We start from the raw sequence: 142,474 nt of genomic DNA, 5'->3' as shown, positions 1-142,474 counted from the left end.
TAGATAAAAACTCAAGACGAGCCTGACCAGGCGGTGGCGCAGTGGATAGAGCGTCCGACTAGGATTCAGAGGACCCAGGTTCGAGACCCCGAGGTCACCAGCTTGAGCGCAGTCTCATCTGGTTTAAGCAAAAGCCTACCAGCTTGAACCCAAAGTCGCTGGGTCCAACAAGGGGTTACTTGGTCTGCTGAAGGCCCGTGGCCAAGGCACATATGAGAAAGCAATCAATGAACAACTAAGGTGTTGCAATGCGCAATGAAAAACTAATGATTGATGCTTTTCATTTCTCTCTGTTCCTGTCTGTCTGTCCCTGTCTATCCCTCTCTCTGACTCACTCTCTGTCTCTGTAAAAAAATAAATAAATAAATAAATAAAATTAAAAAAACAAAAACTCAAGATGAGATTCAATATCTGTCCAATATACTTGCGATGAAGTAAAAAAACACCATTAAAAACAGTTATTTCCTGTGATGTTTGTTTCAGGCCATTCTTTGATATATTGAAAACATGTCTGGTAAAATTTCTGCACTTTTTTTTGATAAACTTTTCTGTTATGCCCAGACTTGATTCCTCTAAGTCTAACAATTTTCTTTTTATAATTAAAGGAAGAAATATTTTCTTCAAAACAAGATTTATATTGAAGGAGAAAGTCATTCAAAATAAGACTAACTTTTGTAGCTGAAATGTGTTCACCTTCAATCTTTTAAATCGTTTTATGACAAATAGATGCTTGATTATGTACAGAAGACATTAATACCTCAGATATTTTATTATTGAAAAACGATTCCAGGATTTTAGGACATTTGTCTAAACTTAAAAAATATGAACAGAGAGGCTCAAATATTGAATAATTGTAGAACACTCTCTATTAGCAGGTGTTAGAGCAAGCCATCTAACTTTTGAATATCCTAAAAGTTTTTTGTATTCAACATTTGCTTCTTCACAAAATTGTTTTATAGTAGCAACACGAATGGTAAAATTACTAAAATGCAAATAAATTGTAGTTATTATTACTTCTACATCAATTGACATGGCACATGACGCTGTGTTGATTTCATTTGACAAAATCTGTGCATTAAACCTATTCCTAGCCTGACCAGGTGGTGGCGCAGTAGATAGAGCGTCGGACTGGGATGCAGAGGACCCAGGTTCGAGACCCCGAGGTTGCCACCTTGAGCACAGGCTCATCTGGTTTGAGCAAAAGCCCACCAGCTTAAACCCAAGGTCACTGGCTCCAGCAAAGGGTTAGTCGGTCTGCTGAAGGCCCGCGGTCAAGGCACATATGAGAAAGCAATCAATGAACAACTAAGGAGTTGCAACGAAAAACTGATGATTGATGTTTCTCATCTTTCGCCGTTCCTGTCTGTCTGTCCCTATCTATCCCTGTCTCTGACTCTGTCTCTGTATAAAAACAACAACAACAAAAACCATGCCTGTTTTATGCAACTATTTAATCAGAATGCATTATTAAGAGATATGGTTTGAGGTTAGATTTCCACTTTAAAACTCGAATTTCAGGCCTGACCTGCAGTGGCGCAGTGGGTAAAGGCGTCAATCTGGAACACTGAGGTTGCTGGTTCGAAATCCCGGGCTTCCCTGGTCAAGACACATATGGAAGTTGATGCTTTCTGCTCCTCCCTCCCTTCTCTCTCTGTCTATCTCTCTCTCTCTCTGTTTCTTCTCTAGAATGAATAAATAAAATCTTAAAAAAAAACACTCGAATTTCAGGAAAATACTTGTAAATAAAATTATATATGTTAGGTTCCGGGAGGTGTGCAGTGGCTGCCAGAGTTTAACTCTTGAAGGAGCAGGAACAGGGAAGGGCTGATAGGGTCCCTATGAGGCTGAGAACAAAGAGATCAGCACAAAGCTGGACAAACATCCTGCATTCTATTGGTTAGAGACCCTTATCAGAAGTTTATGTTTGAAATTCTACACTAAGCTAAACCCTTCCCCTGTTGCTATGCTGCACGTGACCTCCCTAGCAAATAGCTAACTGCCACATCTGCTTCTGTATAATGCTTGCTCACTTAGGATATATAAGGACCTAGTTGTAAGCGCCAGGCATGCCTCTCATTTGCAGCCCCTTGTGGGTATGGTGTCTCCGGACACCTTGAGAGTTCGTCCCTGCGCAGGTTAAACTTGGCCAATAAAGTAAGATCTAAACCCCTGAAAGTCTCCAACGTTTGTTCTCGCGCTTGGTGAATGCAACATTACATATTTGGAAATTATTAAATAGAGAATTAATAAAACGTGGATTGTGCTTACCTGTCTATGACTGAATATTCACTGAGAAAGAAATAACCGTGAGTCTACAATAGGCATGGCCAACATATGGCCTGCGGGCCAGATTTGGCCCGTGTAATGAGTTTATGCGGCCCGCAATTAAATTTTTAATATTCTTTGCTACTTTAAAATCTCAGCTACTGCCTGACCTGTGGTGGCGCAGTGGATAAAGCGTCGACCTGGAAATGCTGAGGTCGCCGGTTCAAAACCCTGGGCTTGCCTGGTCAAGGCACATACGGGAGTTGATGCTTCCAGCTCCTCCCCCCTGTCTCTGTCTCTCTCTCCCTCTCTCTCTCCTCTCTAAAATGAATAAATAAAATTTAAAAAAAATTAAAAAAAAAAAATCTCAGCTACTCAGAAGCGGAAGTGTCTTTAATTATTGGAAATTGAGATATTAAAGAAGATAGTGAACCTGACCAGGCAGTGGCACAGTGGATAAAGCATTGGACTCGGATGCCGAGGACCCAGGTTTGAGACCCCTCAAGGTCGCCAGCTTGAGCGTGGGCTTATCTGGTTTGAGCAAAAGCTCACCAGTTTAGACCCAAAGTGGCTGGATTGAGCAAGGTGTTACTCACTCTGCTGAAGGTCCACAGTCAAGGAACATATGAGAAAGCAATCAATGAACAACTAAGGTGTCGCACCGAAAAATTAATGATTGATGCTTCTCATCTCTCTCCGTTCCTGTCTATCTGTCCCTATCTATCCCCTCTCTCTAACTCTCTCTGTCTCTGTAAAAAAAAAAAAAAAAAAAGATAAGTGATACATGGAAAAGAATTCCATATGTGACTAATCTAGAGTTAACTTCCAATAATTGGTCTAATGGATTCGTGATACTTCTTTATTTTTTTAAAAAATTTCATTATAGCCTGACCAGGTGGTGGCGCAGTGGATAGAGTGTCGGACTGGGATGCGGAAGGACCCAGGTTCCAGACCCCGAGGTCGCCAGCTTGAGCGCGGGCTCATCTGGCTTGAGCAAAGAGCTCACCAGCTTAGACCCAAGGTCGCTGGCTCCAGCAGGGGTTACTCGGTCTGCTGAAGGCCCGCGGTCAGGGCACAAGTGAGAAAGCAATCAATGAACAACTAAGAAGTCGCAACGAGCAACGAGAAACTGATGATTGATGCTTCTCATCTCTCTCCGTTCCTGTCTGTCTGTCCCTGTCTATCTCTGCCTCTGTAAAAAAAAAAAAAAAAAAAAATTATTATAAAGATTTGCAACTTTTGTACTCGTCTGTACTCGATATAAACTGTGACGTTTAGCGGTGATGTAAAACCCACATTCTTTTAGGTGGAGTTTGCCAGTGCGCACCCAAGGTCAAACAATTTGTTACTTTTGTGGTCAAGTGTGCTGAATCAAGTGGCATTGTAGCATAGACAATAGCTGCAGTTGATAACTGAAAACGTGTTCAGGCTCTTTGTAAAACAAAATAATTGTTTTATTTGCAAAATAACCCCTTCAAGCTCATTCTATTAATTAAATATTGTTTCAGTTGATTGCGATACAGTTTGAATATTTATATGGTATATAATTATATTTTTATTAAAATTTATTTTTATTAAAATAATATTGTATATTAAAATTTTTTTCACTCACTTACATTCATTCATAAACAAATTACATAATAAAATTTTGTTTACTTAAATGAATCGTTTTTGTATTTAACATTTTTTAATTTTAATATTTCATCCAGCCCATGAAAAGTTTTTTTTTAATCTGGCCCAGGGGCAAAAACTGTTGGCCACACCTGGTCTACAATGTTGTATATGCCGTGTCATGTTTCAGCAAGAAGTACACAAAGCCATTTGCGTGTTCGGGATATTGCGTGCTCTCTCAAGGTCTCCTGTGCAGAGTGCATGCGTCTCATAATAGTGTCTTGTCACACTGTACTGATCCTTGACAAATCATCATGTCATATACAAATACGTCACATCACACACAATGGATTGACACTGAATCGATCAAATATGGACATTTACAGATTAATCTTCCAATATCAAAAAGGAGGACATGTAGGAGGACACTTTTCAAGGGAGGATGGAACTCACAAAAGAAGGACTGTCCTCAAAAAAAAAAAAGGACTGTCCTTCCTAAAGGAAGATGATTGGTCTCCTTATCATTAACTAACTAGGGTTGTGAGACAGCTAGGATGAGGCTGTTCACAGGGTCAGGCAGGGCAGACCTCAGCACTATTCCAGAGTCACACTCTGCGCATTACAATAGAATCGCCCCAGGGAAACATCACCTTCCCTTCATTGTGGATAATCCACATTCAAGTCAATGTAGAACTGGGTTGTGAGAATAAAGGAAATTTTACTTTCTATGCTTTGCTTTTTGCATTTTCTTAATGTTCTGTAGTAGCATGTACTATCATCAGGAAAAATGTTACGAAATTAGCGATTTCAGGGAACCCTGTTCACTACTGGTAGATATGTAAAAGAGTGCAACCACAATGGAAAACAGTATAGTAATTGGTCAAAACATTAAACAGAATTAGCAATTCTACTTATAGTATATACTCAAAACAATTAAAAGCAGGAACTTGTACAGGCATTTGTACACTAATACTCATAGCAGTTTTATTCACAATAGCTAAAAATGTCTGAATGGGTGAATAGTTAAAGAAATTGTGATATATATATACAATGGACTATTATTCAGCCTTAAAAATAAATTCTGCCTAAGAAGAAAAAAAAAAAAAAGAAAGAAAAATAAATTCTGCCTGACCAGGTGGTGGTGCAGTGGATAGTGTAAGGTCAGTGGATAATGGGGCAAGGTCATGTGGGGAACTCAGACCCGCCCACTTTGGCTAGGACCGCCCACAATCAAGCCCGCCAAAGGAAGCTTCCCAGGAGCCATTTGGAAAGAAGTGATCGTCTGCCAGCCAGTGAAATTTCACTACGTCATAGTAGCTCCACTTCCCTAGAGGGACCCTTTAAATATCTCCCACAGCCTCCATCTTTCTTTCTTCGGGGCCAGGGAAGCTTGCTGGGCGGGATGTGCGCTCTGTACTCAATAAAGCCGTTTATTATTTCACACTTTGCGGCTCTGGCCCGTTCCTTCCTTCTCAGCGGGGAAAAATACCTTACAAATAGAGTGTTGGAGTGGGATGCGGAAGGACCCAGGTTCGAGATCCCGAGGTTGCCAGCTTGAGCACAGGTTCATCTGGTTTGAGCAAAAAGCTCACCAGCTTGTGTCGGGAGCCGATCCACAACTGCTGGCTGACAAGGTCACAGCAGGAGAAGACCCACAACTGCTGGCTGACAAGGTCACAGCAGAAGAAGACCCATAACTGCTGGCTGACAAGGTCACAGCAGAAGAAGATCAAAAACTGCTGATTGACAAAGTCACAGCAGAGAAGACCAATGGCTGCGGGGTGACAAAGTCACTGCAGTGAAGACCAATGGCTGTGGGGTGACAAAGTCACCACAAAGGATAGGCACAACGATACTTCCCCCTTTGACTTTTTGAATTAATCTGGCCTTATATCCCCCCTTTTCTGGGTGTGTGCTATTATTTGTGGCACAGGGATAATAGTACCGTGCTTTCCCTGTAGATTCGTAGTGATTTCTTTGGAAATTTGAGACAGAGGGTGTGAGTTCCACAAAAAAGCCTGTAAGCCCCTTGAACTGGGCTCATAGACATAAGAGGCTGGCTATGATATCCCTCGTAAAGGGTTAAGTCTGTAGGAGAATTCCTTCTTAATCATGTTAAAAAGAATAAATTGTGACTTAGGAGGCAGTGGCTGTGCACAAAGCACCCTTCCCCTTCACTTAACATTTTTTCCTCCCTAGCCTTTTCATGTGATAAGTAGAGAAACATTCCTTTCTTCCTGCTTATTTGATCTACAAATAGTGGTATATTCTGAGAAGAATAGAGTCAGAACTTAACTAGTTTTTAAATAAAATGTAGGAAGTAATAACAGTTAATGTCTAGTGTTGCTGCTGGGCTATCTTGCAACTGCACTCTGCATATCTTTGGGTGAAAGCTATCCTTAATGTTATGTTAATTTCTTTAGAGGCAAGCCTTTCAGAATCTTGTAGGACACTGCATAAACTCAAGGCCATTTACCTGAGCAAGCGGTGGTCCATTATTAGTCCTCTGCTAAATCTCTCTCTGCCCCTTAACTCACAACAGACTAATACTTTAAAAGCTTTTACTGATGTTGTTATTCAAGTTATTTTGAATGATTTGCTACTTGATTTGTGACTCAGAGATGTAAATTAACTGTTATCTGGAAACATGCAAACATAGTGAAACAAAAGCAATAATTAACACCATGTGATTGTAACTCGGTGTGTGTATAAAAAGGGAGCTATACTAGCATTGAGCGGAGATGCCTGGCAGTAAATGCTAACCTGAGAATAAAGAGAAAGAAAAGAATTCGGCTCTCTCACTCGATTTTCGCCGACGCCGTCTCCTCCTGTGGGACCCCTGTATCCCCCCCGGGGCTGAACCCCGGCAAGCTTGGACCCAAGGTTGCTGGTTACTCGGTCTGCTGAAGGCCTGCAGTCAAGGCACATATGAGAAAGCAATCAATGAACAACTAAGGTGTCAAAACGAAAAACTGATGATCGATGCTTCTCATCTCTCTCCGTTCCTGTCTGTCCTTCTCTCTGACTCTCTCTTTCCCTGTAAAAAAAAAAAAAAAAAAAAAAATTCTGACAGTTATAACATGGATGAACATTAAAGAAATTTTGTTAAACAAAATAAACCAGACACAAAAGGACAAATATTGTATGATCACACTTAAATTATTGCAGAAATCAAAAGAGGACAAAAACGCCTGTTGTAAAGTGAGACCAGCAAATTCCATAAAGACACCAAGTCAAGATGAATTTATTTTATTTTATTTATTTATTTTATTTTTTTACAGAGACAGAGAGAGAGAGAGTCAGAGTGAGGGATAGACAGGGACAGACAGACAGGAACGGAGAGATGAAAAGCATCAATCATTAGTTTTTTGTTGCGCATTGCGACACCTTAGTTGTTCATTGATTGCTTTCTCACATGTGCCTTGACCGTGGGCCTTTAGCAGACTGAGTAACCCCTTGCTGGAGCCAGCGATCTTGGGTCCAAGCTGGTGAATTTTTGCTCAAACCAAATGAGCCCGCGCTCAAGCTGGCGACCCCGGGATCTCGAACCTGGGTCTTCCGCATCCCAGTCCGACACTCTATCCACTGCGCCACCGCCTGGTCAGGCCAAAATGAATTTTTGAGGAGTTTATTAGCCAGCAACTACAGGGAGCTAGGGAAAACCCAAATCCTGCAGCCCCCCCATGCCTTGGTCCGGTCCCGGGGGGAACCCAGGGGTCCCACAGGAAGAGATGGGTAGGCACAAAACAAGTGAGAAAGCCTAATTCTTTAGCATTAACTGCCAGGCATCTCCACCAATGGCTAATACAACTTTATTTTTATAGACATACACTAAGTTACAATCACATGGTATACAGAATGCATTGATTAATAATTGTTTTTGTTTCACTATGGTTACATATTTCTAGGCAACGGTTAGTACATTTCTATAAGCTATAAATCAGGTGGTAAGTCATTCTAAGTAGTTACACAATAACTTGAAAACAGCAACAATGGTTTTTTGTGCAAGCTTCTAAAAGGTCAGTATTGATTAATAACTCTACCTTACCTAATGTCCTATTTTCTAGTCAAATTTTATTTGTCTACTATATTCATATACTAGTTAGGTTCTAACTTAATTTTTCTCAGTGTTCCACTACCTGCAGGCCAAGTATGCAAGAGGAACGGAAAGTTTTTCTATTCTATTATATGAAAAGGCTAGGGAGGTAAAGTAATGGATTAAGTGAAGGCTGAAAGGTGTTTTTGTGTATAGTTACTGTTTCCTATCTATTCATAAGTCACAATCTATTTTTTCCTAATATGATTTATAGGAGGGAATTTTCCCATAGATTTAGCCCTTTTGGGAGGATATCATAGCCAGCCTCCTATGTCTACAGGCCCAGGAAAGGGGGTTTATAGGCTTTTCTGTAGAACTCACACCCTCTGTCTCTTTTTGTTGGGCAGATAAAATATATTATGCTCACTTTGTTAAAGATGGCACTGCCCACAAGGAGGCCTTAGCCCAGGTGATATTAATGTGTGTTGGGGGTGGGCTAAAGGCAGGAAGAATCCTTGTAGCCTGGGGCTTTGTTTTAGGATTAAGCCTTTCCCACCCTTTTTGATGTGGGGCGGTACAATACAATCATGCCTCAGAGAAGTGACTTTGTATTAGAGACTTCCCTATTTTGTATATTGGATTAAAGGTTTGGATTTCTACACTATAAAATAGGGGCAGAGCCTGACCAGGCGGTGGCGCAGTGGATAGAGCATCAGACTGGGATGCGGAAGACCCAGGTTCGAGACCCTGAGGTTGCCAGTTTGAGCGCAGGCTCATCTGGCTTGAGCAAAAAGCTCGCCAGCTTGGATCCAAGGTCGCTGGTTCGAACAAGGGGTTACTCGGTCTGCTGAAGGCCCACGGTCAAGGCACATATGAGAAAGCAATCAATGAGCAACTAAGGTGTCGCAATGCACAATGAAAAACTAATGATTGATGCTTCTCATCTCTCCATTCCTGTCTGTCTGTCCCTGTCTATCCCTCACTCTGACTCTCTCTCTGTCTCTGTAAAAAAATAAATAAATAAATAAATAGGGGCAGAACGGGAGCTTGCTGTCTTGGTTCTTGAGATTAATATTAGAGGAGAGAGCGGAGAGCAGAGAAAGGCCACGTGGAGGAGGCCAGGAGAGGCAGCCAAGATGGTGGAGTGCTGAGTGAGAAGCTAGTTAGTGCAGAGTTTGTTCAGAGACAGAGTTTGTTCAGAGAGAAGGAAGGAGATGGGGAACAGAGGTGAGTAAGTCTGGTGAGCTAGAAACCTTTGATTCTAGAAAACTCGGATAAGTCAGTAGCTTTGTGAGCACTGAATGTGAGTGGGTTTTGGAGCTCAGTGTATGTTTTTACTTGCCCTCCAGGTGCAAGCTAGAATTGAAGATGACAGCCCATCAGTTTTTGGCTCCATTGTTTCTTTACCGACTGTCCGAATCCAATGAGAACCTGCATGGGCCAGGCTGCTGTGATAGTGGCCCTGGCTTCTGGCTTTACACTTTTCCAGAGAAATTACTACAAATCTGCAGGGAAAGCATGGTGCTATTATCCCTGTGCCATAAATGATAGCACACACACCCAGAAAATGGGGGATAAAAAACCAAATTAATTCAAAAAGTTAAGGGGGAAATATTGTTGTGCCTTTTCTTTGCTGTGACTATGTCAACCAGCAGTTGTTGATCTTCTTTGCTGTAACTATGTCAACCAGCAGCAGTTGATCGGCTTCTGACACCCCCACACACCTCTGAGACCCCTTTTTTTTTAGGAATTTTTTTTAATTTTATTTATTCATTAGAGAGAGAGAGAGAGAGAGAGAAGGGGGGAGGAGCAGGAAGCATCAACTCCTCATATGTGCCTTGACCAGGCAAGCCCAGGGTTTTGAACCAGCAACCTCAGCGTTTCCAGGTTGACGCTTTATCCACTACGCCACCACAGGTCAGGCTGAGACCCCTTTTTTATTTTTTTTTATTTTTTATTTATTTATTTATTTTTTTCATTTTTCTGAAGCTGGAAACAGGGAGAGACAGTCAGACAGACTCCCGCATGCGCCCGACCGGGATCCACCCGGCACGCCCACCAGGGGCGGTGCTCTGCCCCCCAGGGGGCGATGCTCTGCCCATCCTGGGCGTCGCCATATTGCGACCAGAGCCACTCTAGCGCCTGAGGCAGAGGCCACAGAGCCATGCCCAGCGCCCAGGCCATCTCTGCTCCAATGGAGCCTTGGCTGCGGGAGGGGAAGAGAGAGACAGAGAGGAAAGCGCGGCGGAGGGGTGGAGAAGCAAATGGGCGCTTCTCCTGTGTGCCCTGGCCGGGAATCGAACCCGGGTCCTCCGCACGCTAGGCCGACGCTCTACCGCTGAGCCAACCGGCCAGGGCCTGAGACCCCTTTTTATAGACAAACTTATACACTGGATGGGCTTGGGAGGAGCATGGTACAAAAGTCATTGATTTCATTAACAAGCTCATTGAATTTTACTTCCTTGTTACAACGTTTATCTATAGGATCTATCAAAAGGAGAACATTGTTACACCCTAAAGGCTTTTAAGAAAAGAGAAGTGAAGGGATTCTCAGATAAGTTCCATTTCCTTGCTCTGTAGTTAAATTATGATTTAGCTGACCCAGTTGCCCTTGCAAAGCCTTTCCTCCTGCATTCTTTTTTTTTAAATTAATTTTAATGCAGTGACATTGATAAATCAGGGTACATATGTTCTGAGAAAACATCTCCAGATTATTTTGACCTTTAATTATGCTGCATACCCCTCACCCAAAGTCAAATTGTCTTCGGTTACCTTCTATCTGGTTTTCTTTGTGCCCCTCCCCTCCCCCCCACCCCCTCCCTCTCCTTTCTTGCCCCTCCCCACCCCTCCACCCCACTCCGTTACCATCACATTCTTGTTCATGTCTCTGAGCTTCATTTTTATGTCCCATCTATGCATGGGTTCATATAGTTCTTAGTTTTTTATTATTTATTTATTTTTATTTTATTTATTTCTTTTAGAGTAGAGAGGGAGACAGAGAGAGAGAGTCAGAGAGAGGGATAGACAGGGACAGACAGACAGGAACGGAGAGATGAGAAGCATCAATCATTAGTTTTTCGTTGTGCATTGCAACACCTTAGTTGTTCATTGATTGCTTTCTCATACGTGCCCTGACCACGGGCCTTCAGCAGACCGAGTAACCCCTTGCTTGAGCCAGCGACTTTGGGTCCAAGCTGGTGAGCTTTTGCTCAAACCAGATGAGCCCGTGATCAAGCTGGCGACCTTGGGGTCTCGAACCTGGGTCTTCCACATCCCAGTCCGATGCTTTACCCACTGCGCCACCGCCTGGTCAGGCGAAATGCTTAGTTTTTTGTTTGTTTTTTTTTTTGTTTTTCTTTTCTTTTTTCTATTTTTATTTTCTGAAGCTGGAAACGGGGAGAGACAGTCAGACAGACTCCTGCATGCGCCCGACCGGGATCCACCCGGCATGCCCACCAGGGGCTACGCTCTGCCCACCAGGGGGCGATGCTCTGACCCTCTGGGGCGTCGCTCTGCCGCGACCAGAGCCACTCTAGCGCCTGAGGCAGAGGCCAAGGAGCCATCCCCAGCGCCCGGGCCATCTTTTCTCCAATGGAGCCTTGGCTGCAGGAGGGGAAGAGAGAGACAGAGAGGAAGGAGGGTGGGTGGTGGAGAAGCAAATGGGCGCTTCTCCTATGTGCCCTGGCCGGGAATCGAACCCGGGTCCCCCGCACGCCAGGCTGACGCTCTACCGCTGAGCCAACCGGCCAGGGCGAAATGCTTAGTTTTTTAGCAGCTGATGTTTCTATCTTTTTTTCCCTTTCTTTTTGCAAACATGGCTTCTTTCTCTGCCTCTTCTCCAGCAAACATTAGCAAAACAATGGCCCCATACTACAGGAATGCAATCCAATCCACAATTTGCAATCAACTGCCCTGCTCTGAGGGCAAGCACACACATGGCTGCCCAGCGCCATTTTTAACAATAAAAGTAGCAAACTCAAAACACAAATTTTACAAACTCATTTGCCCAACAGTGGGCTATTCAAGTTCACACAAGGTACTTAATTTTCCCAGGGATATAGTAACCCCGTAATCCCCTGAGAACCCTTTCTTAAAATTCAGTGGTAGAACATCGGCCTGGCATGTGGGAGTCCCGGGTTCGATTCCCGGCCTGGGCACACAGGAGAAGCGCCCATCTGCTTCTCCACCCCTGCCCCTCTCCTTCCTCTCTGTCTCTCTCTTCCCCTGCCGCAGCCGAGGCTCCATTGGAGCAAAGTTGGCCTGGGTGCTGAGGATAGCTCCATAGCCTCTGCCTCAGGTGCTAGAGTGGCTCTGGTTGCAACAGAGCAACACCCCAGATGGGCAGAGCATCGCCCCCTGGTGGGCGTGCCGGGTGGATCCTGGTTGGGGGCATGCGAGAGTCTGTCTGACTGCCTCCCCGTTTCCAACTACAGAAAAATACAAAAAAAAAAAAAAAATCCTGACTATCATGGCTAAAGCAGTGGGTTTTGATAGATACGTGAATTCCAAACTGACCTCTTGATGTTCCGCTTATCTGTCAGACCTCATCCTTATTGGACTAATGACCCTGAGACAGAGGAATTCCAAAAAGTTGACAACACGCCCCAAGGAGGGGCTCCGGACATACCAGGACTATTGATTCAACACCCACATGCTCGAAGCCCCCCAAGGAGAAGCATTCCGGACATACCAGGACTTTTTTTTTTTTTTTAATGTTTTTTTTTTATTTTTATTTATTTACAGGGACAGAGAGAGAGAGTCAGAGAGAGGGATAGATAGGGACAGACAGACAGGAATGGAGAGAGATGAGAAGGATCAATCATCAGTTTTTTGTTGCAACACCTTAATTTGTTCATTGATTGCTTTCTCATATATGCCTTGACCGCGGGCCTTCAGCAGACCGAGTAACCCCTTGCTTGAGCCAGCAACCTTGGGTCTAAGTTGGTGAGCATTTTTTATTTGCTCAAGCCAGATGAGCCCGCACTCAAGCTGGCGACCTCGGGGTCTCGAACCTGAGTCCTCGACATCCCAGTCCAACGCTCTATCCACTGCACCACCGCCTGGTCAGGCCATACCAGGACTTTTGCCTCAGTATCCCCTCAGGCTCTCCCAAACACTACATAACTCGCCCCTAGTCTGTAACTGGTGCTTTTCTCCCCCAGGAGGAGTGCCTGGCAGGGTTCCTTTCTTCCTTTCAATAAAGCCTGTTACTCTGGTCTTTCGGACTCTCATGGATTCCAACATTTGGTGCCGAAATCCGGGACAGGATACTAACTGCCTGGACGATCCCTCTTTGCCGTCCAAACTTACAACCAGGGAAGCAATGGGCAGCGGCAGCTCGTCCCAGGCTTACTCCCTGATTCTGTTTGGACGTGTAATTGTGGGTTGATTGGCCAGCAGTCTAACCCTGTCCTGAACCCCTGCTGGACCAGAAGGTAAGGAGTTTCTCCCTTCTCCTTCCCCGGTTGGCCTCTAAATTTCTCTCTAAAAATACTCCTTTCTGGTCGGACGGTTTTTTCTGACACGCCTCACGTTTTAATTTTTTTTTTTTAATTTTTATTTATTTATTCATTTTACAGAGGAGAGGGAGGATAGAGAGAGAGAGAGGAGATACAGAGAGAGAGAAGAGGGGGAGGAATTGGAAACATCAACTCCCATATGTGCCTTGACCAGGCAAGCCCAGTGTTTTGAACCGGTGACCTCAGCATTTCCAGGTCGACGCTTTATCCACTGTGCCACCACAGGTCAGGCTCACGTTTTGAGGGGTTTGACTTTCAGTCTCAGTGGACTGCACGGAAGACTAGGCACCTAGCCAAACCTCTCCACTCTCTCGGACTTCTTGTCCTCGGAACTCCCTGACAGGTGGTGACGACCTCTATCAGGGACGACTCCCCCACACGGAGATTCTCTCCTCTTGGGACAGTGACAAAAGGCGGGGACGCCCTCTCTTGCTCACCTGTCTCCACTATGGGCTCTTCAGAGTCTAAGCCTTCCGACCAGACACCTCTAGGATGTCTCATAAAAATCCTCACCAAACTCGGTCTCTCAGACCTCAAACTGAAGAAATTAATCTTCTTCTCTAACACAGCATGGCCTCAGTACAGACTAGACAATGACTCCCATTGGCCTGAAAACAGGACATTCGATTATAATATCCTAAGAGATCTTGACAATTTCTGCCACCCAACGGGGAGGGCATCAGAAATTCCTTACGTGCAGGCTTTCTTCTCCTTTCTCTCCTGTCCTTAATTTCTGTACTTTCTGTTCTACATGCAGGCCGGTTTTGGCCAAAGAAACCTCACCTAAAACCTCTACTCCTAATCTTTCCTTCTCCACGGACTCCCAAACTCTCTCCTTCTCCTGTCTGACCCCTGGGGCACCCCTCTCTCGGGACCCCTCTCTAGTCTCTCAGCAAATCTTTTTTGCTGGAGTTTCTTCCCTCCAGAAAGCCTCTCTCCTTCACTAAATCCTGTTTTCTCATTCATCAGTCTCTCTTTCTCCTCCCCTGCTGGCCAGGGGCCTCTCCCTTCTCCACTGTGTTCTTCGTCCTCTCCCCCCTCCAAAGAAGCAAGCTGTGGCTCTGGCTGCGGTGCCTGTCTCATCTCTGACCTCTCTTCCCTCCTTACAAACTGCAGTTCTGTCTCCTCTCCGACCCCTCCTCTTTCCTTACAAACTGTGACTGTGCCTCTTTCCTCCTTGCCCTCTCCTCTCTCCTCAGAGCTCTAAATCCTTTTGACTCCTCTGACCATGTGGTGCCACACCAAAACTTTAACCTCCTTCTCTCCTCCTGCAGAATCTGACTCTCCTTCTTTCCATCCAGCTGCTCACACTGTCCATCTGTCTGCTTTCTCTCTTCCTCCCCTCTTTGCTGGCAACTCCCTGCCATCTCGAAAAACTTAAAAAACAGAATTGTAGCCTGACCAGGCGGTGGCGCAGTGGATAGAGCGTCGGACTGGGATGCGGAAGACCCAGGTTCAAGACCCCGAGGTCACCAGCTTGAGCGCGGGCTCATCTGGCTTGAGCAAAAGCCCACCAGCGCGAACCCAAAGTTACTGGCTCCAGCAAGGGGTTACTCAGTCTGCTGAAGGCCGGCGGTCAAGGCACATATGAGAAAGCAATCAATGAACAACTACGGTGTTGCAACGCGCAATGAAAAACTAATGATTGATGCTTCTCATCTCTCTCCATTCCTGTCTGTCTGTCCCTAATTATCCCTCTCTCTGACTCATTCTCTGTCTCTGTAAAAAGTAAATAAAATAAAATAAAAAAACTTTCTAAAAAAAAAAAGAAAAAGAATTGTATATTGTAAAGCCAGCAGCCATGGCCAGGGCCGCCATCACAGCAGCCTTCTGGCCCATGCAGGTTCGCATTGGATTCGGACAGTCGGTAAAGAAACAACGGAGCCAAAAACTGATGGGCTGTCATCTTTAATTCTAGCTTGCACCCGGCGGGCAAGTAAAAAATACACACTGGGCTCCAAAACCCACTCACACCCAAGTGCTCACAAAGCCACTGACTTATCTGAGTTTCCTAGAATCAAAGGTTTCTAGCTCACCAGCCTTATTCTCCTCAGTTCCCCATCTCCTTCCCTATCCCAGACACAAACTCTGCACAAATTGGCATCCCACTCAGCACTCCGCCATCTTGGCTGCCTCTCCTGACCTACTCCACATGGCCTCCTTCTGCTCTCTGCTCTGCTCTCTCATGCTAATCATCCCAGGAACCAAGAGGGCAAGCTCGCTCCGTCCCCATTTTATAGTGTAGAAATCCAAACCCTTAATCCAATATACAAAATAGGGAAGTCTCTAATACAAAGTCACTTTCTGAGGCATGATTGGATTGTACCACCCCACATCAAAAAGGGTAGGAAAGGCTTAATCCCAAAACCAAGTCCCAGGCTACAAGGATTCTGCCTGCCTTTAGCCCACCCCAACACACATTAATATCACCTGGGCGACGGCCTCCTCGTGTTATCTTTAACAAAGTGAGCATAATATATTTTATCTGCCCAACATATATTAAACTATGTAAGTAATCTGTCTTGTATCATTGTTTGTCAGAAAATATTTCTAGTGAATTGAAATAAAGCGCGCTCATTTAAATTTCTTAATTCATAATATGTGAAGTCTTTGTTTAATGTGTAACTGTGTCTGTTTCTAAGGCCCTAAACCAGTAATTACCAACCTCATAAACCAGGTTTACTCATCCCCACGGAATCTCCCTGCAATACCCCCATCTTTCCTGTTTGAAAACCTTCAGGAGTTTATCACCTTGTACAAACCTTATACCTAATCAATGAGGCAGTAATTCCCCTCCATCCAGTAGTCCCTAATCTCTGTAAATTACTGTCACACATTTTCTCAAACACCACTCATTCACAATCCTAGCCCTCAAGAATGCCTTCTTTACCATTCCTCTACACCCTGACTCTTTCTGTTTGCCTTTACCCAGACACTAATGCAGCCCAGCAATTTACCTGGATTGTCTTACCCCAGGGGATCAGAAACAGCCCACACCTGTTTCAACAGGCACTAGCTTAGGATTTAGCAGCATGCAATCTCAAAACTAGTACTCTCTTACAATATGTAGATGACCTACTCCTCTGCAGCCCCTCCCTGCCTGCCTCAAGGAGACACACTGCCACCCTTCTTAACTTCCTCTCTATGAAGTGTTATCCTGTCTTCTCTGCTAAGGCTCAACTTTATTCTCAGTCCCTAGTCTATATAGCCATTACTTTAACCCCCACCACCTGAAGTCTCACCCTAGATCAAACTCAGACCCTCCACAGTCTCCAACCACCTACCACCACAGATCAAATCTTTTCTTTCCTCAGTCTAATAGGCTTCTTTAAACACTGAATTCCCAATTTTGCTCTCTTAGTCAAGCCCCTCAGTGAGATCTTCTGAGCATGGCTTTTAAGGTCTATAATGACCAAGGAAGTAACAGAAAAGGCAAATAAGGCCCAAAAGAAGTCAGGAAATACCAACTTTTGGCTCCAGCGCCCTAAGGAGTTTCACAGCATTCTATCAAGGCCCTGCTCCAGAGTGGAAAGAAAGGTCATTGAACTGAAGCCTGCCAGGCTTCCCGGCCCCACCGGTGACACACCTGTGCTGTGGAAAGAGGGATACGAGAAGGTAAGCTGCCCCATTTCTCCATGGAGGGAGGGTTCAGTCTCTTCTAGCCCTGCTCCAGCTACCTGTGACCTGACCTTGCCCAGCGTGCTGGGAATTGCCACTGAAGGCCCAAGGACATCATTCATGAGCCTAAGGTATTTCTTCCAAGTAGCAGATAAGCTAATCTCATTTCTTGTAAACACAAGGGCCATCTACTATGACTTGCTTGAATATTTAAGTTTTATTTATCCCTCAAAGATCTCTACTGTGGGTATTGACAGTCTGATTTTATTGCTTTATTTAATGTTTAGTATCTCCTTTGTTCCTCTTATCTCAATGCCCCATGCCTATTATAGGCTGGGACCTGCTGGTAATTCCAGCTAGAAGCAGTGGTCACTAGGACTTAAACTCTAACTGCAAAGTGTAGAAATGTAACACCCTTTCCCTAAGTACTTGCAGGTTTTTTATTTTATTTTTTTATTTTATTTATTCATTTTTCGAGGAGGGGAGGGGAGAGAGAGAGAGAGAGAGAGAGAGAAGGGGGGAGGAGCTGGAAGCATCAACTCCCATATGTGCCTTGACCAGGCAAGCCCAGGGTTTCGAACTGGCAACCTCAACATTTCCAGGTCGACACTTTACCCACTGCGCCACCACAGGTCAGGCAGTACTTGCAGGTTTTATAGGTCACTCAGAAAACTGTTCAAAGAGTGTCCAAGAGGCACTTCCAGCATTACATCACCCAAGGACTGACTTTCACATGGACAGGTCCACACACCATGATCCTGACAACTCCCACTGCTGCTAAAATAGAAAAACGGAATGCCTTACTCCAATCACAAACCTGAAGCTGATTGGTCCACGTATGGCAAATATATGAAAAAACTAAGGACTCTTTTAGTCAGGCTTTGGGAAAAGGGAAACTAGGATAAAAAGAAATTCAACTTGATTGTCACTAGAGGTTAAAATTTTTTAAATCAAGAGTTCTGACTAGAAAGGAATTGTATGATTTTGATAATAGAAGGTATAAGGTATGGAAATACTTTTGAAAGAAAAAGGAAAAGCAAGTTGTTATGAAGGCCAGTTATTTCTGGATAAGAAAGTGCATGAAAGTTGAAGGTTTATGTAAGTTGTAGAAGGTTTGTGCAGGTTGTAGGAGATTTGTACCGAGAAAAAAGAATTTGTACAGTCAAAAAACTGGTTTTCAAAGAATATTTAATCAGTCACCCTAGCTAACAATCCTCTACCCTCCCCACTTATTAGGACGACTCTTTCCTCCACCCTGACCATCTGGAGCTCAGAAACAGAGAAACAAAACCGACCCCTTGTCCTTCTATTCTCTATTCACCTCTCAGCCTGCCTCACCAAATCAGGAACTTTCTACTCGTGTGGGACCAACACCTATCTGTGTCTCCATACTAATTAGACAAAAACCTGTACCCTAATCTATCTCACCCTAAATATCAACCTAATCCCACCCCATGAGCCTCTTCCAGTTCCTAATACACTATCCATCAATGTAAGGACCAAACAAGCTATACAGGTAATTTCTCTTCTTATTGCTTTAGAAATCTCTACAAAAGAAGATCTAGGGACAAGGGAACTAGCCACACTGCCCTGTCTTATTCCTATTTGCTCTCTCTCTCTCTCTATCTCTCTCTGAAGCCCAGCGAATTCATAAACATGGAATCAGTGGTTTCACACAAACTGGGCATCTTACTAGTGCCTTTCATTGATCCACAGACTCTCCTATTTACTTTTCTAACTTTTAAACCCTACCTCTTACATTTGTTTACTAGTTTCTTACAGAATTGCATGCAGACCTTTGCCAATCAGACAACTGGAAAAATCTACCTAACCCTACACATCAACCCTGAAACCTGCCCTCATGAAACAGAAAAATCTGAAACCCTGTATCAGCAAACCTCCTAAATTCTATCTTTCAACTTCTACAGGTCTCCTAACCCTAAAGCTCTCCCATATTCCTGAAGAACTAGGAGAATAAATAGCAACACCTTTTAATGCTTCTCAGTCTTTTTCCCTTCACATAGTAAAAGGACAAGATCACTAGGTCTTCTTGGAGCCTACAAACGGACATGAAACATTTCTTTTAGCTCAAGCTAACTACTCTCTCCAGGGCTGCCAGGAAAAAATATCTCTGACTTTACCATGGAAGAACTTTCACACACACACCCCCTATACAACCCTCCTTATCTCTGCATTGCTAATCTCCACCAAATACCTGCCTCTTTCTTTATTAAATTCCTACAGGCCCGGATGAGAGAAATCTCTAGGATTACCTACAATCAAATGCTCCTACACTCCTGTTCCCCAATACCCCAAGGAGAACTTCATGAGGGAAATATCAAATAGGTAGGGATGACAGCAGGAAGAAGCCGCCCCTCAACCCGAGAAGTTCCCTCCTGAATGTTCTCCAAACCCTCTTCCTTTTTAACCACACATATTCAGTTCTTCTAAAAATTTACACCAACAGGTTCCCTGTCTCTTAAAATCTCCACATGTCCTCCCATTTGAGAGGAACCAGACCAGCACGTCTCATGAGGCTCATCCAGGAGACCATGCTTCACCATGTCACTCTGTCCACTCGGCACTCACAGCAAGCAACTGACAATTTTTACCCCGCAAATTTTTTTTACTTCCTCACTCAGGTTTTCAGAGACATCCCCTGGTTCAGACCTCACAGCATGGAAATGACCTCCTTAACTGGATGAGGGACTTGGCTTGGCAAGGTTCCCTTCTCGAGTTCTCTCCAGAAGAAGCAATAATTTTCCAATTTTTTCTCCTCTTTCTCCTCATTACCCCTTACCATATATTATAAAATTAATAACTGCCTTTCTTTTATATGTAACCACAGAGTTGAGTAATGATAGATATGTGAATTCCAAACTGACCTCTTGATGTTCCGCTTATCTGTCAGACCTCACCCTTATTGGACTAGTGACCCTGAGACAGAGGAATTCCAAAAAGTTGACAACACGCCCGAAGGAGGGGCTCCGGACATACCAGGACTATTGATTCAACACCCACATGCTCGAAGCCCCCCAAGGAGGAGCATTCCAGACATACCAGGACTTTTGCCTCAGTATCCCCTCAGGCTCTCCCATACACTACATAACTCGTCCCTAGTCTGTAACTGGTGCTCTTCTCCCCCAGGAGGAGTGCCCGGCAGGGTTCCTTTCTTCCTTTCAATAAAGCCTGTTACTCTGGTCTTTCGTACTCCCATGGATTCCAACAGGTTTCCCCTGTGAACCTCCTATGCCTCCCATGTCAGACTATAATTACAGCACACGAAGGAATTGGGGAAAGGTAGTATCAAAATAAAGCTAGTAGCCAGGGCCACCATCACAGCAGCCTGGCCCATGCAGGTTCGCATTGGATTGGGACAGTCGGTAAAGAAACAACGGAGCCAAGAACTGATCGGCCATCGCCTTTAATCCTAGCTTGCACCCGGCGGGCAAGTAATACACACTCTGGGCTCCAAAACCCACTCACATTCAGTGCTCACAAAGCTACTGACTTATCTGAGTTTCCTAGAATCAAAGGTTTCTAGCTCACCAGACTTATTCACCTCTGTTCCCCATCTCCTTCCTTCTCCCTGCACAAACTCTGCAGGCTTCTCACTCAACACTCTGCCATCTTGACTGCTTCTCCTGGCCTCTTCCATGTGGCCTTTCTCTGCTCTCTGCTCTCTAATGCTAATCTCAGGAACCAAGAGAGCAAGCTCCCGTTCTGCCCCCATTTTATAGTGTAGAAATCCAAACCTTTAATCCAATATACAAAATCGGGAAGTCTCTAATACAAAGTCAGTTATCCGAGGCATAATTGGATTCCTCATGAGAGTGCACCACCCAGATCATACAATCAGTCAAGAGTGTGGGGAAAAGCCCAGTCTTAAAACTAAACCCTAGGCTACAACGACCCTGCCTGCCCACAGCCCGTCCGCCACACCCAACACAAATCACAAGCGAGCAAACACATATATCATATTTACAAACTCATTTGACCAACAGGTAGGGAAATTTCGAGGGGACCCAACACTTGCTTTGGCCCTGTGGGAGAAAGTCAGAACTCTCTCCTAGTGTCAGTCTCGTTCACTCCCTACTCATTCTCTTTCACACAGCTTCCCACACACCAGTGGAGGGTGACAAGTCACCATTTCTAACCCATGGAGGGTGTTGGGCAGATAAAATGTATTATGCTCACTTTGTTAAAGATGGCACTGCCCATGTGGAGGCCGTCACCCAGGTGATATTAATGTGTGTTGGGGGCAGGCTGTGGGCAGGCAGGATCATTGTAGCCTGGGGCTTGGTTTTGGGATTAAGCCTTTCCCACCCTTTTTGCTGTGGGGTGGTACAATCCCATCATGCCCCAGATGAGTGACTTTGTATTAGAGACTTCTCTATTTTGTATATTGGATTAAAGGTTTGGATTTCTACACTATAAAATAGGGGCAGAACAGGAGCTTGCTCTCTTGGTTCCTGAGATTATCATTAGAGAAGAGAGCAGAGCAAAGAGGCCACATGGAGGAGGCCAGGGGAAGCAGCCAAGATGGCGGAGTGTTGAGTGAGAAGCCAGTTTATGCAGAGTTAATGCAGGGAGAAAGAAGGAGATGGGGAACAGGTGAATAAAGTCTGGTGAGCTAGAAACCTTTGATTCTAGGAAACTTGGATAAATCAGTAGCTTTGTGAGCACTGAATGTGAGTGGGTTTTGGAGCCCAGTGTGTGTTTTTTGCTTGCCCACCGGGTGCAAGCTAGGATTAAAGACTATGGCCCACCAGTTTTTGGCTCCGTTGTTTCTTTACCGACTGTCCGAATCCAATGCAAACCTGTACGGGCCAGGCGGCTGCTGTGATGGTGGCTACGGCCACTGGCTTTACAGAGGGTGCCCAAGTCACCACCACTAACCTATGGAGGGCAATTAGTGACTCTCATGTCTTAGGGAGGGGAAGGGGGAAGGCAGCTCAGCCAGAGGGTCTGTCCCCGATAATCTCATCACGCATAATCCCATCGCCTGTGATCCTATTGTTCATTCTCCTTGCTGGAGCTGCAGTTCATTTCAAGCAACTGATAACCAGCAAGGTCTACACCAGTGGTTTGATATTTACCAAACATTTCTGTCTGGTGTTGTTCTGTCAGTCAAGAATACTGAGGTCACAGGCTGGAGTGTAAGACCCCAGACATTGCAGGCTTCCCTGTTGAATTTTACACTTTAATTATTAGAAAATTTATTTTGAAATTCTTAAGCACATACTCTAGTGAGGTTCGGTTCTTATTTTGTCTATTTCCTATTGTTACAAACATTGTTAGCACAAATGAGCTCCCTAGAATCACCAAAGGGATTAAGAAGCGAGGTTTGTGCTGACTCTCTAACATGTCCCCCTTTGGGTCAGTCCCTGGAGGACTAAAGGACAGAGAGCTTCTAAGCAAAGTTTGTAGTTTCTGCTCTATACTTCCTCCAGCACTCTCTTAGGTCTTTAGTTAGTTTTAGCTTTAAGCAGTATAATGTTTCTATAAATTTTGCTTTGCTATTTTAAAAATAATTTGTGGGCTTCAGAACAGTTTTCTCAGAGTTGCCTTTCAAAAGTGACAACTATCTGCTGAGTCCACCTTGGGATATTCACTCTCCGTAGTATGGTGGGTCAGTATACACCCCTGACTAGGTCAGACCTGGAGATGAAAGAGGTTTTCTTCAGCTTCCAGCAGATGGCCACTAAACCATATGGAGTTTCCGAATTTCCCTTCACTTCTGCCCTCTGATTTTAAGCCAGAAATTTCCAATGGAAATTGCCTCTTTAAGGCTAAGTGCCTCACACAAGAGGAGAGATAGGGGCTAAAAGAAAAAGCAATTTTCTCTGGGGAAAAGTCAGGCAGAGAGCCTTGAAACTAGAGGTCTTGGGTCCAAGAAAAGAGATCTAGCAAGTCCGAGGAATGTGGCTCGAACCAGAAAATGTCACGAGAGATTTCTCTGATGAACAAAGAGAAACTTCAGAACAGACAATTTATCATGTATATTGTATATTAACTCCTGACCTTTTATTTTTTAATTTATTTTTTATTTTATTTTATTTTTATAGAGACAGAGAGAGAGATAGATAGGGACAGACAGATAGGAACGGAGAGAGATGAGAAACGTCAATCATCAGTTTTTTGTTGCGACACCTTAGTTGTTCATTGATTGCTTTCTCATATGTGCCTTGACCGTGGGGCTACAGCAGACCGAGTAACCCCTTGCTCAAGCCAGCGACCTTGGGTCCAAGCTTGTGAACTTTGCTCAAACCAGATGAGCCCGCGCTCAAGCTGGCAACCCCGGGGTCTCGAACCTGGGTCCTCTGCATCCCAGTCCGACGCTCTATCCACTGCGCCACCGCCTGGTCAGGCTATTAACTCCTGACCTTTTAGACACAGTCTGACGAACAAGATGAACAAGGGACAGCGGGTGCCCCATGAGGAGCCACTCAGGTGCCCACCTGGTCACATCCCTTGCGGGAACTTTTGGCACCTCGTAGCGTTGGTGGGTCAGTATAAAGCCCTAACTCAGATCAGAGAGAGCTTGATACCACCCTAAGCTATATGAGGATTGCCTCGGAACTGCAGGTTGGGGCTCACTCAGGCTCCATAGTTATTCACCGTGGAGCCACAAATTGGAAACTCAGGTGCAGGCACCAGAGATCCCTATTCACACACCAATCACTCAGGGGTTTTCAGATAGAACAGTCGCAAGGAAAAGATAGAGCTCTTCCCGTAACCGGAACTCTCTGCTCTCCCAGAGAGTATCAGGATTTCCCGCTCTATCAGAGAATGCCTGACCAGAACTCTCCGCCAACATCTCGGCCTTGGAGAGACTATTGTGCGAGTATGATCACATCCAATCCTCAGACACAATAGAACCACTAGTCCCAGAAAACTAGAATATAGTAAATCAAAAGATCTGCTTTAGGCCTGACCTGTGGTGGCACAGTGGATAAAGCATCGACCTGGAAATGCTGAGGTCGCCAGCTCGAAACCCTGGACTTGCCTGGTCAAGGCACATATGGGAGTTGATGCTTCCAGCTCCTCCCCCCTTCTCTCTCTCTCTCCCTCTCTGTCTCTCTCTCCTCTCTAAAAATGAATAAATAAAATAAAATAAATTTTAAAAAAAGATCTGCTTTATTTACTTCCAGAGGTCAGAATTTATACTCCTCGATTTCTCTGCCGAATCACCAAATTTTAGGGACCAGGGGCGTCTGCCGAGATGTTATCTGAGACCCACAGGATACCTGGAGCCCTGGGACATCTCAGGGGGTGCCTCTCTTAGAGATCCAGTGGGGTCAGGCAACCTCCTGGAGAGGCCAGCCAGTCCAGGTGTCTCAACTGGTGACATGGAGCACTGGCATCACACTGGGGCCTCCAGATGTTGTAAAGTGACCAGTGAGTTCCACAAAGACACCAAGTCAAGATGAATTTTTGAGTTTATTGGCCAGCACTACAGGGGGCTAGGTCAAACCAAAATCCTGCAGCCCCCCCCACAGCTCTATGGCCCCCCCTTATTTTTTAATTTTTATTTATTTATTTATTTATTTTTATTTTTTCTTTACAGGGACAGAGAGAGAGAGTCAGAGAGAGGGATAGATAGGGACAGACAGACAGGAACGGAGAGAGATGAGAAGCATCAATCATCAGTTTTTCGTTGTGGCTCCTTAGTTCATTGATTGCTTTCTCATATGTGCCTTGACCATGGGCCTTCAGCAGACCGAGTAACCCCTTGCTTGAGCCAGTGACCTTGGGTCTAAGCTGGTGAGCATTTTTTATTTTGCTCAAGCCAGATGAGCCCGCGCTCAAGCTGGCAACCTCGGGGTCTCGAATCTGGGTCTTTGGCATCCCAGTCCAATGCTCTACCACTGCGCCACCGCCTGGTCAGGCTCTGAGGCCCCCTTTTAAAAAAAAAATATTTATTTTATTTTTTTTTACAGGAACAGAGAGAGTCAGAGAGAGGGACAGACAGATAGGAATGGATAGAGATGAGAAGCCTCAATCGTCAATATTTCGTTGTCTGAGGCCCCTTTTCATAGACAAAATTACACACTGGCTGGGTTTGGGAGGAGCATGGTACAAAAATCATTGATCTCATTAACAAGCTCATTGAATTTTATTTCCTTGTTACAATGTTTATCCATAGGATCTATCAAAAGGAGAACATTGTTACACCCTAAAGGCTTTTTTTTTTTTATTTTTTTTATTTTTTTTATTTTATTTTATTTTTTTTCTAAAGGCTTTTAAGAAAAGAGAAGTGAAGGGATTCTCAGATAAATTCCATCTTCCTTAATTTAACTTCCTCTGTAGTTAAATTATGACTTAGCTGACCCAGTTGCCCTTGCAAAGCCCTTCCTCCTGCATTCTTCTCTTTCCTTTCTCCACAGAAAGGAGGGGGTAAGAAGCCTGACTTTTCCTCTTTAAATGGCATTGCTAATGCTAAGTTTTATAGTTTCTTGGCATCTTATCACCCGCCCAGACAACTTGATGATGGAAGTAGGATTTATTTAGCTAGTGGAGCAGCGTGACCCCAAAAGAGGAAACCAAACACATGCTCACCAAAGTTAGATTTCTTTTCTTTTCTTTTTTTTTTCTTTTTACAGAGACAGAGTGAGAGTCAGAGAGAGGGATAGATAGGGACAGACAGGAATGGAGAGAGATGAGAAGCATCAATCATTAGTTTTTCATTGCGACACCTTAGTTGTTCATTGATTGCTTTCTCATATGTGCCTTGACCGTGGGCCTTCAGCAGACCAAGTAACCCCTTGCTCAAGCCAGCAACCTTGGGTCCAAGCTGGTGAGTTTTGCTCAAACCAGATGAGCCCGTGCTCAAGCCAGCGACATCGGGGTCTTGAACCTGGGTCCTCCACATCCCAATCCGACACTCTATCCACTGTACCAGTGCCTTGTCAGGCCCAAAATTATATTTCTTTTTTTTTTTTTTTTTTTTGGTTTTTTTAAAAAAAGATTTTATTTATTCATTATAGAGAGGGAAGGGGGGGGGGAGGAGCAGGAAGCATCAACTCCCATATGTGCCTTGACCAGGCAAGCCCAGGGTTTTGAACCAGCAACCTCAGCGTTTCCAGGCTGACGCTTTATCCACTGCGCTACCACAGGTCAGGCCAAAATTATATTTCTTATATATTATATACCTTTACGGTTTTAGCTTTCATGTGACAAATGCCTGATTTCTATGACTTCTTTGTTTACAGGCCTACCTGACATTCCTGTCTTAGGGAAGGGAAGAGGAGAGGTAGCCAGAGGGTCTGTCCTTGGTAATCCTATCACTCATTCTTCTTACTGAAACTGCAAGTTCATTTCAAGGAACTGATAACAAGCAAGGTCCACACTCGTGGTTTGTTATTTTTCACTTTTCTGTCTGCCCTTGTTTCCTCAGTCAAGAACACTGAGGTCAAAGGCTAGAGTGTAAGACCCCAGACATTGCAGGCCCCCCTCTCCATTCTTCTGGTTTCTTCTCCTTCAGTGGGGAGAAGGAATGAAGAGTTAGTGTTGGATGGGGACAGAGTTTCAGTTTGGGAAGATGAAAAATTTCTGGAGGTGAATGGTGATGGTTGTGAACCATGTGAACATATTTAATGCCAGTGAGTACACTTAATAATGGTCAAAATATTAAGTTTTATGTTGTGTATACAGTGTGAGCGTAAATTCATGGTGCACTTTTGACCGGTCACAGGAAAGCAACAAAAGACGATAGAAATGTGAAATCTGCACCAAATAAAAAGAAAACCCTCCCAGTTTCTGTAGGATGATGTGGCAGCATGTGTGCATGCACAGATGATGAAATAACACCGTGTATACAGCGGAGCAGCCACGGCCATGCCAGTCTGCCAGTTGAGATGTGGATGGTACAGAGGAAAGTTCAGTGTGTTCTGTGGCTCGCTAAATTTGAATCCGTGACCAAAGTACAACGTGAATATCGGCGTGTTTATAACGAAGCACCATCACATAGGAATAACATTACTCTGTGGGATAAGCAGTTGAAGGAAACCGGCAGTTTGGTGGAGAAACCCCGTTCTGGTAGGCCATCAGTCAGTGACGAGTCTGTAGAGGCTATACGGGATAGCTACCTAAGGAGCCCTAAAAGATCTGTGCGTGAGCCCACATTGAACTGCACTGAATAGGTATGAAACTGGGAAAGTTTTCCGTTTTTTTTTTTTGTATTTTTCTGAAGCTGGAAACGGGGAGAGACAGTCAGACAGACTCCTGCATGCGCCTGACCAGGATCCACCCGGCACGCCCACCAGGGGCAACACTCTGCCCACCAGGGGGCAATGCTCTGCCCCTCGGGGCGTCACTCTGTCTCGACCAGAGCCACTCCAGCGCCTGGGGCAGAGGCCAAGGAGCCATCCCCAGTGCCTGGGCCATCCTTGCTCCAATGGAGCCTTGGCTGCGGGAGGGGAAGAGAGAGACAGAGAGGAAGGGGGGGGTGGAGAAGCAAATGGGCACCTCTCCCATGTGCCCTGGCCGGGAATCGAACCCGGGTTCCCCGCACGCCAGGCCGATGCTCTACCGCTGAGCCAACCGGCCAGGGCCGAGAGTTTTCCTTTTATTTGGTGCAGATTTCACATTTCTATCGTCTTTTGTTGCTTTCCTGTGACCGGTCAAAAGTGCACCATGACTTTATGGACACACTGTATTTTACCACTACCAAGGAATAAAGAGAAGGGAGGGAAAGGAAACGTTTGAATCCTTTGAGTTGCAATCAAATCACAGAAATGTGATTGGTTTTCAGTAACCCAGGTCAACACAGAGCTAAGAAGTTCAGCTACCCTAGTCCTCAATACCCATTAATCAGACAAAGCAAATCTTCACTCATTAATTCTGCTTTAATCATATAGCTCCTACATTGTTCTATTGAAGTAGAAATAAGGTTAAAATAGATTTTTTAAAAAGATCCCACATAGCCTGACCGGGTGGTGGCGCAGTGGACAGAGCGTCGGACTGAGATGTGGAAGACCTAGGTTTGAGACCCCGAGGTCGCCAGCTTGAGCGCAGGCTCATCTGGTTTGAGCAAAAGCTCATCAGCATGAGTCCAAGGTTGGTGGCTCGAGCAAGGAGTTACTCGGTCTGCTGAAGGCCCACAGTCAAGGCACATATGAGAAAGCAATCAATGAACAACTAAGGTGTCACAACCCACAATGAAAAACTAATGATTGATGCTTCTCATCTCTCTGTTTCTGTCTGTCTGTCCCTGTCTATCCCTCTCTCTGACTCTCTCTCTGTAAAAAAAAAAAAAAAGTTTAAAAAAATTAAAAAAGATTCCACTTAGAATACAGATCATAGTGTATTTGTTTTTCTCTGAATGTATTTCACTTAGCAGAATATCCTCACACGAGCAATTTTCAAACTCATTCATCTCATGGCACACGTAAACTAATTATTAAAATTCTGCTGGCCTGACCTGTGGTGGCACAGTGGGATGATGCATTGACATGGAACACTGAGGTTGCCGGTTCGAAACCCTGGGCTTGCCTGGTCAAGGCACATATGGGAGTTGATGCTTCCTGCCCCCTCCCTTCTCTCTCTCTCTCTCTTTCTCTCTCTCTCCTCTATGAAAAATAAAATAAAATAAAGTCTTTAAAAAAATTGTCGGGCCTGACCAGGTGGTGGCGCAGTGGATAGAGCGTCGGACTGGGATGCGGAAGGACCCAGGTTCGAGACCCCGAGGTGGCCAGCTTGAGTGCGGGCTCATATGGCTTGAGCAAAGAGCTCACCAGCTTGGACCCAAGGTCACTGGCTCCAGCAGGGGGTTACTCGGTCTGCTGAAGGCCCGCGGTCAAGGCACATGTGAGAAAGCAATTAATGAACAACTAAGAAGTCGCAATGCGCAACGAGAAACTGATGATTGATGCTTCTCATCTCTCTCCGTTCCTGTCTGTCTGTCCCTGTCTATCTCTGCCTCTGTAAAAAAAAAAAAAAAAAAAAAAAAAAAAAAAAAAGAATGTCGGGAGCCGATTAATGACTGCTGGCTGACAAGGTCACAGCAGAAGAAGATCAAAAACTGCTGATTGACAAAGTCACAGCAGAGAAGACCAATGGCTGCCGGGTGACAAAGTCACCGCAGTGAAGACCAATGGCTGCGGGTTGACAAAGTCACCGCAAAGGAAAGGCACAACAATACTTCCCCCTTTGACCTTTTGAATTAATCTGGCCTTATATCCCCCCTTTTTCTGGGTGTGTGCTATTATTTATGGCACAGGGATAATAGTACCGTGCTTTCCCTGTAGATTCGTAGTAATTTCTTTGGAAATGAGACAGAAGGTGTAAGTTCCACAGAAAAGCCTGTAAGCCCCTTGAACTGGGCTCATAAACATAAGAGGCTGGCTATGAGATCCCTTGTAAAGAGTTAAGTTTGTAGGAGAATTTCTTCTTATTAATCATGTTAGAAAGAATAGATTGTGACTTATGAATAGGTAGGCAACAGTAACTATACACAGAGCACCTTTCAGCCTTCACTTAATTCATCATTTTTCCTCCCTAGCCTTTTCATGTGATAGAGTAGAGAAACTTTCCTTTCTTCTTGCATACCTGACCTACAGGTGGTGGAACACTCTGAGAAAAATAAAGTTAGAACTTAACTAGTGTATGAATATAGTAAATAAATAAAATTTGACTAGACAATAGAATCTTAGGTAAGGTGCAGCGGAGTGGCCCGTTGCGTGGCCTTGGATGGGAGCACAGCCGGCAAGTAAAGAATGTTTTGTTAAGAGACTTGTTTTGTGACTGAAGGCAGTTGCTGGGCTTTTCTCAGTAAAATATTCTCATGAGATTTTTGTATTTTCCAAGAATAAGGAGAGGAATGTGGTGGGATCCATAGCAGCAATAGCAATTAATGCCTTCTGATATTATGTTGCTACTAAGCTATCTTGCAGGTGCACTCTATATATCTTTAAGCAAAAGTTACTCTTGATGTTATGCCAATTTCTTAATAAGCAAGCCTTTTGAAGTCTTTTGAGAAAAATTAGGACACTGCATGAACTCAAGGCCATTTGCCTGAGCAAGCGGTGGTCCTTTGCTAGTCCTTGATGATTTCGTCTGCTAATCTCTCTCTGCGCCCTTGACTCACAACAACAGTAGAGTTATTAATTAGTACTAATCTTTTAGAAGTTTGTACTGATATTGTTATTGCTATTAAGTTATTGTATATCTGTACTTTGAATGACTTACCATCTGATTTGTAGCTTATAGATATGAATTAACTGTTATCTGGAAATATGTAACCATAGTGAAACAAAAGCAATGATTAATACCATGTAATTGTAACTTAGTGTGTGTGTATAAAAAGAGAGCTAGACCAGCATTTGGCAGAGATGCCTGGCAGTAAATGCTAACGAGAGAATAAAGAGAAAGAAAAGAATTTGGCTCTCTCACTCGACTTGCGCCAACGCCGTCTCTTCCTGTGGGACCCCTGGCTTCCCCCTGGGGCTAGACCCCGGCAAAAAATTATTTAAAAAAATAAATAAATAAAATAAAATTCTGCTGCACACCCAAAAATGTACTTTTTTGCTGATCTGACAAAAGAAAAACAGGCATAGCTTTGATTCATTCATACCAGACAGCTATTGTACTCGCTGTTGTCATTTTTTTTTTTTTGAAAAGAAAAAGAGCCCAGGTAGGTGTTGTTGTCATTTTTTAATTTAACAGTCTAAAGGAAAAGAGGTCAGCGCCCCTGGCATGTTTTAAAAATTCTTGAGGCACATCGGTTGAAAACTGCTGCCTTACACAATACAATATCCTGTAACCAGGGCTATAAAGATCAGAGTCTGCTTCTTCTTATTCTTTTTTTTTTTTTTTTTTTTTTTTTTTTTTTTTACAGGGACAGAGAGAGAGAGTCAGAGAGAGGGATAGACAGGAACGGAGAGAGATGAGAAGCATCAATCATCAGGTTTTCGTTGTGAGACCTTAAGCTGGTGAGCTTTTGCTCAAACCAGATGAGCCCGCGCTCAAGTTGGCAATCTCGGGGTCTCGAACCTGGGTCCTCTGCATCCCAGTCTGACACTCTATCCACTGCACCACCGCCTGGTCAGGCGAGTCTGCTTCTTTTTTTTAGAATTTATTTATTTATTTATTTACAGAGACAGAGAGTGAGTCAGAGAGAGGGATAGACAGGGACAGACAGACAGGAACGGAGAGAGATGAGAAGCATCAATCATTAATTTTTCATTGCGTGTTGCGAAACCTTAGTTGTTCATTCATTGATTGCTTTCTCATATGTGCCTTGACTGCGGGCCTTCAGCAGACCGAGTAACCCCTTGCTGGAGCCAGCGACCTTGGGTTCAAGCTGGTGAGCTTTTTGCTCAAACCAGATGAGCCCGCGCTCAAGCTGGTGACCTCGGGGTCTCAAACCTGGGTCGTCTGCATCCCAGTCAGACACTCTATCCACTGCGCCACCGCCTGGTCAGGTGCGAGTCTGCTTCTTGAATGGCTCTTGTATTCATCCTCACCAGCATGTCCACTGTCCACATCCTAATTAATCAAAGGTGGTCTTACTGGCCTTTAGTATTTCCTAACACTAATCAAATTTATTTCCATATAACAAGGCGATCTTCCCAAATAGCAATTTGCGTCATGTTCTTCTCTTGCCTGAAACTTTCCAGGGCACTCTACACTCTACAGCAGGGAACCTATGGCTTGTGAGCCACATGCAGCTCTTTTGATGGCAGCATCTGGCTCACAGACAAATCTTTTTTTTTTTTTGATGGGCCTTCATCTTTAATCCTAGCTTGCACCCGGCGGGCAAGTAAAAACACACACTGGGCTCCAAAACCCACTCATTCAGTGCTCACAAAGCTACTGACTTATCTGAGTTTCCTAGAATCAGAGGTTTCTAGCTCACCAGATTTATTCACCTCTGTTCCCCATCTCCTTCCTTCTTCCTGCACAAACTCTGCACTAACTGGCTTCTCACTCAACACTCCGCCATCGTGGCTGCCTCTCCACGTGGCCTTTCTCTGCTCTCTGCTCTGCTCTCTCCTCTAATGCTAATAATCCCAGGAACCGAGAGCAAGCTCCTGTTCTGCCCCTATTTTATAGTGTAGAAATCCAAACCTTTAATCCAATATACAAAATAGGGAAGTCTCTAATACAAAGTCACTTAACTGAGGCATGATGGGATTGTATCACCCCACATCAAAAAGGGTGGGAAAGGCTTAATCCCAAAACCAAGCCCCAGGCTACAAGGATTCTGCTGCCCACAGCGACACACATTAATATCACCTGAGCAATGGCCTCCACGTGGGCAGCGCCATTTTTAACTAAGTGAGCATAATATATTTTATCTACCCAACAATCCACCCCTATGCTCACTTTACTACCCACAATCTACATCACCAGCATCCCTGTGCAAGGAAATTAGAACATTACACAAATTACAACAGCACAAATCATACAGTCTCAACAACTACAAAGGTACATTTCACCAATCTCTGAGCACTTAGCCCAAAGCGCAAAATGTCCTCAGCCTTCTTTCTAGCCATGGAAAAAGCTTCCTGGGGCAGGGGAGTGCTTCCAGCAAAGCCACCCCCCACACCCATCAGGGTATTTCACATTGTCCAAAATCCATAATTCGTAAATCCATCCAACAAAGGAGCCAATGCCCACTCTGGTCGTAGTCCAGGAAATCATTCCACGTACATGGGGCGTCAGCCACCCCCTCATCTCTGCCATCCTGGCAGGTCTTACACTGTCCCAAAGAGGGGCACATAGCGTCCAGCCCTATGTCCCAAAATTGCAGACCTACCAGGGCTGTAGTAGGTGCTCCTTCCAGCTGGGCTCCTGTAAAGCCAAGAGGCAGGGCCAAGGCCACCATCAGAGCAGCCCTCTGGCCTATGCAGGTTCGCATTGGATTCGGACAGTCGGTAAAGAAACAATGGAGCCAAGAACTGGTGGGCCATAGTCTTTAATTCTAGCTTGCACCCGGCGGGCAAGTAAAAATACACACTGACCTCCAAAACCCAGTCATATTCAGTGCTCACAAAGCCACTGACTTATCCGAGTTTCCTAGAATCAAAGGTTTCTAGCTCACCAGACTTATTCACCTCTGTTCCCCATCTCCTTCCTTATCCCAAATACAAACTCTACACAAACTGGCATCTCACTCAGCACTCCACCATCTTGGCTGCTTCTCCTGGCCTCCTCCACGTGGCCTTTCTCTGCTCTCCCCTGCTCTCTCTTCTAATGATAATCTCAGGAACCAGGAGCCCAAGCTCTCGTTCGTCCCCATTTTATAGTGTAGCTTCACAACCTCTAATCCAATATACCAAAATAGGGAAGTCTCTAATACAAAGTCACTTTCTGAGGCATGATTGGATTGTACCGCCCCACATCACAAAAGGATGGGAAAGGCTTAATCCCAAAACCAAGCCCCAGGCTACAAGGATTCTCAACACACATTAATATCACCTGGGCGACGGCCTCACGTGGGCAGCACAATTTTTAACAAAGTGAGCATAATACATTTTATCTGCCCAACAGCTCCCATTTTATGGAGACTGCAGATTGCAACTCCAGCCCAATTCTTCTCATCCTCCAAAGAGGAACTGAAAACACCAGCTCCCACTGCCGGGCTCGAGTCCTGAGCCGCTGCTGCCCTCTGCTCTGCAGACCTTGCAGCCCCAGCTCCAGCCTCACCTCCTGCCTCAGGCCTCCCGCTGCTGCTGGCTCTCCACAAAGTCCAGGGCAATCTGCAACTCACAAACCTGTGAATCCTCCTCCAGCAGCTGCTCCATTTCCAGGTGAATCGCGCAAACCTGGTCGGCCTCCTCCAGCGCTTCCTCCAGCTCCAGGGTCAGAATCTTTTTCTCTCGTGTTTGCTCCAGCTCCTTCCACTGCTCATTTGCAGGTCCCGGGCAGCCTCTTCCACAGAGCTTTCGGTTTACTCACACATGGCTGTAAAAGTCAGCCAGCCTATGGCCCCCAAAAGGACAGCCATGGGGAACCATAACAGCAGGCAGTCCTCTACTCCACTCAAAAGTGGTGGTGACTCCATACCGATTTGTATCGAATCCTGCCACAGACTACGCCAAATGTAAAGCCAGAAGCCACGACCACTATCACAGCAGCCCGGCCCATGCAGGTTCACATTGGATTCAGACAGTCGGTAAAGAACAACAGAGCCAAAAACTGATGGGCCTTCATCTTTAATCCTAGCTTGCACCCGGCGGGCAAGTAAAAACACACACTGGGCTCCAAAACCCACTCACATTCAGTGCTCACAAAGCTACTGACTTATCCGAGTTTCCTAGAATCAAAGGTTTCTAGCTCACCAGACTTACTCACCTCTGTTCCCTATCTCCTTCCTTCTCCCTGCACAAACTCTGCACTAACTGGCTTCTCACTCAACACTCCGCCATCTTGGCTGCCTCTCCTGGCCTCCTCCATGAGGCCTTTCTCTGCTCTGCTCTCTCCTCTAATACTAATAATCCCAGGAACCGAGAGCGACAAATCTTTAATAAAAAAAAATAATGGGCCTGACCTGTGGTGGCGCAGTGGATAAAGCGACGACCTGGAATGCTGAGGTCACCAGTTCAAAACCCTGGGATTACCTGGTCAAGGCACATATGGGAGTTGATGCTTCCTGCTCCTCCCCTCTTCTCTCTCTCTCTCTCTCTCTCTCCTCTCTCTCTCCTCCTCTCCTCTCTAAAAAATGAATAAATAAAGTCTTAAAAAAAAAAAAAAAAGAAGCCTCAACTCTTAGTTGCAGCATCTTTAAAAAAAAATAATGGCCCTGGCCAGTTGGCTCAGTGGTAGAGCGTCGGCCTGGTGTGTGGGAGTCCCGGGTTTGATTCCCGGCCAGGGCACACAGTAGAAGCGCCCATCTGCTTCTCAACCCCTCCCCCTCTCCTTCCTCTCTGTCTCTCTCTTCCCCTCCTGCAGCCAAGGCTCCATTGGAGCAAAGTTGGCCTGGACGCTGGGGGTGGTTCTGTGGCCTCTGCCTCAGGCGCTGGAATGGCTCTGGTTGCCATTCCAGAGCCATTCCAGCAGAGCGATGCCCCAGATGGGCAGAGCATCACCCCCTGGTGGGTGTGCCAGGTGGATCCCGGTCAGGCGCATGCGGGAGTCTGTCTGACTGCCTCCCCGTTTCTAACTTCAGAACAATACCAAAAAAAAAAAAAAAAAAAAAAGCCCTGGCTGGTTGGCTCAGTGGTAGAGCGTCGGCCTGGCATGTGGAAGTCCCAGGTTCGATTCCCAGCCAGGCACACAGGAGAAGCGCCCATCTGCTTCTCCACCCCTCCCCCTCTCCTTCCTCTCTGTCTCTCTCTTCCCCTCCCACAGCCAAGGCTCCATTGGAACAAAAGATGGCCCGGGCGCTGGGGATGGCTCCTTGGCCTCTGCCCCAGGCGCTAGAGTGGCTCTGGTCACGACAGAGCGACACCCCGGATGGACAGAGCATTGCCCCCTGGTGGGCGTGCCGGGTGGATCCCGGTCAGGCGCATGCGGGAGTCTGTCTGACTGCCTCCCTGTTTCCAGCTTCAGAAAAATACAAAAACAAAAAAACAAACAAACAAAAATGTTGCCTGACCTGTGGTGGTGCAGTGGATAAAGTGTCGACCTGAAACGCTGAGGTCGCTGGTTCGAAACCCTGGGCTTGCCCAGTTAAGGCACATATGGGAGTTGATGCTTCTTGCTCCTCCCCTCCCTCTCTCTCCCCTTCTCTAAAATGAATAAATAAAATCTTTAAAAAAATAATGTTAAAAATATAAAACATTCTCATGTATTACAATCCATTCATTTCCTACCGCTCACATTCATGGTTGTGAGTGGCTGGAGCCAATCACAGCTGTCCTCCGGGACAATACCAAATTTTTATTGGATAATGTGTAACGTGCATGGGTCTTTGTATGGCTCTTACAGAATTACATTTTAAAATATGTGGTGTTCATGGCTCTTTCAGCCAAAAAGTTTCCCGACCCCTGTTCTACAGAGTCCTAATGCCTCAGGAAAGCCTAAAAGGAACAGCACTGTCTGGGCACCTGCCCCACTCCGGCCACTTCCTGTGTGGCTTGCTTATTGCCAGGGATACCAGTCTACTTACATGCAGTTCTTTTTTTTTTTTTTTTTTTTTTTAAAGAATTTTTTTTTTATTTTATTTATTCATTTTTTCAGAGAGGAGAGGGAGAGACAGGGAGAGAGAAAGGAGAGACAGAGAGAGAAGGGGAGGAGGAGCTAGAAGCATCAACTCCCATATGTGCCTTGACCAGGCAAGTCCAGGGTTTCGAACCGGCGACCTCAGTCAGCATTTCCAGGTCGACGCTTTATCCACTGCGCCACCACAGGTCAGGCCAGTTCTTGAATACATTATTACCTTGTGCATTCTACAAGCTGTTCCTTCTTTCTGGAAGACTTCTTCATCTTTCCCTCGCCCCATGCTGCCAAGCCTAGAAGACTCCTGTCCATCCTGGAGCACTTAGCTCAAGTGGAGCACTCTCCGCATTCAAGACAGAGTTAGCTGATCTCTCCAGTACCCTCCTCCCCTGCACCCCTGGCAAAGCCTCCCACTGCACAGCACTCTGTGCTGGAATTCATTCATGCTTTGCCTTTGGCTTTCCTGTTTTCTTTGATGAATCCACATCAAAGAGCACATCAGTTCTCCATAAACTTTGCTGAATTGTGGGACAGAAATCCCTCATTAAAATATTGTTGGGCAAGAGTTCCTAATGAAGAAAGGTGATTTATAAATTTTCATGGCTATAAATGGATTTTGAAAGTAGTCAACAAAAGGCCAGAGGGGCTCTAAACCAAGGTAAATACGAAAGAATGATATTGATCTATAAGCAGGTTAGGAAGGTGAACACATTTAGGAATGCTGAGAACCTCCCCTATTATAGGTAGTTAAGGTCTTTTTTTTAAATTTTTATTTATTTATTCATTTTAGAGGAGAGAGAGAGAGAGAGACAGAGAGAGAGAGAGAGAGAGAGAGAGAGAGAGAGAGAGAGAAGGGAGGGAGGGAGGGAGGAGCAGGAAGCATCAACTCCCATATGTGCCTTGACCGGGCAAGCCCAGGGTTTTTAACCGGCAACCTCAGCGTTCCAGGTCCAAGCTTGATCCACTGCGCCACCACAGGTCAGGCAGGTAGCCAAGGTCTTAAGAGGTAACATGACTTGTCCAAGGCCACCTAGTCTAGGTAGAGGCGGGACTGAGGACACAGCTCTCTGCCTCCGGAGTCTGCTTCTTTCCTCTGCACAACTGAGCCTTTGCTCCAGTCCTCTGCCCAGCCCCATCAGGGGCCAGGGCTCCAACCTCCTGGACTGTTGTTTGACGTAGTGAAGGCAAAAAGAACCACTTGATAGGACCCTAAACTTCCACTTTGTGGGCAGATTCCAGTGAAAGTCCAAGGGGTATGCCAGGGCCTAAATGGCAGTCCTGAAGGAGCCCTAGCCCCAGGCTCCCGAGGACCACTCTGTGAGGGGCAGGCACTGATCAGTTCACTACCACACAGATGGTTCATATCACATTGTGTTTTTATTTTTTATTTTTGTATTTTTCTGAAGTTGGAAATGGGGACGCAGTCAGACAGACTTCTGCATGCCCCTGACCGGGATCCAACTGGCATGCCCACCAGGGGGCAATGCTCTGCCCATCTGGAGCACCGCTCTGTTGCAACCAGAACCATTCTAGCGCCTGAGGCAGAGGCCATAGAGCCATCCTCAGCGCCCGGGCCAACTTTGCTCCAATGGAGCCTTGGCTGTGGGAGTGGAAGAGACAGAGAGGAAGGGGGGGGGGGTGGAGAAGGACTCCGCACGCCAGGCTGACGCTCTACCACTGAGCTAACTGGCCAGGGCCACATTGTGTTTGAACTGATGTTTACAGAGGCTTAGCAGTCAATTCTGACTTAGGGGTCCAGGGCCTCCATGCCAAACTTCCACCGTTTACGGTCTTACTCCACTCAGAAGAGTCAGGCCACACCTATAGACAGCCTCACAGCCCTCCAGACCCAGCAGGAGTGGAGGTCCTCAACCTCCTGTCCACACAATCAGTGTGGGAAAGCGAAGCTTCTCAAACTCACCCTTCAAAGAACCCGACAAAAGGACAGAGTGCACGTTTCCAGTGGTTGGGAGGGGACCTACTATCAGCACAGTTTTCCTGAGGCGTCTATTTTTTCCTATAATCTCTGTGAATTTTATATTTCACTCCACAACAGTGTATACAATAAAACAGTTCTTCTCCTCTGAGCAAATGCTTCAATATGCTCAGCAGGGACTTCAGTGCCCCACCCACCATGCTGGTGGACAGCACAGCCTTCTGTGACACTGCGCTGAGCACTGGCCTTCATAGGCCCAGCAACTCATTATCTTATGTAGTTTTCATGCTCATCCTGCCAGATGGAGGCTGGCTTCCCCATGCTGGAGATGTGAAGACCCAAAGCTCCGGAGGTAAAGACATTTGGCCTGATGAGGTGTCCCCCATTCCATGCTCTGCCATCCCTCAAGACCCATTATAATTTCCCCAACCCTTCAACATTAAAATTCACGCAATCCCCCATGGCAGGAAATAAAGGTCAAGTGCTTCCCTACCATCCTCTTAGGGGATTTGCAGAGTTGGGCACACAGGCTGCGAGGCCCACTGCAGAGGGGTAGCCCTGGTTTCCTGGCACAAAGGGATGGGCAAGGACTGAACCACCCCAGCTGTGCCTGTACTGGCTGTGCGACCCTGTGAAGTTCCTCCCTCTCTTTGGGCTTTAGTTTCTTCATCTGAACAATGTATGATGGGCTGGGTGATTTCTATGCTTCACTATATTAGGTTTTCTTTTTTTAGAGCTTTTCTATCCAACATTCTAGATGCTACTTCCAAGAATGTCCCAACCCTGGTGCTCCTTCCCTCATTAAAACAAGTTCATGCCTGACCTGTGGTGGCGCAGTGGATAAAGCATCGACCTGGAAATGTTGAAGTCGCCGGTTCTAAACCCTGGGCTTGCCTGGTCAAGGCACATATGGGAGTTGATGCTTCCAGCTCCTCCCCCCTTCTCTCTCTCCCCCTCTCCTCTCTAAAAAAAAAAGAAAAAGAAAAAAAAGTTCATACCATAAATTTCCCTTTTCTTTTTTAACATAAAGCCTAAAACAACCTCATAAGGCTACTTTTTGGACACAGCAGCTGTAGTCCCCACGACCCTCACTCTCCATTTTTCTTCCTGTGACATGCACCATGGCCCAGACGCTCAGGGTCCCTGGGACTCGGGGCTGGTGGGATGAAAAGATCCTTTTCTCCCAACAAACTTTAATAACCTGCTGGATTCCCACACAGCCCGAGTGTTGCTTGTCTAAGATGCCTTCAGCCAGAATCCATTTTAAGGCATGTGGTGCTTTATGATCCAGCTGTCCAGGAAAATGGTTGGAGGCTCCAGAAACGGCCACATGGTGAGGAACACTGGGGTCCGTGATGCCAGTTCCCTCTCTTGGGGGAAGGGAGGAGCAGGGGCCTTTCTGGGAGGACAGCTGCTCATGAAGTTTCTATCCCAGCCACAGAAAACTCCCCCAAAGATCCCCGAGAGAGACCAGTACTGTAGATGGGGCTACAGATTTGAATCCATTACCCTGGAGAGTGTTCTGTAGGGTCAGGTTGCTGGGGGTGGGGTAGAGGACCAGCTGTGCTCTGGATCCCAGCCTTTGGCAGGATCATGCAGCTACACTGCAAAGCCCATAGCAGGACACCCCTCTTGCCAAACAACTTGTAATTCTGGGCCTCAGTTTCCTCGCCTTTAAAATGGAAGGTGTAGAGTTCATAAAAGCTGTTATCCAGGGCTGCCTGGAATCCCCCTGCAATCCCTCTCAGATACAGAGGTCCTGAGGGTGTGTCAGCAAGGACACTGGACACTGACACAGGCCTGGGGAGGAGGCACTGTGGGCAGAGGGAATTTCCAATAAATGTGCTGTTACTTCTTTCCTCGGCTGGTCAAGATCACAGGCCCACAGAATGCGCCCAGCTGGGGTTGTACGGCATGGAAGCCACAGCTTTGACACCATCTGCATTACAGAGCAGAACACCGAGGCCCAGGGAGGTGGATGGGGGCTGGGGAGCATGCACTGCGTCAGTGAAACCTAGGGCTCCAGGCAGGGTTAGGGATTACCTTAGTTTTAAAAGGTACTGTACTGAGCTCTGCTCTGAATTTGCTCACTGACCTCTCTTCTTCAGAGATTCAATTTGAGCTCAATTTAGAAAATCCTAGGGTAGTGGTTAGTTCCTGCAACACCACTTCATGATATTGCTCTAGTGCTGCTGGGGCCTGGGGGGGTGGGGCAGTCGTTGCACTCAGGCCTGTGAGCACTGGGCTAACACCTTCTGCAGGAGTTGGTGACAAAGGAGGACCTGGGTGTCCTGTAATCTTCTGTGGGAGCAGCTGTGTGGGGGGGTTAATGGGGAGGGGTGGGGCGAGGCCTTGAGGACAGGGAACTTGAGGCTCGCTAGCCTGTGTGGCCTCAGCCTCAGGATGAACAAGGAACAATCAGGTGGCAACAAGACCCTGAAGGAGGCTCAGCTGCCGTCGTTGATGGGAGTCCGAGAGGGATCCAGCAGTCTCTCTCGCTCGCCCCCCTCAGCTGGGGGCCGGATCAGGCGGGTCAGCAGCGGACGGTGCAGCCCATTGTAGAGGGCAGTGCCCATCAGGAGGATGAGGAAGCCGAGGATCTGCAAGGGGTGGAAGGCCTCCCAGCCCAGTGCCAGGCTCAGTGCCCAGATGACGACGGTCCGCAGGCTGTCCAGCACCATGCGGGTGGTGGCACTCAGCTCCTTGGTGACGCTGATGCCCGCAAAGTTGAAGAAGGCGATGCTGCTGATGTTGCCCAGCAGGGCCAGAGCAATGAGCGGCTGTCGGCCCACCTGGCAAAAGGCATCCAGTGCGTCCTCTAGCATCCCGCGAGGGTTCCCACTAAAGGAACCGGCAGGGATGTAGTACATGGGCACCAGCAGCAGGGACAGGATCACGAAGCCAAAGAGGCCTGCGGGAGAGGAGGAAGCACATCGCAATGTCTGCTTGGTCCTGACTCCCAGCACGTCAGGACCAACAAGGCCTCCCTATCAACTGCCACCCCTTCCTAGTGGCCCTCGCACTAGCGCCTTCTTTTCGGGTCCTGGGCCCGTGCCCTCTCACCAGGATTTCACAGTGGCCTACTGAATGGGCTCTAGCTGCCCCTTCACATGTTAATCCACATTTTCCAACTGGACCAAAACCAAGAAATACCTTTTACATTGTGACCAGTATACGTACGCACAGGCACATACACACAAGCTTTCACAAAATAGCAGCCACCCTAACAATGTACAATATGCTCTGACACTTTTAAATTCTAATCTATTCATTTAAAAAAGAATTGCTGGTTATAACCACTACAGTGCTCACAAGTGTGGGAAAACAGTTCTGTCACTCAGTGGCACTGGTCGGTGATAAGGGGATGAACCAAGATATAAATCAGCACAGTGCTTCATTCAGAAAGTCTTGCTAGAAAAACAAATGAGCAGAAACAAACAGTATGCTTCATGTCACCGATTTAGCTGATTAACATTCTGCCTTAGCCCTCAGCTCACTGTGGACCAGGCAAAAACAGCTCCCTGACTGGTCCACAGCCCACACTTCGTAGCACTGCTCTAATCCTTGCCAGTTTCATAGTTTAAAGCATAATTTTCAGTTATTTTCCTGCTCAAAAACCATTAGTGATTCTTCACTGCCTGCCACTTACAGTCTAAATCTTCTTACCTGATGTTCAAGGTTCTCCATGATCCTGACTTGGTCATTTTCCCACATCAAACCTGCATCTCACCCAAACTATTCCTCAATGGTTTCCAAACTCACGGCCAGTTACCCAGGTGTTTACTCTGTCTGGAGTCCCCTCCTTCCCTCTCTGACTGTTGAAACTACAGCTGAAATGTGACCTTCCCCAATCCAAGACACTCAGATATGGTTGGCAGGTGAAATATCAGTAGAGCATAAGTGGTCTGAGCTCAAACACACTGCTCGGTCCTTGCTGGTCAGCTCCTCTAGAGTGAGGCTTACACCTAATTCATCTTCAGCATCGTCCTCCCTGAGCTCCTGGCCATGTGCACAGCAGGTGTCAGGGTAGTTGTCAGAACAGTTGTGGGGAAGGAAGGAAGAAACAGGGCAGGATGCTCCTGCCTCCCAGTGGACCCTGGGCCCTGGGCCCGTGCTCCTCCGTGTGCATGTACTCCACACGCTCCCCTCCAGTGTGCCCCCGACCAGTGCCCTCCCCCGGCCCCTGTGCTCACACACCCTCAGTGCCAACTGCCCGCAGAGGGTGCACATTGTGCTTGTAGACGAACTTCTCCTCTAGCACCATCTGTATGGAGACGATGATCTGAGCCATGATGATCAACAGGTCCCCTGTGGGAAAGGAACAACAGGGCCAAGGGTGAAGGAGGCAGGGAGACAGCAAGACCATGGGGCTGTTGGCAGAGTGGCGGGCCTAAAGCTGAGGAAGAGAGCACCCACGGGGACACAACAACAGCCCCTGACTTCTGCCAGCACCGTACAGTTCACGAGGCACAGTCATGACTACCTTCATGCCTGATCTCCTGGCCCCTGAGGGGTGGGCCACGCTGAAAAGATAGGCACTGTCACCTGCTCTGGGCTCAGGCCTCAGATGGTCCAGAGGCTTGGAGATAGATGTTTCTGGTTTAATCCTATCTCTGAGTGACCAGGGTGGGCTGCACCGCTTTCTGGGATTGTGGGGATCACTGTGATGACAATAAATGCAGCGCTCAGCACCAAATGCAGCTGGTCACTTAGTAAGTGCTTGATAAATGTTCATTTTTCTCCTTTCCCAAATCCGGTGGTTTGTGTGTATATAGGTACATCACAGCACAAGCCCTCTGGCTCCCTATCTACCCGTTTCTCCTGCTGCTTGGGCCTTTAGCCTTCCTACACTCTGTCAACTTGAGAGCAGGTGCTTGTCCACAGCAGCTGGTCCCCACATGCCCTCCCCCAAGCACAGCAGAGCCTGTAAGAGTTTGTTGAATAACTCTGTGGCGGGCTCTTAGAACAGAACAGGACAGGAAGGCAGCCTCTGGATTCCCAACCCTGGCCACACCTGTGATCACTTCGCTGAGCTTGTGCTGATCGTCATGCTTGTTCAGGAGGTCGGCCAGGCCCACGACCACCAGCCCTGCGATGGTCGCCAGGATACCCAGCCATTGGCTCAGTACCAGCCTGCGCCCGAGGAAGGCCACTGAGAACAGGCCTGTGAATATGATCACTGCTCCACGCAGCATCTGGAAACTGGAGGCGCTGGTCATGTTCAGGGCTAGGGGAGGACAGACACACGGCATCAGCTCCTGAGGGCCGAGGCTGTCTGTTCACTGAGGTGTGCTCAGGGCTGAAGACGTGCCTCCCGCCCAGTATGTGCTCAGTAAATCTTGGGTGAGTGTGTGTTTGTGAAAGTATGTGGGGCAAGGTTGAGGTATAGATGCTCTGGGGCTGAGGGCGGCTGTTACATCAACGGCCCATTGGGTCATGTCATGGGCCTCACTGAACCCCACTCAGCCTGGCCCGGCTACTCACCCACATACATGATGCTGGTCCCAGTCATGTCACAAAGGGCTGGGGGCAGGAAAAGCAGGGGGTTGAAGGGCTGTTGGGGGTCTATGCTGGCATCCGGGTGCCTTGCAGCTCTGCACTGGAGTAGGTAGAAGGCAGCCAGGCAGGAGAACTCCCCCAGGAACATGCCCACTGCCTGCAGGGACAGAAGCCGAGGAGTTTAGCGCTCAAGGGAGAATCATCTTTAACAAAAAACTTTTGAACATAGCCTCTCTTCAAACAAGAGCTTACCTATAACCCCAATACATAAAACAGGCAAAAGCAAAGCTGCTGTGTGTGGGAGGCCAGAGATTGCCTCCTGGGTTTGGGCCTAAGCCCCTCAAACACCTTGACACTGCCTGACCTGTGGTGGCACAGTGGATAAAGTGTCAACCTGGAAATGCTGAGGTCGCCGGTTCGAAACCCTAGGCTTGCCTGGTCAAGGCACATATGGGAGTTGATGCTTCCAGCTCCTCCCCCCTTCTCTCTCTCTCTCTCTCCCTCCCTCTCTCTCTCCTCTCTAAAAATGAATAAATAAAATAAAAAAATAAAATAAAAAAATAATAATTGTAAAAAAACAAAACAAAACACCTTGACACTAACCCTAAGGCTGTGTAGAGACTCATCTGAACATCATCGACCTAGGCCAAGCCCTGGTCAAGTTCCAGATGGAGAAACTGAGGCCCAGAGAGGCTCATGAACTTGTTTAAGGTCACAGAGCAAGCTGCTGGCAGAGCTGGGCTGACATTTGGGTCTCCCACTTCCCAGTCAAGCAATGAAGTGCCTCCTATTTATGTTGTCTGTGCTGTCCCAGGGGGTCTGGGCTCCCAGTGGACAAAAAGTGGGTTTTGCTATGAGGGTTGACGTTTTCCAAATGTGTCCTGACTTAGATGTGGTGAGTGTTGGCCTCACGGTACCCAGGGCATGACTGCTCACTCAGGCCTCTCACAGAGGACTGTGCCCTCTGCTCCCTTCCAGGGGCGCTCATACTCTGGCCTCAGTTCAGGGAGGGAGAGAGAAACAAGTAGCTCTTCTGGGAGCAGGGGAGGACTCCATCCCTAGGTCAGGAAACAGCAGAGCCTCCGAGGCCCCTGGTCTGAGGTCTGGGAGGCAGGCAGTGGGGAGGGATGGGGCCGATACCTGGAGGAAGGGATGCTGGAAGCTGTGCTCCTTGCTGCCTCCACAGCCCTGGGCCACGAAGTTGTCCGCCCACCTGCAGCAGAGAGAGAGAAGATCAAACCCTGTAGTGCTGCGGGTACCTGTGGACAAGCTCGCTCCTCCCAATGTCAAAAGACCATGCGCAGGGGGCTCAGCCAGAGTGGGACTTCCTCTCAAAGGGGCCAATCTCCAGGGCAAGCAGTCTTTATCTAGAATCATGGACAGAAGGTGGGGGTCTCGGAACCTTCAGCTGAAATGTTATGAACCTCTAACCGAAGTTAAGCAGATTCTCAAATTACGAATGTAGCCTGGCCAGGTGGTGGCGCAGTGGATAGAGCGTCAGACTGGGATGCAAAAGACCCAGGTTCGAGACCCCAAGGTCGCCAACTTGAGCGCAGGCTCATGTGGTTTGGAAAAAAAAAAAAAAGCTCACCAGCTTGCACCCAAGGTCAATGACTTGAGCAAGGGGTTACTCGGTCTGCTGTAGCCCCACGGTCAAGGCACATATGAGAAAGCAATCAATGAACAACTAAAGTGCCACAACGGAAAAACTGATGATTGATGCTTCTCATCTCTCTTCGTCCCTCTCTGTCTGTCCCTGTCTGTCCCTCTCTCTGACTCTCTCTGTAAAAGAAATAAATAAAAAAGAATGTTTAAAAAAAAATTACAGCCTGACCAGGCGGTGGTGCAGTGGATAGAGCGTTGGACTGGGATGCCAAGGACCCAGGTTCGAGACCCCGAGGTCACCAGCTTGAGCGTGGGCTCCTCTGGCTTGAGCAAAATAAAAAATGCTCACCAGCTTAGACTCAAAGTTGCTGGCTCAAGCAAGGGGTCACTTGGTCTGCTGAAGGCCCGTGGTCAAGGCACATATGAGAAAGCAATCAATGAACAACTAAGGTGTCGCAACGAAAAACTGATGATTGATGCTTCTCATCTCTCTCCTTTCCTGTCTGTCTGTCCCTATCTATCCCTCTCTCTGACTCTCTCTCTCTGTCCCTGTAAATAAAAAATAAAAAGAAAAATTAAAAAAAAAATTACAGATGTAGTGTTGCGGTACCTGTGAATCTGTCACATAGAAGTCACTGCTATTCTTGTTATCACATCAGGGTGGTTGCAGATATTGTAAAGTATCGTTTACACTCATCACAGCCCCCAAATTATACTAATTAGACTCACTACTTATACTTTTTTGTTAAGAAGCATATACACATATGTATAAGTATATCACAAATTTGTCTTTTTAATGTTTTGATAAATTTTAGCATAATTGGCTTTTTCTGTAATCCCTAGTCTTTTTTTTTTTTAATTTATTTATTTTTTACGGAGACAGAGAGTGAGTCAGAGAGAGGGATAGACAGGGACAGACAGATAGAAACGGAGAGAGATGAGAAGCATCAATCATTAGTTTTTCATTGCACGTTGCAATATCTTAGTTGTTCATTGATTACTTTCTCATATGTGCCTTGACCGCGGGCCTTCAGCAGACTGAGTAACCCCTTGCTGGAGCCAGCAACCTTGGATTCAAGCTGGTGGGTTTTTGCTCAAACCAGATGAGCCCACGCTCAAGCTGGTGACCTTGGGGTCTCGAACCTGGGTCCTCTGCATCCCAGTCCCACGCTCTAGCCACTGCGCCACCGCCTGGTCAGGCAATCCCTAGTCTTTTATTTGTACATTTTAAACAATTACTTTTGGATTCACTAGATTATTAAAGGAAGCCATGACACAAAAATATGAAGAACCACTGGTCTACAAGGTCACTTGGGCCCTGGGAAATGACCATCTGACATAGACCACCTGGTTACCTTCATAGAACCTGAAGAGTCTGGAGGGTCTTCCCAGTACAGACTCTAAAGCAGGTGGCAAGTATCTGGCACTAGTGGAGTGGCCTCCCTGCCAGCACCCTGGCAGATGGCATAACTGATTATGGCATGCTTCCACAATGAGCCTACACACAGGCCCAGAATCCTTTGTGGCACAGAGCCCTGGGCAGCTACCACCAAATAATTCTGCATCGTCTGCTGTCTGTGTGCTAGAACTCCTGCCCTTGAATTTCATTTTTGCTGGGTTTAGTTGTGTCCCTGTGGTCTAGTCTGATCTCTCTTTCATTTGAAAGCCCTTCAGATATCTTGAGACTCTTCCACCTTCTGAATCTTCTCATCTCCTGGCTAAACAGCCCCAACCCTTCCTGACCTTTCACTTCCCTGGATGGTGACTTCTGGTGGGCTCAGGCCCAGAGCCAAGGGCATGTGATCTGGCCCAGACTGAACCTGGCAAGATAGTGGCTCCTCCCTCATGTTGAGTGTCCTGGTCTGCTGACTCATTAGTTGACACATTTCGACTGTGTCACACTGCTGACTCAGGTCAACGCGGACCCAGGGCTGCTTCATGTGGGCCACTGAGCAAAACCCCATGCAAAAGCAGAGGCTGTCTCTAAACTGAAGGACTCAGGCCTTCCCCTTCTGAAATGCCTTTCCTTGTGATGTCTGTCCAGAGCAGCCACGCTGTAGCACCCAGATCTAATCCAGAGTCATCCTTGCAGAAGCCAGAGTTCTTAAGGGGCAGAGGAGCCTTCTGTTTCCTGTACCCTTCACAGAGTCACAAGCAGGGGCCACTGGCTGTGTCAAGCAACTAGGGTCTGGGTTTGACAAACATCCTATCCAGCTCTGGCTTCTCTGTGCCCTGAGTTTGGGAAGGGGAACAGGACGCTCCTTCTCACAGCCCAGGAAAAAGTATGATGCCTGGATGCTGCCAGTGGGAAGGGCGGGCTGAGTGGTGGTGAGCTCCTGGTTGACCAGGAGGGTAGCACAGACTGGAAGGAGACACCACGTTTCCTCAGAGATGTGAGCACATCTCAGGGTGAGTGAACAAACCAGGCTAAGGTGTCTTAATTACAGAGGGAGACGCATATCCATTCCCTGAGACGGGGGAGTAGGAGAGGCTATAGGAGGGTTTGTGGGTCTTGGGAATGAGAAGGCCCAAAGGAGAGCTGCAGGGCAGGGGGAAGTTCTGATATGACTGGTTGGGAAGGCAGAGAGAAAGCTGGGTTAGGGTACTGGACCCAGTACCAATAGAGAAAAGAAGCCCTCACTATGGAATAAAACCACCTGCTCTCCAGGGTCTCATTTCTGCCTAATCTGCTACAGATTCTGGCTCCTGGATCCCAGGGAGGGTAGGATATGGGATGTGGGCGAGGGCCACAGACAGTATGGCTCAGCACGCAGGCTTGCTTTACATCAGGCTCACTTTTGCAAAAAGAGCCACTGGGAGGGTCTAGGAGAGGCAACTGAGTGAAACAGAGGAGAGGCGAAAGGTCAAACTTTACCAAGGGCACAGAGCCAACTTCCCAGGAGCAAGTGAGCAGGCTGGAGATGAGAATTCTTGGGGTTGGAGCCCGGGCTCCTCCAGGAGGGGTGAGGGAGTTCCTCCTGCCAAGTCCATATGGCCAACCAGAATCCTGGGACGTGGGCAGGTATGGAAGCCTCTTCCTCACCCTGGGGCCACAGCTGGAACAAAGACTGGCAGGCCTGAGAGGATCCCAGGATCTAGTAGTAGAGCCGTCTGGCAGACAACCCCCCCCCCCCCCCCCCGCACTACTGCGTGCATGACTTACAGTACTGACAACCGCATCAGTATCACTTTCTGGTTCCACAGCCACTACCATTTGAGAGGGCGAGTTCAGCATCCAGCAACTTCCACATCTCAGGCCCCTGCTCCCAGCACATTACTATACAGGAGCTCAAACATTATTTGGTTGAATGCATGAGACTTCCAGATCCCTCCAAGCAAATAGGCAGGTACTATATACAGTCCAGAGGCAATTTCTCACGTGTCCTAATTTCCCCGCATGGTCTGGGATGCCCCCTGCTGGTGGGACAGGCTGGGCCTGTCTTTCCCAGGGTGGGGTACTGGCTGTAGGGCTGGGTGAGCAACCTTCCCCAGCCCCAGAGGGCCCCTCTGCTTTCTCCAAGGGATAGGTCTGCCTGAACAGGTTGGGGCTGGCAGCAGTCCCAGTTGGGGAAAAGGAATCTTTTTGTATCTGAGGGCCTGGAGTGGCTTACAGCCCAAGGGATTAGGTATCATCGGGTCAGGCTGCCCTACCCAGCCTCACTCCAGGCCAAGGAGCTCAGGCCAGCAGGCACTTTGGGAGGAGTTAGGCTCCTCCCCCCAGTCCTGAGACAGACTTCATTCAGTTCATAGTGCAGGCAGAAGGACCTCGGGTGGCACAGAACAAGAAGCCAAAATCCAGTCCCGGTTCATCTGGGGATGACAGCAATGATCCCTAAGGAGAGAGAGCACTTGGCTATTTGCAAAACATGTCACTTAAATGGTTTTATAAATATAGGATTCCCTGAGTACTGACTTTGTGCCAGGCCTGTGCTGAGGACTTCATGTGGATTGTCTCGTTTAAGCCTCACATCAAGAACCCTCATTTTTTTGCCTGACCTGTGGTGGCGCAGTGGATAAAGTGTTGACCTGGAAATGCTGAGGTCGCCGGTTCGAAACCCTGGGCTTGCCTGGTAAAGGCACATATGGGAGTTGATGCTTCCAGCTCCTCCCCCCCTTCTTTCTCTGTTTCTCTCTCCCTCTTTCTCTCCTCTCTAAAAATGAATAAATAAATTAAAAAAAAAAAAAAAAAAAAAAAAAAAAAGAACCCTCATTTTACAGACGGGGACTTCAAGGTGTGGGTAGAAGGGTGGAGAGAGGCGTGTGGGCTCATACAGTTAACAGGCAGATCTAGGCCCAGACCCATGTGATTGGATTTACATTCAGAAAAGGCAGCCAGCTATGTGGAAAGCTCATTTTGAGTCTCATAGGCTGGACAAATTGCAGCGTTCTTATCTTTAATATGGAGATAATACTGATGAATTGTCAAAAGTAATAAGCAAAATAAGCTATATGAGACCTGGCCCATGGCAGGAGGTCAAAGTTCTTTCCAGCCCCTTCTCCCTTTCCCCTCTATTGAGCAGGAGCCACTGCCCCCTGTCCCCCTGTCCCGGCAGGGTCTGCTCCAGCCTGAAATCTGGGAGTGCATGTGCCTGGGACCCGCCCTGTGGGTGGAGGCAAGGGCCCCTGCAGTTCCCCAGCGGGGCAAAGTGCTGCAAGAGGAGAAACCGGCCATCAGCTCACCATCAGCCCACGAAATCTCCTAATTACACAGATGAGGAGCCCAGGGAGCAGGGAGGGCTGAGGAACACAGACTCGTGAGCGGCAGGGCCGGCACCCAGGAGTCTCTACCCCCAGTTCCGGGACCTGTCCTCACATTTGAGGGTCTTTTATCACCTCCTTACTCCAGTTTTCTCCCACTGCCCTGACTGAGGCGGGGCGGGCACTCTGCAGACCCTCTGTAGATACTGGACCCAGGGCAAAGCCATGGTCTTCTGGGCAGGAGGCCTGAGGGGACCCACCAGGGTCAGGCTGAGGCCCCAAGAGAGGTGTCTCTGCTGGCGAGTTCTCCGGGGCCTCGGTAGGCTGGGGTGGGCTCCCCTTGATGAGGGGTGAGTCACTACACACGGCCTTGCCCAGCCAAACTCAGACCTCAGCATTCTGGGAGGCGAGCGCATCTGTGTGGGCTGGGGTGGCAGACGGAAAGGGAGGGAGTGACTGATGTGGCTGCCTCAGACCGACTGGCTGAGGCCATTTCCCACAGAATCTCTGCCATTTCCTCTCAAGTTCCTGGCTTGTCAGCCCAGTGAGTCAGCTCCTTTCTCCCATAATGGGAGCTACGGAAGGGCCACAGGGCTTCTCCACTCTCCAGGGTAACCCCGGCATAGGTGGTGATAAATGATAACCACCCCTGTCATCTCTAAGTACAATTAGAAAGTAGACCTCACCTTAGTCCGGGAAAAGGTGGGAAGTCATGCCCCTTTTAGAGATGAAAGTGAGGCCTAGAGAGGCCTGGTGACCCATCTAACCTCAGCTTCCTGATCTCACGCTCTCTTCACTCCTCCACACTGCCCTTTTGATTTTAGGCTTTCTCTACTGGCCCAGGGACCCTTCTAAAGAATTACCCCATGCCAGCTCACGCAACTCAAGGGTGGGGACAGCAGCCAAGGCAAAACTTAGAGCTGGCACAGAAAGGACAATGAGAGACCTTCCTTAATAGAGGCCCAGTGATCGCAAGCCTCCTGCCACTTTCCTGGCAGGGTCCCTGGACCCAGCAGGCCTGACTGGTAGAGGGCAAGTCACCCCCATGACCCCTCTCTGGCTGGGTGAGCTTCACAACCTGCAGATGTTTAGGAGAGAATCTGAGCCTTACTTAGTGTCTACTTGACCCTGGCTCTTTACATGCAGAATCCCAGCTGGGGATTCAGGAGAACTGGGCTTTGAAATGGGCACAACCCCACGGACAGGCACTGGTTGGGCAGACAGCCCTGAGCAGTGCAGAGGAAGGCGAAATGTTGGGTCTCCGGGAGACACATCAGCAGAAGTTCCTGTGAGGTAATGAAAGTAGCCACAGAAAGGAGAAGGGGCCACTTCACAGGGAAGGGCGTCTGCTAAGAATGTGAGGTGGCTCTCTGCTAAGACACAAGCACAGAGCCAAAAGAACAGCCTGCTTGGTGGCTTCCCCTCCTGTGGGCATTTGACACTTGCTCCCATCCTAGCCAGGGCAGGCCCATCTCTTTGTGGCGTACCCAAACCTGCTGAGTGGGCAGAGTGGCCTCTTGTGTGGACAGCTGACCGGCGCCCCAGCACAGCAGGCAGCACGTGCTCACGCACACTTCCTCATCTTCACGCACACTTCCTCATCCTCTACTGCTCTCCTCCCAAGTACCCGGGAGGGAAACATGCTCACCTTGCAGGCCAAGAAATTGCATGAGGCTACTAGAGACTCTAAACCTGAACCTTGCATGGCTTCTGGGTCCAGGGGAAGACAGGCAGGGTGACAGCAGGGTCCCCTGGGCTGGGACAGAGGCTTGTTGCCCAGCCCCAGAGGGGAGTGAGCTTTGAGGGCAGGGAAAGGAGAGGCCACTCACAGGATCTCACCTTCCATGGGCACACGTTTATCTGTTCTGTTCTTGTCTGGGGAGAAGTGAGAGGAAATTCCAAGGAAGTGTAACTTTTGGGTTCTGCAGTTGTAAAGTGACAGGATTGTACTACAATGCTGAGACCTACATTCTGGACCCTGTTTTGACTCCAACCAGCTGAGTCACAAGAAACTTCTCTTGGGACCTCGGCGATAAATTATGGGATTAATGCAGGGGTCTCAAACTCAACTCAGCATGTGGGTCGCAGAGCAAGATCACAGCCGTTCGGCAAATACAAGTAGGCCCCTAGGCTTACTTAATTTTACCCAAAATATTTTGAACTTCGTGGATTAGTCTGCGGGCCGCACAAAATTGTTCGGTGGGCCGCGAGTTTGAGACCCCTGGATTAATGGATGATTTCTATGTTTCTAATTAATTTATTTTATTTTATTTATTCATTTTTAGAGGAGAGAGAGGGAGAGAGAGACAGACAGAGAGAGAGAGAGAGAGAGAGAGAGAGAGAGGAGAGACAGAGAGAGAGAAGGGGGGAGGAGCTGGAAGCATCAACTCCCATATGTGCCTTGACCAGGCAAGCCCAGGGTTTTGAACCAGCAACCTCAGCATTTACAGGTCGACGCTTTATCCACTGTGCCACTCCAGGTCAGGCAAGTTTCTAATAATTCCAAATGCCCTGAAAAATGACTAGAGAAGTCCCCAGTCTCATCTCATGTTGGTGATTAGCCTGGATTCTAGGCTCTATATAAACTACATAATAGCTGGGTTGAATTTAGGCAAGCAAGTCCATCTTTCCATACCAGTTTCTAATCTGGGGACAATGAGTTTATCTACCTCATTGGGTGGTTATAAGAATTCATTAAATTAACACAGGAAAGGCAGCCAGGGAAGGACACGGCACATGGTGCTCTCTGTGTATTAGCTGATTAGCACTTGCTGTGATGAAATTCTTGTCTCTTTGTGCCCGCCAAAAGCTGTAGGTCAGAGTGTGATTTCAAGTTGATAATTAATTCCTATCAGGATGAACACAGATGCTTTCCCAAGTTCTTTCTCTCTGAGAGTATCCTCACAGTCTGGCTTCAGAATATGAGTTAGAGTCCAGTTCTGGGGTCTGTCTCAGGCAGGGAGATTTCTGAGAGGCTCCACGGCAGGGGACAGGATCAAAGTTTGGGTCCCCACCTGGAAGCCTCTTTCCTGCCCTCAAAGCTAGGCCTCCAGAGGCTGAGGATCCTCTGGCTTCCTACCTGATTGGTTTGGAGCTTTTAAAGGAGGGAGCTGAGTCAGCACAGTTTGCCCCAGTAGGAACTAGCAATCTCAACTTGCCCTGGGGACAACAGCCTGGCAGACCTACAGCCACTCTTTAGGCACTGGACCTAGGCTGTTGTTAGAGATGAATAGGTGGCGCCCTGTTCTGCTGCATTCAGATCCTAACTTGAGATGAGGAATCTCATGGTCAGTCTCCTTTATAGCTAAGGGCTCACAAAAGAAGTGACCTTCAGGAGGCCGCAGCACCACAAGACAGACACACACAGAGCTGACAAAGAGAGCAGGTGGGCCTCACCCAGAGTGCCTCTTCCTTTGGAGACGGGAGGATATTGTGATTGCCAAGCACATACACATCTGTCTCCTCCACCTCAGATTCTAAGCATCTCAAAAGTAGGGACCTTCTCTTAGTCATTTCTGTCTACTTCCCTGAGTCCAGACAGTGTCTCACACACTGTGGGGACTCTATACATGTCTGATGAACTGAATAGAACACTTATCTCCCAGACCTCTCTTCTAGGGCATTCCTCACATCACTGATGGAGTGTGCTAGGAACAAAAACCTCAAAAATGAATAAGATATGACTGCCCCCCTCCTCCTAGGGAATATAGGCCAGAAGGTGACTAGGGTGACTCCTGCTTGCTCTGGAGCCTGGCAGGGCCCAGGTGGAAGTGAGGTCTGACTGGAGTGAGTACTCTTCCACTCTTCTCCATGTGCACCTTGGATCTGGTTCAGAGAGAGGTCAGGCTCTGGGTCCTGGGGCACTTAGATGGTGAAAAGAGGGAAGGCCCTGCTCTGAGGTGGGGCAGAGAAAGGCAAAGAGCTGCCAAGAGAAGGGGCTGCCTCCCAGGTCCGTCCTCCTTGCATATAAGAGAGAGGAGGCTATGTTTGGTCCCTTAGCCTCATGAGAGTCCCTGGGTTCTCAATCCCCAACCTCCTAGGGACTGCTCTCACTGTCCTCCAGCACCACACCCTCAGACATACATCATAGCTGAACTGCCCACCTGTCTTCCCTGTCTGGGTGAATGGCACTTCTGTTCTCCCAGGCAGAAATCCTGGAGTGATCATTGTCTCTTGATCTATTGGGTCAGGCCTGTGGTTTCATTTTGTACTTGGTCTCTCCCACCTGTCCCTTCCTTTGCCACCTCATTGCCCATCCTAGTGCCCCTGATCTGCTATGCGGCAGCCTTGGGGTGGTTTTCCCTGCACTAAACTACTCTTCACCTTGACCACCAGGTTCATCATAACACTCTTAGCATGTCACTCCTCTGCTCAAAAGCTCCTTTTTGATTATGGGGTAAAATTCAGCTTGGACATTTGGCGTCAGTTACAATCTATTTGCATGTGATCTTGCTGTTCCCTGCCTCGATGTCCCCGCCACATGTAGAACGCCAGCTGTAAACCTTCCTCCGTGAGGGGCTAACAGGGCAGCCCCTTCTTTGCCAAAGCCTCTACATTCACTGATCCATTGCCTTCATTGTAGCTCCAGTGCACGAGGCTGGGAATCTACCCCCGGACCCCTATAGCTCCTAAAGGGTGGGGCTTCCCACGCCAGCATTGGAAGGGATCCAGCAGAGGAACTATTCCAACCCTTGTGTTTAAAGATGAGGAAACTGAGGCACGGAGACGGACGGTAACTCGCCAGGATCACACACAACGAATTAAAGCCAGGGCTCGGATCCTCCAGCCGGGAGCCTAACCCGCTCCGCATTTCCCCAGGCCTTCCACCCCTTGGGTGGTCCATACACCGAGTGAACAGACCGGAGAAATTGGGCCAGGGGTGAAGCCGGGAGAGGGTAGCTGAGAGGGGTAGGGCGGGAAGGTGCGGGGCTGCGGCGGCAGGCAGAGCCCCCTCCACTCCCCGCCGCGCCCGGACTCACTTGGCAGACAGCGTGTTGATGGAGCCGGTGACGAGCATGAGCCCGGCCAGGAACAGCTGGTACTTGGTCCAGGCCATGGCGGCGGCGGAGGGGAGCGCAACAGTGCGGGGACCTCCTCGACCTCCACGATCACTCCAGACTACAGCCCCTGACCCGGTCACCCTGGGGTCTCGGGTGCTAGCGCTTCCGGGCCGGGCATCACATGACCCGAGGCGGTCCCGCCCCCTTCCGGCTCGCTCCGCCCCCGCCCGGTAGGGCGCGGGGCGTGACTGCTGCTCTCTCTCAGCCCTGGTGCCCAGGCTCTTCAAGTCTGGAGCCTGGCGCGCTGGTTCCCACGGGTGACAATGGCAAGTCATGGGCCCAGATCTCCCCATTTGTAAAATAAAGTGATAGAACGACGCATCGAGGATGCATTTTGGACATTAGAGCGTTCTATAAACCGTTTAGGGAGGTTGAGCTGAATGATATCAGAGGCAGACTACAAAATGTTCATGGCCAGCGTGGGAATCTCTTCTCCGCATGGAACCCAGGGAACTCCTGGGAGGCCTGGAACGTGTCCCCAGGGATCCCAGCATGTGGTGTTGCTCACATTGTCCAGAAAAATGATGTAGGAAGCTAGTCTGTGCTCCCGGGGAGACCATTTTATAGCTAAGGAAACGAATTTGAGAGCAACCCTGCCTTTTATTATAATCATGCTAGCGAATGACGGGGTAGGGCTTTGAACGCAGATTCTTCTGTCTGCCCCAAATCCGTGCCTTCAACTCAGCACCTCCATGAAGATCACCCCACTGCTTCTCCGTGATTGGCCACCGCCCTGCTGCTTGGAGGCAGTCACAGCAGAAGGACCTGGGCTGTTTGCGGAGGCTTTCTGGCTTTGTTCATCCTGCTCCTAGTTTTCAGCTCCAGCCCTACTCTGTTCTCATCTTCAGGCTTGCCCCATGCTCTGTTACACCACAGATTGACCCTATGGCCTTCCAAGAACTACTTCAGACCCAGCGGGCACATTTCCCCATGTAAGGCCAGGAGCCGTCATCGTGACCATTCACATGCAGGTTCCCATTGGATTCGGGCAGACGATAAAGAAATGGCGGAGTCAGAGGATGGGAGGCCATCCTATTTATTGGTGTCTCACCAAGACAGGCAAACCACAAAAGAAGACAAGGGAAAAGCAGAAAACCAGCTCTTCCCATGAAGGGCAAGGGATCAGGGGAGCCCCTGCAATTGTGATCGCAGGAACTGTGTGTCTGAGCTCCTGGTCTGTCCCACTTTATAGTGTAGAAAACCAAAATCCCTTAATCCAATATACAAACAAGGAAGTCTCCGATACAAAGTCACTCATCCAAGGCATAATTGGATTTCTCATGATAGTGCACCACCCAGATCATACAATCAGTCAAGGGTGTGGGGAAAAGCTCAGTCCCAAAACCAAACCTCAGGCTACAACAACCTGGCCTGCCCACAGCCTGTCCCCCACACCCAATACAAGTCACAAGCGAGCAAACATATATATCATGTTTACAAACTTATTTGACCAACACCCCATCACTACAGATTTTGTTACTGAACTTGCAGAGATAGGGCCTGCCTGCCAGCTCTCCCTGCTTACCCTAAGACTGCCTTGAATTTGTGAAAATGACCAATATCGAATCCAAAAAACTTAAATTTTTTTTTTTGTGACAGAGACAGAGAGAGAAACAGATAGGGACAGACAGACAGGAAGGGAGAGAGATGGTAAGTATCAACTCTTCATTGTGGCACCTTAGTTGTTTATTGATAGCTTTTTCATACTTGCCTTGACCTGGGGGCTACAGCAGAGTGAGTGGCCCCTTACTCAAGCCAGTGACCTTGGGCTCAAGCTGGTGAGCTTTGCTCAAACCAGATGAGCCCACGCTCCAGCCAGCTACCTCAGGGTTTCAAACCTGAGTCCTCTGCATCCCAGTCCAACACTCCATCCACTGTGCCACTGCCTGGTCAGGCCAGAAAAACTCTTAAGGGACTGCACCAGACCCTTTTATTGCAGGGAGACCTGATGTAGGTGACAGGAGAAGACAGGGGAAGGGGTTCCCCAGAGGGGAAAACGGCACAGAGGTATGAGTGGGCATGGAGTATGTCTGACACATGGACCATCTGGGAACTTTCCTTCTCTGGAGCCCGTTCTCATAAGTCATTGGGGGCGATGGGAGATTCAGAAGGAGGTTTCTTCTGAGCTTCTTGTCCTCAACAATATCACTAGATTCATGTGATTTAATTAAGTATTTAATTCAGTAATATAAAAATATTTATTGAGATTCTGGGGCTCATAGAGATAAATGAAGCATAGCTTCTGTCCCAAGGTGCAGGCTGGTGCAGTGCACAACTGCTGGAGTGCCCCGTCACTATCGGAGGCAGTTCCTCAGACCACAGTGACGCACTCAGTGGGATTCTGGACCATTTTTCCCATGGGTCCAAGCCAAGGGCATTGTCCTGAAATAACCATTAGTAATACTCAGTGGTGTCACCAGCCTGACATGATATCACTAGTAGCACAGTCTTTGTCTCTATAGCCACATCATAGAATGAATTTTAATTTATTACCATGTTCTGATCATTCATTAAACTGCTGTCCCTGGAGCCTAGGAGACAGGAGGGTTTATTTGGAAATACACATGGAGCCCACTAAGTGTCAAGCCCAGAGCCAGATATGAGACCCCCAAGACAAGTGAGACAAAGTTTCTACCCTCAAGCAGTTTGAGATTTTATGAAAGAGAGGGTAAACACACAGATAACCATGTAGCAACACGTATGAGGCAGAGGGAGCTAGGAAAGGCATGGGGTTCCTTAAAAGAGGTGAGAGCAAAGGCATACAGTGACAGTCAGAGCTGTCCTGGATCAGGTACCCGATTTATGTCCGCTTATGCCGGGAGTTTGACCACTGTGGCCTCAGTCCTCACAGCCTCCTCCCCATTTGCTGGAATTCAAGGGAGATTTGAGCAGAGGCTTCACTGAGAAGCAGATTGCTCCAGGTAGGGAAAGGGATCATGTGGGGCAAAGACTACCATGTGGACATCATGGAATGGCCAGCCAGCCTTCACGCTGGGGAATGACCTACAGTAAGGCTCCAGGTCTCTGCCAGCCTGGTTAGACTGAGCTTTACAGGTGAAAACCAGGGTTGAGCCTGACCAGGTGGTAGCGCAGTGGATAGAGCATCGGACTGGGATGCAGAGGACTCAGGTTCGAGACCCCGAGGTCGCCAGCTTGAGCGCGGGCTCATTTGGTTTGAGCAAAAGCCCACCAACTTGAACCCAAGGTCGCAGGCTCGAGCAAGGGGTTACTTGGTCTGCTGAAGGCCCGCAGTCAAGGCACATATGAGAAAGCAATCAATGAACAACTAAGGTGTCGCAACAAAAAACGGATGATTGATGCTTCTCATCTCTCTCCATTCCTGTCTGTCTGTCCCTGTCTATCCCTCTCTCTGACTCACTCTCTGTCTCTGTAAAAAAAAAAAAAAGAGTATATAACCAGCCTCTGAGATACATTTGGGGCTGCACGATTTGGGTCTGCAATGCCCCATGTTAGCCATATGTGGCTGGCATATTAATAAATTTCCTCCTTTTAATAAAACCCTTCAAAATTCATCTGGACTTGGTGTCTCTACGTAAACCCACGGAAGTGAGGTACAATACTTTATAACAACCGTCTGTCTGAATGAAATGCTAACCTGCATGGGCCAGGCAGCTGTGATGGTGGTTGAAGCTGCTGGCTTTACACTTAGATATGATTGTCCTGATGAAAGACTACAGCTTGCCTGAAGATGGTTAGGTCTGGGTTCAGGGCCCCGTACCAAAAGCCTCAACTAGCCAGGTTAAACTTTAGGTGACCTGGCACCAAGGCAGTGCCCAAAACTTTCCACCTGAGAAATTTTCTGCAAATGGAGGAAATTTACTGAGCGTTAGGGGTGTTTCTTCCACAGAATGCACATGTGGCGGTTGGTGGTGGGCAGAGATGGAAATTTCTTCATGTACTCCTAAGAGTACAGAGTCTTCACAAGTGGGAAATAAGTTTGTAAATATGATGTATATGTTTGCTCGCTTATGGTTTGCATTGGGTTTGGGTGTAGGGGACAGGCTATAAGAAGGCAGGATCATTATAGCCTAAGGCTTAGTTTTAAAGACTAAGCTTTTCCCACCCTTGACTGTTGCAAGACGTGGGGTGGAATCCCACTCCACGTCTATGAGGAATCCTACTATGCCTGAGATAAGTGATTTTGTATCAGAGACTTTCTTGTTTGTATATTGGATTAAAGGTTTTGATTTCTACACTATGAAATAGGGCAGAGGAGCCCATGCTGGAAGAGAGCAGAGAAAGGCCACGTGGAGGAGAGGAGAAGCAGCCAAGATGGTGGAGTGCTGAAGGAGAAGCCAGTTTGTGCAGAAAGAAGGAGATGGGGAACAGAGGTGAATAAGGCTGGTGAGGTACAAACCTTTGATCCTAGGAAAACTCGGATAAGTCAGTAGCTTTGGGAGCCCTGAATGGAAAGGGAAGTGTTTTCCCACTGTGTGTATTTCTTGCCCACTGGGTGCAAGCTAGGATTAAAGTTAATGGCCCACCAGTTCTTGGCTCTGTTGTTTCATTACCATCTGTCTGAATCAAATGCGAACCTGCACAGGCCAGGGGCTGTGATGGTGGCCTCGGCTACTGGCTTTACACACCTATACAAGTTCCCCAGACTAGGGAAGAGAGAGAAGACTGCTAGGCTAGGAGGGGTCTGTCATTTAGAGCAGTGACCTTGGTTCAGTTACTTAATCACTTAGAACCCTACTTTCCTATCTGTAAATTGAGAACAATAATAATCAAGCTTGTTGGGCAGAGGGAGGAAGGATAGAAGTGGAAATGACATGGGAGGCACATGGGAGAATTAGCACAGCTGCTGTGAGGTCAGGGTCAGCCTAGCAGATAGAAACAGAAAGGACCTCAAGCTGGACATAGAAGAGCACTTCTCGTGTTTTGCGTAAGTGCATAATCCAGTCTTTGGGCTTTTTCTCCCAAAGTCAGGGACATTTTGAACAAATTTAAATGCTACCTTCAAAGAGCCTCTAACTTCCAGAGTCAAATAAAACGTGTCAGTGCAAACCCCTGCATTTGTATTCAAAGCTTACTGCCAGCCTATGGCTTGTCTGAAAGATTAAACATTTTCCCAATCAATTTAATCACATTCTGGAATAGGAGAGGGTTATTTCACCCTGGGAAGGACAGAGACAGTTTACGTCAGACCTGTTTTGTTTAGAACAAGTTTTTGCTGTATGTCCTTGGGCTATTTTCCTGTGTAGTTCTTCTGGTAGAATGTGACTGTCTGATGGGCAAGTGAGAAAGATACTCTGTTTGACCAAACTTTCGTCAAGCTCACGAATCTTCTCCTAGACCTAGGCCCATCTGTGTACTTTCTTATAAAATCTAGTTTTAGCAAAACCTTGCCAAGTCAGTTGAACCAGAATCCCCAGCCCTCTGTATCTGATCTAGCTCATTCTCCGCCATCCCCCCAGGGCACGTCAGCTCACTCTAGTCTGCCTTCAGCAAGAATCCTGTTAGGTTAGTTTAGCCAGAATCCCCCTTACACCTGATGTTTCCTCCTAGTAATTTTTTTATCCATTGACCCCACCCTGCTGTTTGCCTATAAATGACCACTTGCCCAGGCTGTATTTGGAATTGATCTCTGTATAGCCTAGCATAGACTGAGGTCTGTTTTACCCTATTGCAATATTGTTTTTATCACTGTAAGGCCAGTGGCCTCTGCTGTTGTGGCCATGCAGGTTCTCATTGGATTTGGGCAGATGGTGAAGAAACAGCGGAGCCAAAAAATGGTGGGCCATTCTGTTTATTAGAGTCTCGTACCGGTGGACAAGCAAACAGGCAGGGAAGACTGCTTCCCTCTCGTTCAGAGCTCCCAAAGCCCTGACATATTCTTCGGTTCTACAACCCGGAAAATCTTCTCTGGTTCCTCCTGGAATCAAAGGCCCCCACTAGCCTCAGCAGAGCTTCCAAAGCCCCTCAGCTCCAGTTCCACATCTACACTCCTCTTCTTCCTGCAAAACCCAGGCTGGGGGAAAAAAATCCCTTCTCCAGCAAACATTAGCAATATCATGGCTCCTCCCAAGCAGTAAGGTAATTCGCAATTTGCAATCTGCCGCCCTGAGGTGAGGGTAAGCACTGTAGCCTTTCAGAGTACAGACAGATGGTGCTGCCCAGGCCAATGCAAAATATAAGTGAGCAAACCTAAAAAACACATTTTACAAACTTATTTACCCAACAATCACTTTAACTATTGTCTGATTCTGGTTTTTCTTTGACACAGGACTGGGTATCTAGTTGCCGGTCTCTCCCAGTAGTGTGGGCATTGCAGGGCAGTCACCAAGTCTACAGCTGGGAAGAGGAGCAGGGTCTTAGGAGGAGGAGACAGGGTAGGTCCTGGCTGTCTCCTGGGAGAGACATTGGGACAACAAAACCAGGCCTGACAAGACCTAATCAGGGGAGGGAATGTGGAAGGTCTGTTTGGTACTAAGGCAATTGTTTATCAGTTCTTTCTGGTGGAATTTTTGGCTTGTTTCTATGATGACTGAAGATGATTGGATTAGATCAGAAGTCACCTGCTCCTTCTAGCTTCAGACCCTAGTAAGGTCATTCTCAAAACTTCCCTCTTTGCCTTTTTTTCTTAACATTTTTTTTGGTTCCTAACGCCCCTCCCATCAGTGCTGTTCATTAGCCTTGGGGTGCTGATGCTTTTGGCTTGGGAGCAGGATCAAGTCAGATGCACATAAAGCATGACTCTTGCTTAAATTTTATTTCAGATAAGCGATGAATAACTGTTTTATAATTATATCCTCAAATATACTTACACCAAAATGATTTATTATTTATCTGAAACTCCAATTTAATTGGGCATTCTGTATTTCATTTGCTCAGGCTGACAACCGAGCCAGTCTGGCAAGTAGCTCGGTGCCCTTGTTCAGAGAAGGTGGACCATGACATCAGCTGCATTGAATTGATGTATCCAAGGCAAATATCTTCCCTCGACTATGCTGTCGAGCAAGCTCACGGTATTTTCTACCTCTGATTCCTGTTAAATCTCTAAATTGACAGCAGTCCTCTTGGGGATGGGTCTCACATTGGGGAACCCCCACGCTCCTGTGTTTAACACCCTTCTGGTTAGAGTTGAGGGATGGGAGCATCAGAAGGAGATTCTGGGATTGAGAACCCTCCACCCCTGGCACACAATTTCAGGGTATTCTTTTTTTTTTTCTTTTTTTTTTTTCAGAGACAGAGAGAGGGATAGACAGACAGGAACAAAGAGATGAGAAGCATCAATCATTAGTTTTTCGTTGCGCATTGCGACACCTTAGTTGTTCATTGATTGCTTTTTTTTTTCTTTTTTTTTACAGAGGCAGAGATAGACAGGGACAGACAGACAGGAACGGAGAGAGATGAGAAGCATCAATCATCAGTTTCTCGTTGCGCGTTGCGACTTCTTAGTTGTTCATTGATTGCCCTCTCACATGTGCCTTGACCACGGGCCTTCAGCAGACTGAGTAACCCCCTGCTGGAGCCAGGGGCCTAGGGTCTAAGCTGGTGAGCTCTTTGCTCAAGCCAGATGAGCCCGCGCTCAAGCTGGCGACCTTGGGGTCTCGAACCTGGGTCCTTCCGCATCCCAGTCCGACGCTCTATCCACTGCGCCACCACCCGGTCAGGTTATTGATTGCTTTCTCATATGTGCCTTGACCGCGGGCCTTTAGCAGACTAAGTAACTCCTTGCTCGAGCCAGGGACCTTGGGTCCAAGCTGGTGAACTTTTGCTCAAACCAAATGAGCCCACGCTCAAGCTGGCAACCTCGGGGTCTCGAACCTGGGTCCTCAGCATCCCAGTTCGACGCTCTATCCACTGGCCACCACCTGGTCAGGCAATTTCAGGGTATTCTTAGTGCCCATGCAGCCCAGACATGGAACCCTCGAGATGGAATATGATTTATTTATTGATTTATTATTATTATTATTTTTTTGTATTTTTCTGAAGCCAGAAACGGGGAGGCAGTCAGACAGACTCAATCAGAGCCACTCTAGCACCTGAGGCAGAGGCCACAGAGCCATCCTCAGCGCCCGGGGCCAACTTTGCTCCAATGGAGCCTCAGCTGCGGCAGGGGAAGAGAGAGACAGAGAGAAAGGAGAAAGGGAGGGGTGGAGAAGCAGATGGGTGCTTCTCCTGTGTGCCCTGGCCAGGAATCGAACCCAGGACTCCTGCACGCCAGGCCGACACTCTACCACTGAGCCAACCGGCCAGGGCCAGGAACATGATTTAATTTAATCCTTTTGTTTTTCAAATTAGAAAGCCTTGTCCCAGAAAGGAGGTGACTTGCACAGACCGATAGTGAGTGACCTTTGAACAGTATTATTTATTTACTCGGATTCAGTTTTTATTAATTTACCTTAATCTGGATAGTCATACACAAATTGGCTGGCCCCATAAGTGCTTAATTACATTAAAAATACAACCTGTGAAGAAACCACTAAAAAAAGGTATCTTTGGCCCTGGTCGGTTGGCTCAGCGGTAGAGCGTCGGCCTAGCGTGCGGAGGACCGGGGTTCGATTCCCGGCCAGGGCACATAGGAGAAGCGTCCATTTGCTTCTCCACCCCTCCGCCGCGCCTTCCTCTCTGGCTCTCTCTTCCCCTCCCGCAGCCAAGGCTCCATTGGAGCAAAGATGGCCTGGGCGCTGGGGATGGCTCCTTGGCCTCTGCCCCAGGCGCTAGAGTGGCTCTGGTCACAACATGGCGACGCCCAGGATGGGCAGAGCATCGGCCCCTGGTGGGCAGAGCCTCGCCCCATGGTGGGCGTGCCGGGTGGATCCCGGTCGGGCGCATGCGGGAGTCTGTCTGACTGTCTCTCCCCGTTTCCAGCTTTAGAAAAATGCAAAAAAAAAAAAAAAAGGTATCTTTGAAATATTTAGGAGACACTGAATATAGTCTGGAAAGTGTTACTGCTGACTTTATTGGCTGTATTAGTTCTCTACGGCTGCAGTAACCAACTACCATGAGCAAATGTAGTGGTTTAAAACAGGGGTTCCCAAACTATGGCCAGGGGGCCACATGCAGCCCCCTGAGGCCATTTATCCAGCCCCCACCACACTTCCGGAAGGAGCATCTCTTTCATTGGTGGTCAGTGAGAGGAGCATAGTTCCCATTGAAATACTGGTCAGTTTGTTATTTTTTTACTTTTATTTTTTTTAGAGAGAGGGATAGACAGGGACAAACAGATAGGAACAGAGAGAGATGAGAAGCATCAATCATTAGTTTTTCATTGCGCGTTGCAACACCTTAGTTGTTCATTGATTGCTTTCTCATACGTGCCTTGACCATGGGCCTTCAGCAGACCGAGTAACCCCTTGCTGGAGCCAGTGACTTTGGGTTCAAGCTGGTGGGCTTTTTTTTTTTTTTTTTTTTTGTGTGTGTGTGTGTGTGTGTGTGTGTTTTCCCGAAGCTGGAAACGGGGAGAGACAGTCAGACAGACTCCCGCATGCGCCCGACCGGGATCCACCCGGCACGCCCACCAGGGGGGACGCTCTGCCCCTCCAGGGCGTTGCTCTATTGTGACCAGAGCCACTCTAGCACCTGGGGCAGAGGCCAAGGAGCCATCCCCAGCGCCCGGGCCATCTTTGCTCCAATGGAGCCTTGGCTGCGGGAGGGGAAGAGAGAGACAGAGAGGAAGGGGGGGGGGTGGAGAAGCAAATGGGCGCTTCTCCCACGTGCCCTGGCCGGGAATCGAACCCCAGTCCCCCGCACGCCAGGCCGACGCTCTACCGCTGAGCCAACCGGCCAGGGCCAAGCTGGTGGGCTTTTTGCTCAAACCAGATGAGCCCGCGCTCAAGCTGGCGACCTCGGGGTCTCAGACCTGGGTCCTCTGCATCCCAGTCCGACGCTCTATCCACTGCGTCACTGCCTGGTCAGGCAGGTCAGTTTGTTATTTAAATTTACTTGTTCTTTATTTTAAATATTGTATTTGTTCCTGTTTTGTTTTTATACTTTTTTTTGTTTTGTTTTTTATTCATTTTAGAAAGGAGAGAGAGAGAAGAGAGAGAGAGAGAAGGGGGAGGAGCAGGAAGCATCAACTCCCATATGTGCCTTGACCAGGCAAGCCCAGGGTTTCGAACTGGCGACCTCAGCATTTCCAGGTCGACACTTTATCCACTGCGCCACCATAGGTCAGGCCAATTGTTTTTATACTTTAAGATATGTGCAGTGTGCATAGGGATTTGTTCATAGTTTTTTTTATAGTCCAGCCCTCCAATGGTCTGAGGGACAGTGAACTGGCCCCCTGTATAAAAAGTTTGGGGACCCTTGGTTTAAAAGAACACAGGCTTTTTATTTCCCCATTCTAGAGAACAGAAGTGAAATGTAGTCACCAGGCGAAAATTAAGAACCATTGTTTTTCTGGAGGCTTTGGGCAGGGGAATCTGCGCCTTGCCCCTCCCACCTTGTAGCGGCTGCCTGTCTTCCTTCGCTGCTGGCCCCATATTGCTCAGGCCTTTGTTTCTCTAGCCACATATCCTCTGACTCTAATTTTCTTTTTTCCATTTTATAAGGACAAAATCCTTGTGATTACGTTGGTCCCATCTGGCTAACCCAGGATAATCTCCCTTCTCAAGAGCCTTAGTTTGATCACATCTGCAAAGTCCCTTTTGTCAGGTAAGGTAACATATTCACACGTTTTGGGAATTAGGACAGGAACATCTTTGGGTGGGCCCTTATTCCATCTACCATAGCTGCGATAGAGGTATCTTGATCACATCAAACAAGTCCTTCGCTGTTAGAGAGTGAAGTAATCAGAGGTGAGATGATTGATGTAGAGCCAGTATCCATGGCCAGGGCTACCAGCACAGCAGCCTTCTGGCCCATGCAGGTTCGCATTGGATTCGGACAGTCGGTAAAGAAACAACGGAGCCCTGGCCGGTTGGCTCAGCGGTAGAGCGTCGGCCTAGCGTGCGGAGGACCCGGGTTCGATTCCTGGCCAGGGCACACAGGAGAAGCGCCCATTTGCTTCTCCACCCCTCCGCCGCACCTTCCTCTCTGTCTCTCTCTTCCCCTCCCGCAGCCAAGGCTCCATTGGAGCAAAAATGGCCCGGGCGCTGGGGATGGCTCTGTGGCCTCTGCCTCAGGCGCTAGAGTGGCTCTGGTCGCAACATGGCGACGCCCAGGATGGGCAGAGCATCGTCCCTTGGTGGGCAGAGCGTCGCCCCATGGTGGGCGTGCCGGGTGGATCCCGGTTGGGCGCATGCGGGAGTCTGTCTGACTGTCTCTCCCTGTTTCCAGCTTCAGAAAAATGCAAAAGAAAATGCAAAAAAAAAAAAAAAAAAGAAACAATGGAGCCAAGAACTGATGGGCTGTCATCTTTAATCCTAGCTTGCACCCTGCGGGCAAGTAAAACATACACTGGGCTCCAAAACCCACTCACATTCAGTGCTCACAAAGCCACTGACTTATCCGAGTTTCCTAGAATCAAAGGTTTCTAGCTCACCAGACTTATTCACCTCTGTTCCTCATCTCCTTCCTTCTCCAGCGTCAAACTGCACAAACTGGCCTCTCATTCAATTCTCCGCCATCTTGGCTGCTTCTTCTGGCCACATGGTCTCTTTCTGCTCTCTGCTCTGCTCCCTCTGCTCTCTCATGCTAATCATCCAGGAACCAAGAGAGCAAGCTCTCATTCTGCCCCCATTTTATAGTGTAGAAATCCAAACCTTTAATCCAGTATACAAAACAGGGAAGTCTCTAATATAAAGACACTTCTCTGAGGCATGATTGGATTGTACCGCCCCACATCAAAAAGGGTGGGAAAGGCTTAATCCCAAAACCAAGCCCCAGGCTACAAGGATTCTCAACACACGTTAATATCACCTGGGCGACGGCCTCACGTGGGCAGAGCCATTTTAAACAAAGTGAGCATAATACATTTTATCTGCCCAACAATTGACTTTATTTTTTTTTTAAATATTTTATTTATTGATTTTTAGAGAGAAGGGAGAGAGAAAGAGAGGGGGGGGGGGAGGAGCAGGAAGCATCAACTCCCATATGTGCCTTGACCAGGCAAGCCTAAGGTTTCGAACTGGCAACCTCAGTGTTCCAGGTCGACACTTTATCCCACTGTGCCACCACAGGTCAGGCTGAGATGATTGACTTTAAAATGTCAAATTCATTTTACTGAAGCCCTAATCCTCTATGTGATGGTATTTGGAAGTAATTGGGGTTATATTAGTTTTTGAGGGTGAAGCTCTTCTGATGGGATTAGCGGCCTGATAAGGAGAGGAAGAGAGAGTGCTTGCTCTCCACGCGCACACTCCGAAGAAAGGCTATGTGAGGGTGGAGCGAGTGGGTGGAGCCCTAGACACAAGATGCAAGCGTGCTTTAGGGCAGTGGTCCCCAACCTTTTGGGGGCCATGGACTGGTTTAATGTCAGAAAATATTTTCATGGACCAGCCTTTAGGGTGGGACGGATAATTGTATCACGTGACCAAGACAAGCGTCAAGAGTGAGTCTTAGACGAATGTAACAGGGAATCTGGTCATTTTTTAAAAAATAAAACATCGTTCAGACTTAAATGTAAATAAAACGGAAATAATGTAAGTTATTTGTTCTTTCTCTGCGGACTGGTACCAAATGACCCAAGGACCGGTACCGGTCCGCAGCCCGGGGGTTGGGGACCACTGCTTTAGGGAACAAATTGGTCAGCACTTTGATCTTGGACTTCCCAACCTCTCTGTTTTTAAACTACCCAGTCTATAGAAAAAAACCCAAAACAAACAAAAGAACAAAAACAAAACCAGGAGACAAGAATAGCAGAAAGATGATGGCCGTTGAAGCTGAATTCTGGGTACATGGAGGCTCATTGTACTATTTCCTCTAATTATCTGCACGTTTGAAAATTTTCAGAATAAAAAGTTAAACATATAGTCTTTATGATACTGCTACATAGATAAGTAAAAGGAAAAGAATAGGAATTCCACAAATAGCCTTAAATATGGGTAGGAATTTAGTAAATAAAACATGGCATTTCAAATGAGTGAGGATTATTGATACAGTGTTGGGACAATAGGGTAGATATCTGAGAAAAAGAAATTTGGATTCCTACTTCTCACCTTACACCAAAATGAATTCAGTTTGAGAAAAGATTTGATGAGGAAAAAATTAAATTATAAAATTTCTGGAAGAAAATATGCAATTTTAAAAATTGCAATAGGTCTGCACGGAGAAAGGTCTTCCTGAGTATATATCATACAAACCTTGCATGGAAGAAAAAAGCATAAATTAAATCAGAGATGTATAATAGTCCGTGAAAAATATTTGCAACTCATGTTACAGTTTAAGGGCTAATTTCCTAGGTATATAAAGAGGTTTTAAAAATCAATATGACCTTCTGACCAGGCAGTAGCGCAGTGGATAGAGCATTGAACTGGGACGCAGAAGACCCAGGTTTGAAACCCCGAGGTCGCCAGCTTGAGCATGGGCTCATCTGGTTTGAACAAGGCTCACCAGCTTGGGCCCAAGGTCGCTGCTCGAGCAAGGGGTCACTCAGTCTGCTGTGGACCCCCCGTCAAGGCACATTTGAGAAAGTGATCAATGAACAACTAAGGTGCTGCAACGAAGAACTGATGCTTCTCATCTCTCTCCCTTCCTGTTCATCTGTCCCTATCTGTCTCTGTCTCTGTCACAAAAACCCCCCACAAAAACCAATATGATGGACATTTCTCCAAAGAGGGTAAAATGGCTAATAAGCACATCAAAATCAAAATGTGCTCAACCACACTTAGCCATTAGGGAAATGCAAATCAAATCACAATTCCCAGTTGGCTATAATGAAAAAATGAAATGTAACAAGTGTTGGAGAGGATGTGGTAACAAGTGCTGGGGATGTGGAGAAGGTAGAACCCTCATACACTGCTTGCGGGAATAGAAACTAGTGCAGCTGCTTTGGAAAAACAGTTTGGCATTTTCTCAAAAGGTTAAAGGTAGACTCACCATATGACTCAGCAGTGCCACACAAGTATCTGTCAGAGAAATGAAAACATATGTCTGCCTTCAACAATTGTACGTGAATCTTTTTTTTAAATTTAAGTTAATTTAATTTTTTTACAGAGACAGAGAGAGTGTCAGAGAGAGGGATAGATAGGGACAGACAGACAGGAACGGAGAGAGATGAGAAGCATCAATCATCAGTTTTTCATTGCAACACCTTAGTTGTTCATTGATTGCTTTCTCATATGTGCCTTGACTGTGGGGTTACAGCAGACCAAGTAACCCATTGCTCGAGCCAGCAACCCTGGGCCCAAGCTGGCGACCTTGGGGTCTCGAACCTGGGTCCTCCGCATCCCAGTTTGACACTCTATCCACTGCACCACCGCCTGGTCAGGCTGTACGTGAGTTTTTTTTTTTTTAATACTTTTTTTTTAATCTTTTTGTTTTATTTATTTATTTATTTATTGACAGGGACAGAGAGAGAGAGAATCAGAGAGAGGGACAGATAGAGACAGACAGGAATGGAGAGAGATGAGAAGCATCGATCATCAGTTTTTCGTTGTGACACCTTAGTTGTTCATTGATTGCTTTCTCATATGTGCCTTGACTGCGGGCCTTTAGCAGACCGAGGAACCCCTTGCTGGAGCCAGCAACCTTGGGTCCAAGCTGGTGAGCTTTGCTCAAGCCAGATGAGCCTGCACTCAAGCTGGCGACTTCGGGGTCTCGAACCTGGGTCCTTCCGTATCCCAGTCCAACATTCTATCTACTGAGCCACCGCCTGGTCAGGCTGTACGTGAATCTTTATAGCAGCATTATTCACAATAGTCAAGAAGTGGGAACAACCAAAATGTCCATCACCGTTGAATGGATAAACAAAATGAGGCATTTCCACACAATGGAATATTATTAACACACAAAAGCAATGAAGTACTGACACAGGCTACAAAATGGATGAAACCTGAAAATGTTATGATGAATGAAAGAAGCCAGTCACAGAGGACTGCATTTCATATGACTGTATTTATATGAATGGTCCAGAATGTGCTAAACTCTGGAGAAAGTAGATTAACGGTTGCTTCATTGTGGGAGGTGTTGAGGACAAGGGTTGTGTGGGGAGTAACTAATAATGAGTACTGTGTTTCTTTCTATGAGGGAGACAAAATATTCTAAAATTAAATTGTGTTGATGGCTGTACAACTTTGTGAATGCACTAAAACCACTGAATTGTACACTTCATGTGGATACATTTTATCACGTGTGAATTGTATCTTAAAAATTTTTTTTTACTTACTTGATTTCAGTGAGAAAGGAAGGGATGAAGAGAGAGAGAGATAGGAACAAGGAGCTGGGCCTGTATGTGCCCTGACCGGGGACCGAACCCACAATCTTTGTACTTTGGGACAATGCTCTAACCAACTGAGCTATCCAGCCAGGGCTGAATTGTATCTTAAATATAGTATATGAATAAAAATTCAATACAAACAAGACCATAAACACAAAAGGAAAACGGACAATGAATATAACCAGACAATCCATGGAAAAGAAAACATCTCATTCAACTTTATGTTGAATATAAGAAAAATAAAACTTAAAAATACAATGAAAACTATAATGAATACTATTTTCATCTACTCAATTGTCCAGCAAAAGGAAAGGAGTTAAGCCCTGGCTAGGTACCTCAGTTGGTTAGAGGAGTTTCAATATGTCAAGGTTACAGGTTCAATCTCCAGTCAGGGCACATCCAGTCAACCAATGAAGACATAAGTGGATGGAGCAGCAGAGTAGGTGTTTCTTTTTCTCTTTCTTTAAAAAAAAAAAAAAAAAGTCGAACAAATCATAGTACCTTCATATACCCCACACTAGGAATACTGTGTGGCTTTATAAGGGATGCTGATATACAGTGACCTCCAAGAAACTTTCAGTTCCCTGTGTAGGAAATGCTACCATTTGTGTAGAAATTAAAAAAAAAACAAAACACTTGGCGTAGTGGATAGAGCGACGGACTGGGATGCAGAGGACCCAAGTTTGAGACTCCAAGGTTGCCAGCTTGAACACCAAGGTCGCTGGCTTGAGCAAGGACTTACTCAGTCTGCTGAAGGCCCATGGTTAAGGCACATATGAGAAAGCAATCAATGAACAACTAAGGTGTCACAACGAAAAACTGATGATTGATGCTTCTCATCTCTCTCCATTCTTGTCTGTCTGTCCCTATCTATCCCTCTCTCTGATTCTCTGTCTCTCTAAAAAAAAAAAAAAAAATCCAGTCTCTGGACTGACACGTGAAAGCTGATAACCCTGGTTGCTTCTGTAGCTGAGATCTGGGTGGAATAGGGCTGGGGTGAGAATTTTACTTTTCACCGCATAGTCTGTACCATTTCACCAATGTTTGTACCATTTGGACCTTATACCATGTGTACCTTTACCTATTCAAAAATAGTAAGCAGAATAAAAAACGCAGTGCCAGGAAGATGTTGTGCCCTGCTAATGGGACCCTTCCTTTACTCACAACTACTGGAATGGAGACTGCTTCCAGAAATGCAGCTTCCCCAGAACACCAGGAAAGTTTGGGAAGCATGGTTTTGCTGATCACAAGTGATCACAGTGCTGGAGAGTGCATATTAACTTGCTGTGTGCCTCCAGTTTGGTCACTTTCCCTCTCTGAATCTCAGCTGGACCACCTGACAACCTCAACCTAAGAGCCTTCCAGATCCCAGGCTCTGCTCCCACAGGTCCTCCAATATGAGATTCACTTCACAACCACAAGATGGCGTGCTGCTCCCGCTGCTAAAGGAGAAGCGCTGTGGCTGAGGCCCATCCAAGTTTTTAGAGTTGAATCACCTGATCTGAGCAGCACCATGGGGTAGGACGAGAGCAAATAAATGCCTTATGAAAGGTGCAAAAAAGGGAGCCAAGGAGAAAGTGGTTGATCTATTTTTCTAAGAAAGATTGGTATGATGTGAAAGCACCAGCTATGGTCAATATAAGAAATATTGGAAAAACAATAGTCACGGGAACTCAAGGAACCAAAATTGCCTCTGATGGTCTCAAGTACGTTATCGTGTTGTTGTTTTTTTTTAAACAATGTATCTCTTTTTATTTATTTATAATTATTTTTTACAGAGACAGAGAGTCAGAGAGAGGGGTAGACAGGGACAGACAGATGGGAACGGGGAGAGATGAGAAGCATCAATCATCAGTTATTCGTTTTGACGCCTTAGTTGTTTATCGATTGCTTTCTCATATGTGCCTTGACCGCAGACCTTCAGCAGACCAAGTAACCCCTTGCTCAAGCCAGCAACCTTGGGTCCAAGCTGGTAAGCTTTTTTTGCTCAAGCCAGATGAGCCTGCGCTCAAGCAGGCAACCTCGAGGTCTCGAACCCAGTCTTCTGCATCCCAGTCTGACGCTCTATCCACTGCGCCACCGCCTGGTCAGGCCGTTATTGTGTTTTTGGAGTGAGTCTAGTTGACCTGCAGAATCATGAAGTTGCATTTCGAAAATTCAACTTGATTACTGAGGATGCTCAGGGCAAAAACTGCCTAATTTCCACAGTGTGGATTTTATGTGTGACAAAATATGCTCATGGTCAAAAAATGGCAGACCATGACCAAAGCTCATGCAGATGTCAAGACTATCGGTGGTTATTTGCTTTGTCTATTCTGTGTTGGTTTTACTAAAAAGTGCAACAATCAGATTCAGAAGACCTTTTATGCTCAGCACCAACAGGTCCACCAAATATGGAAGAAGATGATGGAAATCACCCGGGAGGTGCAGACACAGTGACTTAAAAAAAGTGGTCAGTAAGGCCCTGGCTGGTTGGCTCAGTGGTAGAGCATCGGCCTAGCGTGCAGGAGTCCCGGGTTTGATTCCCGGCCAGGGCACACAGGAGAAGTGGCCATCTGCTTCTCCACCCCTCCCCCACTCCTTCCTTTCTGTCTCTCTCTTCCCCTCCTGCAGCCAAGGCTCCATTGGAGCAAAGTTGGCCCGGTTGCTGAGGATGGCTCCATAGCCTCTGCCTCAGGCACTAGAATGGCTCTGGTTGCAACAGAGCAACGCCCCAGATGGGCAGAGCATCGCCCCCTGATGGGCATGCCGGATGGATCCTGGTCGGGCACATGCAGGAGTCTGACTGCCTCCCAGTTTCCAACTTCAGAAAAGTACAAAAAAAATAAAAATAAATAAAATAAAATTCAGACTTTTGATGGAGACAAATAAAACATACTAGTTGTGAAAAAAACAAAAACAAACTTGAGTCACCTGAGGAAATTTTAATACCAAAAAAGTAAACCCACAGTAGTATCTTGGGGAAAGTGATTCAATGGAGCAAAATAACAACAACAAAATAAAGGGCTAAGGGCTTGGCTTCTTAGGGCTCAAATGGTGGAGGATGCAGTCAGGTGTCCTCAATCAGGATGGCAGGGTGGACTGGCTCAAGAGGTTGGCGGGGCCCCAGGCCTGGTGCAAGATTTCAATCTCCCCGTTGGTTCGGTTCCAGGATGCCTTGGCTGGGCAGAGAGCCTTCAAAGGCACCGGCTGTGGAGTCAGGCTGGTCTGGTCTGCTGACCTCTCTGAACCTCTGTTTCCCATCTATGAAATGAGAATAATAGTCACAGCTGCCTTATAGGGTTGACCTGGCAAATAAATTATATGTAGTTCTCTTAGCAGTCTGTGCCCCTGACACATTAAAAGAGCTCAGGAAACGTAGCTGTTGTGTGTATAAATAGTGGAAGAGCTTCTTGCTCAGAGGACACCTTCTCCTGGGGAATGCTCTCTGTGGCATGGAGCCCGGGTGGGAGACGTGAGGGCTTCTCGGAGGAAGAAGTTCCTGGTTGGAGGCAGCAGTATTCCGAACTATTTTAGAGATGGAGCTAATCACTGCTGGGCTCAGAAAGCATTCTCCAGCCATCTAATGTAGACGGTTCCCAGATTTTACTTTTTATGGGGACATGTGAGGAAAGTACTGCGTACCTTTGCTTAAAAGCGGTTCTGTTTAAATATTATAAAATGTAAACTCTATGGAATAAGGAGGGAGGATGACCTTTTTAAGAAGTCTTGGCCAAAGCCAGCATTTGAAACTGCTGGAAATCAGCAGGGCTGTTAATGTGTAATTTTTAGTGACTCTGGGCAGAATGACCTTTTTTTCCACAGCCCAGACGGGCTTTAGTGGGGAGGGTCGGGCAGGGTCACTGCATCAGGGAGGACAGTCTTCTCCGAAGTGAAAACTGCAGCTTCCCCTGAACACCAGAAAAATGACCTAGGGGGAGGGTCATTGGCACTTCCTTGGTCTCTTTCCGAGCTGAGCATGTCCCCAAGCTAAGCGCCTGGAGCAAGGACCACCTCTTCTCCCCTCCCCCCCACACAGGGCTGCTGTCTACCTGTCTGAGGCTGTGCCTTCCAGAAGGGGCTCCTCTTTGTTTCCACCCACGGGGCACCCCAGCTTGCTCTCACCCTGGGAGAGTGGAGTAGACATTGATTTTCCCTTCTCCAAAGAAGAGAGAGGCCTGTCAGCCTCTGCTTGATGTCTGGCTTGTGCAGCAACTGCCCATGGGGCCTCGTGTTTGCTCTTTCCACCCATACATCTTGAGACAGAGATGGCTTCGGGTGACACTGGTGACACCATGCTTACAGCCGTCTGGGTTGGGGTGGGTAGAAGTTGAGGAGAAACATCGGCGGCTTCCCCACTGACCCTGCCTCTGGGCAGGAGGCGTAAGGGAGCTCACCCCCCCCAGCCTGGCCACCGGACACACTGAGGTGTGAGTGGGCAGGGCATGCTTGGGTCACCTGGGTGGGCCATGTTCATGTCCCTGCACCTTGTTTTTTAAAAACAGCTTTTCTGAGATAACATTGATATTTAATAAACCACATATATTTAAAATGTAGAATTTATTTTATTTTATTTTTTACAGGGACAGACAGAGTCAGAGAGAGAGATAGACAGGGATAGACAGACAGGAACAGAGAGAGATGAGAAGCATCAATCATAAGTTTTTTGTTGCGACACCTTAGTTGTTCATTGATTGCTTTCTCATATGTGCTTGACCATGGGGGCTTCAGCAGATTGAGTAACCCCTTGCTCAAGCCAGCAACCTTGGGTCCAAGCTGGTGAGCTTTGCTCTCAACCAGATGAGCTGGTGCTCAAGCTGGTGACCTCGGGGTCTTGAACCTGGGTCCTCCGCATCCCAGTACGACGCTCTATCCACTGCGCCACCGCCTGGTCAGGCAAAATGTAGAATTTGATAAACTTCGATGTATGTATATACTTATGAAACCATCAACACGGTCAGGACAGTGAAAGTCTCTATCACCCCATACCTTTCCTGTGCCCTTTATTAATGTCTCTCTCATCACCCCACCCCACCCGTAACCAGGGACTGCTTTAGGTCCCTCCAGATCAGTTTACACTTTCTTCAGCTTTATCTGAATGGACTCCTTCAGCATGTACTCTTTTTCATCTGACTTCTTTCCCTCAGCGTGATGATTTGGGATATGTCCGCGCTGCACAGATCACTGGTTCATTCCTCTGTGTCGCTAAGTAGGCAGTCATCCTTGGCATGAATACACTCAGTTGGTTTATCCATTTACCTGCTGGTGGACGTTTGTGTTGTTTCAGTGTTTGGCTGTTACAAGCTCTGCAGCTTGTGTTGAGATGGAGGGAACACTAACCAGGGAGCCTGGAGCCCCTGGCTTTGTCATCCTTCACTGTATGCATGTCCCCTCCTCTCTCTGAGCCACAGGGTTTGGTTCTGAAACATAAAGCTTGGGACTTATGGTTCCTTAAGTCCCTCCAGCTCTGAAAGTTGCAGCCTATGTTTCTGCATTATTCTGAGAACCCATGTCCCACCCCACCCGGATGTGCTCATGGTGACAGTGGGGGCCAATGGCAGAGGCTGGGCCTGATCAGGACCTGGGTACTCTGGGCACTGCACTGCCCAGGCCTCACTCCAGAGCCCTGAGGAAGAAGTCTTTGCTGCTCATCTGTCCCAGGGGACTTAAGCAAGGGAGTTGGGAATTAGCAAGCTACCTGACTGGCGCATGCATTCCTGCAATGCTCATTCCGGCTCCATGTGAGCACCCAGGGGCAGGTGTCAGCCTCACTGCAGTGGCCCCACGTGCCCCAGGCAAGCAGAGAGCTGACCCTCTATTTCACACTCCAGAGGCCCTGGCAGGTGGGGTGGAGCTGGTTCTGTGCCTCCTTCCCCTCCCAGGGTGAATGGCCACCCTCATTGCCTCCCAGCAGCCTCAGCAGTGCCCTACTTAGGCCCGGGGGTCTGCCCATCTGTTCTTAGATGGGGGTCTGCCCATCTGTTCACCACAATGGGCTGGAGGGGGCAGGGTGGCAGCAGATTCATATTGCATCTGTGGTACCAGATCTGGAAGGTTAATCTCAGATCGCTTGGGTCTCGGGAACACTGGCGTGGTTTCTCCTCAGCCTGATCTCAGCACACCAACCTGCTGCTCCCTCTTGGGGGCCAGGAAGGACTGTGCTCAGGCGAACCCTGCCTTCCAGAGGCCACTGGAGCAGCAGCTGAGACCCCAGTCACCGGGAAGGGGAACCTGGGGAGGTGAGAAAACAGTGGCACAGTGAGCCAAGGGTGGAATGTGGAAGACCTGGCCTTGGGTCAAAACCTGGTTCTGCCACTAACTGGTTGGATGACTTTGGGAAAGTGATACGACCTCCTTGAACCCCAATATCCTCACCCAGGAGATGGATACAGCTGTGCCTACCTCCACTGGGCTATGCTGAGGATCTGGTGACATACCTAGTTCAGTTCCTGGCTTAATAAATAATCTTTGCTCCGCCTACCTCACCCTGAACTGACTTAGTGACGCTGGATGTCAGCGGTTTCCTGGGACAGATCTCAGCTCTTGAGGCCATCTGGAGTGCTCCAGTGACTACCCTCCCATCTCCTTACCTCAGGGACTGGTCAATCTCCAGAGAAGACTCAGGAGTGGGGGCTGGGCAGAGCTGAGCTAAATGAGGAAGCCCAAATGAGGCGGTGGGCGAGAGCGGTGAAGGCTACACCAGGCAAGGAAGCACCTGTTTTCAGGAAGGGCATATTCCCAGTCCAGGTCATTGACTTCCTGGGGGACCAGCAAATTGTGGGCTGGAGCCCAACCACCTGTGAGCTCTGATTAAACAGGCAGTTTCAGAACATAGATAAAAGGAAGTGGTAGGTAGCTGGTGCCAGTCACAATTCACCAAGAACATGCCGGAATAAATGTCACCCTGAATTAAGGTCCTCTGTTTGGGCTTGCTCTCTTTGATATTTTCATCAAAGGCTTGAATAATGGCACAGAAAGCTGGATTATCAGATCTATGGCTGGGCTTGGAACTGGGAGAGAGGGGAATGGATTTAATAGTGGAACCAGACTTTGACACCTGGAGCGTCATCAAAAGCCTGATGCCAACCAGATGAGGTCTAGTGGCGCTAAGTGAGTGACATGTTGCACTGGCATTAAAAAGAGAAAGTGCCTGGCTTCAGCACAGCAGAGGCCTGGCTTGAAAGGTACATAAAAGGCACAGACTTTTTCCCTTACCCTGAAATTTGCTACCACAATGCACAGTCAAGGACGAAAGAGATGTTCTGAGTCCTCCTGGCCTGGGAAAATAAGCAGGGGGTCACAGAGAGGAGGGAGGGTCTCCTCAGTTGTGAGTTATTGGCCTGGGGGAAGAATTCTGTGGTTCCCTACTCCCCCAGCCTAGCCGGGTTGGGACAGCAGGCTCCTGGGAGTCACTCACAGAAACTACCAGATGGAGACATGGTATCTGCTTCCTAGGTTAACTGTCTGCTTTGGAAGTGAACTTGCCATCTCACCCTTTGCCTGTATGAACAAGCATACAAAGCACTGGGGAGAGATGGGGGCTCACTGGGGGCTGTCTGCACTCCCACTGTCTGGAATGGTCAGGATATGTATTTTCTGGGCCAAGTGGACACTGGAAGGTGGCTTGGGCCACTTTTGGATCTTTGCAGTAATCCACCCAAGAGGACTGGTTTGGGGGCTAGAGGGAGCTGGGGGTGAACCCCAAGGGCTGGAGTTCTAAGGACATTGGATTGCCCCGTCTATGGAACAGGACAGTGAAGATGTTCCTGTATGGGTTCTGCTAACCCCACATGGCACCCCGGAGAGCCAGCACTTGGAGTTGGTCCATATAGAGGGCTTCTATTGTCTTTTTAGTCCCTCTTCCCCTCTGTGGAACAGCCAGAAATAGAAGGTGGGCTGAAGATTGGTCTATTTTGGGATCAGAGAGAATATTAGCATTCAAATGGATTTGAGGTTAAAATTTTAAACTGGACTAGACTGGACTGCACTTCCTTATATCCAAGAATGACCAAAAAAGCTTTGAAATTGGCCCCAACTGTTGTTTAAGAGACAAGAATAGGAGAGTCAACCTAGTGCTGCTAAAGGCTGTGAAGGGAGATAAAACAAAGCCATTTCTGCCTTGTGGTCCAACAGGTTCAGATAATGCAATATCCTTGCTGCAGGAGCCCATTGGCTATGGGCTTTCAGCTGTCAGTAATGAAAAACCCATCTGGGTCTTTCACTTTCCCTCTCCTGTGACAAAAGGTCCTGAGGAAAGGGATTCCAGGGATCGTTAATTGTCACAGTGACAAGCTCTGTCTCCTCCTTCTGTCATTCTCACTGTGTCCACAATGTCTTCTCTCATGCTCACAAGATGGCTGCCACTGTTCCAGGCATCACACATAGACTTGGCAATCCAATTAGAATAGAGTAGCGTTTCTTCCCCAGTGATTTCTTTTAGGAGGAGGAAAGCCTTTCCCAGTAGCCCCAGCAGACTTCCCTTAAGAACCCATTAACCAGAATTGAACACTCTTATACTTAATCCAATTTTTGGAAAGATGCCTGAGGTCACTATAATTAGCTTTGTCCCTGGAACTAGGGTTGGCGAAGGGTTAGCACCTGAGGAGTGTTAGCTCTTTGCCATCAAAGCAGAAGGGCACAGGGATGGCTCTTGATTAGATAACCAACAGTGTCTGCCACAGTGCTTCACATGACTGAACTCCAGGAGCGGGGTGGGTGGGCTGTGAGCTCAGGGTGAGTTGGTTGCCAATAAGTCAGATGCACTCTTAAGCTGCATTAATAGGAGAAGAGTATGCAGAGCTGTCTGGACCACACATGGTGGTGTATCAAGCTCTGAACCAGCTTTGGGAGTAAGCTGAAGCTCTTTCAGAGATGGGAACTGGGCTGGTGTGTGTGTGGAGGCAGGGGGGCGGGGTGTAAATCTAGACTCACTGTCTCAAGAGGTGGGGCTGAGAGAATAGGGCATTTAATTTGGAGAAGACTGGAAGGCACCAGTCCATGGGGGAAGCCATCTTGAATCCACATCAGAGGGAATGACTTCATGTGGCCCTAGAGGGCACAGCTAGAACAAGAAGTTCTTGTCTCGAGAGAAGGAAGACACAGTTATTAGAGCTGCTGCTCAGTGAATGAAGGGGCTACTTCAGCGAGTGAGGGTCCTGTAAATCAGGACTATCTGACCTGTTATGGAAGCTATTGAGGTGATTCTTTTTTTTTTTTTTTTTTTTAATTTTTTATTTTTGATAGAGACAGATAGTGAGTCAGAGAGAAGGATAGACAGGAACAGACAGGCAGGAATGGAGAGAGATGAGAAGCATCAATTATTAGTTTTTCATTGTGCGTTGCAACACCTTAGTTGTTCATTGATTGCTTTCTCATATGTGCCTTGACCATGGGTGGCCTTCAGCAGACCGAGTAGCCCCTTGCTGGAGCCAGCAACCTTGGGTTCAAGCTGGTGGGCTTTTTGCTCAAACCAGATGAGCCCGTGCTCAAGCTGGTGACCTCGGAGTCTCAAACCTGGGTCCTCTGCATCCAAGTCCGACGCTTTATCCACTGCGCCACCGCCTGGTCAGGCGAGGTAATTCTTTATAAAAAAATATTTATTGATTTCAGCAAGAGAGAGACAGGAACACTGAGCTGCTCCTGTACCTGCCCTACTGGAGATTGAACCAGCAATCTTTGTGCTTCCAGATGATGCTCTAACCAACCAAGCTATCCAGCCACCTTGCTTTGGAGGGAGGCTAAGCTAGATGCATTCCAGGCATGTATATTTAATGGAAAAGTGTCTGAGCTTTAGAGTCCAAGGGCCTTGGGTGGGGTCTTGTCATTTAATAGTTGCATGACCTCAGGCAGGTTACTTAACCTTTCTGAGTCTCATCTTTCGCATCTACCAAAATGAGGGTGATAGTACCTGTCTTGCAGGTGGTTATGAGATTTATTAAGTCTATGACACTCAGTAGATGCTCAATAATGGACGTCACCTTAATTCTCTGGCATGTCCTTTACCTCAGGAGAGAAGCTGGTACTAGTTGTCTAGTACCCTGGGCAGCCAAAAGTTTCCTTAGAGCTTTTTCTGGCATGGAATAAGGGCAGAATGAGAGTTTTTACTACAAACATGAGGGCCCAACACAGCAGAACCCTGGTTTCCCAGGTTGGACCTGTGCAATCTAGAAGGACAGTGCCTCTCAAACCCCAGTGCTGGGGCCAGAGCAAGCCCATGATGTGGCCCTTCTTCCTGCCACTCTGACCCAGTGGCCAGGCCAGCATATTTTGTACTGAGGGGTGACCTGGTTACATGCTCCCTCTTCAGGGAACAAGAGTTATGGAAGAGTGTTGATCTGGGGAGTTGGTCTGGGTCAAAGGCATGATCTTTCCCCCAGGAACCTTCCGCCTCCCCAGCTGAAGGGCAAGGGTTGTTGGTTGGACATTCTGCTGCCCTTGATCCAAAGTCCAGGGCACTGGGCAGTGTTGGACAAGGGCGCATGGTAAAGTGGGTAAAGTGTTCATAACTCCTTGTTTTCTTTGGCTAATGGGTTCTATGAACCATGTCCACCTGGGGCCTCCCCAACCCTGGTATCCAGTTCATCAAGCTGTGCTGCCAAGGAAATAGCCGGTGGTCTGGTCAATGCTCAGAAACAGGTGACTGTGGGACAGTGCCTGCCCTCAGGACCCTGGGTCTTTCTGAGCTGTCGTGCTGTAGTCTGTACAATGGAGGTGTTAATCCTCACCTAAGTTGTCCAACGATTAAATGAGAGACCAAGTGAGAGAGCCCTGTAAATGCCGTCAATGTGGATTCTTGGGGAGTTCATGACCAGAGAAGATCATGGAGGTCAATTCCATCACAGCCCCTGCCCTAAGGAGGTGGCACCACCCACTAGGCCCTCCCGTTACTGGGAGACTGAGCGGTGGAGATGTGAGTCTCCTGATGTTTGTGCAGACCTGGATGTGGGAAATTTCCAGCATGAGAATGACTCAACTCCAGAGATTAGCAGCTTTCTTCTGAAATCAGAGTCAGAGAAGGCTGGACTTTTGCTCTGTGGGTGGTGGTGGTGGGGAGGGTGGAAAATTAGGCTATTTGGATACTAATCCTGGCTACACCATTATCTTGCTCCAAGACCTTGAGTATCTCACTTCCTCTCTGTAAACAAAAATTCCTTCCTTTGAAAAAGAGGAGCTGGGCCAAGGGTCTAGACTGTGTATGTGCTTCTTTGCAGCCTTTGACAGAGGTGGTAGCAGTGCCTGAGGCTGTTGTTCTAGCATCACTGTCACCTGGGCAAGAGAAGGGGACTGTGTCCATGATAGATTGGGCTCTTTAGGGGCCCCTCGGAAAATAGAGTCTGAACCGTCTTTGGGAGTGAGAAGGGGGCATTAGCTTCTCAGTGGAGTTGGCGAGGTATGCATTGGAGTGGGGAGGCTGGCATGGTCACGTGGGCAGTTGCTCTTTCCTCTGGCAATGTCTGTCCTGAAGTTCTTCCCTGACCCTGGACAGCCCTCAGAGCCCCTGGCTTCCTAAGATGAATTGTGGGATGCTCTTGGGCTTGGAGGCAATGCTGAGCCTGTAGAAAGAGCTAGAGTGGGGAGCTCTGGGAGGAAAAGAACTTCTTAGCTCCATCAGAATCTGTCTTTTTTAAAGGGTGACATTTTAGGTTATAGTCTCCCCCTCAATAAGGTTCTGAATAAGAAAGGACATGCCTTAAACTGCTCTATGACTTCTGCCAAATCTTCGCTGAAGACATGGACCAGCCTGGGGACGGGACACAGTGAGGTGGGTGAGAGCAAGTGCTTCAGGGCCATTGGTCCTGGGCTGAAGTCCCAGCTCTGCCACCAATGCACTGTCCAATCTTGGCTCTGAGCCTTGGCTCAAGCTGACACATCATTGAGAATAAAATATGTACTTGGTAAGGCCATGGCCTTCAGTTATAGAAGGACTTACAAACTAAACTCTTTTTAGAATTTATCGATGGGGAGGATCAGCCTTCTCTCTCCATCAGACAAGAAGATTTCGATAGAGCAGCATTACCCAAAACGTGCTCTGCAGAACACAGGGCCAGGAGAGCTGCCACACAGAGAGTCTGGGGTTGGGCATGAGTTTGGGCAAGGCTGCGGTAAGCGGAGGCAAGCTGCTGTGTTTGCTGCAGGGCTTTCAGAACCTTTAGAAGCTAAGATGCCTTGTGACGATCCACACATGCGTGACACGTACAGCATTTCCCCATTCGTTTGGCCAAGAAACCCTTTTCCTCAAGGTGCACCATGGAGCATGTTTGGGGAAGAGTTGCCGGTGTAGGCCTCTTTCTCTCTTGGCTCCAGCTGATGCTCACATGGAGTAATCAATCAGTAGGATCTTGGTACGTTTATACCCCAGACCCTCTCTGCAGTACTGATTGTCTATATTTGCATTGCTGTACATGTATTTTTTAGTGCGGGATTCATCAGATGCTGGGAGGGATGCTATCACCCGGGGATAAAGAGCCCACATTAGGACCCGGGCAATTCTGAACCCTCGGGAGCTGTGGGCAGGGGCTGGCATGTGGTTCACCACTGCCATGTCCTGCTCGGCCCTTGGGAGCCTGGGATGGGCGCAGCCCTTCCGGGATTCCTTCAAGCTCTGTTGATTTTGTCCTGGGTGTTGAAGAAAGGAGGGCAAGTGTCAGCATGTTTGTGTTCTGCAAGAATTGCTTAAGAAAGTAAAGCAACCTTGTACTGGTCACTGCTGACCTCACAAATGACATAATTTCTGCTGCTGTTGTACTAAGAAAGAGGCAACTGGGCCATGGGCAGGAAGCCTTGGCTTTTGATGAGGGGTCTTAGATCAGTGAGCAGCGGGAGCCGAGGCCACCCTAAGGGACACACACCACCGAGGAGCTTGTTCCAGGAGCCTGCCTGCAGCTGCAGGGAGCCACCGGGAGCACTGTCACATTGTGTCCTGCCTCCTGGGGGAGGGGGCATTGGTAGTGGTGGTGCAGGTGCTACCACTTCTTTCATCCCTGAACTCACAATAAATATGTTTCTCTCTTTCTCTTTCACAGTTGGCTTATGCAGGTAGTGGGAAGACTGGAAGAAACTGTCTCTACCCACCCCCTTTATTTTTCCAGTATATTTCAATCTGCAGGGAGCAAACCATTAGTGGGGAGAGAAATAAATTTGGTAGGTTGTGACCAGCATTTTATAACATGAACTAGAATAGTAAGTCATGGAATGCACTGGCTGTAGTAGAGGTTAAGTATTGCTTTATGAAAGAAAGATAGGTGGCTAGGCATGTTGGTCGATACGGAGTTGCAGTATAAAAGGTTGTACCCAGCGACATCTCAAAGCCACTGGCTAGCTGATTCTCGGGGCTGGCACCAGCCGGGCAGGGTGCCTCTGCTCCCTGGGTTTTCTGTGCTCTGGGTTCAGTCCCAGGCTAAGTTACCCCTCTAGAAAAATATGTACCCTGAAGAGATGCTGGTGATGTGTCCTTTTTTTTTTTTTTTTACAGAGACAGAGAGAGAGAGTCAGAGTGAGGGATAGACAGGGACAGACAGACAGGAACGGAGAGATGAGAAGCATCAATCATTAGTTTTTCGTTGCACATTGCAACACCTTAGTTGTTCATCGATTGCTTTCTCATATGTGCCCATCGAAGGCTTTCTCACGGGCCTTCAGCAGACCAAGTAACCCCTTGCTTGAGCCAGTGACCTTGGGTCCAAGCTGGTGAGCTTTGCTCAAACCAGATGAGCCCGCACTCAAGCTGGCAACCTCGGGGTCTCGAACCTGGGTCCTCATCATCCTAGTCTGACGCTCTATCCACTGCACCACCACCTGGTCAGGCATGTGTCCTCTTTTAAAAGAGACATTTTTTTGCCAATCAGGCCACATGGTTGTAAGTTCTGCTGGATGAGAAGGGCATTCCCACTCCTGGCTGACAGGGGGCTGTCACTGTCAGCTGGAGTGTTGTCAGACTCTGCAGGCTATTTGAGAACGGGGCAGCGCTGGACTTGGAATCTTCAGTTCTGGTTCTAATCCTGGGCCTGCCACTCACTGCTGTGTGACTCAGGGGAAGTGCCTTGCCCTCTCTGGGCCTCAGCTTACTCATATACAAAGAGAGAATTGGACCAAGTGACTTTTTTTCTGAGGTCTTATTTTGTTCTTATAGTTGTTCCAGGGTGACACAGAAAATCTGAATCTTAGAGGAAAGCACCAAAGGGAAGCCAGTGTTGCCCCCAGGCTTCTCTTTAAGACCCCTGGAAGCAAAGGGTCTAGTTAGCCCAAGGAGCATCAGCTAGGTGTATCTGTAGATGCTGGTGGGGATAGGGTGTGTGGTGGGGTGAGAAGGGCAGCAGATGGTCAATCCCTGGTGGTGCTTAGGGCATTTGATAACAGAGACAGCTGAGCCTGAACCTGGTCTCCATGGACAGCATTTATTAGGCGCCATTCTCAGTGTGAAGACAGACAGGAGGGGCTAAAGGGAGGCTGTGGTAGCCGCAGCCTTTGGGGTCCAGGGGCTGCCCGGGGTGTGGGTGTGGGCGTGGGGGCGTGTCACCCACATGTATTGCATATTCAGTGGCAGTGTGCCCAGGCATAAGGCATTGGGGAAGCAGAAAGGCTGCCTGCAGTGGGAGGGGTGAGGGGAAGCAACACCGGCCTTCCAGGTCCCTGGGAAGACCCAGCTGGAGACCAGACACCGAGCAGTTGGCCATGCCCGGCCAGGACCGTTCAGCCTCCTTCCTCACCATCTCCCTAAAACTTTGGTTGTGGCTCCCTCGGGACTGACGGGACAGGACCCCTCGAGGGCAGGGTCACACACAGGACAGAGGCGGCCAGCACTGCTCCCCACCCCAACAGGAACACAGAGGGCACCCCTGGTTCCTAAGACCTGCTCTCCTTGGCACGTGGGCAGCCAGCTCCTCCACATTGAGACAGGACTCACACACAGGCCAGGCTGGTCTTCTTCCCTCCCAGGGGTTCCCGGAGGCTGAGCATAAGGCTGGGGTTGGGCTGAGGCTGATCATCAGGCCTGGCCTTGTTTAGCAGTGTTAAGGAGCCAACACAGGAACAGCATGTGAGGGTATACTGGGGGGGGGGTGAGAAGCCCCTCACACACCCCTTGATGCTGTGCTAAGTTCCAGCTCCAGCTGTGGGTCCCAGAGTGGAGCCTAGGGTCTCACTTCCCTCTGCTGCTCTCTTCCTGGACTTCTGGGTTGCAGGTGGGGAGGAGGCAGTAGACACACCAACTCTAAGCCCCCCACCTGAGAGGGAGGTTTCTTGCTGTAGTCTTAGCTCATCTCTAGCCACTTGGGACACAAGCACCAACACTGGCTGTGGGGTCAGGGATCAAGTCCCAGTAGGCTATGCCTGCCAGCTCTCTAGGCCACTCTGCCCAATTTCCAAATTTTTAGAGACCCAGTTTGTGGCCTTTTCTCCGTGAGATGCAGCCCTGCTAGCTTTGGTCCAAAGACTTCCTTATTTGTAAGCAGGCAGTCTAACTAAGGGGTCCTGCCCTGCTTTAGAGACCCACTCAGAGCCCTGGTTCCTGGCCGTGTGAAGTAGAGGCTGAGCCCCAGCACCGGCTCAGTCCGGGGTTTCGGGCCTGTTTTGGGCCCCAGCTGCCCACACAATGCCAGTGTACAGGGCAGGAGCTTTGCTTTCAAGAACAGGCAGAGGAGTTGGAAGGAAAGAGCACTCGGCCTGGAACAAGCAGCCTAGGTCGTTACTCCCCTTTGCCTTTTGCTGTCTGTGTCCCCTCAGGCAATTCACATAATCTGTCTGGGTCTCGTCATCTGTAAAATGGGGATGAGAACTCTTGCTCTGGTGACCTAACTGGAGTGTTGTGAGACTTGAATGATGAGTAGTCAGAATAAAGTTTTCAGAGGCTAAGACTTATTCCACAGATGTCAGAGTTGGTAATGGTGAGCAGTGGCCGGGATGGCAAGTAGGGCATTTTCTGTTAGGTCCAAGGGAAGTGTCTGGTAGGCCGGACTCCCTTTGCCCCCACTTAGTTCTCACCTGACAGCAGAACCACCCTGAAAACTGGAGGGCCACTGCCTCCCCTCTCCTTTCTCTGCCCCTCCTGTAGCCTGCCTGTCCTTGCTTCTGTCTGCCTGCCCTCTGGGGTCTAGCTTTAGGGACTGCTGGGTTTTTACTTTCTCCATAACTGCAAAGCCATGCAAAACAACACAGAAGGTTGTGGGAGGTTGGGAGACACAACTGGGGGTGAGGAAGGGGCATGGACTGAGTGGGGGTGACCTGGACAAAGACACCCTGGCTTTCGGAGCCAAGGGAAGGTGGGAGACCTGTCAGGACAGAGGTATAAATAGAGATGCGAACGTACACAGAACATGAATTCCCCTCCGGAGGGAGGAGTGGGATGAGGGGATCTGGGTACTAGCAGGACCTCTGAGAACTAGGGAGCTCCTTAGATTTCCAAAGGGATGGGAGGCTCCCAGCTTCTTCTGCCTTCCCTCCCCGCGCTACCCCCCACCCCCAAGTTTCACATTTCTAGGAATTTGCAGGGCACAGATAGGGGCTCCAGGGGTCCTCAGAGCCCCAGCTCCTGCTGGCTGGTGCTAGCAGGCACAGTCCGAGATGGGGGGCGGGGGGGGGGTAGTGGTGAAGGGTGTGGAGGGTCCGTCTTGGGCTGATGGCCGCTGGGGCAGGTGCCTCGTGGACTCTTGCTGATCCTCTGGGCAGGAGCCCCGCCTAGCCCATGAACCCACGTGCTCCAGGCCACGCGGGGTGTTCACACCGAGCTCCGGCGTTTCATGAGACCTCGGAAGGTGGACAGGCTGTGCAGGCCTGTGGACACCGAGCTGATGGCGGAGCGCTGCGCCCCGCTGCAAAGGCAGCGGTGCGAGGGCGTGTCGCTGTAGCGGCCGCCCCCTCCCGGCGACGAGTGGCTCTGCTCCACGCACGTGTCGGACGTGGAGAGGTCCCGCGGGATGATCATGGGGATGGAGTACTGCAGCTTCTCGCGGCTTTTGTACCAGAGGCACGAGCACATGGACTGGAAGTGCAGCACCTCGGCGTAGACGTTGCGGAAGCCGCCTCCGCTGCCCGCAGCCGCGGTGGACGAGGCGGTGTCGGTGGTGTGCACGCTGCCGCTGGCGCCGCCCGCGCCACCCGCGCTGCTCCCTCCAGCCTGCCCATTGCGCGTGAGCAGGGCGCGGTGCTCGGCGTCACGCTTCTCGTCCTCCGCGTTCATGGTCATGAAGCGCAGCACCACGAGGTTGAGGAAGGCGCCGATGACCGTGAGGCCGGTGAGGATGTAGACGAAGCTGAAGGCCACATACTGCGGCTGCGTCTGCAGTGCTTGGTCCTTCTGCAGCGCCACGTAGTCGCCGAAGCCGATGGTGGTGAGCGTGATGAAGCAGTAGTAGTAGGCCTGGAAGAAGGTCCAGTGCTCGTAGTAGGAGAAGGCGGCGGCGCCGATGCACAGCGTGCTGATGCACGAGAAGAAGCCAATGAGCACCATGTTGGCCATGGACACGTCGGCGCGCCGCATGCCCAGTCCCCTCTTGGCACGGTGCAGCAGGTACTTCACAAAGGTGTTGATGCGCTCGCCCAGGCTCTGGAACATGACCAGCGTGAGTGGGATGCCCAGCAGCGCGTAGAACATGCAGAACACCTTGCCGCCATCCGTGCTGGGTGCTGCGTGGCCGTAGCCTGGGGGAAAGCAGTGGAAGAGGAGAGAAAGCAAGAGCTACAGCGCTGTCCTTCCAGAAACATTGCCTTTGCCTCTTCTCTGTCCTATGCCTCCCCCATTTTAGAGTCTGGCCTCTCCTTCCTTCTAGCAAAAGAGAATAGAACATACAGTTATGGACATATACTTGTCCCCTCTCACTGTGCTAGTTTGCTGATGCTTTCTTGTTTACTCTGTGACAATTCCATGGAGTTAGTAGGAAGGAAGGAATAAATTGGGAGGGTTAAGTGACTTTTCCAAGGTCACACTGTTTGGAAGCAGAGCAACTGGTGTTTGAACTGTTAGCCTCCAAATGCCTGGCCTGTTTGTTCTACTTAGGGAAGGAGCTGATCTGGGGAGCTGTTGGGAACTTCATCCAGAGGCAGAGGGATGGTATGAAGGCTACTGGCAAGTCATTGGGAGATCTGGGTTCCAGCTGGGTGTATAATGGACTTTGGTCCTGTACCCTGTCCTCTTTGGGCCTCAGTCTCCTTGACTTGAAGGAGAGAAAGTTGAACTGAATGGCTTCTGACATCCTGTGATTCAGTGTGGAGGGAGGGAAACTGAGGAATGGATGGCTCCTTGATGACTTCCCTTGGAGACTTCCCTCCAGCCCCTCCCTCCCCAACTGGATGAATTAGTGCTTCAGCATCCTCACCAGGACCCCTGGGTTTAGGGGTCATCCTTTGTGCCTGGCCCCAAATTAAGGTCTATCCTCATGAGGAAGTAGCATTGCCCTTGTCAAAGCAGGTCCTCTGGGTATCCCTCAAGGTGTTACTATCACTAGCTAGATAACCCCAACCTCTGTCTCCCATCTACCCCACTGGCCCCATCAGTCCACACAGAGCCAGGAGCCAGGCAGGTGCAAAGCTTCCCTCTGAGCCAGGGGTTGGGAACCTATGGCTCGTGAGCCAGATGTGGCTCTTTTGATGGCTGCATCTGGCTCACAGACAAATCTTTAATAATAAAAAAAAATAACGTTAAAAATATAAAACATTCTCATGTATTACAATTCATTCATTTCCTACCGCTCATGTTCATGGTTGCAGGTGGTTGGAGCCAATCCCAGCTTTCCTCCGGTACAACACCAAATTTTTATTGGATAATGCATAATGTACACAGGTTTTTGTATGGCTCTTACAGAATTACATTTTAAAATATGTGGCGTTCATGGCTCTCTCAGCTAAAAAGGTTCCCGACCCCTGCTCTGAGCCATCTATCAAATGGCCTTAAGTCATGAGCTGTCTGGAGACCTGGAGGGGAAAGGACCCTGGATGGGAACTCAGAAGACCTAGTCACAAGTTCCAGCCCTGTCACTAGTGGCTGTGTGACCTCTCTGATCATGTTTCCTCATTCATAAAAAGGTCTGCTGGTCCTGACTCGGCTTTCTTCACTGGGCTAGGTTATATCAATATTAACTATTATTAATGGTAAGGTAACCAATCGTCCTCCTTTAGGGAAGACAGTCTTTATTTTGTAAGTTCCGTACTCCCTTAAAAAGTGTCCTCCTGCCTGACCAGGCGGTGGCGCAGTGGATAGAGTGTTGGACTGGGATGCCGAGGACCCAGGTTCGAGACCCCGAGGTCGCCAGCTTGAGCGTGGGCTCATCTGGTTTGAGCAAAATAAAAAATGCTCACCAGCTTAGACCCAAGGTTGCTGGCTCAAGCAAGGGGTTCCTTGGTCTGCTGAAGGCCCGCGGTCAAGGCACATATGAGAAAGCAATCAATGAACAACTAAGGTGTCGCAACGAAAAACTGATGATTGATGCTTCTCATCTCTCTCCTTTCCTGTCTGTCTGTCCCTATCTATCCCTCTCTCTGACTCTCTCTCCCTGTCCCTGTAAATAAAAAATAAAAAGAAAAATTAAAAAAAAAGTGTCCTCCTACATGTCCTCCTTTTTGATATTGGAAGACTAATCTGTAAATGTCCATATTTGATCAGTGCAGAGTCGATCCATTGAGTGTAATGTGACGTATTTGTATCTAAATGAATATTTTTTTCTTACAATTATTATTAAAAATTAATAGGCATGTAAGCATAATTACAATATAAAATATTACAAATATTTTTATTATGCATTTATCATATAGTATATATATATATATATTTTATTTTTATTTTTTTGTATTTTTCTGAAGCTGGAAACGGGGAGAGACAGTCAGACAGACTCCCGCATGCGCCCAACCGGGATCCACCCGGCATGCCCACCAGGGGTGACGCTCTGCCCACCAGGGGGCGATGCTCTGCCCCTCCGGGGCATTGCTCTGTCGCGACCAGAGCCACTCTAGTGCTTGGGGCAGAGGCCAAGAAACCATCCCCAGCACCCGGGCCATCTTTGCTCCAATGGAGCCTGGGCTGCGGAAGGGGAAGAGAGAGACAGAGAGGAAGGAGAGGGGGAGGGGTGGAGAAGCAGATGGGCGCTTCTCCTGTGTGCCCTGGCCGGGAATCGAACCCGGAACTTCTGTACACCAGGCCGATGCTCTACCACTGAGCCAACCGGCCAGAGCCTCATACAGTATATTATTGTTGCAATGAATAAAATGTTTCTTTTACTTACGATATTGTTTTCTTCAATTTATTTTTGTCCTTTTATTGTAAAAAAGTTGGTCACTTTATTAATGGGATTATTATAATAAAATAATGCTGGCAGGCTTCCCAATTTCCCCTCCTTTCTAAGCCTTGTCAAAACTTAATCAAATATTGCTTCTTCCATGTTATTGTTCTGGATTCTTCACAGCTGGAAGTGATCTCTGCTTTAAGTGGTACAAAATGTTCAACTTTGAACTCCAGGGCCAATATTACCACCACCCTCTGCTCAGTCCCCCAGGGCCACCAACTACATCTATACAGCTAAACACTAGCTTAGGTGGTGGGTAGGCACTGCTGGACCTTGTCATGTTCCTTTCTAGCTCATGCTCAGGGGATGAGGCAGGATAGGATACTGTGTGCTTTGGTGTATGATCTGAATTAAAATCTTTACTCTGCCATGCACTCTGTGTTTTTTTGTTTGTTTGTTTTTTTTAAATCTCTCTGCCCCTGGCTGGTTTGCTCAGTGGTAGAGCGTCGGCCTGGCGTGCAGGAGTCCCGGGTTCGATTCCCGGCCAGGGCACACAGGAGAAGCGCCCATCTGCTTCTCCACCCCTCCCCCTCTCCTTCCTCTCTGTCTCTCTCTTCCCCTCCCACAGCCAAGGCTCCATTGGAGCAAAGTTGACCCGGGCACTGAGGATGGCTCCATGGCCTCTGCCTCAGGTGCTAGAATGGCTCTGGTTGCAACAGAGCAACACCCCAGATGGGCAGAGCATTGCTCCCTGGTGGGTGTGCTGGGTGGATCCCGGTCGGGCACATGTGGGAGTCTGTCCGACTGCCTCCCCGTTTCCAACTTCAGAAAAATACAAAAAAAAAAAAATCTCTCTGAGCCTTAGTTTCCACGTCTGTAAAATGGGGCTAATAAGCAGCACCTGCCTCATAGGACTTTTGGGGAGATAGAGGTGAGATACTGTGTTTAATGCACTTAGGTTAAAGCCTGGTACATATCAAGGACTCAGTAACAGCTCATGATGATGAGTGATGAATGAAGTGCCAGATTGCCCTCATACTTCCAAGAGAGCACCTGGGTTGGGGGGCAGCTCCGTTCCAAAAAAAAGCGGGCATCTCTGTCAGCTCGAGCCCATTTGAGTCTTAAAAAAGCTCAGGGAGGTCTAGGGATAGCTGCTTGGGATATGCAAGGCTGTGGGTTACCTTTAGAAAGGGCTTCCCTGCTTCCCCCACCCTGGCATTTAGCTGGTGATTGTGTCACCCTTTGCCAGGGACCTGGACAGCTGAGCTGGTGCACCACCATGCCTGGCCTGTCCACGTCTCAGCAGTGAGAACAGATTGTACTCGCCAGCTTGGCCATGGTAGCCAGATCACAACTCACCTCGACAGCTGCACAGGCCCTGAGCCAGATCTGCTTCTCATCCTGTCCTTCCCTGTCCCCCAAGCCAGCACCACACAGGGTGTGGGGGAGGCCAGGACACTATGGATGGGGCTGGATAGGGATTGGCTTGTGCTGGCCCAGCCCCAGCTGTGTGACCTTGGACAAATCCATCCCTCAGTCTGGACCTCTCTTACCTTTCTGCATGCTGAGGCGTTGAGCTACCGCTGTTAATCCCTGCCCTGGCCACCTGGCAGAGCTGTCTTCAGGGGTAAAGGAGAGACTGGATGAGAAAGTACTTTGGAACTTGTAGTTTGTGTGACAGAAGCAGCAGTGATGGAACCTTACAGGAGAAAGTCAGCTTGAGAGTGCAATCCTGGAGGTGGGGGGCAATCTCTGCGGGGTTAGGCAGCTCTATCTCACCGTCAGGGAGAAGGACCCCCTCTGGCCCCTACCAACACCTCACCCAGTGTCTACATAGGCTGTGGCTTCTCCTGGCCCGCCATCCTGTAGGAAGACTCAGCGCACACCTGCCTGGCAGCTTCACTGCCCATTGTGGGCTGCCCACAAAGCCCCTAGCTTCAGAGGGACTCTCCCCGATTTGAATACAGCCCCCATCCCAGCAGACATGATGGCTACCTGTTTCCGCAGGGGTTCCTCACACCACGCCCCTCCCTGCCTCTGCCTGCCCTGCCCACATGCTTTACCTGTCTCCGGGTCAGAAGCAACAGCTCCTTTCCCTGCCCGCTTCCTATTGAATGTAGTGATTTTCAACGCAAGTAGCATATTCAGGCTCAACCAAAGGCTCTTATCGGGCCAGAGCCTCATGCCGTCGTACTACAACCATTGTCCCGCCCAGGGTGGCCCCAGCCTGGATGTGCCTTACCCTGGGGTCGGATGCCCCCCAGGGCCCACCTTTACTTCCTACCATAGGCTAGGGCTTAAGGTCTTATCTTACAGGTACATTTTTTAAAAAGATTTTATTTATTGATTTTTAGAGATAGGAGAGAGAGAGAGAAAGGGGGAAGGGAGGAGTGGGAAGCATCAACTTGTAGTTGCTTCTCATGTGCCTTGACCAGGCAAGCCCAGGGTATTGAACCAGTGACCTCAGTGTTCCAGGCTGATGCTTCATCCACTGCGCCGCCACAGGTCAGGCTTTCAGGTATATTTTTAACTTTAATTCTCAAAAACTTCCTACAAGGTCATTATTATGATTATCTCTGTTTGATAGCCAGAATAATGAAGGCTGGAGAGGGCTTGTGAGTTGGCCAAGACCACTAGGCCTTTTTGACTCGTCACTCATTCTGATGTCTCAGAGCCAGTTCATCACCCAGGAAGGGTGCCTAGGATGGAAAACTGGGGCCCCAGGAGGGGAGCACTCCACCTCGGGCACTGCCCAGAGCTGGACCTGGCAGAAATGGCAATGGGAGCGCGATGCCCAGGGAATCAGATGCTTCTCCATGTATCAGGCCTGGGGTCAGCATGCTCCTGCCCCTTTGCTTGTCCTACTGTCACTGGGTGAAAGGACACGGGAGCTGTGAGGAACTGTTGACGTGGGCGCTCCCCTTGGAAGGGCGCCAGCTGGGGTGGAGCCACTCCCAAGGGACCCTGCAAGGTCTGGGAAGTGATTGGGAGTTTGGCAAGGCCTGTCTGCCTGCCAGCGGGCCCGCAGCCTGCGTGGTCTTTGCCCACGTCAGGCTTGGTTTTACGAGGGAGAGAGGGGCAAAAGGTAGTCCACATCTCCGCCCAGCCAGCCCTGCGTCTCCTGGGGAGGGGCTCCATCTGTCCTGTGTGTCACTGATACACACAGAGGCTGCCATCTGGGGCTGATTGTCTGAAGACCCTCCCTCACAGTATCCAATGGGCTGACCAGCCAGAACTCATGCCCCAACCATGAGACTCTAGCTGCTGTCTCCTCAAATGCTGACTGGGGCTGTCCCTGTCCCGCCATCCCCTTCCCTGCCTGAATCCATTGAGTTAAAGGTTCTCAGGGCTACAGAGGCCCTTAATGGTCATATGGCTTCTTCCTTGTACTGTACAGATGGAGAAATAAAGGCCCAGAGAGGAAATATGACCTTCTCAAGGTCACACAGCTAGTAAATGGCAGAACCAGGACTATAACCCCAGATACTCAGTTCTGCACTCAGTGCTATGTCCTCTTCCCACTGGCTCAGTATGATCCAGGTTGGCCTGTTTAGTCAACCATGGCCCAGCAGTCCCAGTGTGGGAGCAACTCAGCTAAGAGATGGTCCTGGAGCCTAGCCGGAGGCAGGGACTTCCCCTGAGGAAGCCAGGTGGCTGAACATAAATATTAATTATAAATATTTTTGAGTAGGAGGCAAAATGAGAAGTGAGAAAGGAATCTCTGGGCCTCAGGTGTTTTTTTGTTGTTATTTGTTTTTTCCCCAGCATCACCAAGGAGCTCAGAAACTGGCTGAAGCTCTGCCTTCCAAGGAGCTGCAGAGGGTTGGGGGTCCAGCTGTAACTCTTGTTGGACTTTCTCTCCCTGGCTTTCTGGCCCATTTCCTTCTAGTCAAAGCACAAGTAGCCACTCTGAACCTTCATAATGGCCTTGGTTGGACTGGTCTCAGCTGCCTGTCCCCACTGACTGTGTGACCTGCCAGCCTGAGTGCCTAATCTTGTACCCCTGGTCCAGCTGGCCACAAAGCCAGAAGGCTGGCCACAGTCTTGGGTGGAGGAAAGAGCATGGGGCTAGGAGGCAGGAGATGTGGGGGTCTGACTTGACCCTAACCGTAACTAGCTTCGTGCCTTAGACAAGTCCTTTTCCTCCTCTGGGCCTCAATTGTACTCATCTGTGGCAGGGAGGATAGGACAAGATAAAAGATTCCCACCTTTTTTCTTAGCTATGGGTCCCTTTAATTGTTTTTTTTTTTGTATTTTTCCATAGTGAGAAGACCGAGATCCACCTGGTGTGTCCACCAGGGGGCGATGCTCAGCCCCTCTGGGGCGTTGCTCCGCTGCAATCGGAGCCATTCTAGTGCCTGAGGTAGAAGGTCATGGAGCCATCCTCAGCGCCTGGGCCAACTTTGCTCCAGTGGAGCCTTGGCTGCGGGAGGGGAAGAGAGAGATAGAGAGTAGAGGGGGAAGGGTAGAGAAGCAGATGGGCACTTCTCCTGAGTGCCCTGTCCAGGAATCGAACCAGGAACTTCCACATGCCGGGCCAACGCTCTACTGCTGAGCCAACAAGCCAAGGCCCCTTTAATTTTTTCTGTTCACTCACAGAGAGCCTAAATTTTGAAAGATTTTATTTATGAAGTACAATGAACTACCACATAGACCAGTCATTAAATAAATAATTGTGACAGCAGTAATTATTTTCTCATCAAAATTAAGAACATATATACCAATCAAATCTTCTGATTAGCGTGGGATAACTGATTTTATGAGACTGAACTAAGTTATTGTTATGCTTTTGTAATACTAAAAATGGGCATTTCTGTTTTCTGGAGGGCATCTCTGCAATGTAGTGGCGTAGATGAGAGCACAGTCCTTAAGCAAACAGCTTTCAATTTGGCCAGGTTAATGAATCTAAGTGCCTCATTTTCCTCATCTGTAAAATGGGAATAGTGATGTGCTTACCTCCTAGGGTAGCTGGGCGAGAGTTGATAAGTTAGTAGATTTAAAATGCTTAGGACCTTAGGATCAATAAATACTAATCATTAGTATGAATATTTTGGGAACATCAAGGTTAGAGGGCCTTTAAAGTTCCTTTCAGCATCAACATTCTATGATCAGTGTTTCCCAAAGTTACAGTAATTGCCTAGAATACTGGTTCCACGGACTGTTAATAACTGTTGAATGAGAAAAGAGTTGCTTGGTTAAATTAAATTGGAGGAAGGCTGGATTTAACAGGGTCTGTTGTCATTTCTTCTGTGTCAGCTTTATCAGAGCCATACATATGTTAATATGCAAGGTCGTCAGTCCCAGTTGGAGAACATAACTACATTTTTCACTTATTTGACCTTTCAACACTTTTCTCACAGTGCACATTGCTGGACAAGTGTTCCCCAGAGCACAGTTTGGGACACTCTACACTGTAGCCTCACGAACCCTAAGGTCCTTCTTCCAAGAGTCTGAGTTTCTCTGTTGTCCCATCTCTGGTTGGCTCAGCCCCACTGGAGATTAGAAACCCAGAGCCCTTGGCAATGCCTGGCTGCAGTCTGTTTCCTGGTTCCCTGCAGACCTAGTTATCTAATGTAAATATGGGCACTGGCCGGCCTAATGTTTGCCCTGAGGGAAGATGGATGAACGACCTGTAGCCTGAGGTGCCCAAAGGCTATAAACTCTGGGCCAAGCTGGGCTGATTCAGAGCTGGCCATGGGGAAGGGGCCATGAGGAAGGGGCCTGGGGGGACAACCAGAGAGGAGTGGGAGCTCAAGGGAGACAGAGACAGCCCCAGAGGATTGGCTGTAAGACACAGCTGCCCAGGAGGGTCCGGGCTCTCCTGCTGGAGGGTCCAGGCGCTCCTGCTGGGCGCGAGCCTGCACCTCACCTCAGAAAGGCCCTCCAAGGATCCTGCCTCCTCAAGGGCCTGAGGACTAACAGAGAACTGCCCCCTTGCTCTGGAGATGGCAGCAGCGGGGAGACAGGCAGCGGGACCAGAATCCTGAAGGAGCCTAATGGGTGTGGTAGGAGAGGAGGCAGAAGACAGCTGGTAGCAGTGCCAGGCCCTCAGAGGAGGCTGTCCTGCTTGGTGCAGTGGGGGAGAAGTGTGTGCTTTCCCATCCTTTAGAGTCCAGTTCTGGCAGCACCTTTCTCAAGAACCTTTTAGGATCATTTCCAGAGCTGGAGGGACCTCTCTGCCTCATTCAAATGCCTGGTCCTTATGCACTCAAGTTTGCAGAGCAGTTCTGCCAGACTCTGAGCTCCTGCAGGGCCAGCGAGTCCCCTCAGTGTCCTGTGCAAGGCCTAGTTGGGGCAGCGGCCCTGCCCAGACAGCCCTGGGGCCTAGGATGTGGATGAGAGAAACCTCCCTTAGACACCCGGTGTGGGGAGGGGAGGCCTTGACGCACAGCCTTCAGTGACTCACATCTCCCGCCCCCCTGTGGCCCCCAGGCCCCTGCCCAAGGAGGCCAGCTTCAGGGCCTCAGAAGGAATCCCTACTGCGCAGGGCCTGGCCAAGCCTGTGCTAGGCCTGGGAAGCCACCAGGGCCTCATGGACCTGGGTTGGGAGGAGGGACCAGTGTGCAGAAGTGGGTCTGGAGTTTGTCCCCTCCAGGCCAGAGCTCCTTGGAAGGACAGCTCTGAAGCATAGCACCTCCTTCCCTCCACCCTGCCCCTTTCTAAGGCCTCTCTTCCATCTTCCCAGCTGCTCTTCCAGCTCTTTCCCGCACTCCCCACCAGCAGGTCCCCTTACCCTAGCTTTCCTCCAGACTTTCCAGTACAGGCCCACTGTTCTCTCTCTCTCTCTAAGCTCTCTACCATCCACAGGTGCCCCTGTTACTCCAATTCAGGGTCTTCGGGTGTAGAAAAGCCTTCATCACTCCCATCCCCCACCCTGCCCAGGCCCACAGGATCAGGGGGAGCTGAGGCGGAGGGTGCTAGTGTCATGGAAAATCCCTGCAGCAGCCAAGGTCAGTGTTTGCAGACACAGCCTGGCCTGGAGCCAGGCCTGCCTCACGGGCCAGCTCCCTCCGGCCTATCCCAGAGGCTTGCTTTGCACAGGGGCCCTCAGAGGCACCCCAGGGTTGCTCTGGGTGCCTGGGGCCAGGGGCTGCAGGGCCAATCAGTTCTGGGGTGTGGGAGACTATGTATGTAGCTCAACTTGCTCATTTTATAGATAGGTAAACTGAGGCCCAGAAGGGGACCTAGGTCAAGATGAGTCAGGGCCCTCTGTCCTAGCTCAGTTCTTTCTGCAGAGAGAGGCAGCCTAAAGTCTGTTCTGGTAGGTCAAGGAGTAGTGAAGTCTTCCAGTAAATCAAGGGCTAGCTTGAGGGGCTGGACTTGAGGCTGGTGATGGGCAGGAGTGAATAAGTAGACCCAGATGGTCACACCATGGTCCTGGCCCTCAGAACACTTTCCATCTGAAAGTGAATCAGATGAAATATCTCAATGGAAGCACTTTGAAAAGAAAAAAAGTCAATGCCCTGAACAAAGAAGAGGTCATTATTACACAAATTATGTAAATGTATGGCACTAATGGGAAATGTTTTAGGAAGAATTTAAGACAGGGGCTGAAGGAGGGCTAGAGGTGGAGAACTTCGGCTGGGGTTATCTGGAAGGGCTTCACAGAGGAGGTGGTAAACCCTGGGCTCTGAAGGGTGGTGGGAGAGGCAGGGTTCTGACAGAGTGGAGCTTTGGAAGACACAAAGCTAGGAAGATAGGCGGTGTGTTAGAGGCAGAGAAAACAGACCCCTCTGAGGCTGGTGGGCTATCTCCCAAATGAGGGGGCGAGGGGCCTGACACACCTCTCAGGCAGCCAGCTTCCTGAGATGCATCTAGAACCTCAGAAGCATGTCTACCCACTGAACCTGCAGTGCCACTTCTAGGAATCTCTGCTGGGAAAATAACCAGAGATCGGAACAAAGATTTATGAACAGGGACGTTTATAACAGCATTTTCATTGTGAAAAATTGTAAACAGTTCTAATGTTCACCGATAGGGTTTGGTTAAACATATTAAGGTATATTTATGTGTTGGAATATTGTGCAGCCATTAAAGTGCTGTTCTCAAGGAGTCTCTTAATTACATAGAAAACCACCATAGAATGTTAAATACAAATGGTGAGATACAGCTCTTTATGTATGATGGGGTCCCACACTGAATATATAAATATAAAAAAAGTATCTACACACACACACACACACTCAGTAAGAGAAGCTGGAAGGAAATGTACTAAAAAGCTCATAGAGTTTATCTTTGAAGTATGGGCTTATAATTAATTTTGACTTTCTTTTATATATTTTGTATTTTCTACAAAAATCTATTACTTTTATGAGTAGAAAGTAACGAGTATTATAAACCAACAACAACACGGATTCTGCTTTTCTTGGAGCAGAGAGTTCCCTAGTGGAGTGAAGACTGGTAAAATGGGCAAGGGTTGAAATGTGAAGCGCTTTGAAGGGTCGGTGCAGGAGCTCAGACCTCAACTTGAGGGCAGTGAGGAGTCACTGATGGCTCCTGGATAGAGGAGGGACATGTCAGAGAGGTATGGTGACGAGTTCTCCTAGCATCCCCGTGCAGGCCTTGGCAGTGGCCGATGGGAAGCAGGAGGATTCACTAGGAGCCCTCTGCACGGTCTGCTGTCAAGTGCTCAGCAGTGTACTGAGTTCAGGAGGGGACAGAGGACAGGCGGAAGGGAGCACAGGGGAGGAAGGAAAGAGTAGACACAGTGTGTGAGATGCTCTCGCATTTGTAGGTTTAAACTGTAATCTCCGTGAGGGCAAGGATTGTTGTCTCTTTTGTTACTACTCTATTCCCCACACCTAGCAGAGGGCGTGGCATTTTATAAATTAGCAAATCCAGGTTGAATGAGTGAATTAAGGAGGGGAAGCATTAAAAATGACCCAGAGGATAGAAAGAGGTGAAGACAGGGAAGATGGACAGAGTGTGAGGCCCAGAGGTGGGCAGTGCACAGAACAGGGCAGCAATCCAAGTGCTCTGGGCAGGACACTGACCTAGGGTGTAGGGGCTCTGTTCCAGGCCAGCCATTGCCCCAGGGGGCTATGGCTTAGGCCTCTTACCTGTCTGCATCCTTATGACCAGCAGGACAGGACAGTCTGTTAGAAGTCAGGTCTTCCGACAGATTAAATCTGGTGGGGTTTTAATTACACGAATCCACCAGGGACAGTCTGGCATTGAGAAAGGAATCCTACAGCACGATTTAAAGTGGACCTGGCCATCTGCTGAGATGTCAGTCCTCCTCTGTGTGCTTCTTGAAAGGCTGTGTCTGTAACTCTGGGCTCTGGCTGGCCTGACTCTGACACTTACACTTTCTGGCTTTTTCTGCTTTGCCCATGGAGGAGAAGCAGGTGCCTGTTGCCATCTCCTTGTCCGCTTTTCCCAAAAGGGGTGACTTGTTCCCAATAAGAAGCCCCATTGGGTCATAGGGGCAACAGTGGCCTGCCCCGGAGTTCCCGCTCAGCTGTGCCATGTGCTCTGCAGCCAAGCCTGCCCAGACACTGGCTGCCTGAAATCGCATCCTCTGGGCCGTGCTCCCGGGGTGGAGTGGGGCCCAGAGGCAGGGTGTGCCGAGTGAAAGAGCACCCACCCAGAAATCGGAGCCCCATTTACTGTGGGAGGCAAGGTGGCGAACTATTTTTCTGTAAAGGACCAGATAGTAAATACTTTGGGTTTCATTTCTGCTCATGTTACTCCCCGCTTTGGACAGGCTTCTACCCCTTAATCAAAGCCCATCTCAGAAGTTACCCCTTCTGTGATGCCATCCTCAATCTCACCCCCCTAAGCAAATCAGTGCTGCTGGAGCCCCTTATTCGCTACTCACCACGGTTCACACATTCATCCATTCAACCACAGGCAGTTCTGAGACCCTAATGTGTGCAGTGCTCCAAGTTCTAGAATCATTATAACAATTCTCATGTTTCACTTCTGCAGGGCTTTCCCATTTACGAGTAATTTCTATACATTCTATTGTTTACACTCACACAGCAATCCTGTCCAGTAGGTGTCATTATCATTATTGCTCCTATTTTACAGATGTGGAAACTGAGGCTCAGAGACATGAAGTGTTTTGTCTCCAGCCATAATGCTGGAACCAAACTTGCAATTCAAAGGCAGTTCTCTTTCCACATTAGTCAGCTGCCCCAGGACTCTTCCACAGAGATGGGAGTCAGAAGACTTGGGACCTGGCTCTTGCTGTACCACTGTGTGATGACAGGCAAGACCTGGTTGTTCTTTGGGCCTGGAGTCCCTTCTCCGGGAAATGAAGAGGCTGGAGGATTTTTTCTTGGGGCCCCGCAACGGTCTAGGGCTCTGGGTGTTCAGAGTGGCCATGTTCCCTCATCCATAAATAGTGAAGGGAGCAGAAGTCTCAGTGGGACTGTTTGGTTCTCAAAGCAATGGCACTGAGCCTTTGGGTACATATTAGACCCACAGCTGCTGGGGCCCACGTGTTTCTGCAGAGTTGTCCCGGTTGGCACTGAGCAGATGCTGTGGACAGGGTGAGAACCCTGGGCTATCCTCAGAGGGGAGGGCCAGAGCTGGGCTGGGCTGGTCGGCACTGCTGTGAGAAAACCCCCTACCCCCCACAGCTGGAGCAGAGGGGCAGCCAGAGTCAGCTCTTCAGAGACATAAGATCGTGTCTCTTCCACTCCACTCCTCTACAGCCTCCCAACACACGAAGCCACATGGGGTCAGGCCGAGATGGTTGCGTGGCCCTGCCTGAACCTCCCAAGCCCAAGACAGGCCAGTGCGCTCAAGAACTCTTGTTGGTCCTCAGGTTCTCCCTACTGACTGCTGAGCCCTGAAGGGTTCTAACTCCGCCTCCACCTAGCCCTGGACGCCAGTCTCCTGGGGCTTTGAATCTTTGCTTCTTTTTACTTTAGCTGCTTCTTCCTTCTTCCTTCCTCCTCCTCGTCTCATTTTGTCTTCTCAGTATCCCTCTGGGCTCTGAGGGCAGGGACAGTGTCTTACACCTTTCAGTAGCTCAGTGCTGGCCCGCAGCAGCTAGGAGTATTGGTGGTGGGGTAGTAAGTAGTACCAATAGTGGCAGTAGTAACAGTAGTAAATAATAAAGCTCACGTTCATTGAGCATTTGTGTGTCAGGCACTGTCTTGAGTGCTTTAGTTATAATATTTCATTTACTCCTTACAAAAAATTTATGAGCAAAACATTATTTCCATTTTACAGGTGAGAAAGCCGAGGCACAGAAAGTTTCTGTAACCCATTCAAGACACAGCTAGTGAGACACTGAGTCAGGGCACCAACTCAGGCCTGTCGCCTTGTACAGCCTAACTGGTGTTAGTTGGATAGATGCCACATCTGGATGGCAGTACTCTGCTTTTCTGGCTGAGGGAACTGAGCTGAGTGGCTGGGTGACTTGGACAAGGCCACACAGGTATGTGGCAGAGCCAGGCCTTTGTAGGCCAAGTCCTGCTCTCCTTCTTCCACTTCTCAGTGGCCTCTAGGGAGCAGGGTCCATGGCCCAATAAGTGGCACCTTCATGAATTGCTCTTCAGGTTGTCCTGGGGAAGTGGTGGCGAGGAGAGGCAGGTGGGCAGCTTGTTCCCTGTCTAAGCAGGTGTTTCTCAGCTGAGATCCCTCCCTCTTCCCCTCCAGGCCTTCTCCCAAGGGGCTTGGCCTGGGAGTGCACTGGTTTCCACCTATGGCACCCTCCCCAGCCTGAGCTAGCTCTGGAAGAGGGGACGTGGCACCTGGGGAGGTTGAGGGGGCAATAGGAGCCCCAGGGAGGCTGTAGCACTTGGCTTGTCTCAATAATATCAGCTGGGAAATCAGCGAGACGAAAATGGCTTCATTCCCTCTTAGCTTGTCTTAATTAATTAATTGGGCAAACATTTCTTAAGCACTTACTACCTTGTGCCAGGAACTTGACTAAGTGCTGGGAGAGGATGCAGAGACAAGGCTGGCTCAGTCTTGCCCTCTGGGAAAAGAGACAAGCCAGGGGGCAGGTGAGAGGACTGTCCCTTAAGTAAAGCCTTGCCCCAGGATGTGCCAAGTCTATGCTGGGGGGCCGCTCTGTGACGGTGGGTCTGTGGGCACCCCAGACATTGCCAGTGCTTCTATGGCTGGGAGTATGGCATTCTCTGTTCCCGATGGCCTTTGAAGATGGCCCTGGACACTTGGAAGCACTGTTTGGGTTGGGGGTGTGTGAACACCTGGCTGGCACACGGAGCTGCTCGGCCCTGGCTGTCATTAGACATTGGATCAAGGTCAGAGTCTGAGGCCATATTCTCTTCTTTCTTCTTCATCTCCTCCTCCTCCTCCTTCTTTTTTACCATTTACTATTTTTAAGTAAACTTTTTACTTTGGAACAACTTTAGGTGTTGCAGAATTATTGTGAAGAACTTCCTTTTTTAAACACTCCCTGCCTCCCTGGTGTTGATGCGTTCCTGGCTGCTGTGTCCCGCCTCCATCCTCCCTGCGCTCTCCCAGGAAGCTTCCTCCTCTCTGGCCCGTCAGGCACCCCCACCTCTCAGTGCTCACACAGCATCCATCTCTGCCACTCACTCGGCCTCTCTTGGCCTCTCTTGGCAGACGCTACCTGGCATATTCACCCATATCCTTATGCACCCTTATGCACAGCGATGCCTGGTGAGCAAAGCGCCTTTCATCAAGTCTGCCAGCACAGAATGGGGGGAAGGGAGCCGGCTGGCCTGGGGTAATGCTGGACACTGGCCAAGGCTTTTGGGAGGCAGTCAGGGCCCAGGCCTGGTCCCCTGGGTGGGGGCTCACCTCCTGGCGGCAGATGGGAATGGGGAGGGGGTAGAGGATAAGAAGAAGGAAGAGGACAGGAAGGGAGGGCATTCACAGGCCAGGACAGAGCCTGTGTCTTCTCTGCTAATAATGGCAACAGTATCAGGTAGTCTAGAGACCCATACTTTGTCAATTTTCTCTAATCTTTACCATGATCTTCAAGGTGGGCATTATTAGCTCCATTTCTATGAGGAAACCAAGACTACTTGCCCAAGGTCACATCAATAAACATTGACAAAGCTTGGATTCAACCTAGATCTTTTGACCTTGAAGTCCAGGCCCTTTCAGGTACCCCTGGGACCATCCACTTCATTTGACAACATGGTGTCTGGCGGGCCGTTATTCTCAGACCAATGTAAGCCCCTAGGGCAGGATCTGGGTTCCAGAGTCTTGGTGCTCCGTATACAGTGGATGTTCAGACCACGTGAGGAGGGAGATGGTGTCCTGAGGGTGTCCCTCAAAATACTCTCTCTCTGAGCCTTTCCCCTTCACTCTAGCAGGCCGATGAACCCAGAGGTTGATGGACGGCCCTTTCTGTCCTAAGGAGCAGCCCACTGGAAGTCTTTGAGAGGGGTTAGTATGGCCCTGAGCCAGACAGAGCAGGATGTGAGGACAGAAAAGCTGGGGGCAGGGGTAAGGGCCCTGAGTGAGGCCACCTATGGTGGAAATGTCTAGGGCGCCTGCCCCCTTCCTGACTCTTTGGAGCTGTCCTTCTTGCAACAACCCTAGTCAAAGGTGGGCCTAGACAGCCCCTTTGTACCATGTGACCCAGGCCCAGGCCACAGCAGATTGGGCCAGGGATGGACCCCTGATCCAAGAGGACTCAAGCTATCGGCTACACTACACTGATACAATCAGGCTGACTCTCCCAGAGACTGTGATCAGAGGCTGAGTGGCTGGTCAGCTTTGCAGAGCTGAGCTGCAGAGTTACAAAGAGTCTGGTCCTAGCTGGGACCAGAGTGAACCAACATCACATGCAAGTCACAGTTATAAGGGAAGAGAAGCCAGTGTGATCAGAGACAGGGATGTTGCGGCCTGAGAGAGAGGAAGGGAGAGGCCTGGGCTTTTGATTGCTGGCCTTTGACCCTGGCTAAGTGGCATTGTTTCCTTTCTGAAGTCCCTTTTACTTGCACTGGTCCAAGGGCAATCTGTGCCCAGACTAAGCTCTAGCCACTCCAGATGGAGGGGCCAGGTACCCAGCACTGCATCTAGGTGTGCCTGCAAGGTGAGCAGCACAGCAGAAGGGCCCTGGCTGGATTTCAGGGGATCCACATGGACACTGCACTCTACAGTGTTGAGGAACACTCCCATTGATCCTTACAGCATCCTGCGCTGCCCATAGGGCAGGGCTGGTCTCTATTCAATGGGTGGGGACAGTGAAGCCTGGAAACATTGGTGTCTCACCCAAGATTGCAGCTCCAGAGCTGGACCTGGGACCCTAATTCCAGGCGTACTGCTTCTTCCACAACACACACTGGAGCTCTGATCCCCCATCTAACTAGGAAGCTGGATAGCCTTGGTGTAGAAATGCAGTGTGTAATATTCCTGGTACAAGGCCTGGCATGTAGAGGGTCTCAGGAAGCAGGAGCTGTGATTAATTCTATTATTTTCTAAAGCACAGTTCTGAGCTGCCACTCACCACTCAGAAGCCTTCCTCAGTCCCCCAAATGTACACGGTACAGTCTGGGGGTTTCCTGGTCCAGCATGTAGGCTGGCCACCCACAACCTGACCCACCCCCTGCCTGGCCTTCTTTCTCTTGACTCCCCTAACCATCCCGGTCTCCTCTGCACCTGTTCCACGCCTCGCCTCTGAGTACTTCCTCACGTTGTTGGGGCTGCCTGGAGTTCCCTCCATCATCTCTTCTCTTCTGTCCTGCAAGGACAGCTCCAGGGCTGCCTTCTCTGGAACACATTCTCCTGTCCCCAAGCTTTGCATGGAAGTGTGTCCCTGTCCCACTGGCCCACCTTGCTCAGTGTCCATGGTGGGTTCTCAGTGGACACATGAAGCCAGTCTCGATGGCTGGGCTGGGTTTGGTGGGGAGGCCGTGGAGCTTGCATGGCCCCTGTGGGCCCTGTCTCCATCACCCGCGACCCCATTCTCCTTTTTGGTCGTGGCTACTGGCCCAGACAGCTCTGGGCTGGCAGGCATTTTGGCAGCAGATGCCAGGGGATGTAAAGGAGGCTTTTCGTAGGCTCAGCACCCTCCCCAGGGCTTAGAGGCTCAGATGGTGTAGGTTGGCATAGTGCCTAGGCGGAGAGGGACACCAGGCAACAAGGACTTCAGCCTGGAAGCAGCTGCCAGGACCTTCTCTCCCTTTGAACCAGACTGAAGATGTAGTGTCCCCTCCTACACACTCACTCCAACACCAACACCCTGCATGTCCTCCATGGTGGCTTCTTGGCATAACTCTGTCTGCCATTCAGGGCAGAGAGTACAAGAACCAGATGGGCTTTGGGGTGGACACACCCAGGGAAACGGGAAAGTCCGCACCTTAATAAAGGGAGAAGGAGCCCCCACAGGACCTGGCCTCTGGGCCCTGCTGTTCCTTCACGTTCTACACCATCAGGGACGTAAAGAAGCCACCAAATCCAGCAAATCTAGCCCTACCCCCAACACAGGCCCCATGGACCTGAGACTCTTCTCAGAGGTTAAGACTCGGCCATTCTCCATGGAAACACGCTTCACTCAACCCTACGCCCTGTCTGTTGGAAATGCTCCTTAGGCAGAATGATGACTGTGGCTCAGGCCATTCCTGCTCAGCCTGTCTTCAGTGAGGACAGCAAGCAGCTGTCCCCATCCTTGGGGACACTGCCCTTTACACAGAGACATGGAGGCAGATGCTCATCCCCTGCCTGCCTCCTGCTGCCTGACTCACCCTGGGCTTGCCACCTCTCTTCTGACCTCTGATATTTCAGCCTTTTCAATGATCTCTGCCACTCCACCTGCTGTCCAAGCCCTCTGTCCGCACCACTGTTCACAGCCCAGGATGGGATGGCAGACTGGCTGGGCTAGGGTATAATAGGAGAATGACTTCATGGTTCCTGTGGATTATAGGGGCTGCCTATTTCTGCACTGGTGTCCTGAGCTTGATTTTGAGGGTGCTAAGAGCTCCAAGCTGGGCAGTGTCCCCAGGACTTAGCTCTCTCCAGCTACTGCTTATAGTTTCTGCTGTGCCTCTCTGCCCTTCCTCTCGCTTCTTCCCCCTGACTCGGGGGACTGGGCTGGCTTTCTATGCACTTGACTTTACTCAAATGATTAAATGCTTCTGTCACTGCTCCCTCCTCCCCAATTCAAAACAATACCAGTAGACCTTTATATAGCGTTTACTATGTGCCACACTGCTCTAAGCCAGTTAATCCTCAAAGAATCCTATTTGGTAAGTACTATTATTATCCCCATTTAAAGATGCAGGAACTGAGCCACAGAGAGGTTGACTTGCTCAAGGTCATGTAGCAAATATATGGCAGAGCCAGGCCCTCCCAGATGGCTTATTCTACTCTCTGTTTGCTTTGTACCCTCTTCTCTTCTCCCGTGTCAGAGCAGGTGGGCCTCCCCTCCCAAGGCTGACCCCTTACTGCACTCTGCCAGGGCCCTGTTGGCTTTGCTCCTGGAGGCCACCCCATTTAAGGGTGTTTTCAAATGGTCCTCTGCCAGATCCTCACGATTAGCCTTAAGTCTTTAAAAAAGGGAGGGAGATGGGAAGGAGGAAGGGAGGCATGCTTACCATGCCCTCTCCTTGGTCTGGCTTTCCCCTCACCCATCAGGCGGTCCCCACTTCATGCACTAGGACTGCTCTCCCCAAGAGCTTCAGGAATGTCCCGAGATCCAGACCCACTGCCCTGAGGGCAGGGCTGCCCTAGCCCTGTGGAACGCTGGGACAACTAGAACAAAATGGGCTCCTCTGGTTGGATGCAGCCCGTGGGAGTGCAGTTTGATGAGCAGGCTGGACTTCAGCAACCCAAACCCCTCCACTGGGTTCTTCTGGGCAGTGCCTGACCTGGACAATCACACATGGTGGCCTTGGCTGTGGCATCCCCACCGTCCTCACATTGTGGTCACGCTTGGCCCTGATGGCCAGTCTTCTTCCTCTTGAAACCCTACCCTCCTGCTTCCCACTGGTCCTTTGCATCTGCCTTGCTGCCTCTGCTTCTTTCTGCACCTGGTTGCAAGAGCGGGCCAGGACTCGGCCTGGGATGCTCTGATGCTGGTTCCCGGGAGGCCACCAAGGCCATGCCTCCAGCTCTGCTCCATGCTGTACTTCTACCCACCACCTGGCTGAACTAGGACACCCAAGCTTGGCTTGGCCACCGGAATACATCATCTGCCCCCACCCCCCACGCTGGGCCATTCTCTCTGCTGCCTGATTTCTAATAATGTCCTTATTCCTCAGTCAACCAGGTGAACACATCACCTTTCCCTCCTCTTCTTCCCTCATTCCTAATCACAGTCCTTCCTTCTTTCCTGGTTCTGTCTTTTCTTTCTGTTCAGCCACCACTATAGTCTGAGCACTCACAGTCTCAATCTGGACTTGGGCGGCTGGTCCTAACTGTCGTGCCCTGGCAGCTTCCAGCCCCCTCTCCCCTAGTCTTCCCCACACCTGTTCCCAGATTATGCTCCACTTGGAACACGCCACTCCTCTACTCAAAACCCTTCCATGACTCCTCATTGATCACAGGAAGAAGCCCAAACTCTCAGTCCGCCTTTCAATGCCCTCTACCACATGTCATGCCTCTTCAGCCTCAGCTTTGCTACATACCCTGCCCCAGGAGAGGGTTTCAGAGCTAACTTTTGGTATGCTTTTCCATAGCTACGCTGTCTAGAAGGCAGTCAGGGAGAAGGGGGCAGGGGCGGTGCTGGGGTAGGGTGGTTCTGCCCTCACCCCTCCCAATCCAAGTCAAAGCTGTTCAGTGGTCACCAGCAGCCTGACTCTTCACCTGAGCAGCTGGATTAGAGTTCAGCCAGATTGGAAATGTGGAAGAAGGCAGGTCTCAGGGCCGGTGCAGAAAGGATGAAAGGAACAGAGGAGGCTAAGACGGGAACCACTCACCCAGGGAGCAGGGCATGGCCGGGAGCGGGTTAGCACAATGGTGAGGGCAGCATGTCCGCGGGAAGGGTTACTTCCAATACTCTTCTCTGTTTGTGCAGCTTTTAGTTTATTGCTCACTTTTGAGTATCTGACAGTCAGAAGGCAGATATCACTATCACACACCCCACTGAGAAACGAGGAAGCTGAGGCTTGACAGGTGTGGTGACCGACCTGGTCAAAGATGGTGATGTGGGAGTCTCCTGGTGGTCTCCTGCTGCCGGCCACCTGCTCGCTCCAGGCCGAGCCCAGGCTTTTAGCACAGCAGGAACCTCCCTGGCCAGCCAGTGAGGGGCTGGCTAACTCTAGTACTCATTGGAGGTCCTGGGGAAGGGCCCCTCTTGTCCTGGTCCCTTCCTGGCCCAAATTGGTACCAGCACTTGGGAGGACAGCCGACTAGCTATGTGCCAGTGCTATTTCAAAAATAAACCAGGGAAGAACAAAGCTTAAAAATAACCCAGGGGATGTGTGAGAAGCTAATTACTATGCAAGCCCCCTGTCAGGCCTTCGGGAGTGCAGCGGGCCCCAGGTGTCTGTGTGTTGGGTCCCCTCTACTCCTCTCTTCCAGGTGCTTCCAGGGCAGCTGGGGACAGACAGGACCTCAGACTCTGACAGAGGAGCTGGAGGTGGCTCTGGACATCTGGGCCAGGCTGGGCTGCCAGGGCGGGAGGGGGAACCCAGGCCGGGCACAGAGCTCTGTGCCTGGGCCCCTGCCAGGTTTCCCCACCTCACTGCTCTCTGGGCCTGTCTACAACTTCCCACTGGAGTCGCTCTGGCTCCAAAAGAGACTCTGAGGTCCTGAGTGTCCCCCTTTTCTCTGAAGTGCAGGGGGGTGGTAGTGGCCGCCTTTGATCCATACCATTCTCTTGAGAAGAACTTTGAAATCTATCTTGCCCCACTAGGGTAAAAATGCATGGCCTTCCTAGCACTCCTGGCAGCTTCTGCAGGCATCGCTGGCCTGAGAGCTCTGAACCTTCAGTGCTGAACAGGGGCTGGGCTGCAGGCTGGCCAAGCCTGAACCACCCCCCCCCCAGGCTCTAGTAAATGGCGATCAAGGAGGCAGAAGCCACACTCCCACCCCGCAGGCCCAGGCTCCCCAAGGCTCTCAGAAACTCTTGCAGACCCCCCACCTTATTGCAAGGATATCCTGCAGCAACAGGGTGGGGGGTACAGAGCCCCGCTGAGGATATAGCTGAGGGCAGATGTGCAGGATCAAAGAGAAGCAGGGAGGCAGAGACCCAGACTGCTGGAAGCTAGCAGAACTGATCAAAGGGCAAGGATGCCTCGGGAAGATGGGCGGGGGTGTGGAAGAAGCTGCAGGGAGAGGCAGGCAGAGCAGGCAGTAGGGAGGAGGGGGCCACCGCACAATGGCACGGCCTGTGGTGTTGGACAGGCCTGGACTCAGGTCCCTGGCTGGGTGCCCTGAGCCCATAACCTTGCTGGGCCTTGGGCCTCATTTGCATAATGGACATAATGATAACTACCTCATGGGCCTCTGCAGGAGGAGGCTCGTGAAGCATGTATGAAAAAGCCTGAAACTGAGCAGCGATGCTGTTCTTTCTTTCCCCTGCCTGTCCTGGATCTGGCTCTTCGTTCCACTTCAGGCTGGACAAACACAAGAGACCCCACTCCTGCTCGCACCTTCCGTGCTCCTGAAAAAGCTGTTGAATGTTACACTGTTTTCATGGTCAGTGTCTCTCTCCAATGGCCACCATGTTGCCAAACCCATTGGTTGTTTTCTACGGTCACCTGTCCTGATCGCCCAGCAGCAGCTGGAAGTGGACGGCTCCCCCTCCTGAAACGCCCCCCTTGGCCTCCAGTCCCTGCACTCCCCAGGTCCCTCAGTCTCCGGGCAACCCTCTGTCAGGCTCCGCCTCCTGGTGTGGAGAGGGGCTGGCCCTGGGCTCTTCTCACCCCTCTCCCCAGCTGCTCTTGTGCAGTGCATGACTTTATTATTTCCATCTGATAACTCCCAAATTTATATCTCAGCTTTGACCTCTCCCCTGAGCTGCAGACTTGTCTTTCTGACTGCCCCCCTGGATCTGTAATGAGCATCTCAAAATTAACCAGTGAGTCTAAAACAGAACTCTTGAATCTCCTCTTTTTAGCAAACCTGTTATTCTCCAGCTTTTACTTCCTAGCTCAGAAAATGCTTACCCTTCACCCAGCTGCTTAGGCCCAAGACCATGCTTGGTTACCTCCTCTCCCTGATCCCGTGGTCCTCTCCCTCCCTCCTCTCCACTATATTATGCCTATTCATCAGCAGATCCGGTGAGTCTTCCTCGCAAACACATGCTCCATCCACCCTGCTCTCCACCTCCACAGTCTCCACCAGGTCCAGTCCTCCGTCACCCTCTCTTTTAGGTCACTGAACTGCAGCATGGCCTGTCTCCCAGCTCTCCTCTTATTCTACACCCATCTGACCTCCATGGAGCAGCCAGGGGGTCTGCTAAAAACTTAAGTCATATCACACCACAACTCTGCTTATGACCTGCCAGCAACTTCCATCAAACTTAGAATAAAATCCAGGTTCTTGACTGGGGCCTCCATGGCCCTGCAATATTCAGCCCTTCCCAGTCTCCACCTCTTTGCTCAGTATGCCACACCCACACTGTTCTTTCTGCTCCCGTTCCTCAAACAAGCCAAGTGCTGGCTTACCTGGGGATTCTGCATTTGCTCTTCCTTCTTGGAAGGCCCTTTTCTGATCTCTGCATTACACAGGCCCCTCCCCGGGAGGCTGCCCCCGGATTGCCCATCCCTCCTCTCCATCACTCTCTACCACATGCTTGTGTTTACTGACTCCTGGGCTTGCTAACATTGGATGATGTTTTTATTTGTGATCGCATAACTTAGTTTCTTGACTATCTGCTTCCTCTAAAATGTAGGCACTGTGAGGACAGGTGCTCGGTGCTGAGTCCCTGACGTCTAGAATGGTGCCAGACACATGGAAGATGCCCAAAAAGCCAAAGGGGATGGAGCAATGGCTGTGTGGGTGACTGAAGGAGAGAGTCAGATGCCAGGGTCTGAGGACTGTCTCTGTTACTGAACTGCTAGTGGCTGGGGTGGGCTAATCCCCACTCCCCCTTCCCCCTGCACCCACCCTGGGTGTCAGTCTCCTCATCTGGAAAAGAGAACGGTTGGACTGAATCAGTGATTGTCAAGGAATCCAAAGGACCCTAGGCATCACTGTAATGCCATCCACTACCAAACGGAGCCCTTGTTCTGCATGAGCATACCAGTGTCAGCACCCTGAACTGACCCCATTCTGGCCAAAGGCTGGGGAAGATGCTTGCCATGACCTGTGGTTGGCCTGTGTATGTTCTACAACGGGTAATCATGTAATGTCTCATAAATGCTTTGAGTCATCAAACCATTGTGAGGACCGATGGGGCAAACCCCAGCCCCTCTCAGGTCAACCAGGTCACTGGGATGTCAAAAGGTGGTCCATGAGCAGGACCTTGGCTTCCAGGGCCTTGGAAGCCTCTGGGTTAGCCGAAGGCCTGGATTGCAGGACTGGCCACCAGTGCACTCACCCTGGGCAGGCTCAGGTCTAGAGGCAATCTGGGAAGTAAGACTGTCTGCCACCTCTCCAGGCAACCCCTGTCAGAGGGCACTGGCTGGGGGCAGCCTGCTCTCAGCCTCTCAACACCTCTGCTTCCTCCCTTAACCCATCTCCAGGCTGCTGTGGGAGCTGCCAGCGTCAGCGGCTCCTGCATTCCAGCTGTCCCAGCTGCTGGGGCAGTGGGGCAGTGGACTCGCTCTGCTGATAACGGGGCCTAGGCCACAGTCAGAAATGCTTTATTTCCAGAAAGGGGTGACTTGGAGGTCTTGGACAGAGCTCTAGTCTCGGGATTGGACACAGAGGAAGTCCCTCTAGGGCTCAGCCAGCATGGGGTGAGATGGGGACAAGAGCGTAATCGTGGACAGTGTGCTTCTCAGGAGGGGCTGGGAGAAAGAGGCCAGGAGTAGGACCCACAGAAGCTGTCCTAGCCGTCAGGGGTGGGGGCCTCACCAGGCCAGTCCTTCACAGATAAGCCCAGGGTGCTCTGCTCCTCTCACAGCCAAGTAGGAGCAGAGGAACAGTGGAGAGGCCCGTGTCCCCCACTGTCCTCAATCAGCTGCACTGTCATCAGCCCCATTTCCGAGGAAGGATGCACAGCTTCTACAAATCCACTGGACAATCCTGAGGGGCAGGCAGGGGACATCAGGGCCTCATGGGTGCCCCAGAAAGATGCAAGTACTTAGGACTCTGGGGTGTTAAGCTGAGCAAGACATCACAGGGAAGGAGGCTACCACCGAGTTTGGGTCCAGTGCCTTTGTCTCTGTTCCCATCTGGAGGTGGACCAAGGACCATGAACAGCCCTAGAGGGTCTTACTCTGCCTAAGCCTCATGGCAGAAAATCCATGAGGCAGGCCGTGCTGAAGAAGGCGTCCCACTGGCTCAGTCTGGCCAAAGCCCCCAGTTTGCTCCCTGGTGATGCTGGTATGGCCGAGGGGCCTCCTGTGGGCTGATGCCTTTCCTTGGGGTTGTTTGAGAGCTAAAGCCATGAAGGGGAGACACAGCCTGTCCCCTGGTCCCTCGCTGAGGCTCTCAGTCCCTTTTCTTCTCTGAGGGGGTGGGGGAAACTGACCTCTCCTGGGGCCACCCGCTGACTCCTGATGTCTCTGCCACCTGGCTCACTCCAGGTACTTTGGCTTGTGAACTCCAAATTCTTCCTCAGCTGTCCCTTGAATGTTTCTTAAATACCAAGGAAACCCAGAAAGAAAACGTTAGCTGCTGGCTCATGAGAGACCCAGCTTCCGGGCTGCAGAACGCTGGTCTTAAGAAGCTCTTTTCTCTCCTGTGCCTGGGTGTGATGCTTTCACCTGGGGCGTGTTTCAAACTTACAGCCTTCTGGGCTTAGCGCGTTCTAATGAATTAGTTCTAATGAATTAACGCTTCAGGGCTGAGCACTGACATTCATGGTCCTGGGACGAGCTTCCTACCCAGCACACAGCTGACATCTTACCCCCTCTCTCCCACCCCCGCCAATGCATCAGTGAGCAGGTGAGTTGCCTGTCACTTCCAATAAAGGCTCCCTGTCTCACTCCCTGGCCACCCGTAGGAATCATCACTCCGTTCTCATTTCTAGAGGAACCAAACCCGCTCAGTGACAACTGCCCCACAACACTGCCTTTTGCCCTCCGTAGGCTGACACATGCTTCTCATACGCACTAACATCCAGAGTGGGTATGACCCACCTCCGCCCTCAGGGGGAGAACTTGGTTTAGGGTCGGAGGGCCTGGATTTGACTCCTGCTCCCAGTTATTGGTGCTGGGGTCACAGGAAGGGACCTCATGTTCTCATGTCCAATGTCTTCATTGGCAAAGTAGGAATAATGATACTCACACCTTTGGGTTGTTGTGAGGCTCCAAAGAGAACCTGTAGGACCAAGTGCTTTATAAACCAAGAGCTGTGTGTGCTTCATGCAGCCCTGTTCTGCACTTGCCCACAGGGTGACATTGGGAGCATTTCTTAACCCCCCGAGCTTCAGGGTCCTCATCTGTAAAATGGGGATTATAACAGTGCCGGCCTCATCAGGAGGATTCAGTGAGATAATTCCCATAATGAGCTCAGCCCAGAGAAAGCTTCCAGTGAATGGCAGCCTTCATTCATGACCATGGAAACTGAGGCCAGTTCTGCTTGGGAATGGCTGCTTCATGTTCAGGTCTATGATCTGGTTGGGTAGCTCTGGGAAGACCTCTCCATTGGGTCAGCCTGAAACTTGCTTCTGATTGAACTGCCTGCCTGCTGCCGGCTCCCAAGGCCTTGGGGAGCTCCCCTGCACTCGCAGGAGGACATGGCCCTTCCCCAGCGGAGGGGTGCCTCCTGTCTGAGGGCCTGGCATCGCTGTCCCCGGTAAGCTCACTGGAGCCTGACAATTTGGGTCTCTGTAGAGAGTTCCCCAACTGATCCTGTGGCCAGCAGGCTGGAATGTGCCTCTCCAGATGTTTCTGAGATGCTTATTTCTGCATTGGAGCTGTGGTCAGGAGAGGCCCTGCACATTCCTGAAGAGGGACAGTGAGTCCGTGCCAAGCCACGGAGCCTTGAGCAGAGATGAAGGGGATCTGAGAGTGGGGCCCAGGGTTGTCCATGCACAGAACAGCCAGAGTCCCATCTCTCTCAGCCCAGCACTGTCCCCATGGCTCCTGCACGCCACCCGTCAAACTAGGTCTGGTCTGGGCTCCAGAGTGGACTTAGCCCAGAACAGGAAGTGGGGGAGGGGGAGGGGGGTGAAAGCTCTTCCTGGGTGCTGGCTAAGGTCTGCTGAGTGACCAGGAAAGGGTGAAGGGGGACAATTAGGATTCAGGCTGTCATTATCTTCTGGTTCAACCGGAGTCATGGAGACACGCACTAGTTCAATTGAGCTGATGAACTAGTAACCACTAGTTCAACTGGGGTCATGGAGGCACTTAGTAGTTCAAATGGGGTCATAGGGACACCCACTGGTCAGGATTCAGGTAGTGGATCGAAACACTGGTTGGAGTCTGTCACTTCCCTCCTTCAGCACCTGTCAATCAAGTCCATCCACCAGGGCCAGTACTCAGCCCCCTGCAGGCTCTGCTCCCAACCAGCCTTCCTTGGGCATGCTGATGCCCCTCTGCCAATCTCACGCCGCTCGCTCTTCTCAGAAAGCTCCCACTGCCACTCTTCACCTACTGAAGTCCTTACTCTTCATTCAAGCCCCCTGAAGTACCACCTGCTTCAGAAGGACCCCTGTTTTAGCCTTTTCATTAGGACTTAGCATATATACCATTCAGCTTGTGGCTTCAGGATTCCACTGCACCAGAGGCTCACTGGGGAAGGAGCTGGGTCTTAGTTTTCTGTTCCCTTGGTATAGTGCCCGGCACCCAGGAGAGCTCATCGATTAATGGTAAACTGACTGAAATGAAGGCCAACCTTGGTTCTCTTTGTAAGGTGACCTGAGGGTCTGAGGGTCCCCAGACCACACCTGAGTTCCATTCTGGTGCTCTAACTTTCCAGGATGCCCTCTTGAAGATGAAGAAATCAAAGCATCTAAGGGTTGGGAAGACTCTCAAAAGCCATTTTTTGCAGCGCCCAGTGTGATAGATGGTCAAGGGTAATGATCTTTTTGATGTGTCAATTTCTCTAGGCTAAATAAAGCTCCTCGTTATTTAATCAAACACTAACCTAGAGGTTGCCATGAAAGCATTTTGTAGATGTGATTAAAGTCCATAATCAGTCGTCTTTAAGTGAAGGAGATTATTTTAGATAATCTGCGTAAACCTGATTCAATCAGCTTGAAAGGCTTTAAGAGCCGAGCTGAGGATTCTCTGAAGAAAAAATTCAGCAGTTCCAGCCCATGCTGGAAGGACTTCCTGCCTGTCCTTCCTGGCGGCCTTCTCGACGAATTTCGAACTTGCCTAGCCAGCCACTATTACCACATAAGCCAATTCCTTGTAATATATCTCTTATATATCTCCTACTGGTTCTACCTCTCTGGTTGAACCCTAACTGATACAGATGACCTCAGCTGCCTGCCCAATCGTTGCTTTTTGTATGCTTCCTCTGATGGGGAGTTCACCACCTCTTAAGGCAGCACAATCTAACTTAGGTCAGGTTCAACTCTAATAAGTTCTGAATTATATTGGACTTATATTAAGTCTTTCTATGGACTCTACCCACTGGTGTTGGTTCAACCCCATGTACCCAATCACCCAAAGTTGACTCTTTTATCTTCCAGTAGCCCAGCAGACATTTGAAGGCAGCCTCATGCTCTGCAGGTCTGCCTCTGCTAAGTGTCCTGCAGTCGACGTTCTGCTCCCCTCCTCTTAATGTCCCCCAGGCTGTTGATGTCCCTCTTAAAATGTGCAGACACATGAGGCCTGACAGGTCTAGAAAAGAGTGAGCCTGTCCTGCTATCTGAATTCCACACTGTAGCTGGCAACAGGGTGAGAGTATCTGGTAGCCATAGGGCCTGGCGACTTCTATGGGTCTTTGCTGTCCGGATTCTAGCCTGTGGAAGAAGAAATGAGCCTGGGCCATTTCTTCTAATGGGACTGCCCCTGGGACTTTGGGTAGATGACACTGGGAGGAGCCAGTCACCCACTTTAATCTGTGGGGCACCTGTTCTCTGTGGAGCTAAGGAACTTCCCTGGCAGACAGGGGAGAAAAGGACAGCTGAGGACCGGTGCATCCTCGCTTCCAGGCTTCACTCTGGGACAAGCCCTTTTCCATTCTTCTCCCTTTCCATCCACTCTCTCCTCTTTCCTTTCTCCCACCCACAGTACCTGTGATGCACGTGGCCCTGCCCAGGCTCCATAGCTGGCTCCCAATGGGGCAAATCACAGCCCTACTTCAAACCTCAAAGAAGGGTGCATTACCTCTGAAGCCACTGGCTCAAACATTCTACAATCAGATTCCTAAGGATTTTCCCAGTCCTAAATCTTCTTGTTCTTAAAACCAGAAACCGCGTGTCTATTCCCAGAAGTCAAGTCTCCAGGCTATTTAGATTCTTGCTACTAAACGTGTGGATCATGGATCAATAGCATCAGGTCCCTTGGGGCCTTGTTAGAAATTCAGTCTTAGGCCTCATCCCAGACCTACTGATTCAGAATCTGCATTTAAGCAAGATCAACCAGGTCATCCCCCAGACCTGACCGTTTGAGAAACATTAATGTAGAAAACTCCGCATTGCTGAGCTAGCCTATATCAGTTCCTCTTGTGGAACACGTCCTCTGTACAGATGGGAAGACTGAGGCACACTAGGAAAGTATTTGCTCCTGCCATGAGTACAGGGGCAGGAGAGCAGGGCAGAGGGAACAGTTTGTCTAAGGCCTCTGGGGGGAGATAAAGAACCCCATTTCTAGCTCCTAAGTCAGGCTCCTGCTTTGTATTCATAGCAGCCAGTGCCCCCTTCACAAAGAGGTCCTTGGTTGTCACTGGAAGAAGCAGGGATAGGGGGTTAGTCCCAGCTTGGCAGGGAACCCAGGAGGCCACAGGACCAGGAGGACTGGAGCTGTTTGCTCTAGACAGCAGCTGAGGCTGGCCCTAGCAAACGGGAAGTGAAAATGTGATTGGGGTGGCGGCCTGGGGCCGGGTGGCTCCAGGTGAGGAGCTGGCCTTCATGAACCACTATAAAGCTGCCTGAGCATGGGCAGTTTCTGGACAGGGACGGTGAGCAGATGTGGATAGACAGATAGGCGGTGGAACTAGCTCACCTGTTGACTGCTCCCTAGGTGACCACGAAGGGCGTTTGTCATGTGGCTCTCTGAGGACCAGAGGCTAACAGAGGCATCAGGAGGCAGCCCAGAGCAAGCAGAAGTGGCTGGCTGGCAGCTTGCTGTCTTTTCTAAGAGTCCATGGGGACCCAAGAACACAGAGTGGGGTATCAGTAAACAGGGCTTCAAGGCCAGCTCTGAGACCATGGAAAGCGTGGCCTTTAGCAAGCCCCTTTTCCAATCTGAATTGTAGTTTCCACACTGCGAAACAAGAGGGCTGGGGCTAACACTCTGAGTCCTCTTTGGGCTTTATCCATAGTCCCAAGGGCAACAGATCCCGAAACTGAGGCCACAGCTTGAATGCCCTGTGTGGGCCCAGGTGCCCATTTTCATTGTTTGTGATGTTCACGTAGAAGGATGGCAGAGGCTCTATAGGGGCTAGGGGGCTGCATGCCTCTGTGAAGAGATACTCCCTGCAGTCTTGGGTGTAAGCCCTGGCACTATCATTTAATATTTATAAGGCTCTGGGCCAATATCTGAACCTCTCCGAACTTCCTTTTCCTCAACTGTAACAAGATGAAAAGGCCGGCCTCCCAGGGCAGCTGCGGGAATGCAGGTGGTCAGAAGGGCCTCGGACAGGGCCTGACGTTTAGACACATGGCACACCCCTGCGTCCAATGCAGAGATGAAGTAACTTGTCTAAGGGTGAGAGAGTGCCTATCCCAGGTCTCAGCTCAGGTTTGCCCAAACTGATCATGGTCTCAGTCAGAGCTGGGTCTCTTCCCTTCCCACTGGCTGACTGCAGGAAAATCATTTTTGCATTTTTTAAAATTACAAAATCAACTCACAGATTCACCGTTTGTGCTGCCAGCTGAAAGCTGTTTATGGCGGTGATTTGCACTACATTCATCTGTGTTTGTTTATGTTTTCTTAGAAAATACTTATTGTGTTGGTCCTGTCTCCACTGTGGCCAGGTGTGTGTCTTCTAGTTCTGTCCGATCATCACCCCCCACTCCCTCCGTGTCTCCAATCATAGTATGTGGAGACTGGACATGTAGGCAGGAGGCATGACGGTCAGAGGACCTCTGATCCAATGGACCTGCTTTGCAGATGAGGAAACTGATATGTTTAGAGAACCAGCAATTAAACTGAGTGGAACTGGAACTTTTGCCTCCTTGCTCCAATCCAGGGTAGATTCTCCTGCCCTGGATTGCACCTCATTCTCTCTGATGGGTTTTCTGCAGGGTCTGCCTGCTCAGAGGAGGGAGTACTGGCCCTGAGTTTGGATGCCAGGCAGACTCCAGGCATAGGTGATGATCTTGGAAGCCTGGGATGGGGAAGGGGAAAAGGAGGATAAAGAGAAGTGGGTAGAACCCTCCTGTTTTCAACCCCTCTGTCTCCACCTGTTAGGAAGTAGCAGAGGTAGCTGTGGTCATGATAACCCTTGGGAAACAGAGCTGTTGCCTTGTGGGGGGAAGTAATAATACATGGACAATAATATTAACAACACTAAAAATTGCAGATACTGTTTATCAAGTGCCTGCTCTGTACCACCTTTTTTTTTATATTAACCCATTCAATCCTGGGAGGTAGATATTATCCTCCCATTTTGTACATGACAAAACCAGCTCAGAGAGACTAAGTAATTTGTTCAAGATCATACAGCGATGGCAGGGGTTGGTGGAGAGGTGGGCTGAGAGATGAACCCAGGCACTCTGCTTTAAAGCCAGCACCGTGTTCTTACACCACGCTCAGCAAAGGCATGTGTGGTTGAAGCACAGCGGTGACCTGTAGGCAGGGAGGAAGGAAATGCCAACTGAGAGCAGGCAGCGGGACTGTTCCAGGCTGGACTGCCCTTCAACCCCCCTGGGAAGTCAAGAGAGAACTGGGAACAGTGGAGTGATAAGCAGCTGAGGCCCCAGTGCTTAGAGAGAAGGTGGGTTGTGAGGGGAACAGGCTGGAGTGATGGAGAGAACTCCAGTCTGGGTACCCAAAGGTGCAGGTTCTAGTCAGGGTTGTACCTTCAACTTACTATGACTTTGGGCAAGTCACTCTGGGGATGTTTGGGTGATTGTTAATGTTTCCTTTCATTCTTATTTGAGGTCTGGGATTTGGGGATGGCAGGGCACTCACTCCTGTACTTTCCTCCTTCTTGGAAAGATGTGACAAGTACAGGTTCCTTCACGAGTGGCCGGCTTGAATTCATAACCTAAGGGTTCCCTGGCCACGAGGTGGGCAGGGGGAGCCCGTGCTCAGCTGCGAACAGGCTAGAAGCCGAGGGAGGAGCAGCTCAGAAGCCTTCTGCTCCAGCTCCCTCAGCTCATCTGTCACCTGGTCTCTTGTTCCAGTAGAGCCACAAGGATTCTGAGGACCTGTAGTGGGAACCCGGGACACTGTGAGCCTGTAGCGGTCTCAGGTAGGCCTGGTGCTGGCACAGCTCTGACACGCGGTCCGGGTTGGTCAGGGGCCAGGTGCCCCGGGGAAGCAGCAGGCTGGCTGTACTGTTCTGGAGAGGGCTTTGTTAGGAGACAGACAAGCTGTGGCTACTTGGTACCTTTGAGATACAGGGGTCTGGGCTGAGTTCTTGAAGTGGAGAAAGAACTGGCAAAATATCCAGGCCATGGGAGTCAGAGAGGCTCAACTGAATCTGGGCAGGTGCTGCCTTTCGAGTCCCAAGGCCGTGGGTGTCATTTGTACTCAGAGCCTCAGGTTCCTCCGCTGAAAACTGTAGGTAACAATGCTTATCTTGATGGGTGGGTAAGGGAATGAATTGAGGGGACATAAATAAAGAGTTTTAGATAGAGCTTGCCAAAAGTAGGTAGTAAATGGTGGCTACTATTATTATTCTTGCTGTTAATAAATAAATAAATAAATAAATAAATAAATAAATGCATCCTTAACAAGTGGAAGGAGCGGGGGGCCTGGGAGGCAGGTTTTGTTGCCTGCTGGCTGTGTGGCTCCCATCACTTCTCTGTAAGAGGAGGGGTGGCACCAGCTGAGCTCAAGGCCCCTTCCTGCTCTGACAGCCTCCAGCTATGAATAGATGAGGCTGGGGCCCTGGGAGGAGTTTAATGACTCAACAGCTAGAGAGGATAAGCTTCCAAGAAAAGAGTTTCTGTTTGCATTTAATGAACTTAGGGCCCAAGAAAGGAAGGGTTTCCTGGCTGGGAGGCCAGAGGTGAGGGAGCTGAGGAATCCTTGCAGCCAACAGAGACTGTGACTAACCAGGTGAATGACTAATGCAGACCTTGCTGACCCCCTCCACCAATCAGGGCTGCCCGTGGGTATCCTGCAAGCTGGCATCACTAATCGCGTCTTGGTCATGCCAATCCTGGCTGGCTCTGGGCTTCACAGCATATGGAGGCAGAGGAAACAGAGACCAGCAAGGGAAAGAGGACTAGGTTTGGAGTCAGAAGACGTAGCTTCTTGCTCTAACTTTACTGCTCACCAGCTGCATTACTTTAGGGGAGTCTTTTCCCTTCTCTAAGCCTCCATGCCTGCACCTGTGCAATGGAGCTAATAATACCTGCCCTGGAAAATTCCCTGAGCTGTGAAGGCTGGGACTCATGACATGAGATGGAAGTGCATTGGGACCATTAAGCCACTGAATGAATGGTAGGTTCTGTCATTAGTCTATCCTGATGGAATTACTGGTGCCTCAGGAGATCCATTTAGGCCCCCAAATGTGTCAGGTCAGCGGACAGAAGCCGCTGCTTTTGAGTTTTGGGTTAAGATCAGTCTAATATAAAACCCCTTCCAGCCATCTGATCACAGCCCAGACATATTTTTTCAGAGCAGAACTCCTGTGGACAGCTTCCTGCCAGGTGGCATAGCTGGAGTGAAAGGTGACAAAAAGCCAGGGACAATTGGGTTAGGCAGGGAGTGGGCAGTGCCAGTCTGGGGCCCCCACAGAAGTAGGATGGTGCTTTGATGCTGTCTTTCCTTTTGGCCAGAACTTTATAAATAAATAATCACCAGAACCACACTCTGTCTGCTTTTACCCCCAGCTCTTGGCATCTCTCTTGATGAGGACTACAAGCATTTTGGGAAACAGTGGGGATGGAGGGAAAAGACAATGTTATTTCATTTCTGCACACCTTGAACCCACCCATAGCCTTCTCTGAGTGCTCATGTGTTGAGCCCCTGGGTACTGTGCCAGCACGGGAAGCACAGAGATGGGAACTACGGGGCCCTATCCACAAGAAGGCTAATTATAATGTGGTCAAAGAGACAAAACACACCCCCTAAAATTTAAGTAACCATGCAAAAAAGCCTTCACTGTCACCCAGGTCATCCTGAAGTTCTGTAGTTGTCCAGAGCAGTGCTTGGGATGTCCTGGGAGACTTTAAGGAAGAAGGGGACTTTGAGCTGGAGCTGGAAGGTTAGCTTGCACAAGAAATAGAAGACAGAGAAAAAGGCGTGTCAGGCATACTTAAGGTGTTCTTAGGGAACAGTTTGGCTGCAGTGAAAGAATCATGTCAGTATGAAGTGAGAAACAAAGTTAGATGTAGAGATTGAAGCCAAATATGAAAGAGATAAGGAGCATGGACCAGATTCCATGCTTAGGGGGAGCCATTGGGGGCTTCTGAGTACAGTACTGATATGGTCAGAGCTGTGCTCTGGAGAAATTTTTTTCTGGCAACGTTGTCCAGGAGAACTTGATCCATGGGAAATGAGGTTGGAGGCAGGGAAGTCAGTAGAGAGGTTACCTGAGAACTGGGGAGCAGGGTATAGTGGGGCTGAGAACCAAAGGCATGATGTGTGGGAAGAGGGAGAGGGAGCGTCTGACAATGTTCAGTACTCCTGAAACCCTGGCAGGTGACAGGGAGGTGGGAGAGTGAGAAGATCCCTGGCCTGGTCCTTCCCAGGAAAGCAGGCTGCTTGATCTCTGGGCTGGCCTGTCTGGTCATCTTGCTCTAAAGTCAGAGTGTCAGCAGAACCCAGAGGTGCTCCCACTTGGGCCATGCCTACTTTTTTTCTTTTCCAAGAAAAGAATCCAGAAACCACACAGCATAGCTCCCTACGGTCCCCAGAGAGCCGTGGAGCCTAGGTACAGAGTCCCGCTGGGGATCGACTGCTGGGACAGCATCTAGTCCTGCCTTTTACCCTCTCAACTCCTGTTGACTCCCAGGAAAACACTGCCATCTTGTTATGGTCTATGCCAAGTGGCAACAAGCCCCTGGGAGCTCAGCCAAGGCAAGGAGGGGACCAGGGAGAGGAGAGAGAATGAGAAAGATGGAGGAAACAGCTCCTGGAGGCAACGCAGTGGGCTTGGGGGAAGGTGGGCTGGGAGCACGTCAGGACTGGGAGGAGCCCTTGAGATCATTTCAGCCAACCTCTTGTTGTCTGGAGGTGAGCTTAAGACCCAGACAAGGGAAGGGACTTGCCCAAGGTCATACAGCAGGAGAATTGATGGAGCTGGGTTGGAATCATAGAGTCTCAGGAGTGGGTAAGGTGTTTACCTCTGTCTGGACACTTTTGAACAGCACATCAAGGGCCTCAGTGGAGATTTCTCTCCTGGACATCTGTTTGTGTGCTGTTCTGTGCCTGTGTGTGCTCCGTATGTGCTTATATGTATACCTGTGTGTGAGCGCCTATATTGTGAGAGTTGTGTGTGTGGGTGGGGGGGGGGGGCTTTCTATGCCAGGATTGGCCTTGGCTTGGAGAAGAAAACTGGGGCCATTCCTGTAAGGTGACTGCTTTCTGGGACAGCAGAGAAGAAGGCAGACAACGCTGGATCTGGCTTCCAGCACCAGCTCTGCTACCCTAACGAAATTACAGGTACTGGCAGGAGGTGCCCAAACTGGCACTCACAGCCTGCAGTTACCGGGTGTTTCAAGAATCCAGCGTGACCCAGAGTGCCGAGTACCTGCATCCACACACGTCTCTCCCTGGAGCCCCAGCCGGTCCCTGGTGCGGAAGCCCATTTGCAGGGACACGGAGGAGCCGCACGTTCGCAGCGGCTCACACTCAGCGCCCCGATGCACGGCCTGGCCGGGCCACACCCCTCCTCCCTAGCCTCCGCCGGTCGTTCCTGCCCCTCTCACACACTTCAGAGTCCCCCGGGGCCCCGCGCAGCCTGGCAGGGACAAGTTGGGGCTGGCCCGGCGGGAGAGTCAGATCCGGAGCCAGGAATCGACGCCTCCCCCGAATCCTGTCCCCGCGGAGCAGACACGCCAGGCTGAACTCCGCTTTTGTGGAGCACGGGGTTCGGCGTCTAGACCCTCTCCCGAGGGAAGCCCCCCTACCCGGTCGGCTCCGGACTGCCAGCCCCAGGGTCCCCGCCCCACGCCCCCCGCCCCAAGCCCGGCGGGCAGTTACCGATGGTGGTGATGACGGTGATGGCGAAGTAGAAGGAGCCGGCGAAGCGCCACTGCACGCCGGCCTTGTGCGGCTTGAGGCGCAGCACGACGCGCTCGAGCTCCTCGTAGCCGCCCTGGCTGAGGTTGTAGCGCGCCCGCAGCTCCTGCTGCCGCAGCTCCAGCCGCTGCCGCTCGATCATCTCGGGCTCCGACTCCAGCGCGTCGAAGACCGCGGCGCCCACCAGCAGGTAGGTGAAGGTGCACACGATGAGCGCCAACGTGCGCACGTTCTGCCGCTTCATCGTCCCGCACGGGCCGCCGCCGGCCCCCCGGCGCCCCCGGCCCGCGCCCCGGCCTCGGCCGCCGCTGCTGCTGCCCGGGAGGCGGCCTGGGGCATGGCTGCGCTCGCCGCTCCCCACGCCGGGCACCCGCTCCGCGCCGGGGGGCCGCTGCCGCCAACGCCGCCGCGGAGCTGTCCCTTCAGCACCACCCACCGCCCTCCTTCGCCCGGCCCCGCTCCCGCCCTCCGCCCCCCGCCCGCCGGCCGCCTCCTCCCGCCGGCCCTCCCGCCCAGCCAAATAAGGACTGGGGAGACGCACCAAGGGAGGGAGGAGGGGGGCTGGTGGAGCGGGAGGAACGGGGAGCGAGCTGGAGAGCCGCGGAAAGAGCGGCCAGGAGGGAGAGAGACCCGGAGAGAGATAACTAGACAGAGACACGCATGTAACTACAGAGGAAGAGAGAGAAAGCGGCAGAGGGGGTGTGACAGACAAGGAGATAAAACCAGAGGTAGACTCCTGGTAGACAGGAGAGGCCGGCAGAAAAACACTCAGAGCAGCAGAGAGCAGTGGACCATGGTAGGGGAGACCTGGATCGCTGGAGAGAAACTAATGACACAGAGACAGACAAGCAGGGAGGGGAAAGGAAAGGCAGAGTGAGTCCCCACCCCTGCACACCCCTGCACAGAAATCACAGATGCTATAGCTGGAAGGAACCCTGGGCCTTGCTGTTCCGTCCTTTAATATGTGGGTGAGGAAACTGAGGCACAGAGAGGTCAAGTGACATGCAAAGGTGCACAGTGAGTTAGTGCCAGCATGGGGCTCTGCCAAAGCTTTCCCTCCTCCCAGGCCACAGCCCTTCCTCTGGGCCAGGCTGCTGGCTGTCTTAGAAGTAGGAGGGCACAGCTGTGGACCTGGGCACATGTGGGCTGAAACCCCAGGGAAAACCCTGCTCTCATAGAATGTGTTCCCTCCCAGGTCAGCATGACTCCTGGAATTGGCTGAGAAGGCACAGACTGGTAGCTGAGGCCAGAAGCACCCAGTCCCAGGGGCCCTTATTCTGCTCTGCTCCCCAGAGGCTATTGGACTGTTTTGACATCACTCATGGCCCCTGTCCTGCACCAGCAGTCCTGGCTGGGTTTGGGCTGCCAGAGACAGTGCAGGACACCACCATGGGGCATCTTGCAGCAGTTAGCTCTCAATGAAATGGGACAGATGAGGCCCAGATTTAGAGGCTTGCTGACAGAATGAAGGAACCAGGAGGCTTCCTTATGCCTCAGTTTCCTCATTTGTCAACATGGTGGCAGTGGTGGTGAGGAAGGGCAGGCTGTGGGACCTCGGGTGAGGCGTCACTGTTCTGAGTGTCACTTCCTTATCTCCTTGATGAGGTGCCGTGGCAGATGGTCCCACAGGCTTTGCTTAGCTCCAAACAACTCTGGACTTGGATGGGCTGAGTGAGCAGAATGATTGGAATGCAAATCCCACTGCCAAGGAGGGTCAAAAAGCATTTCACAGGACCCTGGCATGGGCCATGAAGAGAGATATGAAAGAGGCCACAAGGCCTCTGACTTGAGGATAGGCTTAGGAGTCAGCCAGCCAGAGCCAGAACACCATCTGCCCACGGCCTGGGCTGGCCTGTCACTGCTGGACACTGTACTGTTTCTCCCAGTAGTGTCACCAACCCATTATTTCCTTCAACCTCCTTCAATATGTATGTTATTACATTCATTATCTCTAGTCTTTACCACAATCCCATTTTATAGGTGGGGAAACTGAGTCTAAAGGCAGTGCGGAGAATAACCCAAGACCATTTCGCTGGGAAGAGACTTCAGTCTGTTCCCTAAACTCATGCTCTTCTCCATCATGACTCCTTAAGCCTCAATTTTCAAGACTCTGAAAATAGGATAGATGATTATACTAGCTCTTGAACAAATTGTTGTGAGGGATTGAAGGAAACCACATGTGTGCAAATAAGACAATATGGGGCTCGATAGCACTTTCTTTTCCCCTGAGACTCAGGTCTCTCACCAAAGCCTTATGAGAGGACCTTGTTTTTGGCACCTTACCTCTCTCTATCCCAGAGTTACCCTTTTCCCCCCAAGATCTTTGTTTATTTGAAGACACAAACTTTCTGGCCCTGCCCCTTTGGCCACGAACCCAGCCTACCACAGGTTTTTCCCATTGGCATCCCTGTTGGCATCTCTGGCTTTCTGGAAGAAAAACACTGCATTTCCTGGCTCCCAGGAATAAGGATACAAGTTGGGTTCTATGCTCCTGGCTACCACCCCCCTTGAAATCTGTTCCCCAAAGCCAGTTTAGAGGAGCAGTGACTTGCTAGAGCTGGTTTTCAGTGTGAAAGGCTATGTGTTGATGGTCTGCTTGCTTCTGGCTGCCAGGCTGGATGGCTGTGCAGATGAAAGGCGATATTATGAGCGTAAGAGCTTTAGAAAAGGGAAAAAGCTGTCTTTTGGGGCAAGGCATTTATTATTAATTATGATGAAGCTTGTTTTCACAGCTCTTCAGAACTGGAAGAACCTTTAGAGATTGTCTAGCCCAACCCTCTCACATTACAGATGAGGAAACTGAGGCCTAAAGTGTAGGAGGTTGCCCAAGGTCACACAGTGAGTGAAGGGGGGCAGGGCTCATGGAGCAGGGGCATGGTTGGCATCTTTTCTGTAATCTCCATTCGTGAGATCAGGACACCTTCTGCTAGGGAACACAGCACATCCACAGTGTCCTTGGAACCCAGGAAGGCAGCCTGGGCCTCCTCCTCCCGCCCCTCCTGCCTCCTTTCTCTTAAGGTGTGGGACTGGTAAGGGGAACTACAGTTCTAAGTAGCTCCTGAGATCTTTAGGCAAGAGTCCCATCAGCCCACTCTTGACCTGGGTGGGATTGTCCCAAAGACCAATCATCTATCACAGTGGTCCCCAACCTTTTTGGGGCCACGGACCGGTTTAATGTCAGAAAGTATTTTCATGGACCAGCCTTTAGGGTGGGACAGATAAATGCACAAAATAAAATTATGCAACCGGCGTAAAAACTGTGGTATTTTAAAATATAATTGTCGAACTTACGAGACAAGCATCAATAGTGAGTCTTAGACGGATGTACCAGAGGGAATCTGGTCATTTTTAAAAAATAAAACATCGTTCAGACTTAAATATAAATAAAACGGAAATAATGTAAGTTATTTATTCTTTCTCTGCAGACCGGTACCAAATGGCCCACGGACCGGTACCGGTCCGCGGCCCGGGGGTTGGGGACCACTGGTCTATCACACACCCTTTCATGCAAGATTCCTAGGACCTGCCCACACTGGCAGGGAAACCCCACTGTCTGCCCAGAGCCAAGCATCAGAGGGCACCTCTGTCAATCCTGTCTGTAATACATGAGAAAGACTGCTCATCTATGGCTTCTCCATATTCTATTTTTTTCCCAATTCATCGGTGACTACAGTGAGGAACTTTTGGGCCAACTGGGATGCTGGCTCCTCCATTTTCTAGCTGTTGAACTCTTATTCAGGCTTCAAGACCCAACTTAAAGGCCACTTTCTCCATGAGACATTTCATAGCTGCCATCAGACAAAACCACTGGCTTCTTTGTGCTTCCAAGGCACCCTGTTTAAACTTCAATTCACCAGGTAGTTCTCCTGCATATTAGATTAGTTGATTCTTTAACATTTGTCTTCTGCACTGGCTCATTATCTTCTCCAGTGTGGGGACCCTTCTTGCCCACACTGTGCCTTCCGCAGTGGGGAGCACAGTGTTTTGCACACCAGAGTGGCTCTGCATGTTTTCTTGTGTACTCAGTAGCATCTAGCACCTGCTGGGTTAGAGGCCGGCAGTGTCAGTGGGGAGAGGGGCACAGCTGGTGGAGTCTACAGGCAGAGAGCCCCAGCAATCTGCTTCTGTGACTCTTTGTAGACAGACAGTTCTAAAGCTGGAACAAGCCCTGTCTGGTTTAGAGGAAGAGGATAAAGACAGATGTGAGTGTCCGAAGGCCTGAGGGAGTGTGTGGAGACAGCATTGGACTGGGAGTCCAGACACTGGGTGCTTGGTCCAGTTCTGCCACCAACTACCAATTAGCTGCGGGGGGGGGGGGGAGTCTTGAAAGAGTCACACAGCCTTTCTGTGGCTCAGTGTCCTTTTCTATAGAAGAAAGGGTTGACTGTTTCAAAAGGTCCCTTCCCGCTCTGACATTCTGTGATGTTAATGACATGTCTGGCCCTGTGACCAGTAGTGGTTGGTCTAGAATGTGGTCTAAAGAATAAGGGCCACAGAGCCCTTTCTGACCATTGCAGTCAAAGCCCCTCTTTATTGGCCAGTTGGGCTGCAGGATGGGGCCAGGGAACAGGGAGGTAGGGAGTGAAAGAGTTGACCCAGAGTTAGCTAGCCAAGTTCAAATCCTGACTATCAATTAAAGCTACTCTAGAGCCTCACATGAAATTCTGCTCCATTTTGTCTAGATCAAATCATTAACTTTTACTTGGGAGGGAAAGGGTCTTATTCATCCCTGCACCCCACAGCCCTTGGTATAGCAGCTGACACAGAAGACATTCTATAAACACTCCTCCATCTATTCCAGTAGGCCCTCCTGGGCTAGATGAATTGGCAGGGCCTGGAACCCATGGTTTGCTGTAGGAAGGAGTGTTCAGAGGCATCTCATCATCAAATCAGGGGCAGGCCTGAGACAGGAAGGGGTCCCATGGGCCCAGGGGCTGCAGCAGAATGACAGGAAAGTGGTTGATGCTGAAAGCTGCACAAGGGGACATGGTATCTGATGGCAAGTTGATGGGATCAGGGAGCTTAGGGTGTGACTGAGGTGTTTCTTGGTATATCTCGGTAGGGAGAGACATGGAGGATTAGTCTGGATTTACAGAGCATAACTGGTCCCAGTGCAGCCTGCTTGCGTTTATCAAGAGACACTATTTGTTTAACATCTCAAGCCCAAACCAAACACAAAAGTCAGCTGTTCACAAAAGAGAGACTCTGGGAGCTGTGGGAGGAGATAGCAGCACATTGGGAAGTAGACACCTGGCTCTGTTCTCAGTCCTGCCCCACATGAGCTGTGACCAGCTCAGGATATACATGTGGGTCTCTTCCTAGTGAGGAGGGAACCAATTTGTCTTCATGGATCTGCTGTGGATCAGGCTTGCTCCCTTTCTCAGCAGAAAATCTTAGTCCAAAGTCAGCATCCATCACATTTGACAGATACCTTCCCCTAGAGAGGGTCTCCTCGGCAACCTCCATTCCTGATTCTGACTGAATAGCACGCTTAGATGAGCATCCTTGCACATGTGTCCTTAAGGACCTGCAGAGAATTTTCACTGGGACACGTACCCAAAAGTGTGATAGTGCTTATGACCATTGCATGTTCAGGGCTCCCAGCTTGCTGGGCCAAAGGGGGCTCAAGTCTAGTTCCCGTGACTTACAAACCTTGGCTATAAGATAAGCTCCCGAAATTTGCCCCCTTCCCATTGCAAAAATTAAATTCCTTAGCCTGTCCTCTGCAGAGATTCAGGAGCAGTCATGCCTGTATTCCCTGACAAACAAATGTGTTACTGCTAAGAAAGAGTAAGCCTGGAGATCTAGTCAACAGCCTCACAAATCTTGAAATCCTTCCTTGCAGGTTTATGGCTTCTGAGAAGCAAGCAGAGTCAGCCTGTTCTCAGCACCAAACACAATAATTATAATAGCACTTGCAATGATTAATCAGCCAGTGAGTATTGAGTGGTGCCTGTGAGTGTGCATGGCAGTGTGTGTGTGTGTGTGTGTGTGTGTGTGTGTGTGGTGTGTCTGGGTGGGGGAGAGGGCAGGAGAGGTGACTTTACTCCCAGTGAACAGGTTTTAGGTGTTTGTCCCTCAGTAGAGCAGCCAGGTTGCCACCATGGCACTCCTTGGTGCCATGTTCTGGCTAAAGTGGCATTTTCTGCTGGGAGAGGAATCCTGATCCCATGGTCTCCGCTGCTGGGCTCCTGACCATGCTGGGAGAGAAGAATTGACAACAGAAGCAGGTTCCAGGCCCATCAATAATATTAACCAGGGTCTCACCAGCATGATGTCACATACAAAGGAACTTGGGATATTCTGTCTGCAGAAAAGATATAGGGGACATGTGAGCTATCACATGTAGCAGGGGGTAGCTTTGCTCTGGGTGACCTAGAAGGGGCCAGTAATCTTTGAGGATGTGCTGCAGTGAAAAAGCTTACAGCCCCCAATATGCAGAATATTCTCTATGCCTCTGAAGAAGGAATGGGCTGCCCAGGATGTAATGAGCTCCTGGTCAATGGAGGTATGCAAGCATAGCCTGACTGACCCCTTGGGTTGAAGCCCTTTTAGAAGAATCCAAGAAGCTAGTACAATTCTTAACACATAGTAGTTCTGCAAGAAATGCCTTTTGATTACTGAATGTATTGAATTTGAGGCTAGACTAGAAGCCCTTTGTGATTCAGTTGGGCTCAGTTCAACATTTATGAAGCAGTTCTTCTGTGCCAAGCTCTCTGCCCCTCCAACCATGAAATACTGCAGTTCTCTGGCCCCAGGGAGGGCTGTACCTGCAGTCTTCGCTGAGCCTTTACAGCACTGCTTTCTACCAGCTTCTCTCCTGCCCAAAGCAGCCCGCACCACCACGTACACCAGACACCCTGCTACCTGCAGAGGCCCAACACTCACAGGTTGGAGTAAGGGCCTGGAGGCCAGAGGACTCCAGCAGGGGAAATGGGCCTCTGGCAGGCTAATAACTGGGAGCTGATTCTATTAAGCAGATAGCTCGCTCTAGGCAAAGCAATTACATCTAATCAGCCCCTTGCAGCAGTCCAAAGGGAGAGCCGTTTGAGCCAGACACACGTGTGAGTGGGAACATGAAAGCAGCCTGAGGCTCAGGGTTGGACAGGTGGGTCTGAGGCCAGGGTTTGCTCAGAGAGAGTGTACCCTGTCCCTTCCCCAGGCTGCCCAGACCCAGGCCACAATGCATGTGGACTAAGAGACCTTGGTGGACACTTGGCTCTGCCACTAAGGAGCTGAATTTTACTGGGGAAAGCAGTTCTCTGACCTGACTCTCAGTTTCCCTGACTATCAAAAGAATAGGATGGCCTGACCAGGCGGTGGCACAGTGGATAGAGCGTTGAACTGGGATGCAGAGGACCCAGGTTCGAGACCCAGAGGTCACCAGCTTGAGCGCGGGCTCATCTGGTTGGACCCAAGGTCGCTGGCTCCAGCAAGGGGTTACTCGGTCTGCTGAAGGCCCGCGGTCAAGGCACATATGAGAAAGCAATCAATGAACAACTAAGGTGTTGCAACGCACAATGAAAAACTAATGATTGATGCTTCTCATCTCTCTCCGTTCCTGTCTGTCTGTCCCTGTTTATCCCTCTCTCTGACTCACTCTCTGTAAAAAATATAAATTAAAAAAAAAAAAAAAAGAATAGGATGGACTAGAGAGAGCTATTCCAACTTTCAAACTCTGGTCCATCTCAATAATAGAGCATACACTTAAAGTTCCTAAAGACGGAAAGCCTCGGGTGTTCTTATAAAAATATTAATAATAATAAATTCAGAAGACAGAAGGAAACTTCTGGAAGGCAATGGGTATGTTTATGGCATAGATTTTGGTGATAGTTTCACAGATATATACTTATCTCAAAACTCATCAAGCTGTATACATGAAATATTTACAGCATTTCACATGCCAATCATACCTCAGTAAAGTGTTTTGGTTTTTTTTTTAACACAACAAACTCTAGTCTAGCTGGTCCATCTGGTTTGGCTTCTAGCCAGGCTGAAACAAGCTGACCAACTAGAGAAGAACCCATCTGAAATCTTCAAACATGGAAAATATATGCTGGAGGAATCTAATTATTCAGACTATGTTTCTAAAAATACCGAAATAATATATTTTTAAAAATTATGAATGCCCTCTGGCATTTTTTTTCTGTAGAAGTTTAGTGAAATGTATGTTCCCCCAAAAAACCAGTCATGATTTTTTTGGACCATGATTTAGTGGCTTCTGAGTCCCAGATTCTTTGAGGAGGTTGGATTGTGTCGGAGCTGGAAGAAATGGGAGGGAGGTCCCTGAAAATGAGGGTGACAGGCAGGAGGGAGCCAGAGGGGCCCCAAGGCCGCAGCAGTCTTCCTTTGAGCTGTGCTGATCTCTCTCTTCCAGGAAGAACTCCCTCAAGGATTTCGAACACTGTCAGGATGCTGAGGAGGGATTTTGAACATTAGTCCCTTCCACTGCTGAGGTTCTAGGATTCTAGGTTGGTACTAAGCAACTGGTATGACCCCTGACTCTCCAGACAAGCAGCCTAGTGGAGAGGATGAGAAGTCAGAAGACCTCAGCAGTGACCAGCTGTGAGAGAGGGGCAAGCCACGGCCCCTCTCTGAGCCTCAGTTTCCTCCTCTGTGTAATAGGAAAAAGTGAGCAGAGCCATCTCCACGTGGCCTCACTCACACAGCGGTTGGGGGACTCCAAGGAAGAAGATGGATGTGGACCTAAGACTAGCAATTAATTCTATCAATTGAAACATGAGAGTGTAAACTAAAAGAAAAGAAGACTTCTATCCAGCAAAGGACACCATCAACAAAATGAAAAAGTAACCTATGGAATTGTAGAAAATATTTGCAAGTAATATATATGATAAAGGGTTAATATCTAATATATATGATAAAGGATTAATATCCAAAGTATATGAAGAACAGATACAACTCAATACAAAAACACAAACAATCCAAATAAAAAATGGGCAGAAAATATGAATCGACATTTTTCCAAGAGGGCTTACGAATGGCCAACAGGTACATGGAAAGGTGCTCAATGTCACTAATCATCAGGGAAGTGCAAACCAAAACCACAGTAAAATATCTCTTCACACCTGTTAGAGTGGCTAATACCAAAAAATACAAATAAAAATGTTGGTGAGGATGTGGAGAAAAAAGAATCCCTTTGCACTGCTGGTGAGAACATGAATTGGTGTAGCCACTATGGAAAATAGCATAAAGGTTTCTCAAAAAATTAAAAGTAGAACTACCAGATGACTTAGCAATCTCACTTCTGGGCAATTATCTGAAGAAAATGAAAACACAAACTCAAAATGATATCTGCACCCCTATGTTTGTTACAGCATTATTTACAATAGTCAAGACATGAAAATAGCCTGTCCACTGAGAAAAAAAATGGATAAGGAAATGTGGTGGAAAAAAATTAATAAGTAAAAAATATATATTTTTTAAAGCCTGACCTGTGGTGGTGCAGTAAATAAAGCGTTGACCTGGCACACTGAGGTTAGCAGTTTGGAACCCTGAGCTTGCCTGCTCAAGGCACATATGGGAGTTGATGCTTCCTGCTCCTCTCCCCTTCTCTCTCTCTCTCTTTTCTCTCTAAAAATTAATAAATAAAAAAAATTTAAATGTGGTGCATATATACAATGGGATATTATTCAATCATAAAAAGAAGGAAATCTTACCATATGCAATAACATGGACAAACCTGTGGGCATTATGCTAAGTGAAATAAGTCATACAGGGAAAGACAAATACTGTATGAATTCACTTATATGTGGATCTTAAAAAGAAACAAACAAACAAAGGAAGAAGCTATAAGATACAGAGAACAGGTTGTTGCCAGAGGCAGGGGTTGAGGGGCTCAAAATGGGTGAACATGGCCAAAAAGTATAAATTTCCAGATAAATAAGTCCTGGGGATATAATAAACAGCATGATGACATTAGTTACTAATACTTTTATGCATATTCAAAAGTTAAGAGATCTAAGATCTAAGAGATTAGATCTTGAAAATTCTCACGAGAAAAAAAAATTGTACCTATTTGTGGTGATAGATGTTAGCTAAATTTATCATGGCTATCATTTCACTATATATAGATATATCAAATTATTATGTTACACACCTACAACTAATACAATGTTATGTATCAGTTATGTGTCAATTTTTTTTTAAATAGAAAAAACCAGGTTCCACTGTTATTTAACAGCTGGGATCCAGCTCTCCCTCCCCAGCCTGGCCCCTCGCTCCGCTCCCGCTCCCGTATTGGTTTTCGTGGGGTAGCTTTGAGAGTAGCATGGCCTTGCTGTGGCCGCCACCTGACTTCCAGCTTTCCCTGGCCTTGGTGATCTCAGATGGTCTGTCCTCAAAGAGGAGCCCTGCTGTGGCTTGGCAACCAGTGGCCTTGCGAGGCCATGCACAACCCTTGGGCATTTGTGGGTGGGGGAGGAGCAGCAACACTGGGGTTGAGGACAGCTGATTCCCAGATCTAGATCAGGCTGGCGCTGGTGGAGAAGAAAGGAGGTGGGGTACAGCGGTAGGGGGATGGCACCAAGCAAACCTGGATTGCCCTGCTTCTCAGCACCCCACATCAATCATTTGCCAGCAGAGAGGCTATAACGAAGAAACCATGTTATTTTCCACATGACTCTGGGAGCGGTGTAAAGGAAGGCTGGACCGGGATGTTGTAGGGAAGCTTGGAGTGCCAGTCTAAGAAGTTTGCACTGTTACTTGGAGGCAGTGGAGGGCAAGGTGCTTGGGCATGGCTATTCCACCACGCGATCGTGGTGCCCAGAGCTAAGTCTGCTCTTGCCTGAGCCGCCAAGCCCAACCTCTGGCCTCACCTCCCCTTACTCCACTTGGGGCTCCTGGCACTGGCCAGGAGTCACCATGGGGAGGCACAAGTGGTAGCTGGCCATTCTGGTGTTCTTCGCAGTTCCTCCAAATGTTCCAGGCTCTTTCCTGCCTTTCTGCCAGAAACACACGTTATGCCAGGTACATAGATGATTGCATTTAGTGCTCCCAACAGCCCTCAGAATGGCAACAGTCCTCCTTTACAGTTGAGGAAACTGAGGCTCACAGCAAAATAAATTGTCTAAGTTCTTATGGGTAAATAGATGGCAGATCGAGGATTCAAACCTAGATAAATCTGACTCTAAAGTCTGTGCCTCCACTTCTCTGCCATGCTCCCTTGCTAGAAAATGATTGAGTTGGCCCTGGCCGGTTGGCTCAGCGGTAGAGCGTCGACCTAGCGTGCGGAGGACCCGGGTTCGATTCCCGGCCAGGGCACACAGGAGAAGCGCCCATTAGCTTCTCCACCCCTCCGCCGCACCTTCCTCTCTGTCTCTCTCTTCCCCTCCTGCAGCCAAGGCTCCATTGGAGCAAAGATGGCCCGGGCGCTGGGGATGGCTCTGTGGCCTCTGCCTCAGGCGCTAGAGTGGCTCTGGTCGCAACATGGCGACGCCCAGGATGGGCAGAGCATCGCCCCCTGGTGGGCAGAGCGTCGCCCCTGGTGGGCGTGCCGGGTGGATCCCGGTCGGGCGCATGCGGGAGTCTGTCTGACTGTCTCTCCCTGTTTCCAGCTTCAGAAAAATGAAAAAGAAAAAAAAAAAAAAAAAAAAAAAAGAAAATGATTGAGGGCAGAAGTAGGTAGCAACAGGGGAATAGAAGAGAAGGTGCTATCAGCAAGGCCCAGAACAGTGAAGAGGATTAAAAAATTAAAAACAGCCTGACCAGGCGGTGGTGCAATGGATAAAGCATCGGACTGGGATGCGGAGGACCCAGGTTTGAGACCCCAAGCTCGCCAGCTTGAGCGCGGGCTCATCTGGCTTGAGGAAAAAAAAAAAAAGCTCACCAGCTTGGACCCAAAGTCTCTGGCTAGAGCAAGGATTACTCGGTCTGCTGAAGGCCCGCGGTCAAGGCACATATGAGAGAGCAATCAATGAACAACTAAGGTGTCGCAACGAAAAACTGATGATTGATGCTTCTCATCTCTCTCCGTTCCTGTCTGTCTGTCCCTATCTATCCCTCTCTCTGACTCTCTCTTTGTCCCTGTAAAAAAAAAAAAAAATTAAAAAACAGGGGCTATGTGAATGAATGAGCAGCTCAGAGAGGAAGGTTACAGAAAGGGTCAGGATCCAGCATCTGGATTTGCCCCAGGAGGGACAGGTGCTTGACTTTGAGTAAGAAACAGGGCAGAACTGTGGGTAAGGCCAAGTGACTCCAGGTTGCAAAGGGGCTGGGAGTCAGGACTGTCCATGAATCAGCTGGATTCGGTGGTGGATCCAAGATGGAGATGAAGGAAGGGGCCAAGTTGTCCATGGCCCAATCTTAGTATGAAGCCCAGGCACCCAGCCTAGACAGGGATTTAGAAGGGTCTCCACTGGTGTGCACAGATTGAAGGATGCCTTTGAGCTGGGTATTTGGAAGAAGGGAAACGTCTCTAGCATACCAAGCAATTCAAAGGGGACAGACATTACTATTCAACCACATGGACAAGGGTTGGTCACGCTGCTGGGTCACCATGGGGAGTCACATGTGGTAGTTGGGCTCTGTGATGAGCGAATCTCAGGTGATTCACAGACGGTGTAGCCCTGTGATCCGCGGAATCCAGCATGTCAGGGAGATGGAGATCAGCTGAGAGAAAGTGCTCAGGCAGAGGGCACTGAGCCGTCAGGGAGATGGAAAAAGTGATGTCGTTAATGAACAATGTGGCCAAAGGAATGAGCTGTAACTTGCTGGATCCAAAAGCACAAATGGGAAAACAGCTGCCAGAGGCCCAGGGGTGTCTGATGATGGACTGACACTGCCCTGGGGGAGGAACTGAGCCCCAGCCCAGAGGCCAGAAGGGAATCACCCCGTAGGCTCTGTGGACCTTTTCTGTCCCCTAATATCTTGCCAAGCAAACCTTCTGGTGTGTTAGTACAGGCTTGCTGAGTTGAGTCAGGGCAGAAAGTGCATCAGAGGAACCTGGCCAGAGAGCGTTGTCCTGTTTCACCTGAGTGGATCTGAGGAGGCAGCCGAGGGGCAGAGGAAAGAGCTCACTCAGGGTCTGGGGTCAGCATCCCTGGGTGGGTCCCCCCTGCCCAGCTCTGTAACCCACCTGCTTTGAGTGGGGGTTGGGAGGGCTAGGTGAGACACAGGGAGCACTAGTCCTTGTGTCAGGACTAGTGTGTCAAAAATGCTTTCTTCCTTTCCCTCTGTTCCCTCTTCTGTGGATAAAGGCTGAGGGGAACCAACCCCTATGAAGCCAACCCTGAAGCTTGAGGGATCTGCTGGGGAAGGGGCTTTGTGAGTCTGACCTGGGATGGGATGTGGTGGGTGGGCTGTGGAGAGACTGAGCTGATGAGAGGCAGAGACTCAGCGAAATGTATAATCTCAAAATGAGTTCCAAGGGGAACGTGTGTGTGTGTGTGTGTGTGTGTGTGTGTGTGTGTGAGAGAGAGAGAGAGAGAGAGAGAGAGAGGGAGAGGGAGAAGGGGAGTCATCTGGTCTAAATTTCCACTTAACAAGCGAGGAAGCCAAGGCCCAGACAGGGTAAGGGCCAAGAGCATGGAACATGGTGATGGCACTTGGGCTTGATTGAGTTTGAATCCTGTCACTGAGTTTCTTGCTAGGAAGGAACCCTGACTGGCAAAGAGATGATGGTGCCCTAGGCACGGGCCTGGGCACTGGACTTAAAAGAAGTGCTTGTGGTGACCTTTGGAATCTGGAGAAATTGGAAACTGTTTTTTTTTATTGTAGTCAAAATTGCCAAGAACCCAATGAGCCCTGGGTGGGGCTCCCGCTCACCTCCTGCTATCCTGGGGGTCCAACTTTCTGCAGAGGAGGGTTCTTTCCTGGGGATTTTAGGTCAGGGAGTTGTGGGGGCTGGTAGGCTGCAGCTCCAGGAGGTGGCTGATCACCAGGGGCTTGACTGGGGAATAAATGGCCGCACCAAGACCTCTGTCCACCCACTAGTGGTGACCCTGGAAATACCTTCTCCTGTTTGCCCTGAAACTCTGTTTTAAGAGCACCCCTGGTGCACATGTGTTCCCTCTGTCATCTCCATTTTCCCAAGGAGGAAGGATGGCTCCGGGGTTCACCTAGGCAGTGAACGGGGCCATGGGACCCCTGGGTTGTTCCCCACAACATACTGCAGTTTGTGCAGCTTCCCCTCTCTCTGAATACCTGCAGAGCTTCCCGCAGGGTCCTGCCAGGCCAGGTACCCTGAACTTCTTCCATGTGAGTCCTGCCTCTTTCCTCCTGTGGCTGAGTCTTTTTGCTCTTGGGTCAGACCAACCTTCTCCCCAAGAGCGGGGAGAGGGACGGAGAAAGAGAAGCCCTACAGCTGTGCAGAGCAGGAAACTGAGGCACAGAGCTGGTCTAAGCCAAGGCCAGGGTTCAGCCACCCCTGTCCCCAGGCCCAGCAAGAGAGGCCTTGAGCTGTAGGTGAGGCAGCGGGCTGAGAAATGCTTCTCTTTTCTGAAGCTTGCAGCTGGGACTGGGAACAACAAATCTTCGAAAAACAGAAAGGGATTTTTAAAAATCAAGGTATTTACCTTCTGAAACTGAATATGCCCCTTATAGAGGTTAATTTCTTTCCTATAAATTTTTTCCCCATTTTTATATACATCTTAATTCATGCTGGCATCATGGCCAGCCTGGATTATGGATGGATGGAGTGACAATGGCCTCATCTCAGTAACACAAGTACACGTGCACATACATGTACACACACACACACACACACACACACACACACCCCTCCCTGGAACAGCAGAAAGAGCAGTGGAGGAACCTAGGTTTTATTTCCAGCTCTACTATTGAACCCTGGACCTCAGTTTCCCCATCTGTAAGGGGGATGGTTGGAGCAGCCACCTTCTAAAATTCCTCTGCAGCACCCTCTCTGGAGCTGCTGAGACCAGGTCCCCTGCTTATTTTCCTCTTCCTCCCTCAGCCCCCACTCAAGGGCCCTGCCTGTTTCTGCCAGCACTTCCCTGACAGCCTTCAGGTCCAGACCACAGGGTTTGGGGTGAGGTGGGGGGAAGCGTGTGCTCGGCTCTGTGAGGCCAGGGCTGTTGTTAGGGTGCCTCCAGCCGCTGTAAGCAGTCACGTGTATAGCACCCAGAACAAGGCCTGAGCACGCTGCAGGTGCCTCCCCAGTCCATGATTTCCCTTCCATTTCCCTCTTTAGCTCACCTGCATACCCATCCCCCATCTGAGGACAGGTTCCCTTTGTCTGTCTTAGCCACTAGAGAAGCCATGCCGTTTTTTCATAGTTTTGGGTTCTTTTCAGCCTGTCTCACATGGTTCCAATCAGAACCCTGGAATGATTCCCATTGCCTTATAAAAAGACCCGGGCCCTGGGCATGGCCTGCAGGGTCCTTGCAAATCCTCTCCCCCTACCTTTCCAGCCTGGCTTCGAGGTCCATTTGCCCTGCCCCTCTAGGCTTTTGGAGCCTTCGTTCAGGTCCCAAACCCAAATTGCTCCTTCTGTCTCAGCCCCCATATGATCCTGACCTCTGTCCAGAAAACACACCTGCCTCCAGGCTCATGCCTGCTCCTCTGATGGTCCCTTCCTCAGGGAAGTCCTTCTTGACTCAGAGAAAGTAGGTCCCTCATGGTCTTTGGGCTCCCCTCTCCTCCCAACACCATCATAACCAAAAAACCAGTTGTTCCTCAAGCACTGGCTGTCTGTCTCCCTCACTAGACCATCAGCTCCAGGAGGGCAGGGACTGATCAGTCTGTGTTTGACTCAACACTGTCTCAGCAGCACCTGCCCAATGACTGGGGCTCCGTCTGCACTGGATGAGTACATGAATAAATGGTGTTTAAAACTACTCTTTAAAGACACCCGAAACCAGCCTCACACCTTCCGTGAAATCAGGCATAGAATTCCCTAAACTCACTCACTCTTCTCTAGGTGGATAGCTCGCCTTCCTCAAAGCTTCCACTTTTCCCTTTGACTCTTCAGATTATTCTCAAAATCTCAAGTCTCTTTTTAAACTTATCTCTGACCTGCCAACATCATTATCTCGTTCAAGCCACAGAGTTTGGACCCACATTTCAGTCCCTTCTGCCTCATTCTGACAAGCCCAACATTTCTATGCCTTGACTATATTCTGTTTTGCTATCCCTGAGTCAGTGAGGACCAGGAGGGAGATGCTGAGGGTCCTCCATGGTCTCGGGGAAATGCTGGGTTGGTAAGTGGGGACCTTGTTCTACAAGTTTCATGAAGGTAAAGGTTGCACAGGTCAGACAGCACTGCAGGTCTGCCATCACCACCTTCCCCACTTCTGCCTCTTTGAACAAGGCTGGGACTTCTTGAGGTCCAGCTCTGTGAAGACCCATGCTCTGGAGAGTGAGTTATGACTCTGGGAAACACCCCTAGAGTCCAACAGAAGAATCTGTCGAATGCTATACTCAACTTGTAGAATTGGTCTTTTCTCTTTGACCTGCAGGCACAGGTATTGCTCTAACCACCAGGGTTTGTCTTGGGGGCAAACCTCCTGTCTGTGGCTGCCCACTGAAGCCCCCTGCACCATTTGACAAAGATCCCACAAGATCCAGGCTCCAGCCCAGCACAGCTGACACATAGGGCCAGCCTCCCAGTCAGTACTTCACATGTGCTCACCAGGTTAAGGCCCTTGTTACTGCTCAAGGAATGCCCCAAGGTTAAGTCTTCCCTGACCCAGAAGACATCCCCACCACTGTGATGAAAGATGAGTGGGCACAGGCCCTGCAGGTTGGGGCAACTGCCTGCAGGCTTTGCCTTTGGAAAGGAGGATTGGAACTGCTCTTGAGAGGCTGGGAAAGGAGCATGGGGAAGCGTGTGACCTTCCAGCTCGGCTGTCCTTGCTGGGGCCTGGCAGTTTCCCCACAGGACGGCTCAGCTCTCTCTTATAGCCCCGTCTGTGGAACTCCCTCACGTGGCTGTGGAGTCTCTCAGTGACCTTAGCTCTTGACCTTGGGCAGCTGTACTGTGGAAATGGAAGTGTCAGGGTTAGACAAACCTGTGCCTGACCTTGGTTGCACCACTTACTGATAGAGTGACCTTGGGCATGTCATCCTTCTCTGTGAACTTCAATTTCACCATTGTATAGATTTTTAAAAAGCACTTTTCTTGCTCCTACAGTCTAGAATTCTATATTTTAGGCGCTAACAGGTGGCTCCTGGGTGGGGCTCCCTGGAGTCTCCCTGAGAATTTAGGGACCTACGGTCTGAACCGCAGGGTGTATCTTCATGGGGCAGGGGAGACAACTGGAATGGAAAAAAAAAAGTTTAAAAATGCCTTGGCTCCTAACCAGCAAGAGGATGCGCAAATGGAAAATTCCTGCTGACTGTCAGAGGCCCACCTGGTCCCGGGTGACAGCCAGCCCAGCCAGACACGCAGGCCCTACTGCCTGTTTAGACAGCACTTTCCTGCCCTGGCCAGAGTGCACCCTGGCCCTTACCAATGCTCACCTTTGGAGAGTGTGGAGGGGTGCAGGGTCCTTGGCCTGGCAGGAAAGCTTCCTGTGTCTCAATTGCTGAGCAGCAGTAAATGAACTGAAGGAGAAAGGGTGGGCAGTGGGAGGCCCAGGTGCGGCCCCAGTCTGCCCTGAGCCTGTCTCTGTGACCCAGGAGTAGCCGTATCCCCAGTCTGGGCCTCAGGGCGGGCCCTCATCTGTGTAGTGCATGGTGGTCGGGGAGGTCTGTAGAGTCCACACCAGCTGAGCATCTCACTGGGGGAGGCCTACATTCCCTCAGGGATTCCACAGCTGCCTGGGGCGAGGCAAAGGCTATTTCATGGGCTGGACCTGGGGGCAACTCTCAGAAGCTGCCCTCAGAGACTTAAACTCATGGTTCGAGAAAGTCAGCCAAGCAAGTATACCTGGGACTGATGGCTCTTGTGCCCACCGAGCCTCACTGGGGTGAGCTCTGAGAGACAGGTTGAGGGAGAAGGTAATAAGATGGACCCACCCACTCAAAGACTGGGGCAGACAATGTAGGGTGATGTACCTGGAAAAGGCAAAGAGGACCCCTGAGTCACAGAGGCAATGTTTGCCCAACACCATTGGGGTAAAAGTCCCTGAATCTAGAAACCCCCAGGACATTGGCCTCATGCTCTGAAGTGGTCTGAGCAGGTCATCGGGCCTCACATGGCCAGGATAGAGTGGCCCTCAGACTTTGCACATATCCCACATTCAGCCTCCGCTGTCCAAGGGCTCCACAGCCAGACCCTCATGAGGGTTAAACCCATTGGCCAAGGCTGGTCTGTAAGTTTCTGACTCTTGAGGGTTTGATTGGCAAGTTTACCCAATGGTTTGGATTGGTTCTGAGACCTGGGATAATGGTCAATTTACCAAGATAATGCCACCTGAGAGGTCCCTTAGTCAATACTACGTGGCCTACTGGACCGCCACCCCCATTAATGACCTCTTCTTAGCTCAGGTTCTCACAGAGAGAAACTCTCTCAGTGACTTCTCTCTCTCCTCTGATGCCAAGAATATGACATATCTTGACCCAAAGCCACCGCTGCTTCTGAACTCTGCTTCTCTGGAGCCTGTCTTTGCCCAGACCACTCTTCAGCCAAATATTTAAAGCAAAGCTTTGGAATGACACTGTACGCAGCCCAGGTAAGGACAGCACTGGCCCATGTG

At 49.4% G+C, this 142,474-nt stretch overlaps 2 protein-coding genes across 2 annotated transcripts; both read right to left on the bottom strand.

The window, feature by feature from the left end:
- Nucleotides 1-38,829: 38,829 nt before the first annotated feature.
- On the bottom strand, nucleotides 38,830-55,082 carry SLC35F6 (solute carrier family 35 member F6). The gene is made up of 6 exons (XM_066266714.1): nucleotides 54,874-55,082; nucleotides 44,732-44,804; nucleotides 43,577-43,748; nucleotides 43,107-43,319; nucleotides 42,290-42,400; nucleotides 38,830-41,003 (listed from the first exon to the last, which is right to left on the bottom strand). The coding sequence occupies exons 1-6, from the start codon at nucleotides 54,948-54,950 to the stop codon at nucleotides 40,540-40,542; spliced, it is 1,110 nt and encodes a 369-aa protein (XP_066122811.1). The 5' UTR covers nucleotides 54,951-55,082; the 3' UTR covers nucleotides 38,830-40,539.
- Nucleotides 55,083-86,186: 31,104 nt separating this feature from the next.
- On the bottom strand, nucleotides 86,187-124,275 carry KCNK3 (potassium two pore domain channel subfamily K member 3). Its single transcript, XM_066266712.1, has 2 exons — nucleotides 123,822-124,275; nucleotides 86,187-87,853 (listed from the first exon to the last, which is right to left on the bottom strand). Exons 1-2 carry the CDS (start codon nucleotides 124,102-124,104, stop codon nucleotides 86,931-86,933), a joined length of 1,206 nt encoding a protein of 401 aa, XP_066122809.1. The 5' UTR covers nucleotides 124,105-124,275; the 3' UTR covers nucleotides 86,187-86,930.
- Between the last annotated feature and the right edge of the window lie 18,199 nt (nucleotides 124,276-142,474).

This window comes from Saccopteryx bilineata, chromosome 3 (assembly GCF_036850765.1).
Source record: "Saccopteryx bilineata isolate mSacBil1 chromosome 3, mSacBil1_pri_phased_curated, whole genome shotgun sequence".
NCBI classification, from domain to species: Eukaryota; Metazoa; Chordata; class Mammalia; order Chiroptera; family Emballonuridae; genus Saccopteryx; species Saccopteryx bilineata.
The sequence above is the reverse complement of the archived record's forward strand: the minus strand, read 5'-3'. Positions and strand labels throughout refer to the sequence as shown.

Bases quoted from the DNA above. Each gene is read 5' to 3' on its own strand.
- SLC35F6 (XM_066266714.1), bottom strand. From the start codon at position 54,950: ATGGCCTGGACCAAGTACCAGCTGTTCCTGGCCGGGCTCATGCTCGTC. The intron at 43,749-44,731 runs GTATCGGCCCCA...CTGTCCCTGCAG, and splicing joins TCCAGCATCCCTTCCTCCAG to GCAGTGGGCATGTTCCTGGG. The intron at 43,320-43,576 runs GTGAGTAGCCGG...GTCCTCCCCTAG, and splicing joins GACCAGCATCATGTATGTGG to CCCTGAACATGACCAGCGCC.
- KCNK3 (XM_066266712.1), bottom strand. From the start codon at position 124,104: ATGAAGCGGCAGAACGTGCGCACGTTGGCGCTCATCGTGTGCACCTTC. The intron at 87,854-123,821 runs GTAACTGCCCGC...GCTTTCCCCCAG, and splicing joins CACCGTCATCACCACCATCG to GCTACGGCCACGCAGCACCC.